The 144,179-nt window shown below is 38.1% G+C and overlaps 1 protein-coding gene across 1 annotated transcript; it reads left to right on the top strand.

Annotated features, from left to right (window-relative positions):
• The first annotated feature begins 3,280 nt into the window (after window positions 1-3,280).
• LOC149065859 (histamine H1 receptor-like) lies at window positions 3,281-82,936 on the top strand. Its single transcript, XM_089253370.1, has 5 exons — window positions 3,281-4,900; window positions 73,453-73,937; window positions 77,263-78,058; window positions 80,213-80,565; window positions 80,677-82,936. Exons 1-5 carry the CDS (start codon window positions 4,355-4,357, stop codon window positions 81,176-81,178), a joined length of 2,682 nt encoding a protein of 893 aa, XP_089109496.1. The 5' UTR covers window positions 3,281-4,354; the 3' UTR covers window positions 81,179-82,936.
• Window positions 82,937-144,179: the final 61,243 nt, after the last annotated feature.

A 144,179-nucleotide genomic window follows, 5' to 3' on the forward strand; every position in this document is an offset into this window, starting at 1 on the left:
AGCGTACACAAAAGTTTGTCTTCTGTCTCGAGTAACTCAGTTCCGCTTTGGCGGCGCTTTTATAGAGTCAAAGAAAAGTGGAGAAATTTCTCCACCATTCTCTCGTGGGATTCCATTCTTTCCTTTCCTTTCTAAAAAAATTTTTTTTGCGTTATGACGTTGCTAAATCATCAGAGTTGTCACCAAACTTGCTGAATTTGTCACTAATTTCACGAGATTTACAGAGAAGTGCATTTATTTTCATTTTTGCATTACATAATGACTATTTACAAGTGATAAACTACGTAATAAAATAAAAATCAGAACTACTTACATAATTATTTACATTTTCGTAACACTAATGCTGCTGTCATGTAAGTATCTGTAAATGCAGGGTGGTTATAAATAAACTGACACTACTCAGATGCATGTAGCGGCCCATTCTGATTGAAGTATTCTGATGAAACTATGCATATCTATATATAATTTGTTTTCTCTCTCTGTGCGGTTTTTGTGTTTCAACAATTACTTTTACTTTGGTTAACGTGGTTTCTTTACAATGCGGTTCAGACATGTATATGCTTTTATAATAGTTTATAACTTCTTTTGTGATGCCTGCATATAGAGAAAACCCGGGCAGAACCAGGATATATGGACTATGAGGGAAAAGAAAGATTCAATAAACAATAATTCAATCTTTGACCGCCAGGCGGAAAAGTAACCTTTTTTATCGCTGTTATACTTTTCCCGTGGTCTAAATAACGTATATAGCAAGTTTGAATGAAATACGTCCACCACAACGGGAGCAGTGTTCGCCCATGTTTGTCTAGATGCGTGACTCAAGCATCATAATTCCGTTTCTCTCCTCCGAATTTCGTTGAGGAATGAAAATAATCCTTCAAATTTCAGGTATTTTTTTAATATAGAGTTATTTCTCTCTTTGTTATGTTTTTCTTTAAAAAACACCATTCTCATTATAAACTATCCCGTTAAAATGTTGGGAAGAAGTAAAATTACTCCTCAGTTTTTTTTCCCGATAACACTGGGTCTGAGCAGTGTTATCATTTAGCTCAGCGTAATTATTACTGACACCATTTCGACCTATGTATAACCCGTTGTGGTAACTAATTTCGAAGTTTCTGTGGAAATTTCTCTCTTAATTAGCCATTTAGTTATCTTTTAACCTACTTTTGACCACTCTTACAATTCATGACCAACAATTCACACAATTTTTTTTTATATGATGACGGGCTACTTAAATGACATATTTTCAAAACTTCGAAAAATTGGTTATCAATTTAGCATGTTTTTCTTTGTAGTTAATGTAAATTTCCAATTAATTAACTTTCTAATCATTATAAATTAATTATCTGAGTATAACCAAAATAATAATTATTATTTTGGGCAACCTCGTGTACCATGTGACAAAAAAAATTAGGAAAAATTTTTTTTTTTTCAATTTTTAAGAAAATTATTTCTGTTCATGGTCAGGAAAAGAAAAATTTCTGAAGTTACATTTTTGAAAAATCATAAAAAATCAAACTTCATTGTAAACAAATTCAAAAAATACTCTACAAATTAGACCTCTAAGTACCTAAAAACATTTATTTCATACAGAAATTTGAATGGAAAGTATTTATAAAAAAAATTAACAAAGTATTGCGCAAATGCAACGTCAATCAAAGATAGGTTAATAGTAGTGTCTCCTACTGAGGGGGGATATAATACCTCGACTTAGATAATAGAATACTCTAAAAGATCTTTAAAACTGGGCAAATGCATGAAATGATCGAAAAGCTGTCGGCCAACAATGGTTCTTGACCCTCAGCAATGAGTTTTGGAATGTTCACTTCTATTATTGTGGTTCTTAAACAAGATTATTACATCACAATAGTTTGCCACGTCTTTAGTGCTTCCAGAACATAAAGAATATCCTAGCAGCACCGGATGCTAGAATTAATTAATTTTTGTATTTAGTTATTAAATTCAATTTTCAGTTCAAGCTCAGACAAACTGTTTTATTTATAAAACAAAAAAAAATTAAATGTAAATGACGTGCGTGTGTATTTTTTCCCTTCACTTCTATTACAGTGAACTCTCTACAACAACTACTACATCGACTCTCTATCGCACAACCCTGAGTATAGTTCTGCATGCTTGAGTATAATGATCATAATAACCATTTTAAGGAATCCGATCAACTATGAATTTTGTATTTTGTTTTTGTAACGAAAGCCTTGTTTGTTACAACTCCAAAACAGGCCTTGTTTTGCTTGTATGACGCTCAGGACCGAAGTGACGTCCACTTTAGTGTTCCTTTTTTTTACATACAAGTAATCCTGAATAAAAACTTTGAAAGTGTTTTACGAAGAATATTTTCGACATTTTACTAGAGTTTGTGACATGATTCTAAAAATCGATTCATTTTATCATTACGGAATTTTAATATATTTGACATTTTGCTATACATTACCAAAATTAAGAATAAAAAAACTAAGGTCTCTCACATACATTTGTCTAATTAAAGTAATTTACAGACGAAATGTAGAGTGAAATTTTTTCAAAAATTTACACATACATCAACAGATTTGAGTGTAACGCTTATGAGCATATCATACGATCCTTTAAATTTTAGTTCAATAACCTGCATTATTGCTAGATTAATGCACTGTAAGAATAACAAAACATTCCATTCCTACAAGTTTTTGCAATCCTGTTTGGAATATCACACGAATTTTGCTTGAAATTTGACATAAAAATTGCTTTTTCATAGAAAATGACGAAGCTAATCCAAAATTCATTATTATTGTTCTCTCTATTGAAAACTTTCTCTCAAAACATATTATTAAAGTTAAGTTCACTGCAGTAATGTTTTACACAAAAGTGCTCTCGATACTTTAATGTATATATTGTATTGTGGTATTAAATAACCACCAAATACTGCGGGATGTTTAGCGTGAGAAATTCTTTTCGGAAAAACAACCCAGTTCTAACTTTCCCACGGAAATATTTCCACCCTGAACGAAACTGGCATCAATATGATAATGAATGTTAACGTGCGAATTATTTATTTGCCTCCTTTATGTACTTTCGGATCTTGTCAAAAACATTTCCGATCAGAAAAGTAGCAATAACTATTAAATAGAGTCTGTTTTAAACAATCTCGGGCCGATCCGGGAGTAAAATGAAAATTGGAATTGGACAATGGATAGGGTGGAATGTGGCGTTGCTCCCCCCCCCCCTCGGGCTGGGAAAGTCACTTTGATACACACACGCACACGCACTCAGTATACTACTCCACTCAGTTTGCGCCGCTGTGCGCTCGTGCCATTCAAGCTGCCGGCATCGACTGGTTCGGCCAGCGGCGACGAAACGCCGCCACTGCGGCTCCCCGAACAAGAAAAAGAAATTAGTCAAACTGTTGCTCTTTTAATCGGACTTTCTTCAGAAATACTGGAAAAAGAGTCATCAATAATTAATTAGTTGATTAATTAATTTTTACTCCTCTTCATTCTTTTTGATTGGGATTATTCTTAATTGGGATCACTTTTTTTAGGATCCGTCATTGAAATGAATTTGAAGTTCTTCGAGTGTTGATTGAAAAACTTCGTCCGTGAAATTCGATCAATTTTTTTGGACTGAAAAATGAAGTTTTTCATAATCGAAGGTCAAAGCTTTTGAAAGAATCCTATCGGGGAATTATTGAACTTTTTTGGTGATCGGTGTGACGAGAGATGCCAATCACTGGATTCGTATTTGGAGTTTTGCGATTACATGTTTCCAAATGTAGCATCAATACACATGGAAAATATAGATTGTGGATTATTCAGGTTTAAATATGAAATATCCTCAGTTATAACTTCTAGTAGAATATTCATGTGTCGTCAAATGTCGTTCGTGGTACAATTCCGTGCACTTTTCAACTTCTCGGCACCGTAAGTACAAAGTAAATTTCGTATAATAACTATGATCAATGTTTAGATGGAAGTTTCGATGGACAAAATATAGAAGTTATGATGTTATATAATATCATCTGTGATGTTTGTAAAACTGTGCCTGTTATTAATTTTATGATCAGTTTTCCTATTCACAAAGGGGATCCTAATTTCCGATTAAGGTCGCACCTCCTGTAGTGGATAATAATAATTATCTTACGAGGACGAAAAAACTCAGAAAAGTACTGATAAAATTTCTGTGGTAGTGATAAAAAAAAGTTCTTTGGATGTTATTGACAGTCGGTGAATACTCATATAACTCATTGGCAGCTTTATTGTTTTGTCAGTACTCTACAAAATGGTCTATGGACTTTTAGTAGAATAGGAATGTGCGATCTTTGGATACATAATATTGAAAATGGGTTGATAGCTCCCTAGGAATGGAAGCTTTAAATCTCGGGATGGCAGCAGCCGGTTCACCGAAATCAATCTACAATTCGTTCCTGTTGCCATCGTTCTCGTTCGAACGCGACCAGTCACCGTCGTCATCCTCGTCGATGGAGTACATAGAAAACATGGAGATCCTGATCGACGACGACCCGTCGTCCAACCCTTTCTTCGGCAATAACTCATCCACCACCACCACCGAACAACTGGATCCCGTTAAAACGCTGGCGACTTCGTCTCAAGCCATTTTAAGAGAGGTTCTATCTCATCAGGTGACGTCGCCTTCGGTCGGATACGACCATACGTGGTTCGTGGGTGCCGCGAACGACACGGAGGTCGCGGATTTCGCGTCGGTGGTGCCGACCATGACTTACGGTGTCGGCGGAGATGGGGATTCCGTCATCAATAACACTGGATATATCGACAACGTCCTTATTGCTGTACCGATGGGGATATGTCTTTACAGCCTGAGTGTGCTTACCCTGATAGGCAACGGCATGGTTCTTCACGCTATCCGCACCGAGAGGAGACTTCAAACGGTAAGCCAGGGTTTTATTATTGCTATAACGTTATGCGATACTGCAATATTTTATCGGTCATTTTATACTTACCATACAAGTTTATTGCAGCTCGAATTCAAAAATATACCGTTGTCGTTACACCATAAAAACTTTGCCAATAGTCAGATTAACCCGTCCAATGTTTCTGACGTCGGAATGCTTTTACGTCAAATGTTTTTACGTCAGAAGATCTGTCGAAGAATAACACGATTCGGAATTCCATATCGAATACAAAACACCATTGTTTCGCTCGAAAACTTAGTGCGTAGATTTGAGATAAGAATGTAACCTTCAGAATTTTTCTAATGAGTTGATAAAAACACACGTTTTTTCAGTCGATTTTTCTTTTTTCCCCTGCTTGAGGAGCTGTATATTACAATAATTTCGTAGACTGAGAGAATTTGAAACTGACCAGTGCGTTATCAAACTACAAATAAGACCAAGTGCAATATGCAGTTTTAAAGTTATTAAAAATATTGCGAGCGTTTGAAAAATATTGGGGGGGGGGGAAGCAGCTCAAAAACCAAATATTTTCATAAGTATCATCGATATGGTGGCAAATGCTTATGGGCTTGGGCTCATAGGCAGTACACAAGTTTACGCGTATGATAATTCGGCATTGTATATAGTTCGCTAGCAGTTTATTAGATACTATGCCATCTCCCTGATGCAAGAAGCAAGAATGTGAAAATTTTCTCTTCTTTTTATCAACTGGTTGGATATCTGATTTTGCTAAGTTGAAACAAGAATGTCTATCTCTATTGAAACACGTTACAAAATATTTTAGGAAATCTACCCGAATATATAAACTCTATGGAAATAACTTCCATAGAGTAATATGGGTAGAGTAAACATTCAAGCGTCACTTCCCGTGATCTATTTTTTTTTTCAAGTACATTGTACATTCATGCTTCTAGCATGAGGAAGGAGGTGCGAGATAGTAATTTGTTCAAATAATAAAACCCAATATAGTTCTTTTTCGACAAGATATTGAGCTCTTGAAGAGATTAACTCCATTTTTTATACTTTTAATTAGATACTGTTTCATTCCACGTCGCTGATTTATGCATGGTGCAAGCATCTGAATGCTTAGTTTAAGTACAGGGGCGTCGCAAATGTTTTAGATCCGTGGGGCTTGGCTTGATCTTCATGTAAAAGTTCTGATTTTTGAATAAATTCTGATGTGACCATCTCGGACTCCTGTCAAAAAGTGTTAGGGTTGCTCGAGCGCTCATGGCTTCGACACAACACAGTTTTGCCTACGAAGTTATATAAACATCCCCTAATATAGGAAATTTCAATATCTATCGTTCATAAAGAAAAAAAAACGAATCTCATTTTAAAACGAGAAACAAATGATAACACAAATACTACTTATTCCTTATAATAATTACTTACTGTAATGACGAATATCCGATCATAGACATCCCCCCTCCCCTCAATTTCCATATACAGTATCACATTGTCTATTGTTATCGAATCGTTACCACTGTTTGTGCGAGTAAATCCTGTATACTTGCATATGAAAAAGTTATTTAACTGGAATAATTTCTCCCCGTTTTCTGCGAGGCCTCAGATTTCAACGTTCGGTGGATCATTTTGCCTTAGGGAGGAAACAATACATTTCATGGAAAGAAGAAGAGTGGAGAAAACACAACACATTGTGCAGAGGTAAAACAACCTCCGAAGTTTTCGTTAATATCATCTAAAATCTTAATATCAAAGCCCTCGAAATTTCTGCCTGTAAAACAAACTGAGCACAATTCCTCGCAAACCGAATTCAGGGGTTCAGTAAGACACTTACTATCAAGCTTTATCAATAAGCACCATGAGTAGTAATGCAGTACATTAAATGATGTTTCCAGAAATCAGTGACTATTATTTCGGTGTCAGAGATTATTATTGCAAAACATCTCAAGAAAATTTCTTTTATTGTATGAACAAATCTTTTAAAAGTTTAAATCCCCTAAACTTTCTCAAAGTTTGATGTCCCCGTGTTCATGATGTTCTTCCAAAAACCCATGGAATAAATAAGAGGAGTCGCATTTGGATAAAATAGCAATGAGGCCGTTATTATAGTGTTTCTTCGCGGATTTAGTTAAATTTTTTTCTGGCTTATATGTTCGTAAACCAAGACGAGTTCGTAAGCCGCATCAGTTGCAAACCGAGGGTTGATTTCTTTTAATTCATAGGTGTGCGGTATTCTTGTAGCATGAAATCACCTCTGAAATAAGTAAAAAAATTTACTTTTTTTTCTTTGATGATTCAGTACAAATTTACAGGTTGAATTAGAACTCATTTCCTGAAGACTTGACTTTTTTTAGTATTTTTTTCTTTTATTTCGGCAACGGATTTATTCAAATGAGAAATTGAATATTTAAAAAAATTCATTTGAACAGTTCTTAACCCTCTCACCGGCATAGACGAGATATCTCGCCCCCTTAAAAAAGCCACTTTTTTTCGACATTGATTATCTTTAAAATTATGGAAAGTCGATTTCTCGACGGAAAGATGTTTTCTTATAGGAGAAAAGCACTTTTACTTGTTGAAAATCGAAAGAAAGCCTACTTTAAAAAAATAATTAAAGCATATTGCGGGGGAGTATGGATTTTTACTACGAGATTTCTGTCAGGGATCAATGAAAATAATTATGCTGAGGGAAGGGTTAATTAAAAATTGTTTTTCTACTTGAATTTGCATAACGTGCAGCGCATAATGATCTTAAAATGTTTCTACGTATGCGAAGAAACACATCTGGAATCGTTTGTTTTTTTTTTTATGTTTGAGATTACATCGTCTTCACAGAATTAATTAACCCACCCTGAATTTCACCTCATGTGTGATTATTTTTAGAACCTGAGCATAATTCCCCCAAACAGAGTGACTGACAGGCCTAATCACTGTGGCCTGGAACTTGACCGTATTTATAATGAAAAGCTGGGAATGATCTGTGTGGCATCAAATTACAAATATGATACGCTATTTAGAAAAATGGATGGATTTTTTTCTCAGCCCAAGATAGCAAGGAAACATTTTATTTTCTGTATACTCTATATGATGGCGGAGACAAGATGACTTTTCTTTCCGAGTTCACCTCAGCATAGTATCCAGAAAATAAAATGTTTCCCTGATACCCTATGTTGAAATATATCGATGTGATATCAACTTATGATATCGAAATAGACTGACGATGTATGTTGTCTAAACGTAGTTGTACGTAATCTGCGATATACTGCGGGCGTATAATACAAATACAAATACAACGCCACAACAGGCAAAATGCCCAACGAGGTGACTGAGAAAAAGATGCCCATAAAAATATGGATGTCATAATCTTTAGCATGAATATATTTGGCCGCATGGTCTGTCTTACCATCGTAATTTGATATCGAAATATAACGCTTTGTATGTGTTCTTTGGTGGGGAAACGTAACAATCTTGGTCGTTTGATATTGAAAAATAACGCTATCTGTTCTTTTGGTGTCAAAACTCAACAAGGTCCCTTCTTTGCTGTCAAAATCGAATACTATACGTAGTTTTTCTGTCGGAATGTGCTATTTGATGTTTTTACTTGAGATTTAACGGTACCTTTAAAGATGCTCTTTTGGTGTTGAAAAGTAACACTATCCCTCCTTCTGTTTCAGAGTAGAGCGTAACGCTTTTGCTCTACTGTGTTAAAAAGTAACGTCTTTTTTTCTGTTGTGTTCAAACATAACGCAAATTATTCTTTGGTGTCGAAAAAAAACTATTTTACTTTTTAAAGGCGAAATGCAGCAATAATTGTGCTTAGGTGTCGAAACGTACCACTACTTTTCCAGTTATCAGTCGAAATATAACATCATTTGTCAGTTTTGTGTCAAAATATAACACTATTTGTCCGTTTTGTGGTGAACTATAACTGTATTTGTCCATTTTATATCGAAATACAACTATTTTTCTATGGTATTGAAACGTACAAGTAATTGTTCTTTAGTATCGAAATGTAACATTATTTATTTTCTCATGTCGAAAAGTAACATTATTTGTTTTCTTATGTCTAAACGTAATGTAATCCATTCTTTTGGTGTTGAAATATAATGCAATTCATTCTGTTGGTGGTAAAACGTAACACTGTTCCATTGATAGAAACAGAAAATTTGATAACTTCCTTCCTAAAAAACAGATCAGTGGTATAAATACAGCAGCAAAGCATCAGCTCAATTTTTCTGAATAAAAATCTAGAATTTATATATTTCGAAATTTCATATCTGACTTTTCCTTCACTTTTCAATCGGGAAATTATTGGCGTTTTGCGCCGGTATGCAGATAAAATACCGGTTTTTTATTTATGTTTAACAAGATATTGAGAAAAATCCTCTTTTTGATAGCGTATAATATAATCTCCTCATAGATCTACAAAAACCCATCTGTAAAAGACATCAATACATTGCCCTCAGCCTGAAAATAAAAATCCCAGATATTTCCACGTAGATTTAAAATGCACGAATATAATATGCCTTTCATGTTTAAAACATATTGTCCTGTTCCAAAAAGGCGTTTATTTCTCCTTAAAAACATACCAAAAGTTTCAAAAAGTTTGTAAAATACCAAAAATAATCTCCCTTTTTGGATTTCGCGTTTTGTTCAGCAATGAAAGAGAAAAAAGCCATAAAAAGATCAAGAACCTTGGGGGTGCTCCCAAAAAATTCTTGTATAATACGTGTTTATTTTACCGTTTTAATGACGGGCCGGGCTGAGCTTTTAGATACGTACATGTCACGAAGATTGTTCAAACATTTTGGATAGCCTTGAGGCAATCCGGCTCTTAAAATACGCTTTATTCCGGAATTCACCGGAGCGAATTCAAACAAACTCTGGAGATTTTTTTTTTATATTTTGGAGCATCAGTGCTTTTGATTCTATGTTTATAATCCGAGGGAGTGTTGGGGATGGTGTATGTTTTGTTTATGAGTTTCTTCAGTTTGCTTATCTTCTTTCGGTTTGCTTATCTTCCTTTTTACTGTACCTGAAAGTTTCTCTCTAGGAAACTTTGTGGTATTTGTTTTCACATAGACTCAAAGTTCTTTACGTTTCTTTAAAAGCCGATAAGTAGAATGAATTGCGTCCTACAATTTCCAGACATTCAAAATTTCCAGAACGTAAGCAATGGTCATTTCTCAAGTATGGACCATTTAGCATTTTCGAATATGAGGAGTGTCTACTACCAGCACGCTTGCCCGAACGAATGTCATTTTAGGTCAAGTCGGCACTGTACACTTTGTATCACGTGATGGAAATGCTTGTAAAGCTCGAGTATTCTAGTGGTTTTTCAGCTGGGTCTATATGGCCCCCTTAGTAGTCCTGGAATATTCTACGGGTGATATAGGGCTACGGGTGAAAATGATATGAAAGAGGAGCTTTTTCTCCAGAGAAATTTTTGCAAAGCTCAAGGGAAGTCGGTGGAGCAGGGGTCTTCAATCTTTCAGACATTTCGGGCCAGAAAAAATTCGAGGGCCAAGAGTTATACTGTGGTAGTTGGATTCACATAATGGCGTCTTAATGGGTGGGCCTAACGAATGCCGTACTTGTCGAAAAGTACTGTAATTATTCTATACTCTCTAAACGTAACATTGTTATTCTGTCGAAATGTAACAATACGTTTGTTTTGATGTCGAAATGTAATGCTTTTTGGCTCTTTATTTTAAAAAAGTAACACTATTACACTATTTGTTGTTTTGGTGTCGAAAATTAACACTATTTGATGGCTGGAAACAAATAAATTGAAGACTTTCACAAAAAAAAACTGATCAGTGGGTTTAAACACAGCAATAAAGCATCGCAAATCAAATTTCTTTCATTATAACACGAATTTGTAGTATTTGAATGAACACAAAATGTAGAATTTCATATAAAAGTTTTAAGAGTAAAATTCGATAAGTCGAATATACAACGGCCGACAAAAAACTTTTTTCAAATCAAATTTTTTTATTGTTATACAACAGTACAAAAAAAAAGAGAAAAATTTACCAAGGAGTCAATTAAAAAATGACCCATATTCTGGTAAATGCTAGTAAAAATTAGTATGGAAAACAGAGTAGTATCAACTGAATAAAAATCAAAATTATTCAAACTAAAATAAAAATTCATGGCAACAGAGGAGTGCAATTTGAAAACAGTTCTACCTGCTGCAACTAAAAACATAAATTTATTGGATGTTGGAATAAAAGCAAAAACGACTAGATGCAGCATGTAATTAAATTAAACTGTCACGTTATTTAAGGATTATATGAGCAAGAGAAAAACATTAAAACAAATTGTCTATACCCTCAAGTGAGAACATGTATTGCTTGACACATTTTTTAAAGGATGTTAAATCCGTATTGTGAGTGATTACTTGAACTTATTGGAAATAACGTTTTCAGAGTGGCAAAAATAAAGGTTTATTAAAATAACAGCGCTGTTTAGGAATATCGTCTTAATAAAACATATAAAACTACTCGAGGTGAAGAAATTTACAAAAGATAAGTTATTCTAATTTAATCATACTTAATTATTGAATAGAGATATTTGGCTATAAACTAGATGTACATATTGTATCGTGGGAACGGACGTGTACATGATATTTGTACAAATGAAACGAATAATAAATGAAGTGCATACAAGACCATTTTCTGTCAAGAAATGTGCAGTCTTTTGACTACCGCTCTTTCTTTTTTGCCCTCCTTTCGTGAGAAAGTCACTCGCTTTTTTTCAGCAGAGAAGTGAATCCATTAAATTCAATTGCCAAATGCAAAATTCAATTGCCAAATGCAAAATTCAATTGCCAAATGCAAAATTCAATTGCCAAATGCAAAATTCAATTGCCAAATGCAAAATTCAATTGCCAAATGCAAAATTCAATTGCCAAATGCAAAATTCTGTTGCTAAATGCTATCTCTATTGCTGAATGCTATTTTTCAAATTTCTCTCATCCTCAAAAACTTCGACTTGAAGGAAGAAAACTTCAAGTTAAAGGAAGCTAACAGCACTAAAATACGGGAAAAATTCTGTTCTAGGGCCCGAGTGAAAAATTCGACTTCAGCAGATATTCGAGTTATCGGAGTTCGACTTATCGCGAATTGACTGATTTTTTTTTTTTTTTTTTTTTTGCACTTTTCAATCGGAAAATTGTTGGTATTTTGTGCCGTTATGTAGAAAGACTACCGGATTCTTATTCATTTTTAACATGATATTGAGAAAAATTCTCCTTTTGAAAGCATATAATAATCCCCGCCATAGATCTACAAAAACCCATCTGTAAAAGACATCAATACATTGCCCTCAGCTTCGAAATATAAATCCCACGTAGATTTAAAATGCACGAATGCCCTTCATGTTTAAAACATATTCTCCTCTTCCAAAAAGTGTTTATTTTTCCTTAAAAAAACATGCCAAAAGTTTCAAAAAGTTTGTAAAATACCGAAAAAAATCTCTTTTTATTTTTTCTTTTCTTTTCTTTCTGCGCTTTATACAGCAACGAAATAAAAACCAGCCATAAAAGATCAAGAGCCTTGAGGGCTCACAAAAAAACCGCCTTCTATAATACTGGCTTATTTTACAGTTTTAATGACGGGCCGGGCTGAGCTTTTAGATACGCACATGTCACGAAGGTTGTCCAAACATTTTCGGTAGCCTTGAGGCAATCCGGCTCTTAAAATATACTATATTCCGGAACTCACCGGAGCGAATTCAAATAAACTACGGGATGGTTTTTTTTTTAATATTCTGGAGCATCTGGAGCTTCGATTCTATGTTTATAATCCGAGGGAGTGTTGGGGATGGTGTATGTTTTGTTTATGAGTTTCTTCAGTTTGCTTATCTTCTTTAGGTAAGCTGTACTTGAAAGTTTCTCTCAAGCTCCGTTTGCATGTGCAATATTGCGGTAGCAATGGGAATTCTAGCACCCGCTTCAGGACTTTTTTCCCTCGAAGGGAAAGAAATCGGGAACAGGAATTGCTCCTTCTATTTGCTGGGGATACTTGGATAGCGTGACGTCCTTTGCTATAATCCTATGAGTGGTGAATTGAACCGACCAACCCACGTGATTTTAGACGACTCTTTTTACATTTCCCATGTAAACGGAGCTTCAATGCAATTGTGTGGTATTTCAAATCAATAGAATCTCTGGATATAAAAATGACGTGATCTTGGGAAAAAAAATTCCCTTGTCACCATCGGGAATCGAACCCACGACCTATTGTTAACGGGGCAGTCGCACTGGCCATTATACCATGGGAGACGAGATTTATTGTTCCCGTAAACAACGCATATATTACCGTGACTTGCTGAATAGAGACTGCAGCCTCTCACAACTTAAGCGAATGGCCCGGCTCGCAAAAGGTCCTAATATTCCCGGTGGAGACAGGGTATCCCCCCAAGTTAACCTCTGCACAATATCCAGAAAATCTATTGATTTCATGCATCGTGAGTCGAGAAAAAAACATTAACCATTTCCACTGCCGCCACCTGGAGACAAAGATATGGCTCCAATTAGGACATCAGTTTGTATACACGATTTCAAAGCCACACTTCATACACCTGGGGGATAAATCTCTTCCAGTGGCACATTTCTTATAATCAGGATACAAATAAGCTTCATTTCACACGTGATCAAGGCCACTTCATGTTTTCACTCATCTCCAACGTATAATATTCCCCCGAAAGGGAGAATTCGACCTTCCTTCCCTTTTGGTAACAGTGATTACCCTCCATACTTACCGCTCTTATTCCCATTGCACATTGCGCTAGATTTGGTTTTTAGCACAGTACCGAACTATTGTAAGGCGGACTACTCTCTTCTATCATCTATTGTCTCTGACGTCTTTACCCGAGTATTGGAGGGATCTGTCTCGGCTGTGGACGCTCTGCCTGCCCTTTTCTCTCGCTCTCGAGTCCACATCTCATGCAAGTTAATCTCTTCCCAAAGGGATAAGCTCCTTAGAATGTGGAATAAAAAATGCTTGGCACCAATATAGAAACTGTCCTAGTCAGATGTCCAGAGACTATTATAGCGACGTACTCAAGGTACATTCTGGAGAAAGAGAATAAACACCTCTCTAACCTTTGCGCAAGCACGATCGTAATTCCTTCCATAGAGACGTTCGCCGTAAACACCGAGTGTACCACGATATACCAATATTGCTTTTGAATAATTCACAGATCACAGACAATTACGAGAAAGCCAACATCTTTGCAGATATATTCTCTCACTCATATTGCCCTGGCGGTCATGGTTGTGATCAACGAAGTCCTTGCTTCATGATTGATCATCCATTCTTTACAGACATGTTTAGCATTCAGTCAATAAAGTCTGTTACAGCTTCTCTTCCCACGGGTATATCTCCGGGGCCAGGCGGGATACCCGGATATAACTACAAGCGACTTTCAGATCCGATGGCTTCTCCTTCTCAGCTCTATTTTCTCATTTTTTTTACGACTACGGCACCTTTCTAAGCTCTTGGAATTCCGCGGCCGATTTACAAGAAAAAAGGTTCTAGAGCTGACCCGAATAACTATCATCCTATTTCTTTAACCGATATCGCCTGTAAAATCTCGAAAAGTGCATTGATAAGGGGCCGTTCAAGTATTACGTAAGCAAATTTTTAGCCATTTTGGACTCCCCCCTCCTTGTCAGCAAAATTTCGTCATCACTGCCCCCTACATCCTAACGCATATTGGAGGGATCACAAACATACGCGGGAGAGGGGCATAAGGAGCTCGTGCGCCTCCCATCCCCCAGACGAAAAAATAAATTTTAATGCAAAAAATATTTCTTTTTAAAAATTATAATTTCGAAAGAAAATTCCTTTATATGTTATATTATAATCGATTTCTGTTAATTTCAATGCTATTTGAAGGGTAAGAACTCACAATTTCTCTTTAAGAAATTCAATGTGACCCACCCTTTAAGCCATATATGGTGAACCTTTGACCCGCAGACAAAATGTGGCCCTGGAGTTTATCTGATGTGGCTTGCCCCCCCCCCCAACCTAATTTTATAAAAATGAACTAAGCGACACATTTACAAATCGCTTAAATGGCCAGTGGCACATTTTCAGATCAATCAAGTAGACCTCAAAGATCACTTTCACATTCAAAGATCACTCAAGTAACCCGCGACACAGTTACAGAACACTTAAAAGATCCGTGGCACATTTAGAGATCCCTTGAGTGACATGCGGCACAGTTTTAGAGCACTTAAGCGGCCCCCAATGCGGTTCTACATCACTCAAGTTACCCGCGGAACATTCCCACATTACTTAAGTGATGCGTGGCATAGTTCCAGAGCTTTTAAGCGGCCCGGAAACATTTCCAGAGCACTTGAAGGATCTGTGAAACATTAAGAGATTATTAAAGCTCTCTAGAGGACTTATCAATAAGTAGAATGTTAGTTCATGTGCCCAATATCTATCGAAAGGTTTTTCCCGTTTTTGGCGCACCGAATAAGATGACATTAAGAATATTTCATACCTTGATAAAGGGTGGTTGATGATGTAAGCATCATCCAAACCCCCCTCCCTTGTCATCAAAAGTCAGCAAATTGGAAACTCCGCCCAAATGTATGCTGACGTAATACTTGAATGACCCCTAACCGGTTGCTGTCTTTTGCTGCTGAGATGGATCTTATCCCCTCGACACAATTTGGCTTTATTCCAAGATGCTCACTGCTGATTCAGTAATTACTCTGCCATAATATCTAGATCAGCACTATCGAGTCGGGCCACGAGATTGCCGTCATTTATATAGATTTCCAAAAGGCCTTTGATAGGGTGGACAGGTCGCTTTTTCTAAGAAATTTAGCTGGATTAGGAATTCCTGACAAGGTAGTCAGGACATTTTAGGGTCTACTGTCATATAGGGTTCACCGTGTGCGACTTGCGAGCATTACCTCCAACGAAAGGCAAGTTCCTAGTGGAGTAGTTCAGGGTTCGGTGCTGGGTCCGACTCTGTTTACCGTGTTCACATACGATATTACCCAGGTGGTATCAGCAATACCCACATTGCAATATGCAGATGATGTAAAGCTGTTTACCACAGATGAAAATACAATGGGCTTACGAAATGCATGCCATCAGATTCTTCAGTGGAGCTCTCGAAATATTCTACCTATCTCTACTTCAATCACTGCATCTAGGCAGACAAGCTGACCGTGAGCACTTTTGGATAGGCAATGAACCTTTACAGAAATTTAGTATCTGCTCAGATTTTGCCATATTAATGAACGATTCTCTGAATTTTGCAGATCATCATCGGGAAATGGTTAGCGGGGCTAATAGAACTGCATATTTGCTACGTACGGCCTTCCGTAAATATGGTTCATTCACCCTAGTATATGCTTTCTGTGTGTGTATGTCCGGCCCACGCTTGAGCTTTGCTCACAGGTCTGGAGCCCATGTAAGATCAAAGACATAATGCGGTTAGAAAAGTCCCAAAGATCTTTTACAAAACGATTGCCAGGCCTGGGCGGACTGTCCTACTCTGAGAGGCTTGGAGGTCTTGATCTACATTCCCTAGAATGGCACACAATTGTTTCCGACTTAAAATGTGTTACAAAATCGTCCATAACATGGTATATTTACCATCGGGCATCCCATTTTTTGTCATCATTGACCGCCAGGTTAACCTGCGGAGACACCCATATCAAATGCAGATCCCGGTGGCCAGAAGAGACTGCTTCTTCTACGGCTGGAGAAACTGGAGAAACCGCTTGTTCTACGGCTTCAGAATATTTAATAGACTACCATTAGACCTTATGTACTCATCACACTCAAGATTCGCTTCAACCGTTGCTGACTTTAACTTTTCTCCGTTTACAAAGTGTTTCCCTTTCTAAATTTTATGTCTTGTTTGTATGTTTTATCCAATATAAGCGCCTCTTATATGCCTCCTGGTGGTCTACTAAAAAAAATTACGAACAAATAGATTCTTCTTAGCCCTTTAACTGACCAAACATTTAGAAATGCTTCTTCCCCTGCAAAAGAAGAAAAATTTCCTTTCTTTTCAGAAACAGTTTAGAATTTATTTAATTTCCTCTTATGAAAGATAGATGGCACTTAAGCTGATATAATGCATAGATCGAATAGAATTAGAAAAAAAAATGGGGAAATATTACAAGCAAACCTGTTAGAGAGAGAATAGGAACACAATGAAAAAAAGCACGGAAATGTTAAAAAATAGCACGCAATCTGTGAATCATTTTAACACTTTCATCTGAAGAAAGCAATCAGGAGATGATTGAGGAGACCCATCAAGCCCTTCATCTCAAAGTGATGGGAGCAGTTTAAGGGTTGAAATTAGTATCCACTTATACGCAATATGTAGTCTACGTGTGCGAAATTACGTAAGTACGTTTGCTAAACTTTCTTCACCTACTCAAACAGCTCTCACATTTAGATCGTAAGTAAAATCACAAGGAAAAAAAATGTACATGAATTTTTGCATGAATAATTCGTAACGCAATTAGCGCGCGTTGACTTAAAAGATTCTCTCTCTTCCCGCTGATCACTTAATTCAACTTCCAATTTAAGAAATGTGCGCTTGAAAGGCGATAAATCTCCATCTCTTCCATTAACGATACATAATTATCACGAGTCCGTAATTACGGTTTACACTCTCTCATCTCCTTGGTGGTGATTCCCGCGGTGATTTCTAAACATCCCGACGGGAAGATGATTTCCCTGCCATTATTGTGAGAACGATTTACAACACATTTTATTAATGGCAGAAAATGAAGCTCAAGCATTTTCTTCGAGGATTCACCCATTTTTCCTAAATTAATAATATGGAACATTTTTTTTAAATAAAACATTGTATCGAGAGAATGTTTCTACTGAACATCATTCATTAATTAATGGATATTAATAGTTTTTATGGTGCATACGGAGGGGCGCATAATCAATTATGATAGTGACGGCGATGCTACTTTGTGGAACTGCATGTTTAGTAGTTAGTTAATTGTCACTCGTGTAATTTGACAACGTGGATGAATGATTACTGTAATGTTAATTAATTAATTAGGGGAAGAGAGAGAAACGGTGTGCAGGCAATAACGTGATAAAGAAAATTTCGCCGCCTTCCGCCTGTGTTATGAGTTCATAGGTCCTGTGGGTGTGTCGGTGCCATAATTTCAGGGCTTATCCATCCGCCATGAATGCTTTCTCCATGTTTTCCTCACTGTAAAATTTTATATTGAAAATCAAAAAGATAGCAATGTTGATCTTGCTATTCTGATGATAGCCCCCACTCCCCTACTAGGATACCTTACACTTGTTCTATTCTTGTATAAATTAAATAAACCCTTTCTCCGAGCTTGGGATAAACTTTTCTGAAGCACATCCACACCTATATCGGTTACACGCCAGACTTGTCGTAAAACTCACTTTGCTGTCCCTAAAGCATCCCTCCCCATGGTGCCCACAAGGGTGGAGCTGACAGGGTTCCATTGATATCGCTATGGACACGTGAATCGGGGTGTGGATGATTCTTTCGTACGACGACTCAGAAAAAATTTGTGTGAACCCGGAGTCCAATAAGTCATCTGTGGTACACGGTGACGTCTTAACAGGTCAGAAAATTCACCAATTCTGCAATTATTTTTTTCGTAAAATTTGAATTTTTATTCATTTTGAAATTATTATTTTTCATTAAAGTTTTTGTTAATTTTGAAATTATTTTTCCATTAAGAAGAGAGAGAGTGTGAATTAACTTTTTATTAATTCTGAAAAAGTTTGCTAATTCTGAAAACATTTATTTCACCAAATGTGGAAATAGTTTTAATTATTTATGAATTTTTATGAATTGCAATATGTAATTTCTTCCACCAATTATGAAACTATTTTTTTCAATAATTATAAAATTTCATAAATCGCGAAATACTTTTTTCCACCAGTACTCAAATTAGTTTTTCAACAAAAAATTATGTGATAATTATTTCTCACGAATTCCGAAAATATTTTCCATTACCTCTGAAATTACTTCTCGTTGAATCTCAAGTTATTTCTAAATGCACTTAAATATTTCTCAAGCTATTGTTTGCCTCTTTTAATACAGCAGTGGGCAGCTTTAATGCTTTTGTGAAACAGTATCACTCTGACTGAATTCTTTCCCAAGTTTAATGTCAACTCTTCCTTCATCCAAATGAATGTTTGAAGTTGATTTCTCAAACATTTCCGCTGTTGATATCGATGCAAATCTTCTGTACCTCATTTCCTTTAAGAACTTTAAAGACAGTCGCAAAACTGAAGACAGGATCAAAAGCTTTTTCAACGTCAATGAAGGTTATACTTAATGGTAAGTGTCGTATCTCTCTCTGTCCCTGATTATTTGCATATGATCCTTCGTATTGAACCGACTTCGAGAACCTCTTTGTTCTGTTGGTTGAGCCGTATCCAATGTAGATTTGAAGTCCTCCTCTCGCCGGGATACTGATGTTGCACAAGTACCAGATGACGCAGTATTCAAGTTATTGAAATATTGGCCACTCAGAAGAAGGTATTGAAATATTGGCCACTCAGAAGAAGGTATTGAAATATTGGCCACTCAGAAGAAGGTATTGAAATATTGGCGAGTAGAATATCAACGTGACTGGTTGACTGGCGATTTGAGTGCTAGTCTTCTCACTATTTAACTATCGGTTCCGAAAATTTCTTTAATATTTATTGTGCACTATTTCACACTTCTTCATGTACGCAACTGTTCGTTGTTAATTAGTTGATCGTTCCCCGTTCTTTTGTCGGGATGTCTCCTTGTGTCTTTACATACATTAAAAATGGTTTATGAGTTACGTTTTTGTTAAATGTTTTTATATTTTTTTATTTCACAAATACAAACATGTAATACACGAATTCAGACATTTGTAACACAAATATAATACACAAAAATAAAATGGATGCACACATAAACACTTTGTTCCTGAAGGGACTGAAAAGTCCTTCCAGCAGGCCGAAAGGAATATGCTATAGAATATTTTTCTTTCTCTTGCAACAGCATTATTATATTTATTAGATATGTGTTCAAATGTATTTTCGCTTATATATCTGAATAATGTTCACAATTAAGTTGCTTTTCGTGAATATATATAATACAACCATCGTACACACCACTTCTCTCATTTATTATTATACTCTTTTGCTCTTTCAAAGGGTAGTAGAGAAGTGGTGTCTAATTATCGTCCAGTGAGTTTGACGAGCTCCCTCTCGAAAATTTTGGAAATTATCATCAAAAGGCAGTTTGTGAAGTGGATAGACGAGAATAATGTATTGTCGGATAATCAGCATGGGTTCAGGAAGGGGAAGTCATGTGTAACTAACCTCCTTTGCTTCTATGATTACGTGACTAAGGCTTTGGGTAAGAGCAAAAATGTCGACGTTGTTTACCTTGATTTCCAGAAGGCATTCGATCGGGTCCAACATGGCAAACTCTTGAAGCGTTTACACGAGATTGGAATAGGGGGCAACTTGCTGAATTGGATAGAATCGTGGTTAAGAGATAGGTCGCAACGAGTTATGGTGAACGGGGAATTCTCTGGTTGGACAGACGTCACAAGTGGAGTTCCTCAGGGAAGTGTCCTTGGCCCCATACTTTTTTCACTTTTTATCGATAAACTCGATCAGGGTATCGATGGAATTACTAGCAAATTCGCAGATGATGTGAAGCTAATGGGGGTAATCGGGAATGAAAGCGATAGGGAGTTGCTCCAGACCAACTTAAACAAGATTGCAGCATGGGCAAATGAATGGAGCATGACGTTTAGCGTAGATAAGTGCATGGTCGCTCATTTTGGTTCGAACAACCCACGGTTCAAAAAATCGAATAGAATGCTTGGTCTCATTTTCAAAAAGGTCTCTTCGCGTTCTCCTAAAGTCATTCTTCCTCTTTTTCGAGGCTTAGTTCGTCCTGGACTGGAGTATGCTGTAAAGTTTTGGAGACCATACCTACAGAGGGACATAGACTTGGTTGAAGGGGTGCAGAGAAGAGCTACGCGTGTCCTTATTGGCACACAGGGCTTGAGTTATGAAGAAAGACTTCATTTTTTGAATATGTTTACATTGGATGAACGCAGGTGTCGAGGAGATATGATCGAAGTGTTCAAAATTTTCAATGGGATGGATAGGATGGACCATGAACTTTTAGTACACCGCCAATCGACTGCTTTTACAAGGGGACACCAGTATCGATTGGTGAGGGACAATGCAAGGTTATGGTGTCGCAGGGAATTTTTCTCCAATAGGGTTGTTAATAAATGGAATAGCTTACCCCCGGAGGTAGTAAATTGTAACACAATTGACACGTTTAAAAAGAAATACGATAAACATGTTGGGGTAAATCGAGAAGCTATCCATTCTTAGAATAAGACAACCATAAGTATTCTTTATGGGCATTGTATAATATTTTATCATGTGTATATATTGTTTGTAATTTGTGTTAATTGCATTTTTAATTGGGTTGCTGTATTTTTGAAACATATGACAACCATATTTTTATGGGCATCTTTTTATCAGCCACCTCGTTGGGCATTTTGCCTGTTGTGGCGTTGTATTTGTATTTGTATTTGTATTTGTAATACTTTCATCTAAATGGTTTCGTAATCTATGCGTCTGACGAAGTCAAAAATAACATGATTTATGTTTTTATTATTATTAAATTGATTTTCAGTGTCAAAAATGTTTAATATCTTAGAGGCAATGAAGGAGAAGCTCTTGTTATATAATGTTTTATTTGGTTTTGGTACTTGATAAACTCGATTATGTCTATTTGTAGTTCTATTTTGGTTTTTCGTCAAGTAATTTTCATTTAATTGTGAAAATTAAATGATTTCTCATACATTTTCTCACTACGTGAGAAAATCACGTATTAAATACTTCACAATATTCTTGTAATCGTGTGAAAATAAAGAACTAAAAATTTCATCATTTTTTCTCAGTCCCCTGGGTTTTGAAGCGTCTTAGTAGAACCCTGCAACAAAGAATGGGTGATTCGAGTCAGTCAGTCAACTGGTCTAGTAGTCCCCAAGATACGTGATACCAATTTGGGGATCCCTTTCTATCCTTAGTTCCAATGTCAGGACTTTGGTGAATGTATTATAAATTACCGAGAGTAAGAATATATATTCAATTGGTCGATCATTCTTGGTATCCTCTTTTTAATACTTTTTGAACAAAAGAATTATCTTCGCGTTACTGCAGTTTTCTATGAAAATAATATTAACCCATTCACATGTAAGTTTGTGGCTTGAATGAATGAACGCCAGAACATTGCAACTGGAGTTATCCCGTTGCAGAGCCAACTTTGTGGCAGAGTCCGGAACACTTCATTTTGAGTCAAAAAAGAAAACAGAAAAAAATTTAACAAACATACAAAATTTTTGCAATATATTTTCCCCGGAGAATTGGGTTCTGACGCTATTAACAGATTTTTTGGTGATGACATTCGAGATGGGAGGGGGGGGGGTGTTCGTCATCTCATCTATTATCTTACACTCGTCATATTACATACATACAAATAATACAACAAACATAGGCTTTTGGCTATAAATTTTGACGTTGATTTCAAGTACCGGCGATAAATTTAAAAACACTGGTTTCTTTTGTTCACGTGTTAAAAATAGAAAGGAAAGAAAGAGTACAGTAGAGATTTCTCTTTCGCCCTCACCCTCTTTTCTTCATCACCTCCTTCCTTTATGGGTTCCCTTTCTCACTCACATATAATGGAAAGACATTATATGTGAGGGAATCACTAAACGGGAGGAAAGAACGAGGAGGGGGGAAAACAACTTTTCCGTTCTTGGGTTACAACGAGCCTTCGCGATGATGAAGAAAAAACTGGAGGGGGGGGGGGAAATCACATATATATATATATATATATATATAGACAGAGAGAAAGCTGGAATATGAATTTATTCCATTTGCGTTAGGACGAGATATCTTGTCCCTTATCACTAAAGCGGGGTCAAACTACGTTATTATTCAATTTAAAATTACAAAAATAAAACATGATAAGAGTTTATGGAATCCGACTTCAGGTAGGGAATCCGATGTTTGCAACAAGGTTTCAAAGCAGAATTTTTACTCAATGATCCGGAAAAGATCGCGTTGCATCCACGCGTGAAAAATGACGGCTGAATATATATTAGAAAAAAAAACACAGCATCTGGTCTGGGAAAAAAACGAATGGTATGTCGCGCTTACGTGTGTGTGTGTGTAGTTATGCTCCTGAAGGCGGAATATAGTTCCTTTTAAAGATAAAATACATTTTTTTTGGTGTTTCTGTTTTGGTGACTTTTCCTTATCGAGGAAATACCGCTTTCAAACCCAATGGCCGCTATCTCCGAGCCGAAAAGGAATTCCGTGAATGGATTTTTCGTTATGGGAGGGAGATATAACGGAGAATATAGGAATGGGAAATGCACCGTCCACGGGTTTTTCTCGGAATGGATTTATTCCACCACAAAGTCTCTTCCCTGTCCGATGTCCTCTTCAAGAGATTACCACAAAAAAGAACGGGGGAAAAAAAGAAGAGATTTACCTTAAACATTCCATTCATTTTTTTGTGTGTGGACGAAACGGGCTTTCATGGAATTCTCAAAGACTTTTGCATACTTCTCTCTCGAACGGAAATCTGCTTCTGGGTTCCTCCAGGTGGGTTATGGACACGGGAATAGAATTTCTTATATATATAACGCCGGAATAATATTTCACACTTTAGAATCACAAGTTACGCTTTGCGCATAAACTCAAGGATTTCAAAGACAAGTTTATGCCGTGGATGGTTAAGAATAGAAGAGTGGAAAATTTCGTTAAAATATGATCCGATGATATGCAGGTATCCCAGAAATCTACCCCCAAAATGAGAAGAAACGGTCAAAATAAAGAATTTTCGTAAAGGAACCTATGGTTGCAAATGACTTTTATATTCAGCGCATGTTGACATGGATTTTCATTCACCAAAAAGGAAGAAAAAAATTACCTTCTGATATAGTGAGATTTAAAGAATACAAGGCATGCCATAAATTCATAAACAGCTTAAAAATTCATAAAAATTGAAGGATTGAAAATTTATCTCTCTTCATAGCTTGAGGATCGTATGCCAATAAGATCATGCACCCCGTCAACCATGTCTATGTCTCTCTGTAGGTATTGGTCTCCAAAACCTTACGGCATACTCCAGTCCAGTGGACGAACTAAGCCTTTGAAAAGTGGAAGAATGGCTTTAGGAGAACGCGAAGCACCTTTTTGAGAATGGAACCGAACATTCTGTACGGTTGGGTGAGTTTTTTTTTTCCACCGCTGATGTTCAGAAAACCTAAGCCACTCATCAATTAGAATACCCAGATCGTGATTCTAGTTGCATCCGGAATAATAACGCCATTCAACTCGTAAATGAAACGTGGGTTGTTCGAACCAAAGTGAGCGACCATGCACTTGCCAACGCTAAAACACATGCTCCATTTATTTGTCCACTTTATATCTAAATGCGGTTGGCGAAAAAAGTTATTCTCACATAGAGGGAGTTTTTTTGCGGTACAAAAACAATTACAAAAATAAGTTCAAATTTTTCACGTTAGACGGTGCTGCACGAAAGCAAACCTCTTTAAATATGCAAGTCAGAGCCATGCAAATCGCGGAAATTATCAGTCCTAACGTGTTGTATGAATTCTCTCATTTTTCCGATAGAGTTCTTGGGCACCATCCAAAGGGAACCTTTCTTCTGGTACGTTTTAACCGATAGAATTTCAAAATCATTCGGAGGATTGGGGCGAGGATCGACCCTTGCTACAATTTTTCTTTTGATTTCGCAGATATTACAGGTCGTGTGATGTGTTTTCTCGAACGGAGGTGCTCTCTCTTCTACAACATCGGAAGTGAATCTTCATTCACCTGCTAGGAGAAAATACGAGAGTCCAACGCGATGCTCAGACAACCGCGGAGACGCTATACAACATGCGTGTTCAACCCGCTGACCTCGGAGTCACGTGATGTGGCTCGTGACCTCAAACATAATTTTTAAAAATGAACTAAGCGACGCATTTACAGATATCTGAAGTGACACGCGGCATATTTACGGAGCATTTAAATAACCCGAGGCACATTTCCACCTAATGCAGCGCATTTACAGAGTACTGGAGCTACATTTACATATCACTCAAGTGACCCTTGGTGCAGTTCCACAGCGCTTCTTTGGAACATTTACAGATTACTTATGTGAAACTGCACCATAGGTCACTTCACTTAAGTGGCCCACGGTGTATCTAAAGATCACTAAAAACATCTTAAAGATCTTAGACGTAACTTTAGCGACCAAGTTACCTACGGCACAGTTCCAGGTCAATTAAGTGACCTGCACCAACAGTTTCAGATCACTCAAGCTGCCCACGGCACATGAATTAAGTGGCCCATAGCGCGGTTCCAGATCAGTCAAGTGACCTGTAGCATATTTATAGATCGCTGGAGTGAATCGCGGCACGATTCCAGAGCACTTAAGAGACCCGCTGCACGTTTACAGATCATTTTAGTGACCCGCGAGACACGTTTTAAAACCAATAAAGTGGCCCGCACCCTCGCAAAGGTTGAGCACCCTTGCTCAAATCGGTTTCACAGCAGATATTTATGCAACCGTTGACTTTAAAAACATATTTCCAATTACAAAAAAGCTTCCAAATTGCAAGCAGTCACTCAAAATATGAAAATTTGTTTGAGGGGTCGTATAAAAAATAGAGAAATTAATTTTTTTTATTCAATTCCCCTGAACTAAAACATCCAATCATTAAAATGTCGATCCTACTCTTAGAAGTAATTTGCAAAAACTTCATATTTTAAACGCAATATTGGCATTTAAAATTATTGCAAATGACTTCTAAGAGTAGGATCGACATACGACTGCTAACATATGTAGGTTCACCCGCCTAACAGTCCAGTGCTTAGGAAGCTAGCTGTTGATTGTGCAGGTCTGGGTTCGGGCATGGATATCTACTAACACTAACAAATTCCCTGGGTAGATCGTAAAGATCTTTCGGCAATACGTGGTGATCACGTTATCATTATCATATTAAGTGTATAAAAATAATATATTTTGGCAACTTACTATCACTGTTTTGGCAATTTTTCATTGGCTCAAAAGTTATTTTTAGGAGCCGTATATACGAATAGAATAAACTCAACCACACTTTTTTATTCACAATAAATAACAATCACATTCTTTCGACAAATACAGAATTTTTATAACTTTGAATTCAATTTACGTGTAGCAATTTGTGAAATAGGTATGTAAAAAAAGTAATAATCACACACACACACTGGTAATATGCAAATCAGAGTCCTGTTAAATGCAGTGCTTCGATAAGGCACACGGTCAATGAAATGATCCAGGATATTTCGATTCCCTCCAAGAACTAATTATACCCGGCGGTGTTATTTCTTACCCTCTCAATCATTACTCGCAAAAGACTTCCCCTCGTTTCCTCTTACACTATCGATAACTCCTTGATCACCGAAATTTCTAGTTATAAATACACTGCTGGCCACCCAAATTGCAACACCAAGAAAGACAAGAGATATCGCAACAATATTTATTTTGTAGATAACATGTTGACCAAGCATCAAATGATTAAATTTATAGACTTCTGTGAAGTGTGGTTCCTGCCGAAATCAGTAGCCAGAGTAGCCGCCATTGTTGGAGATCACCGCTGCCACACGCCTCGGCATTGATTCAAAGAGACTTTGGATGTGTTCTTGGGGTACAGCAGACCAAGCAGCTTCCACGCGTTGCCAAAGTTGATCTGGTGTGGCAGCTGGGGATGCAATCTGGGTCAATCGTTGAGCAACCATGGACCACGTGTTTTCTATCGGCGAAAGATCCGGAGAGCGAGCTGGCCAGGGAAGCAATTCAATCTGGCGATTGACGAAGAACCTTTGGACAATGCGTGCCACGTGTGGTCGCGCATTATCCTGTTGAAATATGGCTGTGGGCAAGCCCTGAAGGTAAGGAAGGACAACTGGCTCCAACACCTCGGAGATGTAGCGCTGGCTTTTTAAAGTACCGGCAATGCGCACTAGAGGAGTGCGAGAGTGATATCCAATACCGCCCCATACCATAATACCCGGTGCAGGACCAGTGTGGCGGTGCATAACGCAGCTGTTCAGCATCCTCTCTCCACGGTGTCTCCAGACTCGAATCCGACCATCGTGGTGTTGCAGACAGAAGCGTGACTCGTCAGTAAAGACAATTTCATTCCATTGTGCCGTCCACATCCTTCTTTCATCGCACCATTGGCGGCGGAGACGTCTGTGGTTCTGCGTCAAGGGTAGACGAAGCAATGGACGTCTTGCGGGCAGACCACTCTGCTGTAAACGGCGTCGAATGGTACGCGCAGACACTGGATGATGCGGTACAGACTGAATGTGCTGTGCTATGGTTCGTGATGTGGCTCAGCGATCCGTCACTGCCATGCGCACAATACGCCTGTCATCACGTGAAGTGGTGCACTGAGGTGGATGCGATCGAACACGTCGGTCCGTCGTACCCTCTTGCATCCAACGATCACATATCCGCATTACAGTTGTTTGGTTTCGTCCAACACGACTACCGATTTCCCTGAAAGATAATCCACAATCTCGGTAGGCCACTATCCTTCCTCTGTCGAACTCGGATACTTGATCAAAAGATGATCGCTGTTTTCTACGAGGCATAATTGATCGTTTTTTTGAAAAAACCACAAGAAAAACACAATTGCCGTACTTCAAATCGTCGAAATCTCCAAGCCTTAAATAGCGCTTTGAAGTGGCGCCACAGGCGCGCGTGATGTGCGTCTGCGCTGAAATTCTAATCATTTGCATATCTCACCTCCACTAATGCATGTTGTAAATTTCATATTATTTGCATGCTTCCTTCAGGGTGTTGCATTTACGGTGGCCAGCAGTGTATCTGGGTGTAATTATTTCTGCCGACCTCTGTTGTAATCTCCATGTTGATTACCTCTTTCATATGTGTCTCCAAAAACTCTTTTTTTCTTCGTCGGAACCGCAAAAACTCCACCCGTCACCTCAGACATCTCTGCATCCGAACCTACATCCTTCCTCTACTCTCATATGCCTGTGAAATCTGGGACCCCTATACTCTCTCCAATATAGACAAATTAGAATCTATTCAAAATAAATCCACCCGCTTCATTCTTAACTGTTGGTCGTCCTCTGCCTCCGTCATTGAGCTCAAGCGCCAACTCAATATGCAATCGCTTTTTCCCCTTAGATATATCTCTCGGTTATCCTTCCTTTTTAAAATTCTCCACGGGCATGTTCACATATCGACACCTCGGATCTTCTGACTCCGGCTTCATACTTTTCAAAAAGAATTAACCTTTCACAAAAATTAAAACCCATCTTTGCATCCACAGATTGTTTCAAATTTAGTTTCTTTCCTCGAACAATAACCGACTGGAACAACCTCCCCTCAAACATTATTGATTGTGAAACAATTTCCGATTTTCTTTGTGACATCAATCATCTCTGTCTACCTTCATCATCGCATTCCCTTGTATAGGCCTCGGCCGCCCAATATTCAATAAAGAAATAAATCAGCGACAATGCTAAAAACCTCAAAAGTCAAATTATCTCCGTTAATATTACATTAAAAAACACATGCAGTTTTTTGTAAATGACTTCTCAGAGCCGCATTTGCATTTCACTAATTGGAAGTTTTAGTACACAGATTCTATATAAAAAAAAAAGTTAATTTCTCTTATAGCCCCGTCGGAAATTTAGGACATTTTGAGCAACCACATGTCATTTGGAAACTTTTTGTAATTGCAAGTATATATATATATCCCTAAAGTCAACGGTTGCAGAGATATCCGCAATGCAAGCAATTCGGCACAGCCTGTATATTGTTCTTCACATGTTCCGTACGTGTTTCGCGAGGATCACGCATTCGTATATGGTAAAGGTGGCTACAATGTTGTGACATGACTCTGTGTATTTCGATTTATAATTAGTATAGGCAATAAAAATCGTCAAAATAGGCAGTCATAAAGGCACTAAAACTGCCAGAAATATACACTAAAAACAAGGCATTTATAATTAATGGAAAAAATAAAAAGTAACTAAAACTGTATATACGACATAAGGTTTCCGAATACTGGTTAAAAAAGTGGCTGAACTCACTGAATCTACTGTTTCGATAACAGGTTATAATAACTGCATTATTAGCTAAGTTGATATTATTATGCCGAAAAAAACTTGTCTGTGGCCCTTTGAGGTTAGCTCGGAGTCTGATTTAATCGAATACTAAGGCCGGGATCACATTATAAAAGTTTGATAAAAGTTCATTCATAAAACTTGAAAAACGCAACCAATAAGGTTATCGATTACACTCGAGCAAATGCAACCGACAGCCTTATCGGTTGCGCTTTTGAAGTTTTATAAATGAACTTTTATGAAACGTTTTAGTGTAATCCGGTCGTAATGGATAATTTTCTGATATGCAAAATATATTAGTAGCCGAAACTAATGATGAAATACAAATACACGCTACAACAGGCAAAATGGCCAACGAAGTCACTGAACTGTATAAAAACGATGTATAACCTTTTCATATGGAATTACATCAAAAAACATTTTCACAATAACATGTTTTCGCGAAATTTTCAAATATTGAGTTTTGTATTCGGTAGGTTTGCATCGATTTGAAGAAAAGGATGTTTCAAATTCTGGAGATGATTTTTGCTTCGTGTCTAGAATAACTTGCCATGTGGATGTTCGCAATGCATTTATTTATGGAGTGAAAAGAGTAAAATCAAAACGATATAGGTCCCAGGGCCCTGTCAGCTCCTACCCCACCTTTTGTTATCCATGACGTCAACTTATGATCATCGGTCATTGATGAGACAGTCATCGATCATTTATTCTCAGCTTCTCTTATACAGGGTGTGCAAAAAGTCCATAGAAACTTTAAAAATGAATAAAAACCGGGAAAAAAAATCGAAATAAAAAACGGTTTGCAGGGTTAGCATCACTAGGTCACGGCAATTTTTTTAAGACAGGAAAAAAAATTGCCGATAGGTGGCACTGGTGCGAGCGACTTTGGTGGAAATATGCAAATGAGACGGTCATAAGAACTTGCGCTCCTAATCCACAATCAGTTCACCGTTGTAAACCGTGTATGTGTATCTGCTGCACTCTGCCGTTGATGGATTTGTGACTCGCCTGCAATGTGTTATCTCCTGTGATGGTGGTGGTCATGTGGAACACAAACTGCTGTAATAAACGATTTTGAGGCATTCTCTTTGTTATTTGCGTATCTTCTCTTTGATTTGTGTACGTCAGCGCCACCAATCGGCTGTTTTTTTATTTTATTTTATTTTTCCTGTATAAAAACAATTCTCGTGGCCTAGCGATGCTGACCTTGCAAACCGTTTTTTGATTTCGGCTATTTTTCGAGTTTTCATGAATTTTTAAAGTTTCCAGGGACTTTTTGCCCACCCTGTACTTTTGTCTAGAGAGAGACAGAGAGAGAACCTTTACAATCTTAATACGAATTTGACGTTATGTTGATTGCTATTTGAAAGCTATGTGTAGCAAAGGCGAAAAGTCTTTCATCTCAAACGAATCAATTCTATGGCTAACACCACTTTTCCTGTCTCCCAAGCACTTACGCTTATTTGCTTTCAAATCGGGCAAAGGAAGGGGGAGGAAGTTTTCAGATAAGAATAAGTGCTAAAAGTTAAAATTCTTTTAAAAATGAAAACATTTTGAAGTTTTCATTGCTAAAAATATCCAAATTCTACAGAATATGGCTTCTAAAATTCGCGAATAGACATATAACAATATCAGAATACGTATTTACGGCAGAGAAAATTCAAAAAAGATATTTTTACAAAAACAAAAGTTTGAAAATAGGCAAAAAATGTATTTAATAGCATTTTGCCGGAGAACTTCCTAATAGTTACCTTCATCGGTGAAACATATGTAACTAAATACATCCTTGTTAAAAGGAATAAGACTAGTTTCGGATTCCAATTCGTGACATGCCACTCAAACAGCACATGCCATTAATCAGTCGTCATTTACAGCGTCTAGTTTTCGTCCAAAAATTGCAGATCGGACAATGGTATTGGTTTCTCAATATAACAGACATGAACTGAGAGAGAAATAATTAAGGGCATCAATCATCTTCCCTTGTCTCGCAAGGAGGCCCCCACGTAACTTCAATAAGACACGTGGTCAATAACATACATGATCCAGGCTATTTCGATTCCTCCAAGAATTACACCCGACGTTATTACAGTAATAGCAGCAATAGATCCCGAACAACAAGTAATAAACGAGCTATTCGTATAATTGAAATTAATGCGAGGATATTTTCCTTCGACATGGGGTAAACAAATTGAAAGCCGTCGTCTACGAGGGGAAATTCAATTGGAATATGATTGAAAATATCGACATGAAATAAATTGGGTATTTCCTCATGAAGACAAATAATTACCTCACATATTCTTCAGTACAGAGATCGGGGGAGTTTTCCCGTCGGCAATGAAAAACGTCCCAACGAATGGCCCTCATTCATTATCCTCGACACAAAAATAGAGAAAAATTTCATTCCTAAAACGGTGTTTTGTAAATGACGCGTCGTTTTTCAAACTTGGAGCTGATCATTTAATAAAAGTTCTGACGTTTGAAGAAAAAGAAACGGGTTCAGTTGACTCGAGATCAATTATCTCTTTCTTCTTTTTGGAACATAACTAAAAGTCCAACCTGTCGGTGAGAGGAATAGATACCCTATACAGAATGAGTAATTACATACTTCGGGTACTTTTGCATCATTTTTTATCTTGGCGATGGACTGTTGTTACTACCATCTTAAGAAGGTTTCATTCTGCTCTGGAACCTACGAGTTCCGTAGAAACTGAAACTGATTTCGTACATCGTGAGCTTTTGATCAATTTGTTTTCTTCAGCTCCAGAAATCTGAACGCATCATCTCTGAGCTTCTCAAATTATGGACGTTTGTAGCTCCCCATTTCATGTCATTCTCAAAGTGGCAAGACTAAAAAATGCTTACAACACTCATGCTCAAAAGTTGCGCAAAAAATTGATAATTCTTTCCATTGCAACACTATGATGATCTGGACAGAAATTTGTGTTGGTGCCCGTATCGACCTTGATGGTTCGACACTAGAGGTTCAGAGACGGTCGTGCACTATCGAGATGACACCCTCGCATCATTTCTTTCTGTCACGGAACCTGATGTCAGGTTCATGGACGATAATGCAACAATTAACACAATGAGGGGTGACCGTTAATCAGGAGTTTGAAACATACTTTCATTACGAAGATTATTTTACAACTGGCGAAGATTAATTTTCTCTCTTTCCTAAATTAATCTTCACTTCAGCCAGTTGTAAAAAACTTCCGTATGAATTAAGGAGAGTGACATTATCCTAGGGTACTTTTATTATACAAGGGGAAAATATTATTTGGCCGTAAAAAAGGGATAACCGCATCTGAGGGGTGACCGCTAAAGGAGGGAGGGAGTATCACTGTATAAAGACTTCGCAAACTCGAAGAGGTTGCGTATAGAATTTTCAAGTTCAGTGGGAAAATTGAGAACTCCTGGCATTCACGTTTCATTCTTAATTTTTTTCATTTGGTTGATGTTAGAAATATTATTCTAATTGGACTTGGACTCTCCAAACGCCTATTAGTTCCAATGCCAATCGCTTCTGCCTATTCTTCAGCGATTAATTGACGAATCGGTCGTTATCCCACCTGCGTTTCAGATCTCCACAAGAAAAACAAGAGAGACAAGGAGCCTCGAAACGCGGAATAGTTTGCCAACAATAGCCTGTCAAAATAGCTTCAGGAAGGAAGGTTATCGAGTGTTTTCTCCTGAAATGAAAAACTACTGAACTCGAATAGACGAGTAGTATTTTAATTAAGTGCAGCGGCGAAACTCGTTGCTGAGGGTGAATATGTCCGTTGAGACCGTCACTTTTATGAACGCTCCTTTTGTGTGTTTTTTGAAACTTAATTAGTTTTGAAGCCGCAAAATATTCTCGTGTTTGGGTTCTTTTCTTTTTGGTTCCGTCGGCCGGGGCACGTGTATCCGGAATGTTCTTTTTCTTTTCCTTGAATATTCCGGATGTTTTTGAGGCGACGGCACTCGAATATTGTTCAATTACTGCCTATGCTCGGGAAGTCCATTCTTCGACGTTGCCGTTGGATTTCCCGTTTTCACCTCATTGAGTACAAGCATTTTTCTTAGTTTCATATCTCTTACGAGATGGATGTCTCGGTGGTTTCTTTATTTTTCCGGACGTTGAAAACAGTACATAAACTCAAATACGACTGATGCTTCGGGAAAAACGGGATATTTTATGAAAAAGCCGAACGGCCAAATTATAGGACTGTTCCGGGTGTTCCTACCGGCGCGCGGTAGGTGTCCCGGTAGTAAAATATTGGTAGTAAAGGGCTGACTATATTTCTTTTATAAAAACCACGTGTCATCGGGATCCGTATGGGACATCACCAGTTACCATCAAAAAACAGCAAAAAAGCAAGGAAAGTTGCCAATTATAGCCAAAAAGATTACCAAAGGTGAATAAAGTTGCCAACTATCGCTAATACTTTTTTTTTTAAATAAATAAATACTGCTGGAAAAATCACCAATGACGGGAAATGAAGTCGGAATACACTGGTGTGCAAAAACTAAAGACGAAGCTGGAAAATTGAGGTTTATTGGTATTTTCCGATGAAAGCAGATTTAGTCTGACTAACGATCTTGGAAGCATACACACCTGGTGAGAACAGGTAACACACGCAATAACCCCTCCAACACCATCGGAAGGGACCGGGTCGGAGGTGGCGGGGTTCTCGTTTGGGGTGGTATCATGCTTGGTATCCGTACATATTCCAAGGTTGCTCAGTCACTGGTGCCCGCTATATTCCTGGCGTGCGTTTTTTTAGAATTAACATGGGTCCTCTTCATGGGCGACAAAGCTACACCTCATCATACAGAGAGGCTGTCACAGAGCAGTGTGCGAGTGAAGATACTCAGTGCATCGACCAGCAAGGTCCGTAGATCTAAATCCAATCTAACACGTGTGGGACATTCTGGGGAGACGCTTGGCAGCACGTCACCAGCAACGATTGCGAAGCTGCGATTGGTGCTTCAACAGGAATGGGCAGCAATGCCTCAATGTGTCAACCTTGTACTCAACATGGGCAGACGAGGTAAGTCCTGCACAGCAGTCAGGGGGGTGATTATTTCTCGTACTAAAGGCTGGATTTCCCTTGCCAGTCACTTGTCATATGGACGTTTGGGACGAAGCTAATTTTTCAATAAAGTTCCTTTTTTTCTCCTTTGAATTAGTTTTTTTTAGAAAGTTTTGTTTACTTTTCCCATGTTCTTACGTCTTGGGGATCTTATTTGTGTCGATTTGGAACACTTGCACGACGTTACATTAGAAAAAAACCGTCTCGTCTCCTTAATTTTTACACACCAGTGTATTTCGCACTAATTGAACTGCTCTAAAGTGTGCAGAAGACAATTTATTACGCAGAAAAGTGTTTTTTTTCATTAATTATAAATTTTCCTAAGTTGTGAAATAACTATTTTCATTAATAATCAGATTATACCTAAAATTAATCATCAAATTAGCTCCCTCTATTTGAAATTACTTTTTTTTTAATAATTTATAAATTATTAAATTTTATCCCTCGTGAAATTATTCCTTTCCCTTTATTCTTGAAGTTATTGCTCCATCCTTAAAATTAATTTTGAAATTACCTCTTTCATTAAAGTGTTCTCTTCAGCATTTCAGTAATTACGTGTACTTCTTTTTTCGTGGATGATCTACGGGAAATGCCTCCGAGGGCGACCCGTAGGACATGCGTTGAAGATCCCTGCCTGAAAGTGTTCATTTAGAAATACCGATTAACAAAGTTTTGTGAAATTTTTCAATTTGCAAATTCAAGACGAAAATCAAAAAAATTTCTACACTGTTTCCAAAACTTTGTCCTTCCTGGTGTTTGGAAATTTTCTCGAATTTTTGTAGAAAAATTATGAACGAATCGTTCTGAAATTTCGGTCCCTTCATTATCATTCACCATTTCCAGCGGAAATTTAGTCACAAGTGGATTTAGGGGACTGACAAAAAAAATTAAATAACAAAAAAAAAAAGGTTTCCAATCAATCCTGTATCACAAAAAGCCGTGAATGACTTGCAATTTTAGAAAAATATTGAAATTTAATTTGCGAAAAACGTTTGCGCATTTCTGTGAATGAAAATATCAATGTTTTCTATAAAAACTATAATTTTTATCGCATGATTTTGCTTATAACATACAAAGTTTTCAATAAATTTTTACAAAATTAACAAAAATCGTAAGACACACTGTATAGGAATTTAAATTGTGATAAATTATTATTCAATGAGATATGGATATTTTCAGAAAATTATCTTTAATTGCTCATGCGCAAAAAATACACATTTTATTTTTCAATGGTTCTGTTGCCAAATACGTAGTGTAAATTATACGAAAATTCCAGCTGAATGTCGCCAAAATTCAGAAAAATATACTCGATATTGTGAGCTGTAATTTAGAACTTGCTGAGAGAAAGTAAACCTTCAAAAATATGCACTTATACTGAAAATTCTTTGATTTTATGCATTTATATGCATTAATGCTAAAAAATGCCAAAATATGCAAATGCATATGGACATATGCAATTGCATATAATTCGGGCAATGCAATTTCAAGGACAGAACAAACAAACAAAAAAAAGAGGGGGAAAAGAGGTTGATAAATATATCGAAATAATTCTGCATCTGTGAGCAAGTAAACAATTAGAATACAATACAGCATTTCAGATATACAGTAGGCTTTCATATACAGTATGCTTTCATATACATTATAAATACAAATACAACGCCACAACAGGCAACATGCCCAACGAGGTGACTGATAAAAAGATGCCCATAAAAATATGGATGTGATATGTTTCAAAAATACAGCAACCCCATTAAAAATGCAATTAACAAAAATTATAAACAATATATACACGTGATAAAATATTATACAATGCCCATAAAGAGTATTATGGTTGTCTTATTCTAAGAATGGATAGCTTCTCGATTGTTAACATGTTTATCGTATTTCTTTTTAAACGTGTCAATTGTGTTACAATTTACTACCTCCGGGGGTAAGCTATTCCATTTATTAACAATGCTATTAGAGAAAAATTCCCTGTGACACCATAACCTTGCATTGTCCCTCACCAATCGATACTGATGTCCCCTTGTAAAAGCAGTCGATAGATACGTAAAATGGTTTTTCTTCACTGCTTTACGTATCAAGGGAATATTTAAAATGTTATTGTATCTATTTGATGTCCTTGATAAATTAAGAGGGAGACTGAGTTGTTTTTTAGTAAGTAGGAGAATCGATTTATAAAAGTATAAATACCGCAAAGGGAGTATGTTAAGTTGCCTGTAGAGATCAAATGACGGAGTTGAGTAATTGCCGGTTAGCGATTATTTTCTTTCTGGTCTGGATGATGGGTCGCAATGTATTGATGTAGTCACTGGCCTAAACAGTTAATTCATATAATAGATGGGAATAAAAAAAGGGAATAACAACATGACAGCAAAAAATGGGTATTTAGATAATGTTGTAGATAATAAAATTTATAAACTATAAAACAAAGTTTTGATTGGATATGTTTCACATGGGACTTCCAATTAAAATTTCGATCTATAACAATACCTAGGTATTTAATGGAGCTCACTTGTTCTAATGGAGTACAGGTACATAACAGATCATTAGGACAGTTTTTATTATGAAAAATGAGGTTACAGTTATCGAAATTAGTGAGGTTTGAGAAACTAATGTGTTTTGTTTTTAGAATATTTATTTCGAGATCATTTGATCGAAACCAATTTCGGGCTTTGATTAAATCGTTGTTAATAATATGATCCAATGGTTGATGATCATTCCCAGAATAAAAAAGTACAGTGTCATCCGCAAATGTGATTATTTTGGCATTTAGTTCAAGGTTACAGAAATCATTAATATAAATAGTAAAAAGTAACGATCCCAAAGTAGTTCCTTGTGGAATTCCTCTGTGCATGTTCACTGGACTACTAATATGCTTACCACATTTAAAAGATTGAGATCTATTATGAAGATAGGATTCAAATAATTTATGAGCAGTTCCTCTAATCCCATATGTGTGCAATTTAGCAAGCAATATACTGTGATTGATGCTGTCAAAACACTTTCGTATATTAAGAAAAATTGCTATTATTTGTTTTGAGTTACTAAGCTATCAACTGTAAATTTGCTAAATTCAATTAGTGCAGTTTCAGTGCTTTTGTTTGGCAGGAAACCATGTTGATTTTCTGAGAAAAAATTATTAGCATTTGAAGGGTATAATCTACATTTTAAGATAGATTCCAATATTTTGGATGCCGAACTGAAACTGGTGTATAGCTGCTGCGGTCATTCTTGTCACCGGTTTTAAAGATAGGGGTAGTGATTGCTTTTTTGAGTGATTCTGGGAAAACACCACTTTGAAAACAATTATTAACTAGATCAGAGAGAACATCTGAATGACGCTGTCAGGAAAACGCTTCCAAACTTTTGAGTTCATTGCATCGATGGAAGATACGGAGTTTTCTAGTTTGTTAATAATTTTCTTTATTTCAGAAATATTAGTTGGCGAAAGATAAATTGAATTTCGAAAACCATGTAAGTATTTTTTATAGTCATCCATGGAAACTACAGTATTTCTTCCAATACCATTGAAAAACAAGTTAAATTGATTTTCAAAAATCAAAGGTTCAACATTTTCTGGAAGTACATTCTCTTTGTTCTCAGTGCCTAGTATTCTGTTAACAAACATCCAACGCTTGGTATTGTTACGACATTCCGAGAACTTAAAAGAGTAGTACTGTCTTTCAGATTGCTTTATTTCAGATTTGATTCTTCATTTTATATTTCTATATGCAGTTTCTATCGAAAGGTCATGCGGATATTTTCTTGTTTTTATGTAAAGTTGTGGTTTTGTCTTAATTAAATTGCAAATTTCGCCTGTAACCCATGGTTTACCGACCTTCTTCCTTGAAACAATTTTTCGGTCACTGGAATGATTTTAAACAATGACATTCATGGTGGATAAAAAGTTATCAAAATATTTTCCGGGATGAGTGCGATCGAATCGAAATTCATAATTTTGGATAAAATTTGACATATCAGTATATCGAATAATTTTCATAATCCTATGTATAGTTTGACTTATTTTATCTAATACTGGGGTGTGCAAAATGAAGTTTACATGCAATCGGAAAATGGTCAGTTATGTCTGTGTCAACTATTGATGAATAGTATTTGGTAATATTAGTTGAGTGACGTAGATAAATATGATCGATACAACTATCAGAAAGAGGCCTAGTTTTATCAGTAATTAAGGGGAGGAAACCATGTCCTGACAACATATTCATGTAATCTAAATCGTCATTATTGGGTTTTAATATGTTAATGTTGATGTCGCCTACTAATAGGACATTTTTAGATTTTATATTCATTAATATAGAGTCAAGTTCTCCCACAAAGTCTGATTTTGAAAATGAGTGCGATCGATGTAAACAAAGAATAGTTAATTTGAGTGATAGCTGGTTAATGCTAATCACCTCAGCTGTCTCCATTGTGATTGACGTAATGTTATTATAATTTAAAGATTTATTTGTGTACACCAATATGCCTCCTGAATTATTGTAATTTCTACAGCATGGGAATAAATCGAAACCTGATATTTTATAAAGATCAGTCTCTACATCAAAAATCCACATCTCCGAGAGAATTATAATATCTATATGATCAACACAACTACTTATATAAATGTCATAAAATGATCGAAATTGGCCCTCTAACGCTTTTTATATTCAAGTGAAAAACCCTTAAAATTTAATATATTACTAATATTGTTACGTTGAATATCGTGAATAACGGAAAGAAACTTTTCTAAATCCTCCAGGGTGCTCATTTTGAGATTTAAATTTTCGTTACTATTAATTGACATGAGATAAATCATCTACATGACTAATTTTGAACACCCCGGAGTCATCTGTTTTACGCATAAAAGCCTTACCGTCACGAATCCAACAATATGCGAAGTTGTGCTGTTGCTTATGTTGTTTGGAATGATAAAACACATTTTTCATGTATGGGCTCAAATGTTCATTGAAATAAACTGGTGTAGGTCGCAGTCTGCCGTCAATCGAAGACGCTTTCAGTTTCTTCAGTTTCTCAGATTTTGCCAACTTGAGAAAATTGTCACGATTAGATTTTTTATCGAACTGAATTATGATCGGCTTTATTCTTTCTTCTTCGTAGGCACTCGATGTATAACTATAATATTGTCCACCAGATCACTTTGCACCTAATCAGCTATTCTTGCCTTCAATTCAATCACATCCTCATTTTCAGTCTCTGGAAGGCCTTGGATCTCAATGTTACAGCGATGGAAATATATATATATATATATATATATTGTTGTAGTTCACCAATTTTTCAAAAATCAGAATTTTCCGATGACAGTTTTTGTTGCTTTGTTTGTAATCAAGTAATTGGGATTGATAGTTCTTGTTTTGGTCACTCAATTCTTTGAATTGGCAGCACGTGTATGATTTCAGTGATTATATGTGAGTATGGAATGCTTCACTTATTCCGTTCACGATCTCTCTTATATCACTGGGCAATTTTTCAGTATCAAGAAGAGAGAGTAACTGTATATCCATCAATGTGGTTCGGGATCCGGATCCCTCGTAGAAGTATTCCCTGGATCATCTTGTCTACGTGGATCTTTCTTCGATGTGACTTGCTTGTTGTTTCTTTACATTTAAAGCATATCCAACTTACAACCCGATCACGTCTCAGCCTGCTGAATACCAGTTCGCTGAAACCTCCACAACCATAATGGAAGATGTCTTTGCATTTAGTGCAACTAATCGAATCCTCTGGAGTTATGATTGTCTCAACACATCTGGAACACACTTTCTTTGCCATACCGAATAAGAAGATCAGAGCTCTCTTATTATTTGTATTATATGAATAAAAAAATATTTAACACATAGTACACATTCATGAAATTATGTGATCAAGAAAAATTATACATGTTATATTAAAACTGAATAATGAGTTACGATGAGAAAAAAAAATTAGTAAGCAAACAATAAATTTCAGAGAGAGCCTCATTCGTACACACCCACTCACCTAGCTGTTGCCATTATGTTTTCAGTATTAATCAAATTTACCAACGACGCTTAGTCTTATCGCGCATATTTACCGGTAAGAGAGATAAATTTGTCAAACTTACTAAGACAACTGGTAAGTATGCACAATAGCCGAATTACCACATTAACCGTAACATATACACCGAGTTTCATTAAAATACGTCCACCACAACTAAATAGATTGAAGTAGTGTCAGTATAATTATGCCGAGTAGCGTCAATTTATTTATAATCACCCCGTATAATGTTTCCTATCAACGTGAGGTCATTGTTAGAGAGCGCCGACTATTTATAATGTCCGAAAATCAATCGAAAGAGATACTGATACCAACGGTTTCTCCAATAGAATCCGCTCAAAGAAAAACTTCAGCAAGTCGAACGCATTACCGTTCATTCATGAACGATGAATCTCAATATCAATAGCTCTGAAGGCAACCATAGTGAGTGTTTCATGTACATGGGAAGCCTTTTGAAATTTCATCCGAGAAAGATTCACTAAAAGAGGGCTAATTAATTTGAAACTTTTCTAGACGTGCTAATTGAGATTTGAACTTTGCTCTTTTTTTTCGTTCGATCCGCCGCCAGACAGTGGAGCGAAGGAAGGAGCTTTTGAGCTCCTTTCAAAGGAATTCAAAAATGCATTTTCGGCATTCCTGAGCTGGTTTTTTTTGTGAGCCTCGTCTGAAAAGAACGGAAGTTGAGTTCGGGTTTGAGAGAAGAGCCATTCATCGATAAAATTCCAAGAAATATGCCAAGACGAATAAGGAAAAGGGTCATTGCCGTCATAAAATAAATGACATCGAGAGGAGATCTCAAGAAAGGCTTCGGTGCAATGTCAGGTATGATTGTGTCCTTGCCGTACAAGAAAATGTACTCTCTCTCTCTCTCTGGCAATACCTGCTCTCATCATCATTATAACTAAAATGGGAAGCGATTGATCATTGCAAGTTGAGTTTGTGCCCGTTAGTGTCTCCTTTGATCTTTTTCGTCCATGCTTCTTTTTGTTTTGTCCATTATAGTACCGTAATTTCTAGCAAATAGGCCACTTCTGCTAGTAGTAATAGTAAATAGGACATTGTGGAGATGTACATCATACTCAAGGAAAATGACAGGAAAACGTCTTCTTTCAGGCAATACCACTCCTTTCTATTCGGCACGCCACGCCGCATGTAATTTGAAAACGGGAGGAAGAGTTTTGTCGTTAAATCACCAAATTTGCTTTTACCTGCACAACGCACTTTCCATACCGAACTCACGGCATGTCTAGTTTTTGCGTAGGTGCCAATGCTTCTAATGTTTTCACCCAATTAAAATATTTCGGTCGGAAACCAGTTTCTCCCGATTATTCGTATCATTTTAGAAAAATCCTTAAAAACACCCAAATTATTCTTAATACAACGGAAAATCCCTCAGTCCTGGCAATCCTGGCTGATCAATTGCTCGACCATTTTTCCTGGAGAAAAATACAGGAAATTGCAAATTATCGCCAAAGTTGACGCTAATAAAAATACACGGCCACAACAGGCAAATTGCCCAACGAGGTGGCTGAGAAAAAAGTGCCCGTAACAAATATGGATGCCATATATTTCAAACATACGGCAACCCAATTAAAAATGCAATTACAAACAATGTATATACATGATAAAATATAATACCTACCTATAAAAACAAACTTATGGTTGTCTAGTTCTAAGTATGGGGAAAACTTCTCCATTTACTCCAACATGTCTTTTTAAACGTGCCAATTGTGTTACAATTTACTACTTCCGGGGGTAAGTTATTCCTTTTATTTTACAACTCTATTAGAGAAGAAATCCCTTCTACACCACCTCGCATTGTCTCTTACCAATCGATACTGGAGTCTCCCTGTAAAAGCAGTCCATTGACGACGTGTTAATCATTCATGGTCCATCCTATCTATCCCGTTGAAACTTTTGAACACTTCGATCGTATCCCTCCGACACCTGCGTTCATCCAATGGGAACATATTCGAAAATGATCCCGTTTGCCAACAAGGACATGCGTAGGTAACTCTTCTCTGCACCCCTTCAACGAAGTCGGGGATCCTCTGTAGGTATGGTCTCCAAAACCTTACAGCATATTCCAGTCCAGGACGAACCAAGCCTCGGTAAATCGGAAGAATGACTTTAGGAGAACGCGAAGGGAAACATCAGTTCCAGTAATAGTAAGTAGCTGAGTTTTGCCAATTATTGCTAAAATCACCGAAAAAATCGCGAGAAATGAAGCACTACTGCTAATCACAGCGTGCTAAAATAAAGGCGGGTTTTTAACGAAAGTATTATAAGGTGGTTTTTCCTAGATTTTCTACGGTGCGGCAGCGTGAAAATACTGATTGGTAAAAAACCCTAATTTTGGGTTTTTCACAAATTAGCGTTTTCACACACCACCCGGAGCTGAAATTCTACTCCTAGGAAAACCCGGCTTTAAAGGGATTTTAAGAAGAAAAACGTTTAACACGTGACAAATATGTGCGATGAATAAGCACATTCTCCGACATGATTATCGTGGTATAATTCATAAGATGGAAAATATTTCTGTCTTTGATTTCAGTAAACAATAAAAAAATCAAGTAGGCTTCATGGAGAAGTTTATAAAAGAAATTATACGAAAAAACGCCGGAGTATAGGCCCGTTTACACGACGCAAGCGCTTTAGTTGGTAACTTAATTTTTAGTTGCCAAGTACGATACAATGTATGCAGACGATAAGGGCCGTTTACATGGCTTTAGTTGGCAAGTGCGCAAGTGCACAAGTGATTTAGTGGTAAGTGAGATAAGAATGGTTCTATTTTTTCCGGTTAAGTAGACCTAAGCGCATGCGTCAGTGGGCGTGACCTGCCGCGCTGGAGGGGTCTTTTTGCTCTCTCACGGAGGGGTTTATTTTGATCTCAAGCGTGAACCTGTTCATACTCCGTCGTCTCCTGAAGTTTCGCTAGAATTCCGCGGAAATATTGGATGGTGAGGTGGCCAGAGGACACAAGCTTCAAGTTTGTTGAAAAATATCTTCGCCATGAATGTTTGTTGAACTATTGAAATGAAAATTACCTTAACAAACAAGCTAAAAATTATGCGATGTTGGAAAAAGCTATGGAATATTCTGTGGACGTGATGTCAGAAGTTGAAAAAAATTGAAGATTCAAAAACATATATCAGGTGGGGAGGATTAATATGTTAAAAACTGGAGAGAGGGGGGTTTCGAATATTTCTCTCGTGCAGAACGAATTTGCTGCCATCTGTTGTAAAAATACATGATCAAATATTTAACATAAAGATGTCAGCTCTATAGCTTAAATTAAAAAATAATAATGATTTTGAAAATTTGGAAATAATTTTTGTTTAATGAATTTTTATTACTTAATTTTTAACCCTTAGAATTTCCTACGAATGCCAAGAATCTTCTCCCGTATTTTCGGCTTCCATAATTCATAATTTATTTCCTCTTCAACTTCGATTAAAATATCATATAATCGATATTTACAACTTAGAGGAGAAATAGAGAAATCTTATATTTCTCCTCGATCACTTACATAAGTTTATAATATGTTGTGTATTCTTCTTTTTCGCCTGTGGCGTCATCTCTCGCCCCCCTTACGTGGGTGGCAGAGGCGAAAAAAGGGGACAAGCGAACTGTTTCCCTTGCGTGACCTACTTCTTGCTCAGTGTGTTGCTCTCGCGCAAGTGAGAAAAAAGTTTCCCCTTTTTTATTGAATAAATTTATATTCTTTAAAAAAATATCATATAATGTGGCTCTGATCACAGTATTATTAAGTTCTACCTGATCATCTTCATCCATCGTTACGAAAGCTATGAGCTTTAAAAAAAGCACATCCCTGAATGCCAGATAAATAAAAAATTATTACTATTATACTCCCGCGCGTTGCGTCTGTCTCTCTCCGTGGATTTGAGTAGACTGAAGCGCGCATGCGCTAACTGCGCTCACCTCCGCAAAAATTATCCAATGAGCGCCTACTTACCACTAATACGTGTGGACACTTTCAAGAAGAATCGGTAAGTAAAAATTAAGTTGCCCACTAAAGCACTTGTCTCGTGTAAACGGGCCTTATGTCTTAGAAGATACGGGTAGTATGGTCACTCTATGCAATCTCTCAAAAATCCCCATTTTTCCCTTTTGTTTTGTGTGAAATGGTTTTTTTTTTCAGCAGCAGCAAAATCATTTCGTCACGTGACAAACCACTGATTTTCCATATTTGGGAGTTGGCACCCACCGATGTGTTTGTGATTTCCTCTGTTTCATTTCTCTCATGTGATGTAAATAGTATCTTGTTGAAGGTCTCATGACAAGACTCGGGAGCGGGAAGCTGTTGGAAATATTGGGTTGGGATTCTTATTTTGGAAATTTTGCCATTTCACGAGAAGGTGGAAAAAAAAATGGCAGCTTTTCCCTTTTCTTCATTTGTAGTAAAATATATTTGAAATCTACCTAAAATGAATTAATATAATAGAACAATATTTATCAATATAAGTTTGAAAGTGCTGGTTGAGCCATATTAGTCTTTGTTCTGGACCGCATGTGGACCACGGGGGGGTTGATCACCATTGGTTTCAATCAAGAATCTCTACCTTTAGGAGAGTACGAGCCACTGTATAACGGTTTGAAAGCATGTCACGGATCACTGAAGTTATTTGTAAATAGGCCGTGGGTCACTGAAGTGATTTGTAAATAGGCCGTGGGTCACTGAAGTGATTTGTAAATAGGCCGTGGGTCACTGAAGTGATTTATAAATAGGCCGTGGGTCACTGAAGGATCCCCAAATGCATCGCGAGTCACTTAAGTGATTTTAAGATGTGCCGCGCTGATCACTCGAGTGATGTGGAATCGCACCATGGGCCGCTTAAGTCCGTTCAAGTGCTCCGGAACTGCCCCACAGGTTGCTTATGAGATCATTAAACGTGCCGTTGGTCACTTTAATGATCTATAAATGTGTCATTGTTCACTTAAGTGATCGATAAATTTGCCACGATTCGCTTAAGTGCTCTGGAACTGCGCTGTGGGTCACTCAGGTAGTTTGTAAATATGTCTCGCCTCCCTTAAAAGGTAATTATGTAAATATATGCCGCTTAGTTCTTTTATTACAAATGTAAATTTTAAGTGATTTTATGGTGACTCCGAGGGCCACATTTGCACTCGAGCCACGGGTTGAGCGTGTAAGGTTTAGATCATACCACAGTCTCAATCATGTCTGTATGACGTTGGCTGAAAGCTTTCGAGCCGCTTAAATAAACCTGTTCAATTGAAACCATTTTCTCAAGCGGGGGGTAAAATGAACATTCCTGTATTATATTATTCGACATATTAATCCGGATAATGTCTCTCACAAGTCTTTTAAATGATTAGAGGATGAAACAAAATGCAGGACGTCACAGATTTATTTCACGGAACAGATATTTACACGTATTTACAAGGCAGAGATCTTGACGGAACGCGACCTACAGATAGAACGCGATCGACACAAATGAGGTCTCGTCTTCTCGATTGAAATTTTACAACTGCACATAGTTCCGTTTTGGTGGCGCTACTTTATGTAGGCAAACGATTCGCGTGACATCTTAACACTTCTCGTTTGGCATCATGCAGTCGCCAACTTATAGCCGTCGCCAAACGTGCGAACTTGGCGATATTCACAGAGAATTCCTTTACTGGCCATTCACAAGCAAAAAATGACAAAATACATGATAAACAATATTTATTTACGTAATTTCCGTAATAGCATTTGAATTGATATTTTTCATCTTTACTGAAAGCGTAGGGTGCTGACGGCACTTAACGAATTGAGTAAAAATGTTAATCAATTCGTTATATACGAACAAGTTTTAATAAAAATAACAATTTGTTTATGTCTATATTACAGCTAAAATGACCTACCAAAAAATTTCGTGTTTTCATACTGTGGTAGATAAAAGATTAAAATTTAAAAAAAAAAACCCTATAAAAAGGGAGGGAAGGCGGCTGTCTCCAGAGGAAGTCAACCCGTTAAGAAAAACAACAATACCATAGGACGGTACATTGTCTCTTTCTTTTGTCAGCCTAGAGAAATGTGATCTCGCCACTACGTAATAGTGCTGTAGGAAACAGCTCAAGCATCCCGCTATGTCAGTGCGATAAAAACCTGAAAACTCTAAGGGGCAAAAAACGGTGATTGATTGATTGTTTGAGTAAAGACTTTGATACTGAAATCTTCTTCTCTTATTGGATCCGCAAGAAAATGAAACACAGGATCACGATTATCATGTCGCTCAAAATAAGAAAAAGGTATCGATTGCCGCACGCAGTTTATAGAGAACAGCTTATGATGGACGAGCGCGGGATTAACGTCGAGAATCTTCTTAAAACCCGTTGAGAATTCACGACGGTGTTTCTTTTATCTGGTGCTTGGGGAAGCGGTAATTTATTGGATACTTGACGGATCCTATTTTCTTCTTTTCATACGTAGGGTTTAACCCAAAAAATAAGGTTCCGCCAATTATAAATCGATTTTGCCATGAAGTAGGAACTTAAAATTGTGTATAATAGTTTAACAGATCATGTCGGTCATTCATTTTAGTAGTCGTTATTAAGTAATACGCTTTTAAAATCAAATTGTCTGAATAACAATTGACTGTGTTTCGGATTGGGGAGTAGGAGTTCATTGCTCTTCACTCTCGCTAATTACGTAAAAAATTCTAACTTGAATATAAAAATACTGTAAGGTGTTGGAGACCATACCCACAGAAGGGCATGGACTTGATTGAAGGGATACAGAGAAGAGCTACGCGTGTCCTTGTTGGCACAGGGGGCTTGAGTTATGCAAACACCAAACGTGGCCCGCGCGCTGTCCTTTGTGGGATGTAAGCAGGTCATCTTACGGTTGGGCCAATGCTGGAAAAATAAAAGCCCCGCCAGCCACCAAGAACACCGGCCGAACTCTAGCCATCATCGCACCACCGGACCTCCGATCCACGCAAAGGACCAGCAAGATCATTCCGGCGGCACAAGGTCCCACCAGACCTACAGCAGAACAATAATTTGTTAATAAATCGAATTGCTTACCCCCGAAAGTCGTGAAACCTAACACAATTGTGTGACACGTTTAAAAAGAAATGCGACAAACATTTTGGGGTAAATCGAGAAGTTATCCATACTTAGAATAAAACAACCGTGATTTTTTATGGGCAGTATATTTATATGTACAGTTTAGATGTATATATATTCGATACCCGTATTTTTTTAAGGGCCATCTTTTTTCATCCACCTCGTTGGGTATTTTGTCTGTCGTGGCTTTTTTGTATTAATCTTACTTGTATTTAATGCACGAATAAAAACTTTGAATGCGTTTAACGAATAATGCTAATTTTTGACATTTTACTCAAGTTTGAAACATGATTTCCAAAAATCTATTTATTATGTCATTATTATATTACATTATTTTTCATTGCATCGATTTTAAAATGATACTTTTCTATATATTGCCGAAGTTATGAATCAAAATTGAAGGTCTATCACATACATTTGTCTAAATATTGTGTTTTATAGACGACGTGTAGAATGAAATTTAAAAATAAATCACACACGTACACAGCATTAACAGATTCGGGTGTAACTTCCGAGCATATCATACAATCCTTTAAATGTTTCTCGGTAATTGGTACTAGCTAAATGTACTGTGAAAATAACAAAACATTCCATTCATAGAACTTTTTGCAATCGTATTTCGAATATTTTACACGAATTTTACTTTGCATTTTACATAAAAATGACTTTTTCATAAGAACGTCTAAAATTTGTTACTGTTTTCACAGTTTTAGGACACTTTCTATTAAAAAAATGTTATTAAAGTTGACTCCAGTGGCATTTTAAAGAGAAATGACGAGAACGGTATTCTCGGATACCGTATAAAGTCCTGAGGGCCTATAGGATTATTAAAAATCAACGGTAGGCCTATGTCAGCTTATTATACCCGTGAACATTAAAGGGGGAACTTGTCGTAAGGAGTGAAATAAACGGGTTCTAATGGTTTGGCTTCTGTAGATATTAAAACCGCTTTATTTACTCAGCGGTGAGACTTAGCAACGAACACATATGGAGTCTCCTCTTCTCAACAACACATTTGCTTGCAAGTTAACCAAAGCTGTGTTAATTGCCCGTTAACACAAACCATGTGTTACCAAAGTTATCTATGAATTAGCGAGACACGCCATTATAAGCATAAAAGGGTCGACTTTGACGCTTGGATATTTGATGTCCCTGATGGACATCATCGATCTTTTGGATCTTATATATATATAATTGATTTCCTGTACGTGCGCGCGCACGCGCGTGTGTGTGTTCTTTATACAAATCTACAGTTTTAGAGCGATCTCCTTCAAATTTTTCATGTATACCAAACGGGACCCGACTTGAACGATAGGCTACTCAAAAAATTCGTCAGAGCTGGGCGAATGCCCGAATGGGCAAAAAACTGTCAGGCAATCATGGTTCTTGGGCCTCAATAATAACTGTAAAAAAATGTTTACTTTCCTCTCCTTCAGTTAGACACATTGTTTGTTTCGACACACAGTGTAGTAATTTCAAAAATTATTTAAACGACGTAAACAAAATTTCGCGATATCTGACTTTGTGCATGTACCGAAAGGGGGAAAGGATCAATCCTGGATTTTAAACAATGGCTATATATAAGCAATTCATATGGTAAACGATGGCCAAGCAGTTTAGCTAGAAAATGATGGTCAAGCAATTCAGTTAATGAATGATGGCTAAACAGTTTAGCTACAAAACGTTGGCTAAGCTATTCAGCTATTAAATGATGGCTAAACAGTTTAGCTGCAAAACATTGGCTAAGCTATTCAGCTATTAAATGATGGCTAAGCCGTTTAGCTAGAAAATGATGGCCAAGCAGTTTAGCTAGAAAATGATGGCCAAGCAGTTTAGCTAGAAAATGATGGCCAAGCAATTCAGCTAATGAAAGATGGCTAAACAGTTTAGCTACAAAATGTTGGCTAAGCTATTCAGCTTGTAAATGATGGCTAAGCTATTCAGCTTGTAAATGATGGCTAAGCTATTCAGCTTGTAAATGATTTCTAAGCTATTCAGCTTGTAAATGATGGCTAAGCAGTTTAGCTAGAAAATTATGACTGAGTATGACAGCAGGTAAAATATGTCTCAGCTATTGCATTCAAACGGAATCTAATGGTTTGGCAAGTACGCAGCTGGTAGAAGATGACTGAGTGAAACAGATGATAAACCATGGCTGAGTGAGAGTTACAGGTGAATGATGTTTAGGGCAAAGGAGCTACGAGTAAAAGATGGCTAAGCAATACAATTGATAAAAGAACGTTAAATAAGTCAGCTTGTAAACAATGAAGAAGTAATTCATCTAGTACAAGGTGAAGAGGGTATATGAGAAAAAGTGGACATATATTGACATCATGTAGTTGACACTAAAGAAGAAAAGGACGTGCGATTCGACAGGCACATAAAGAATTGGCTCAAAAGAAGTTGCCAAATATGGACAAATGACTATATTGGGGAAAAAAAAGAATAATTCATGTGTCAAATTTCAGCACGATATAAATGATTGTCAAGGCAAGGAAACCTCTGTAGCCGAAATTTCGATAGCCATTGCTATAAATCATTATAACCGGCCTTCGGAGAAGAGAACTAATTTCATTGATTAACTTCGTTCTCACAGGCGTCGAGATTAGTTTCAAAAAGATTACCATTGACCATATTCTAATCAAACTGAATTATTGCTGATTTCATCGACGTCTTTCTTACCTCATTCAAAAATCTCGTAAGGGCCTGTCAAATAGACATAAATCATAACCAGTTGATCCAATTAGATATTTCAGAGCCGCAGTCTTGATACCACGATGTCGCTAATTAAGAAACGTCATCCGTTTCCCCTTCTGTCCGTGAATGGCGATCGAAAAATGCATCCGGGACCGAGGCGAAAATGAATGATGGCGGGTCGTTGTCCATATCCATCGGTTAAAACACACGCCAAGAAGAATATTTGATTCAATGGCTTCGGAAGACACGAACTGCTTCAATAATTCACGTCCCATTTCGGATATCGCGGGATGAAGACCTCTCTTTCCCGAGACACAGTGACACGTCACGCGATATTCAAATTTAGTCCAGGCGACGTACATCGTAAGTCGTTCGCGTGATGGAAGCCTGACTATGTATCCCCTTCAACCCCCCCCCCCTTACCCTAATGCCATCCATGTTGATGATTCCAATCGAATATGATATACAGCGGATTGATGTCATATGCATGGTCTGGTGAATGTGAGCCATGTGATGTCATCACGACATTTTCATCTCAAGGACACAAAAATAGTGCGATGATATTTAGCCATTCTTCGAGTTAACATGAATGCTACACAAAATATTTGGTCGACATCTATCGCGATGGGAAACTGTAAAGTGTAGCCACTGAATAAAATTCGTTTGACAGGTATCCTTTAACCTTTACAGCGATAATCCCGAGTTATCTCGTCTAACTTGATCCGCTTTATTTTGGTAATCCCGAAATATCTCGGGTTCTAAAAACGCTCTTGTTTCGGCAACCCCGAGCCCCAGCCACCGTTACACGTTTTCTTCTCCTGATAACATATTATCCTTTCCCCTTTTTCGTCCTGTCAATCAACTGCTGGTGGGCGGGGTAAGCTTTTGTTCAGAGCCGTAGTCATACGATTAAGCGTACAGCATAGATAACAGAAAAAGATCGTTTTCTTTCCTCATCCTTGTTTTATTTTTATTATTATTATTTTGTGGTGGCGAGAAAAGCATTTATCAACTCACGCAATAGGGAACAAACTCTTCTTCCTGAAAATAAATGGCATTTTCTAGAAGGTCTATATAGTGATTTTACCTCTGTGGCTGTTATAATGCGGATCGGGAAAATTTTAAAAACCACTTAAAGGAATTTTGTGATTTTCCACATGCACAGTTGTGGTATCCCTTGCACACGAGCAGACACCATTTTGAACCACGTCGGCAAAGTGTGCGTTTCGTGTCTTAAAGGTGTCCCAGAACTCTATGGCCAAAAGAAGAGGGGGGTAACATCAGTTCAAGCTATTTTTTCATTGGAACATGGTGTCACAAATGAGTTTTTAATGTAGATGGCAATCCCTATACGTTTAGTTCTTCAGCATCGTCAGGGGTTGGGCAAGCATGGGTCGTCATCGTGCTGTCTTTCTTTGCTGCTGCTAATATAGCGAAATTGGGAAAGTTAGCGTTTCTCTCTCCAAGTATAGTCCAATGTTCCTTAAGCCGGGTTTACCTAGGAATAGGTGTTTCGCGCCGCTTGAACCAAATTAGATCATTTCGCGCCGGCAGAAACGTGTTACATAATCACGCTACGCGTTTGTGTTTTCCTAGCGTGGTGCATCAGGGCGGCTATATTATAGTATATGGCCTTGGCATCATCTACTCTGCCGTCTGCATGCTCCGGTTTGAAGGGAAGGGGAAAGAAAACAGACAAGAGTGAAGAGAACATCGGCAAAACGCGCGGCGCACGACGCATTTGACTCCTCCAGAAGCAGTCGGCCAATCACGCACGACGTAAAGTGCTGTCGTGAGGCGTATTGCGCTTTGTATGAAAGCAATCATGCTGCTTTTCTTATTGGTGAGTGGACGGCGTGTCGCGCTGGGCGAATCACGTTGCACGCAGCACAGGAAACCTGCTCCTGCGAAAACCCGGCTTTATTTAAAAAAATAGATATCTTAAGAATCTGACTTTTTTGACCTACGCCGGTGTATTCGAAACAAGATTTTAAGGAGTGATAGAGCACATCTAATCAAGCAATTTTTTGTCTTACAATTCAATGTCAAATAATCAAATAATCATTACAAGCATTGTACTGAACTGAGAATATTTTCCGACAAGACGAGTGTCAGATTGTCGACGCGTCATTTGTCAGCAGTATGTTGGATACAGGGCGTGCCAGGAAGCCCGAAGACGCCACAAGTCCTTTTCGCATATTTACCGGTGAAATCAATGAAATAATCCCACACGTCTTGTCGGAAAACACCCTCGGCTCTGTGGGTGAACGCGCAAAGAGCTGGTTTTGCAACTTCTCGTCATTTATATCGTAGATTACATAAAGGATGACTGGTTTAACGTATCAGGAAAAGATAGCCATGCATATCATGTATGGTGCTGCGGATGAGAACGGAAGCACCAAAGTAAGGGACGAGGATGTTTTCCGACAAGACGAGTACCAGATTGTTGAAATGTCCTTTTTCAGCAGCATGCAAGATACAGTGCGTGCTAGGAGTGTGAGGGCGCCAAAAGGGGTCGGTTTCGCACTGGCAGCATTGGAATTGCGAAAGCTTCAGTTTGGTTGGCTGAGGGAGGCGATTTAACTTTGTTAATTTTAGATATAATTTTTGAACTAAAAAATAATATAATTTTATGTATGTATTTCTATGGAACAAAATGGCATGCAGGCCTAACGGACGCTGACACAACTCTACGTTTCGCGATCGTTTTTTTCCTCACGTGCGTGCGCGCGCACACACACACATGGATGGTCCGTGACGTAACAGCTGGCGGTCGGTATTGGTTTATGAGGCACCGCAGAATCACTGGCATAATCGCACTCGTATTATCGAGAAACACTTCCCGTATCGTCTGAAAGCTTACGGAAATTTCTTGCCGCAGCACCATGTGGCACATGAAACACGTGTCCGCCTCTTCCAGATTTGTAGAACTAGCCATCCTCTCTGCAATCCACGATAGAAGTGACGGTAAGTTCCAAAACCAGTGCTTCCATGCGTTCAATCACAGCACTATCGAACTGCCTCACTGATGGCGTTACGGACATGCATTTTATGACGAATATTACTTGTTCAAATATGGCCTATCACCCCTTAAAGCTTTTCCAATGTGAGTCCTAAATCTACCTGTAGAACCTTGCAGAAGAAAATAATGAAATACAAGATGTAAAGAAAACTGCTTACAGGTAGCAATGCTGATTTTTTTTGTTTGGAAAGAAAAACCCATCGCTGTCACTACCGGGATTCGAACCCACACCCTCTCGCATGAAACGCTGCTACTAAGCTGATAGAATATTTCTTCCTTGGAGCGTATTTATATCCTAAACGGCACCGTGCGATTGACAGTCCGTAAATGACTTCAAGGCCACCAGATGGTGACATATTAACCCACCAATTGTCCTGTCTAAGTGGAGAGGGCATCTTTCTCAATGTATATGTCGCCATCTGGTAGCTTTGATGCCATTTACGAATCATTAACTGATTGTTCTCGCCATCCATTGCACGGTGCCGTTCAACATATATACGCTACAAGGAAAAATTATCTATCTGCTTCTTTACACACTCGTCCGGCATACGAGAGGGCGTGGGTTGAAGTCATCCCCGAAGAGGTAATGATTACCTTTTCTTGAAAGAAAAAAAAATCAGCATCTCTACGTCCAAGCAGTTTTCTGTATACACTGAAGTGCCAAAAGTCATGGGATAGCTCTTAATATTGCTGCACTTCGCCGGGTAAAAGGAGGTCCCATACGATATTAAGAGTTATCCCATGACTTTTGGCACTTCAGCACTGAAGTCATGGGATACCATTTAATCTTCTAATATCGTGTGGGACCTCCTTTTACCCGGTGAAGTGCAGCAATATTAAGAGCTATCACATGACTTTTGGCAGTTCAGTGTATATCCTGTATTAACAAATGAGAGAGGATATATTTTCTCTCTATCACAAAACTAATAAAATTTACAAGTTCTGATGTATTTACAAAGAAAGGATCCCATGTGTGTGGTAAATTATCAAAAAATTTAAGTACATTTATTTCACCCAGAAACACACAATAACGAAAAAATTAGCGGGTAATACAATTATGGAAGCCACAAAAATTATCAAAAATGACAATAGTTGGCTACTCATCGCCTCTCCTGCATCTTGGCAATATTTTCTCGATTTATCTATAAAAAAAATTATTTTCACTCTTTTTTACACATTCTAGCTCTTGGTTTTTCTTTTCTTACTCCCCCCCCCCTGCTTTTTTTCGGGGGGCTGTACCTGATCAGGTGTTTCCTTGAATGACGTCACTCTAGGGTTGCGGGATTTCAAGTCGATTCATGGCCTCCATTGGCGTTCAAAATATTAATATTTACATTTTTTTTGAGTGACCCATAATAATTTCGCCTTTTTTACATGTTTTTGTTACATATTTAGATGAGTAGAATCAGAGAGTGGTAATTATTCTCAAAACTTTTTGAAGGCATCACATTGGTATCCCCTTGTTAGTCGTAACTTTCGCGAAGATGGGTCCAATGTGATTAATAGTCATACATTCTCACGCCACGTGATAGTTTTAGACATCACTCATACCAGGATCAATGAAAATAATTCCGATGAGATCATTTCACGCCTCAATCCTGAAAGTGAAGCTAAACCCCCCCCCCTCAAATAATCGATCTTTGACAAAAAAATGTTAAAATGAGAAGGAAAGACGTCAACCTTTCCGGAAGACGATTCATTAAAAATGATTTATTAACGGTGTGAAAATAAAATGGCTTTCCGGCACAGTCTATGGCATCTTAAAAGAAAGTGGCCGTCACAAATTTCAAGGCTGAACAACATAATCATTGTTTTTATATCCAAGACAATAACGTCGGTTTATCGCAAAACATCATCCAATTAGAATGGCTCTTATAATTGCTCTCTCTCTCTCTCTGTCCCTGCATGTACTGTATTATAAAAGATCGCGTCAAGAAAATATTTTTCCTCGAGGATCAAGTGAGAAGAGAGAGAGGTGCCGGCACCTTTCTCTGGGAAAAACTGCATTTCCGAGATAGCGGAGAAGTAAGTATCAGTCAGTCAGTAAGTACTCTGAGAAAATGATTCTCCAGGGATTGAGGGTGGGGAGAATCCTTTATCCGCAGTTGATACCTGGAAGCTTGAGCATCCTGTTATTTCTTTCTTTCTGAAGCAAGGGGGAGAGTGCTGTAGTTATTTATTTTTATCTGTGCTTTGTTGGTGGTGGATGGCAACAGCTGAGCGATCAGCAATACTACCTATATTAGTGTACGTAACTGCGAGAGAGAGAGAGAGAGAGAGAGATTCGGGTTCAGTTTTGCCATTTGTTTGCCGTTTTGTTTGTTTTATCCAAAGAGATTGGAAAATATTTTTTTTCTTAGCAATTTGGAATGTTCATTTTGATTTTCTTGCAACAGAAACATGTGTCTGCTATGTTGGGCCGTTTCCTTCAGCGTATGTGTACGAGTTAAAATGAAAAACGGAGAACATTGTACTTAAAAATGAGGTACAACACAGATACCTTTTATTTTCTACGGAATGATCGTTATTCGAAGCATCGTGGAATGTTTGAATGTTGGTCATGTTCAGTACCATCTATTCCACTCTTTCCTCTTTAAAAGATATATGGCAGCACCTGAACATATATGTATACAGGGCTCAGAAGCCAATCGGTGTTAAGTCATAAACATTTAGACATGAGGTAAATGGAACATTATGAGATCATAAACATGACATAAAAATGATCTTTTGAAGGATTTTTTTATTTTGTGTTCAGTATCAGTTGGTGCTATGTTCTGCGGCAATATGAATAGAGCGACTTGAGCACTTTGGCAACCGAAAGCTTCCACAATAAAGAGGCACTTTCAAAATGAAAGTCATTTTTTTCAGAGAATTGACTTACACTAATTGGCTTCTGAGCCCTCCATATATACGTACGAAACTTACATAGATTCAAGGTTAGGGTCTACAGTGATCAATTTCGACACAGCCGCCTCGCCTAGGGGCGGCTATGAGGCCATGCGACACGTGCTGCAGAATGGGCCTCCGTTCTAGTAAAGGGTGCCAAATCGTGTTGTCTGCCTGCACTCCTTTTCTTAATGGGAGACCGGCTCACATTCAGGCCTTGAAGTTGAAAAACCGCAGACAATCCACTTCAACCGACCACCACTGTACCGTCAACGATGTTCGAACCTGGATACTTACGATTAAAGTTCAAGCACGATGCCCACACGACCGCACAGGGGTCTTCCTACTCACTAATGAAATAATTTTATTGGCAAAGGCGGTAGGATGAAGGTGGCATTTACCCCCCCCCCCACATTCACTAAACATAGCTTCTCGGTGAACTGCTCCCTCCCCTCCTGTTCGCAGAGCCTGTAGCTGCAGCTGATGTTTGGAATTCAATAAAAACGGCTGGTCGCGAATATGTTTGCCTCGGGTGTGCAGAGTTCACCAATACGCATCTAAATGAGTGAGTCACGTATCAAAATTAAATCTTACTCCTCAAAATTTCGTTGAGGAGTGAAAATACTCCTAAAGTTTTAGGCAATTTTTTTAATGGAGCTATTTCTGTTTTTCATTAAAAAATACCCCTCTTTTTACAAAACTGCCCCTAAAAATTTTGTACAGAGGAGTGAAATTACTCTTCACTAGTACTTACTTACACTTCTACTACTTTTTCGAATAACACTGCTCGGGTGCACACCGACCGCGCTACGGGATGCTACGCTACGCAAAGTCAGTTTTTAAGGGCTGGCTACGAAAAACCGAAAATTACACGCACCTCAAAACCGGTTTTCCCGCGGGTTGAAGTTGCGTAGCGCTGCGGGCGTGTATCCGGCTACATATCTACTAACTACGACAAAAATCGAATCATTCTTTAACTTTATATAACCGTTTGCAAGTGAAAGGAGTGTTAAGAAAGTGTTCTTAGTGAGAAAACAGTTGAACATTTCCATTAGTCTCGAGACTAATAGCTTTTGCTCGGATCATGTCAAAGTGAATCACAGCCACAAAGACCGGGGGAATTCAAAGTAATACGCTCATTTCCGAAGGGCAGCCGGATTTACACACACACACACATGCACGAATATCTACACGTGAAGTCATTTTAATGAGTTTTTCTTAATTACTCCGGATTCTAAGAGAAACATCTCATCGTCAGCGAGAAGGAATCTCCCACAAATAATTTCCTGAGGCGACGACGCTTTGACTTCACCATAATTAAGAATATTAAACGCCCTGTGGGATGCTGGTGGTCCACACTTTTCCTTGAAGTAACGAAGCCATCGCGCAGCTGGTGTCACAATATTTGCGCGAAATTTCATTTTCTTATGTAATATGTAGTTTTTTTTTTCCGAATAATCAAGAGATTCCGCTTTTGAGTACTTTATACATCATTAAATTTCAGTTATCCATTTAATAATAATATTTTCATGTAAATCAGTATTTCACAACCCTGTGGGGCCATATCCCCTCCTTTAAATCCTGGGATATTCTAGCGTGGGGGGGGGGGGGCATAGGTGAAAATCAGATGAAAAAGGAGCCATGACAAGTAGTAAAGGGGCCCACGGAGATCTGAGAAGTTTTCTAGTGGAATATGTTGGAAAAACAGGGACTGCTCTTTCGCTATCCAGCAGAGCTGTCCATAGAACAAGGACCATCGTAACCCTTGGGCCGATGTGGGCAAGATAGGAGGCCTCATATCAAAGCCTACATAAGGGGATCCGGTATTATGATTTTCGAGTTTATGTAAATGTGTATGAGCTGTTATATTTCCAGATAAGTATAGGGCCCAGAACATCACTTTTCGCGAGGATCCATGATGTTGGGACGGTCAAGCATATAACCCCCACTTGAAAATTGAACTCACTGAACAGCTCGCCCTGCTCAGGGGTAAGCGTAGACCCAGGATGATGTGTCGGGAAGTTTGATTTACTGTGTAGGTTCATTGGATCTCCCGTAGTTAACCACAGACCTGTTTTTCACATATAATTTGGCTCTTGGGAGGGATATTCACCCACCTTCTAAACCCGTGCCTGGACAGGGTTTCAGAGATCTACCATATTTATAAAAGTTTTGTCTATTTTAAAAATTTAGTATTATTTGAATTTAATTCGATAGGTAGAGAAAGGGTCTCGCTCTTGGTAGGGACCCTCGGTTCAGACAGGGAGGGTCACGAGATGAAAATATTTTCCAAAGGTACCCATGGACTGAAAAAAGATTGAAAAAAAAAAACTTATGTAAATTGATCAAAAGCCATGTGAAACATGCTTTTTCTTGGTGGCTGTATTCAGTTTGCCTCGTGTGATCTTGTAGGGAAAAAAATCCTTATCGCCGGATGAAACACGGTACCTTACTGGCAGCACATTTGGACGTCGGCTGAAGTTGGTTTTCTGTGGTGCCCAACTTCACCCATGGATACGCCCATCGTTCGGGCGGGAACGCTTCGATATCTCTCTGAGATGGGAAGCTGGGTGTATCCGGTCTTCAAAGGTCAAAGGTTCCCAACTTCGAGACGCGAATGTGAGCCGATCTCCCCAATACAAATTCACGCAACAGTGCAACAAACCTAAACGGTACAAATATTCAATCATTAGACTTCACTTACAGTTTTAAAATAGATGGCAGCACTCTAAAAAATCACGCGCAACACTAGATACACACTGAAAATGTTAGATATACAAGTACAAACTTCCGGCAGAATTCATTCGATACTAAATTTCCCATAGCGATAAGACCGAAGTTGGGCTCGGCTTGATGAAATACGGGTTTTGTGTTTCCCACATTGTCCAGGAGATTTGCACAGAGAGGTTTTCACTTGCAATCCTGTCAGGCCCGGTCTGTTACCACGTGACTTTAATTCTTGTCTTGGCCGCGTCGCGGTAATAAGACGTATCTTATCTCGCTCCGTTCGCCAGCAATCAACCGAGTTGGGTAGCGTGACCTATGCCGATTAAGGGTCGGTAATTAAGTTAACGCGGCGTCGGTACGCCATTTCGCGGTATTTTCTTTGTTCTTGCGATTGGTGCTCAATTTTGCCGTGTTTTTCCACTTCATTTTCATGTTTGGTTTTTGGGTTTAATTCTTCAGTGTTGTTATTGTATTTGCCGAAGAGTGTTCAATTTTTTTATCGTTAGGTAGAATTCACCAGAGGATTTTATTTTTGTACAATTTCCCCCCTTGTTCCCGTAAATTCAGACATCTTGGATTTCTGAGGTGTGTTTACTATTTCTTTCTTTTGCGTTTTCACTTGCGTGTTTTCCGATCGATAAGAATTTCTTTTTCTCTCTTTCGCTTTCATTTAACCTTTTCGACAGCAATTAGAAATCACTAAACCTTCCTTCGAAATGTCTTATATCTTTTAATGAAGTAGATTTTCTTCCGATTTTTAGCAGGTGCAAACTAATGGCATAGGGAAAAGTTTTTCATTGACAAAACAACTTTACTACAAAATATCTGACATGAGCTTGTCAATACTAAAATAAGAGGTTTATATCGATGCGAGATATCTCGTCATTGCCACTTAAAGGGTTAAAGTGTGTCAGGCTTTTCAGTTGATATTTTTTCTTTCTTTTTTTGTAGTTCATTATTTCTACAATAACCCACACACAGCATTATACGAATGAGCGACGACGTGTTTCTGTTGCTATATAGAAGAAGTGCTCAAGCATAACACGCGTGTATGCTGCCAAAATGAAAGAAACTGAAGGAAATAATCAAAATATCTATATATGTTTGTGGAAAATCCCTCATCTCATCCAACTACTTTCAGCGAGCAACTGGAAATTACAGCTCACTGTATCGCCGACATCTTTCTAAATTTTTGCGACTTTCAACTGCAATTTTTATATAAGTTGCACTATAAAACTGGCAACTAAATTGTGAGAAAATAAAATTGATATTTCCCGCGCATGCGTAATTAAAAATCATTTACTTAAAAAAAACTCATATATAATCGAATACGGAATTGCTACATTTTAAATTTCCTTACAGTATGTTCCATTTGTAGTGCCAAATTTTCTGAAAGTTTCGTAAATATTGGTTGAAAACTCCGTGTGTTGCAAGCAAAAAAACGCGATGAAAATTGTAATTTTATACGAAACATTTATATCTTCGTTAATATACTTGCTATCTTCACGAAAATGCAAATGATTATTGCACGAAGCAAGCGAATTATCCTGTCAAAGTTACAAATCTTTTACAGCTTTTTATGATACGGGGCTAATCAAAATTTTATTTGTAATTTTTTTGTCAGTCTGCTAAAGACATTCGTTATCGAAAATGCACTGGAAAGTGCGAGTTCAAGTATTATGTTTACATGCCCGCCAAGTATTATGTGTTATGCGCCATAGCTCATTTGCTCAAAACTGTCATTTGTTAACGATAAATTTATAGGATTTTCATTTTTTTTTGTGGCGCAAGAACCAATTAGGTCAAATATAGCGTGTTACGTGTGGGTAAATCGAGAAGTTATCCATTCTTAGAATAAGACAACCATAATTATTCTTTATGGGCGTTGTATAATATTTTATCATGTGTATATATTGTTTATAATTTGTGTTAATTGCATTTTTAATTGGGTTGCTGTATTTTTGAAATATATGACATCCATATTTTTATGGGTATCTTTTTCTCAGCCACCACGTTGGGCATTTTGTCTGTTGTGGCGTGGTATTTGTATTTGTATGACACTGAACATTCAATAAAACCGAGAAACAGAGATGACTAAAAACATTTCTTCTCCTAATAAAAGATTGTCCGTTGAAGACATTTCCCATCTTTAGTATGTGAATATTCATATTTTGTTCTCGGTGTAAAAATTCTCTTTCCTCATTAAATGAATGATTTAAAACTGATCCTAGAAAAATGCAGAACTCTCGTGTCTCTTATTCAGTAAATATATTCCTGAAAACGATAAAAATGATAACAATTCAATTTTTCCTCGTATCTGGGATGAGAATCGAGAAACAATTTCATTTTGTTCAATCAGTCAAGTCGTAAAAATTCATTGAATATTAAATTTCTTTTCTTATTGCTTTCTCGATAGATTATATTTCGCTTTAAAACAAAGAGACGGAATATAAATGATTTATTAATGGGTTCTTTTTTGTTTTTGTGTAAAAAATTTGTAGAAATCGTTCGGGATCTTGAACATACATTTCTACCAAATTAAAAACTGACTTTAAGCACGCGAGATTGTTATCTTGATTGCTTTGAAACATCTCATTTAATTTTTTTGTTTTGAAAAATGAATTATTTATAATTTTGCTTTTATCATGTCCATGTACCACGAAGAAGATAATTATCAAGATTAATTATTGCGATCGGTTGATGATGATCCATCATTTAGGATTGCCGTGATGATGACCGTTGATTCTTTGATCTCCTACAATTTTTATGTACCATAAGATAAGATCACTTGAAATTTTTTTACCCGCCATAATATAAGTTTATTCGGGATTGTTATCGGTCATAAGATAAGATCACTTAGGATGGTTATCAGAAATAAGATGATTAAAGATTGATTGTCGTTCGTCCTTTGATGATTTATGATTGAAAAACGTTCATCCTTTGGTAATTTAAGATTAATAGTAATTCATCCTTTGGTAATTCAGGATTAATTGCCGTTCGTATTTTAATCCCTTAGAATTGATAGCCATGATGAGGACCGTTTACCTTTTAATTACTAAGAATATTTAAGTACCATAAAACAAGATAAGGTCGCTTGGAATATTTATCGTTCACAATATAAGATTACTCAGGAAGTGTTATCGATCGTAAGATAAGACCACTTAGGATTGTAATCAGGAATAGGATCATTTAGGATTGTTATCAGAAATAAGATAACTAAGAAGATTGATGGCCGTTATCCTTGAATGATTTATAATTAATAGCAGCTCGTTTTTGGATGATTAAGGATATACATACAATCTTTGATCACTTAGGATTGATAGTAGTTCGTTCTTTGATAATTTAAGATTGATAGCTGTTCGTATATACCTCAATCACGAAGGATTGATAGCCGTGATGAAGACCATTCATCCTTTGATAACTTAGAATTTTTATGTACCATAAGATGACGTAAGAACATTTAGAATCTTTATCGACCATGATGTAAGATCACTCAGAACTATTATCAACCATAATATAAGCAAATCAAATTTATTCATTTACATTTTTAACATACAGAGATTTAACATTAGTTTTGTGAAACGTATTTATCATCCAGAGACTGCGATTCCTGTACAAATGATTGAAAGTTTACATGATAATTAATGAATGAGATATATATAAAGCATACGACATGAACAGAAACATTAAAAAAAGCCATATACAACATAAACGAGACAAAATTATCAATGTCAAATTAAAAAAAAACGTAAGGATAAAAAAATCAACAACGAAAAAACATACTTAAGGAATGACGATAAATGTACAATAAACAAAACATTAAATAAAAAATATATGCGAATAAAATAAACTCACACATGCATAAACAACACAATGAAGAACAATTTTTGTTTCAATTGAAAAATATGCATAATTAAAGTGGCGAAGCTAAAGTGCATAAATTTTTTTGCTCCTCCTAAAGGTCAAAATCAGAGTCTGCATCGTCTATTGAAATTAATAATTTGAATGATTTTTTTAAATGCCGCGTGTGTGGGTAGATTTTGTATTTCTAGTGATAATGAATTATATAATTTCGGAGCTAAAATAATAAAAATGCTTACGGAAATTTCTTTCCTAAAAGTAGGAATACGGTAAATCATATGAGAGATCTTCGCTCGGATACACTATCCTTTAAGCTGCATAAGCCTTACACTAAGCTAACCTTACACTATAAGAAAAGAATAATACGAAAAAGAGCATTATGGCGTTAAGGAAGTAAATTAAGATTTCTAAAAATTGTAGAAGAACGAGACTGACCCCGACTCAAAATTTTGAAAACTTTTTTTTTCGGATTGAAATTAAAGGCAATAAATTAGTTTTATATATAATCACCACCCCTTGTAATTGTACCATAATTTATAAGTGAATAAAACCAAGAATAGTGAAGGTCTTTTAAGAAATTCAAGAAACTTTCTTACTTATATACACTGCTGGCCACCCAAATTGCAACACCAAGAAAGACAAGAGATATCGCAACAATATTTATTTTGTAGATAACATGTTGACCAAGCATCAAATTATTAAATTTATAGACTTCTGTGAAGTGTGGTTCCTGCCAAAATCAGTAGCCGGAGTAGCCGCCATTGTTGGAGATCACCGCTGCCACACGCCTCGGCATTGATTCAAAGAGACTTTGGATGTGTTCTTGGGGTACAGCAGACCAAGCAGCTTCCACGCGTTGCCAAAGTTGATCTGGTGGGGCAGCTGGGGATGTAATCTGGGCCAATCGTTGAGCAACCATGGACCACATGTTTTCTATCGGCGAAAGATCCGGAGAGCGAGCTATCCAGGGAAGCAATTCAATCTGGCGATTGACGAAGAACCTTTGGACAATGCGTGCCACGTGTGGTCGCGCATTATCCTGTTGAAATATGGCTGTGGGCAAGCCCTGAAGGTAAGGAAGGACAACTGGCTCCAACACCTCGGAGATGTAGCGCTGGCTTTTTAAAGTACCGGCAATGCGTACTAGAGGAGTGCGAGAGTGATATCCAATACCGCCCCATACCATAATACCCGGTGCAGGACCAGTGTGGCTGTGCATAACGCAGCTGTTCAGCATCTTCTCTCCACGGTGTCTCCAGACTCGAATCCGACCATCGTGGTGTTGCAGACAGAAGCGTGACTCGTCAGTAAAGACAATTTCATTCCATTGTGCCGTCCACGTCCTTCTTTCATCGCACCATTGGCGGCGGAGACGTCTGTGGTTCTGCATCAAGGGTAGACGAAGCAATGGACGTCTTGCGGACAGACCACTCTGCTGTAAACGGCGTCGAATGGTACGCGCAGACACTGGATGATGCGGTACAGACTGAATGTGCTGTGCTATGGTTCGTGATGTGGCTGAGCGATCCGTCACTGCCATACGCACAATACGCCTGTCATCACGTGAAGTGGTGCACTGAGGTGGATGCGATCGAACACGTCGGTCCGTCGTACCCTCCTGCATCCAACGATCACATATCCGCATTACAGTTCTTTGGTTTCGTCCAACACGACTACCGATTTCCCTGAAAGATAATCCACAATCTCGGTAGGCCACTATCCTTCCTCTGTCGAACTCGGATACTTGATCAAAAGATGATCGCTGTTTTCTACGAGGCATAATTGATCGTTTTTTTGAAAAAACCACAAGAAAAACACAATTGCCGTACTTCAAATCGTCGAAATCTCCAAGCCTTAAATAGCGCTTTGCGCCACAGGCGCGCGTGATGTGCGTCTGCGCTGAAATTCTAATCATTTGCATATCTCACCTCCGCTAATGCATGTTGTAAATTTCATATTATTTGCATGCTTCCTTCAGGGTGTTGCATTTACGGTGGCCAGCAGTGTAATAAAAATTATATAAAACAAAACGAAGTTTTTTAGGTAGTTCATGAACATGAGATTTCCATTTTAAATTGCTGTCTACATTTAAACCCAAGTATTTAATACTATTTACTTCTTGAATTGAATCGCAATAACAATGAGGTTGAAAATCACAAGCGTGGGTGGGAAATTTAAAATTAAGATGTAAATCAGATTGTGCATAAGATTGAAATTAACGTATTTTGTTTTCTGTAAATTTAATTTTAAATGATTAGCATAGAACTATTTTTGAATTAATATCAAATCGTGGTTAGTATGATTCTTAAGGCTGTCAAGATATCACATGAATACATTAATACAGAATCATCGGCATAAGTGATCATGGTACCGCTAAATTCTAAATTACAAATGTCAAAATTTCAGCCAAAAGATAAGACCACTAAAGATTGATATCCGTTCATCCTTGGATGATTTGGGATTTGTACCCGTTCATCCTTATGTGATTTAGGATTGATATAATTTTACCTGATTTAAGATTGATACCCGTTCATTTTTGGATGATTTAGGATTAATACCCGTTCACCCTCAGATGATTTAGGATTAATTTTAATTCATCCTTGAATGATTTAAGTTTTATATCCTTATGTGATTTATGTTGATATCCGTTCATCCTTATACGAAGTAGGATTGATATTCTTTCATCCTTGGATGATGTAAGATTGATATCCGCGCATCCTTATGTGATTCAGGATTGATATCCGCGCATCCATATATGATTCAGGATTGATATCAGTTCAAGCTTGGATGATTTAGGGTTAATATCTCAAGATCAATGAATATCAATTATCCGTTTATCCTTTCTATTGATATCCGTTTATCCTTATATGTTTTAGGATTGATATCCGTTCATCCTTATCAGTTTTGCGAGTGATATCCGTTCATCTTCGGATGATTTAAGACTAATATCCGTTCACTATTTGATCACTTGGGATAAATAATAGCCTAACCTTGAAAAATATAGGAATTCCGACTTCGAGGCGCGATTGTAAGCCAGTCTTCCCAGTTCAAGAACGCTCTCCGCAGAAAGCAAATACACCTCTACCATGATACTTACATAACATGAAAATCATTCAGACATTCATCGTTTCCACTTCAAAATATTGAATACAAATGGCAGCACCATCAAGAACACGGAATGAGTACAACTCTGACTACGTAGGATAATACGTCTAAATACGTTAGGAACCACACATTCCCTTTAAACACACCATTCTGTCATGTACCGATTCGTTCGAAATTGCGCAGAGGAATGTGTACGAGGTGCAGTTTCTGTTAAGCAGTGATTACTTGAGTAAACTGAAAGAATATAACAGTCGATAATCGGTTCCATGACTGTTTTTAAACGGACTATCCCAGAATTCTACCGGGAAATGAAAGTGACTTCAACACGCTACTCAAATCACAACTGCACTCCGTGCAAACGAGAGTAGTGTGGTGTTCGTTGAATCAATATGAGGAAATATTGGAAAACTAATTTTTTTTTAACTTATTAATTTATTTATTAAAGTGCATACTTGATAAGTCATCTGACACCAACTCGGGAAAGGCATCCTTGTTATAAATAAATGATGAATTATATTTAATCGATTTCTATTTACATATCACAGCCCATGAGCGGCAATTATCAAATTCCAGCTTCCATATTCAAGCGGGGAGGAAAGGGGAAAGATACCGAGGAGAGGAAGAAAAAAAAACGGAGCAAGTGACGCGAAAACAAACCCGTACTGCGCCTGCGCAGATATCGCAAGAGCCGTGTGATCCCACAGGTTTCGGGAATTTTTCTCGTCTGTGTGGTATCCTGAAATCACTACTAACGGACGAAGTTCTCGTACTTCCCGTGGCATGGGATCAGTCTTGCGAGTACAGGCATCTGCGCGCGACTTGTTTATCGCCTCAAGTCGCTTCCAGTGAACGACCGGCTTTTATCCAACTGGAAAAATAAATATTTTCGTCTCTCTGTAAACTTTTTCATTGAAACAAGAAGAATTTAATACGAAACTTCCTGAAAAAAAAAATAAGTAAAAAGTCTTCTTCTTGTTATTATTTCGATCTTTAAAAGGAATTGAAACAAACGAGAATCGAATGGTTGGAGGACCGATGAAAAACGAAAACAATAAAACTTTTGAAATCGTTTTTCCTCATCAAGTTTTGCGCTTCTTTTTTTTTTTTCATATCCCATCAAGCGAATAACTTGTATAACGGAAGAGTTTCAATTTCAAAAACGAAATAATTTCGTTTGTTTGAGTTGAGACATTAAGTGATATTTATCGAGTATTTTTCCTCGAATCATATGGGGATCGGTTCGGAGAAAATGGTGATTTACACATCGATTACGGATTATTCAGTGCTGTAGTAATCGCAGTGACTCGACTTACTAATATCACTGCTCAACAATGAAAAAACAATTTCGTAGAAAATGATTGTAAGTAGCTGCGCATGTCACTGCATGCGAGATCTTCAAGTGGTCACAACTTTTAATGGATAAAGATAGTGCGATGTAAAAAGTGGCTGGGTAAACTAAATCGGACATGGGCTAGCTACACGATGACAACAATCACAAAGCTCCCTGGTGGAAATCTCTTTAACTTTTTCATCTTCTCTTATCAAATAAGTGGGCTTTGAACAAAAATAAAGCCTAAATTTGTGAAATTCTATTAATTGACATGATAATATACACTGAGCTTACACTGAATGTCATGTTTTGTAACATTTACTACCATGCAATACTATAGTTATATTTTCAACAATTGCCAGATAGTTTCAAATATCGATGTCTCGGTATAAAATTAAGAGTTTCAAACTCAATCAACCTAGATTTTTTGGCTGTAAATCAGATAAAGTCTTTGATTTTTCAAGTTTTTTTAAAATTATTATTTTCGAAAAGGTAAGACTATTTTTCAACTCTATTCAAGCTAATAATTTTTTTCATACGTAACTTTAACTTTGGAATGCTGCAGAATATTATGACTTTTGCACATTCTGTAAATTTCTTCCCCCACACCTTGTAGAAAGATTGGGCATTGAAATCACCAACATAGCCATGTTTCTCTATCTATGTCCGGATTTTCATTCGGGTAAGCCGGTGATTTTCAAGCTGTAGAATGCGGCTTGCTTAAAGGTGTCGCAGGTTTCCAAAGGAAAGGTGAAAGAGTACTACTAAATCTTAAAAAAAATACTGAGTAATGATCTTTCTTCAAACATTGCCTCGATAGGAATAACCTTTGGAAGGTTTTTGCAAATTTTAAAGATCAGGGTTTGCGAAAACAGCTTTTACAAAGCTCAGAGAAGCTTCGTGCACGGAAGCGGCCGGAAAGTGAATTGCAGATATCTGAAGCTTCAGAGAGAAAGTGCGTGGAGAAATTCATAAATTAGAGGAGGGGTTTCGTGCAAAATTTTAAAGCACAGACAAGGCACGTGCAAAGTTCAAGAGTTCAAGGAGCATACATGAAGAATATTGAAATCTCAAGAAGTACAAATTTAGAGCTATCATAGCATCGTTTAGGGAGCAAACATGCAGAATTTGATAGCCCGGAAGAGATAAGCGCAGGAGATTCAGGTAAGGTATGCGCTTGCAGATTCTGGAAGCATAAAGAGTGCTCCAGTCAACGCACTGAATTTTTGAAGTTCGAGAGAGAATCTTGTTAATTTTCGAAGCTCCGCCTTCGAAATAGACTTGCAAAGATTTTCGAAGAAAGTCTTCGCGAAAGGCCAGTGCAAATATTCGGTATTCGGGAGAGGCCAGTGCAGATTCTCGAAGCTCAAGAGAGACCAAAGGAGATTTCCGAATCTGAGAAGATGCTAATAGAAATTTTCGATGCCCAGGATAAGTGATACTGTGTAAGAAGTTAAAGAACTTCTGAAGACCAAGGTAATTTCATAATCGCTTTTCTAGTTCTTAATATAGGTATTATATTATTTTCTGTCTTCCGCAAATGAAATGCTTCCGTGATACTCTGATTGCATAACGCCGTTGAATAGAACAAGATTACATGCTTAACCGGGACTACTCCAATTTAATCCATCTTATACTGACGTAGCTCTCTCTGCTACACACACAGACACACACACACACACACACTGATGTAATGATCTTGCTGCCGCATTTATCCCTCCTTCCCCGTCCGCTCTCTGGCCAAATCACTACTTTTCCCGATTTGCATCTCAATCAAGATGTTAGAGATTCAGATCCGAAAAGTCCTTGAATTATTCATGATTTTGTGCCGACACGAGTTTTTTCCCCCCATTAAATCATTCCTAAACATCATTAAATGTCTTTTGGGTTTTCATTCACTCCATTGGAATCTTTGTTACGCTTCTGCATCACCGAATTCGACTTCTGTTTCAGTGAGAGGAAAATCGATTTTTCATGCATCGGGATGCGATTAAACATTCAGGGAATCCTATGGGTTTTTCTACTTTTATCTTGTTAACTGCGTTTTCTACTTTTTATCTTGTCGAACTTTTTTGTACATAGCATTGGACTGGGTAGACCAGGAGTAGCCGTGGCATGTCATGGTCGCACCACCACAACCACCAAGACCAACCGTGGTGTCCGCTCTGTCTCCGGGACGATATAAGGGATGTGTCTAGAGACGTGGTCCATGATAGAAGCACCTAACGATGCTCGAGCCGGAAAAGCCCCGGCACATAGTCAGCAGCCACAGGTCTTCCCCTTCCGAAAGTATCACGCCATGGTACCAGAAGTGCCACAACGAAGGTTCTCTTTAAAAAATAAACGAGATTTATTTTTCTTTATTGAGAGAAAGTCCTTTCTAATACATTAACGTTATTTTTTCTTATCAATTATAAGAATCTTGCTGGTCATCTAACTTATATTTGGCTTCTGGACATAATAAAATTTCATTCTATGCGTTGTCGTTTAGTCTTTCATCTTGAGAACACCCTACCTGGGGTGCCGACACAGAAAAGCAAATGAGGAGAAAGTGCCTTCGAGTTTTTGAGTTGTTTTCCTGTAAATACGGGATTCAAGCTCCCCCCCCCCCCACACACACACACAATGTTGGAGGGTGAATGTATCGTTATAGGTGGAATTTATTAATACTATGCGAAAGGTGACGGACCGAGGATAATACCGGGTTTATGACAAGGTAATATTGGAATAATATCGGTATCGGGTTCTCTTAGAGAGAACTCGGAGTGTCCAACAGCTCTGATGAAAAAACAATTCACTTATTGTTTTTACATCGATATACAATTGATATGATTTTGTAAAGGAGTCCCGTGGCCGTCATTTTCTTGAGCGAGTGTGGAGGTCTCCATGGACATATTTCTGCACAAAGGGTCTGTGGAACAATAAAGTTCAAGAACCTGTGTTATACAGGGTATCATTATATACATAAGAGTTTGATTTAAAGAAAGGGAAAGGTTCTATCCAGTAAAAACGGGACGCATGGCTTTCTTAGTGATATCTAGAAAGGCACGGGTTGGAAAAGATTGGCCACAGTCGTGAATAAGGATTTCGGAACTTGTTCGTTCGTATCGTCCTTTAAAAATTGATTAGATCCCAACCTTGAGGAATTTTGAAAGTACCTTAAAGTCTCCCGGGAAACCCTCAATCTATCGACACATAGAGGAAATACACTAACATTCCGTCCCTCCTCTCGAAAAAAAGGGTAGCAGTGTCAGTATGGATTTACATTCGTGGAACTTACAAATTCTGCATGTAAGTGTTTAGAAGGTGCTGCCATCTTCATACCTTCCAAATTAGAAGTGGCAATCTGGCAAATTGCACTGACTTTCAAAAAAACATTTTTGAACACTCTTGCTCTAATCTAGAATTCGAACTACTGGTGTGTATAACATTACGTATGTAGAGAAAGATGTCCTCTCCACTTGTTAATAGTAGATGTACTGAAAACGGTATTTATGTATCTTATGCATCTTTGTGTACATATATGCCGCCATCTGGTGGCCTCGATGTCATTTACAAGGAATTACCTGATTGCTGCCATTGTCCATCGTACGGTACCGTTCAGTATATATAAGCTTCAAGGAAGAAATATTGCGTCTGCTTCTCTAGCGTAGTAGCAGCGCAGAATGCGAGAGGGCGTGAGTTCGAGTCTTCATAGAGGCAAAGGTAAATTTTTATTCACAGAAAAATCAGTGTCTGTGCATAAACAGCCTATTTTCTAACATATCTTGTGACGAATCACGTAAATATTCTGTGGGAAATTCGATAGAGATATATATGGGGAAGTAAGTCCTTGAATGGTAATGTAACGGTGAATAAGGAAATGAAGAAAATGGCCGTCTCTTCTTCTACAACCAATGTGTATGCCCATTTAAGTAGGTGTAGGACGAGAAGAACAATGGAGGGGGAGGTGGCTGACCGATCTCATTACGCAGCAACATGGGAATTTCATGGATTTCGCGAATGGAGTTATTCTCATTTCCCATTTCGCTTGTATGCATGCATATATACATGCACGAAAAACCCCCCCCCCATCCTATACCCCCCCCCCCGACCCCCACCCCCCCTCACTGAGTAAAACAACTCTGCTAATGGATGTTTTCAATTGTGTATTTTGTAGCGAGCGCCCATCCCTCGGAACGCTTTTAATGTTCGGAACGTGGCTGATAAGCAGCGATTTGATGCTGCAAAAAGGGCGGCGGGTGGTCGATGAGGCTGTGTTTTGGCGAAAACTTATTTTGCGGGCGGAATGGGGGCGAGAAAATCGCTTTCAATTTCCCCCCCCCCCTCAAAAACGTCTACAAAGTCATGGGGGGAAGGAGTTGGCGTCATAATAAACGTTCTCTTTTAGCTTCGAATGTAATGTTTTCAGCGTTTTCTCGTAAATTCATGAAACTACGAAAACTGCCGGAAAATTAATCAACGTTGACGCGACTAATATCTACCGAATTGTTCGTATGTAGTGCTGCCCTCTTGTGGGGACAATATTCAGGCATCACATTCAAAATGACATTACCGAGTTGGAAACGATGACAATAATAATACGGTGTTGCTCCCAAGGTCTCTGCAGTCATATCAGCATCGACATTGAGCGACGTGAAGTTGAAACAAACTCCGAAAGGCGAATGAAACCGGTCTCCTATCTTTAAAAAAAAGAATCCTCCATAGAGAGTGGGCAGACCTTCAACGCGATACTTAGATAAACACAAAAATACAGAAAACTTACTGTTGATGCTGATTTCTTTTTTCAAAGAAAATTCACCTCTGTCTCTGCGGGACTCGAACCCACGCTCTCGGGAACCACGAACCATGAGTGAGCTACCACTCCGCTATAGAAACGAATATAAAATTTCTTCCTTGGATCGTATATATCGGTGCGATGAGCGATGACAGCAATCAGCTAATGACGGGTAATAGAAGACAACCACTAATAGGGGACATCTTCATATATATATCGCCATCTCGACGTCATTTCGAGCAATTGGCTGATTGCTGTTATCGTCCATCACACGGTACTGTTAGGCGTGTATATATGCTACAAAGAAAGAAACATTCTATCAGCTTCTATAGTGTGTTGGAACGCCCTCGTCCGGGCATGGGTTCGGTTCTCCGCAGAGGCAGAGGTAAATTTCTCTTATGTTGCAGTGTTTTTTCGTTCTGAATCACGCAGGAAATGCTGTTTTAGTGTATGGCTATCACTTCAATTAATGCGTGTGGAATTGCGAAGCGGGTCGTTGGGAATTTCGATATTTTTATGCCTCGAACTAATACAGTCGAATCCCGTTTTAACGAATACCCTTATAGCAAAAATCTCATTTTAACGAACACTTTTCTATAATCCCCCAGATATGTTTACATAAGCACAATGCAAAAACCTTTGTAACGAAATTTCGTTATAACGAAGCAACTTCTCCGGTCTCTTGGAGTTCGTCATAACGGGATTCGACTGTACTACTAATTTGCCATACACCAACTCCGGTCATATATTTGAAAAATACAGCAACCCCAATTAAAAATGCAATTACAAACAATATATATATACATACATGATGAAATATTATACAATGCCCATAAGAATACTTATGGTTTACACTAAATGTTTTGAATGAAAGCTAAATTCTAACGCTCATTACATTCGTGCATTCATAACTGTAAGACCAGACGTGATCCAGGCTCTGTCTTAAGAGGGATATAAGCCTTTTACCCCAAGGGGGTTGGACCACGCTGGAAAGATGGATTCATGATTGGTCTCTCAACGCCATCATACATACTTCCATATCAATGTCATGGCAACAAAACATTGTCCATATCTTCCACGCTTGTGACAACGAATTATAAACATGACCAAGCATTCTCAGCCACCTCATTGGACATTTTGCCTGTTGTGGCGTTGTATTTGTATTTGTATTCTGAGTACGATGAATGCTCTGTTGGCACAAAAACTGCATAAGGGCCGTTCAATTATTACGTAAGCAAATTTTTAGCCATTTTTGACCCCCTCCCCTTCTTGTCAGCAAAACGCTGACCCCCCTCCTTCCCCCTCCTTGTCAGCAAAATTTCGTCATCAACTCTGCCCCTCTGAATCCAACTCATATATCATAAAGGGGAATATTTTCATAAAGGGTGGTTGATGACGTAAGCATTATCCAAACCCCTCCCCTTCCCCCCCCCCCTTGTCATCAAAAGTCAGCAAATCGGAAACAACCTCCCCCCCCATCGATGATGACGTAATACTTCACCGGCCCCTAAACAGTAATGGAAACCCTAGAAATACGTGACGTGTTACCACGGGTTACCATATTTGGCTTTTGCTCTCTAATATTGAACTGGTGGAACTGGGCTCCCCCCACCCCTTTAGCTGAAAAAGTACCGATTTTCTGCAGGTGATACAGAATGAATAATTTGGCGATTTCATTTTTTTTTCTGAATAGATTTGTTTTGTTTTTTTCTTCCTGCAGGTGAGCAACATGTTCATAATGAGCTTGGCGATAGCCGACCTGACAGTGGGCCTCTTCGTGATGCCCATAAGCTCAACCTACGTGCTCATGGGAGACTGGCCGTTCGGTCTCGTCGTCTGTCAGATCTGGCTCTCGGCCGACTACACGGCCAGCACGTCTTCTATCCTCAACCTGCTGATCCTGAGCCTGGACAGGTACTGGTCGGTGAGGAGCCCGCTCAAGTACATGCGCAAGAGGACGAAGAAGAGAGCCCTGCTCATGATAGGCGTCGTGTGGATCTTGTCCAGCCTGTGGATATTACCGATCATCGGTTGGCATCTCTGGGCGAACGAAGGCGGGCTCAGGAAGCAGCCGGAGAACGTCTGCGAGACGGAGTTCGCCGACAACGTCCTGTTCAAGGTTACGACGTCGACGGCCAACTTCTACGTGCCGCTTTTGCTCATGATCGGGGTCTACATGAAGATTTATCTGGAGATCAAGAAAAGGTCTGTATGCACCAAAATGACATTTCCTCGTGAGATCCAATGATCTGGCCTCTCAAGCAAAACCTACCTGTTCCAATGAATTGTCGAAAAATTTCTTTGACAGGTTGGTCACTTGAGACCTGGACCAGACTCTCTCTCTCTCTCTCTCCCTCTCTCTCTCTCACTCACTCACTCACTCACTCTCCCTCTCTCTGCCCCCCCCCCCTCTCCACCACCTCTCTCTCTCTCTCTGTAATCTCAAATCTACATGATCAAGATCGAAAATGTTAACGGCATATCATTATCACGAGGCTCCATCTGCACTTGAGGCTTCCGACCCGTACCTGGATGAGCAACTGTACTGTACTGCTCTCCCCCCCCTCGTTTTGTTCGGAACCCTCACGTTACCCTATGACGGCAAGGGAGCCATATGGCTCAGGTTGGGAACCAGTGCTCTACTCTCTACATAATGTATTTCGAATTGCACGGTCCTAGGTAGCACAAATGAACTCCCGCATTCTTTGAAACCACCTCCTGAAAAAAAAATTTGCTCCTCAACACGAAAATTCAAGCACCTGCCAATTTAACTTGTAATACTGAAGACAGATGGCGACGCTTTAAAAGAAACAAACATGACTTTGGCATCATAAATGCGTTAGGACTACACATATACACGCATAACCCTCTCCAACGTGCACCAATCCGTTAGAAACTACGTCATAGTAATGTTTACATGGTGTAGGAGGAGTACACACAGGACTTCCGCCAAAACATTCTCATGTTGCCTGGTACCAGAAAAGTTATACTCAGGCTAACCAACACACACACAAACTTTCAACGACATCATTCAGATGAGGATATTTCAGTATTGGCGATTCTGAAATATTTCTTCATATTTTTACGTGCTTTTGTTCAGATAGACGCAGACCGGGAATTTCACGCTTCTGTTCATGTATGTTCATGCTCGTTTGTATTCCATCGTCCTCCAATCCGAATACCCTCAGTTCTCAAATTCGAGGCGCGAATTCTAGCCAATCTCCCCTTCAAAAACTGTCTCCGAAGAGAGCAACAGGCCTACAACGGTATTGCTACTACAAATTATTCAATCATTACACTTCACTGGTAGTTCGAAAGATTGATGGCAGATGGCAGCGCTACACATAGCAAGTATTACACGCTAACAAACTTCACGTTAAGTTCACAACACCTACACGTACATCCCAACATGTATCAATTCGTTAGAAGTTCCGCAGAGGAATATAGACGAAGTGCAGGTGCGGCGTAGCTGTGCGAACATCTTGGAAAAGGATGAACCTCCGAAATGGAATAAAAAAGCTTTGTAGACCAGAAGTCTCTCCGCAGAGAGCAGGTATACCTTCAACATCATACTTTCATAACAGGAAAATTCAGACATTTGCCAATTTTTAGTTATAAGTGTAGAAGGCAGGTGGCAGCATTAACAAGAATGCAAAACTAGAATAATTCTGGCAACATCAGTATGTTAAAGAGTTTTGGCTCCCAAGCTTTATGAAACGTTACCAAAAAATTTATTGGTGACCCCCTTTACATAGGCTAACAATATATATCCCAGTTTTTCGGAGCATTCCGATTTTTTTTGTTTGTAGATGTGCTGTCCCGAAAGCACTTTCCGGAACGCTCCCGTATTTCCCCCCAAGAACAGGAGGAGGTAAAAAGAGGGGAAAGAGTACATGAGCGGCTACGCGGGGATGGGATGAAGCATCACCTTCTACAGATAGAAGGCCTCTGCATGTTTGCCACAAACGTCATTCAGACTACCAAGCAAGTTTGCCACATTTTGAAACACAGCATCCTATTTCGTTTCTTCTTATTTGGCGTCGAATCTTCCTGATTGCCTCACAAAAGCCGCATAGTGATTGGATGTGGGGCATAGAAATCGCCAATTCTGTGCTCGATCATTTCTTTTTCTCACAACATTGATACTGGTACGAGCAGGGCATTGTTTTTCCCTGAATATTCTGAGGGAAAATAGACTACTTACTGACGTAGCAAGCAGAATGCGGAGGCCTTCTATCTCTAGGAGGTGATGGATGAAGACACGGAAAAGTTTCAATTGTGCAAGAGTATATCGAAACTTTTCTCTCCGACCCATCCCAGCATATAACATATGTAGTCTCTTTCCTCTCTCTTTTACTTCCTCCTGTTATTGGCGGTAAATTCAGATTAACTCGCCAAATTTAAATGGAAAGTTGATCATTTTCCATCGCTTTCGATGGTTTTTTATTTATGTTGCAATCTCTACCAATACTGAAAAGTATACGAGATATAAGAACATGCGTAAGCTCGGCGGTAGCTCTAGAAAGCCGGTTCCAAACCACTGGAACTGCGCAGAATTCCGCTGCTCAAAAACTGGTTTTGGGGGTGTGGCTAAGCAAAATCTACTATTAACCGCTTCGCGAACAGGCTTTTGGCAACAAATTTGGATATCTTTTTTTGAAGTACCGGAGATAAGTCTGTGAAGCCTCGATATAACGATATTCTGTTGGCATAGAAAAAATATCGTTACTGACGGATTATAATTATATTGAGAGGCAACATTGTTATCATGTGCAACCAAATTTATTCTGTTGTTGGCATCTTTTCTAAATTTGCGTTGTTAGTGCAATCAGAAAATGTGCTTTAAAGTATTTATTCGTCGCAAAAAAACTGTAATTGTCCAATGAAATTCATTCCTAGATGCATTGCCCCTGTAGAGAAGTTTACTTTATTGCACTTTTGTCTTTTACAGAGAAAGTGGCATTTGCCAACAGCATTATCAATATTTTCGGTGATCACGTCACCGACGTTATTAGCCGCTTTCATTTCTCCTCAATCTCTTACGTTTTGAAATTTTTTCTGTTCCTTTGGTAGCGCCGTTTGGCGGAGAGAAAGAGTACCTCGAATCTTCCAGTTGACGGGTTTATGGTCTACTCGAGATCGGTTCAGGTATTCCCCTGTGAGTCAGAGTTCTTAACCTACTGTATGTGTCGCGACCCAAACTTGGGTCACAGGGACTTCCGAGATGGATCATATAAATCCACTTACAGCCAAGGTTTCTTGAGCTATTGGTCACCAGCGAAAATTGATTCGCACGGACTTCCGAGATGTGTCGTAAAAATCAACTCACAGTCCTATTACAAATACACTCATTGCATCACTGTTTTCATTAATTTCAAAAAACAAACAGTCCCATGGGCCGCGAACCTGATCTTGTTGTTGGCTTCGGGTCGCGGTCGGGAAAAGGTGAAGAACCCCTGCCTTATAGAGTGATAACTGTATATTCAGTAGGTGCTTCCAGTTTCAACTATGTTTATCTCTCTTATTCCAGGTCGCAGTTCGAAATAGGGCAGTGTAATATAGGAGGTTCCAGCGCAGGCCGAAGTGGCCGAACCCCGCCGGTCAGTGGCAAGTTCATCAGCAAAGATACTGCCGGTAGGATAACTGATGGCGCTGATGATTGTGGGCAATCCCGACCTAGCAGGTACACGGCGCCCGGCAGCCGGTTCACCGACTACCAGGCGTCGACGCCATCTAGTTCGAGCGGTGGACCGTCGATGGAATCGCTGCAACAACCACGCGTCTGTGAACAAGTAAGTACAGCAACGGCTGCTACGACGACGACGACGACGGCAGCCACCAACGTGAACGACGGGGTTTCCAGAGTCGTGAGGTTCCGTTTCAGGAACCATCAATCTTCGAGCTTGAAGAAATCGACGAGAGGCAATAGGACCGGCAGGATGCTGATGGCGTTCCCGTTCGCTCACAACCGGTCCAAGGCTAACTCGACGCGCAGGAAGAACGGCCTGTGCACGATCTGCAACAAAAGTTGTTCGACGGGAGTCATCTCTCACGATGGTGCTTACACTGGGAACGCCACGCTGAAAGCCGGCGCCGGCGGGAACACCGGTTATTGCCCGTACGGTACCGAACCGGTGGGAAGAGACGTGAAGTCCGACTTCATATGGCGGTGCGACAACTGCGGGAAGACGATAAAAAACTTCGCGACCCGCTGCTCAACGCAAGGACTCGACCATCCCCCGGTGGACGCAACGCACAAAGCTCAGAGCGTCATACTGAAGGATCTCAGACCTTTCTGTAGAGATTGTGATAACGCAGCGACTAAGGTAATTACCGCTTCTTTCTGATCTCGTTCACCAACAGCGCATCATATAGATCATATGTGCTCAACCCTATGCCCGCGAACCACAAATGTGACCTTGCCCTCGCAGTCATCTGATGTGGTCCGCGACCTCAATTCTAATTTTGCAAAAATGAACAAAGTCGCATATGAACTGAACATTGGTGCATTTCCAACTTAAGTGGCTTGCGGCACGGTCCCTCAAGTGACCCGAGTCACATTTTCAGGTCACAAGTGACCCACAACACATTTACAGATCACCTTAAAGGACACGCGACATATTTACGGCACGCCACAGTTGCAGAACACTGAAGTGCCCCGCAACACATTAGCAAATCAATTAAGATGAACAATTCCAGATCACTCAAGTGGCTTGAGGTACATTTTAAGATCACTTAAGTGGCCCCTGGCACATTCCCAGATCGCTTGATAGTACCACGGAACAGTTCCAGAGCACTGAAGTTGTCCGCGGAACATTTACAGGTGACTAAAATGACCTGCGCCGCTGTTCCAGAGTATTAAAGTATCCCACGGCACATTCCCAGATCACTTAAGTGGCACGAGACATATTTATGGATCACTTGAGTGATTCGTGGCACAGCTCCAGGACACTTAAGCTGACCGTGGCACATTTACACATTGCTTGAGTGACCTGCGGTATAGTCCCAGATCACTTAATTAAGTGGCCCGCGACTCATTTCCAAACTAGTGAAGTGGCCAGCACTCTCCCAAAGATTGAGCTCTCTTGATATAGATTCTGGGCAGTTCTGTGTGTTGTCTCCATACAGTGTTGCAACCCACTCGTTCGAATGTAAAGTGCATTAGTCCTGTTCAGAACTCGCCAAAATGTGGCAAACTTGCCACATTTAAGGAATAAAGGCAACCCATAGGGAAATTAACACACGGCAGTGTGTGAGAAGGAAAAAAACATTCTTCCCTTCCAGTAACACGCACACAGGCTATTACACACAGAGGGGAAAAATAATTTCCCTTTTCCTCTGTGTGTGTATATATGTGGCGGGGGGACATTTTTCCCTCCATCTCACTCCCAGGTTTATTATTATTGCGCGCTAGTGGCTTAAATTGCGTGTTTACTCATTAAAAAGCGGCATTTTTTCCAGCTTCCCTCTTCTATATAGAGACTTAAAGGCCAGTCGCAGTCCAGGCTCTGTCCCTGGTGGGATGTAAGCCATTTACCCGGAGGGGTTGGACCGCGCTGGAGAGAGCCGGGCACTCTATATAGAGATTGGTTATTTTTATCTTTTTCTTTGTCCTGATCATGTATTATTTGAATGACGTCACTATAAGGCATTAGGGTGTGATGCGGAGTTTTTACATTTACTCTTGGCCTCAGTAAAGCTTCCAGATGGTGAGGAGAGAGGGGGAAAAAAGAACACAGAACCCTAATGAATTTTTACTCTACTAGCGTATGGACGAAATATTTCGTCCGTGATAGTAGAGGGGTTAATTCTCTTCATTATAATATGCGTAAGAAATATAAGAACCCGGTCAATGAAAAGGGAAGGCTTCAGTTTATGTTAAACTCAAAGTTCCCGAATTTGCCTTCGATACAGTATGTCTCGTTCGTTCCAACGACAGTGTAAATTTGAAAAATAATTCATTCATAACATAAATATAATAGCAAATCGAGCAGCTTTGAGGCTGTGCTCCCCCCCCCCCCCCCATTAAGCGCTATTCATTAATTATTCTTCTGACCACGGAAAATTAGATCAAAAATCATATTTTGAAGTATTCTATGGTCTTAACTAAAGAGACTTTCTATATGCTGAGACGAACTTCGGAAAGAGAGATTTGTAGTCTCGGGCGGGAATCGAGCACCGATTCTTTTGCTATCAGATCAAGTGTAATAAGAGAAACTCCATTCCACGGATTTCGTTTCCTGATAACACTTCCTTACAGCTCACACGGTAGCGTACCCTTGAGTAGAGACACTCTCTAGCCTCCTTCCACTTCAGAAACTGGTCCGTTCAAGTGGCGGCAGTAGAGGAAAGAGATGTTTCCTTCCGGAGTTTGTCTCGGTATATACCAATAACCAGAAAGTCTTTTTTTTCCTTGATGCGTTCTGGTCTGAAAAAAATCAAAAAATCTCATTCAAATGGTCTGTTTGTTGCTCGTACAGCTCAAGCATAGGAATGCAACCAACGGCAAGACAGCGCCGATAGCAGCGGATGTCTCCTCGACGGGAAGTGACGTCGTCGCAAGCAAAAATCGTCGTGGCTCTTCCGTATCGTGCTTCGGTAAAGGAAGGAAGCAGAACAACAACAAGAGAAGAAAGGCGTGTTCGCCTTGCCACTGCTTCGCCAAGAAGCGCAAGAGGAGCAAGAACAACATGCCCTTCGTGAGCTTCGAAACGCACGTCGAGGAATGCGATTCGCTCAACGCGGAATCGACACCGACACAGACGAGGAAGTCAACGAATGCCACCGACGTTCTATCCGACTCTTCTACACCAACTTCTCACCATCATTCCGGGTAATGTGAATTATTAGTCATTACATCATTGTTCATCAAACTGTGGTAACTGCAAAAGGAGGTGAGGTATATGTTGTATTTTAAATTTTTCTGATTCTTTTCTATACATAGGAAAAGTTCTCTGAACGAGAAGGACAACACGGCACCATCGCACCTTCAAGTACCCCTGCAGATTTTCCGTTCCAACAGCCTCACCAGCGAAGGAAGTTTCAGGAGGTCGTCGACGAGGTTCTTGTCGAACCTCCGCAAGTCCACGAAGCGCGGAACCTCGGGGTCCCACAGCCTGAGGCAAGAGAAAAAAGCCGCCAGGCAGCTCGGGGTCATCATGGGAGCGTTCGTGCTCTGCTGGCTGCCGTACATAATAATCTTCATAGTGACGGCATGCTGCGACGACTGCCTCAGCGCCGACATACACACGGCCACCATATGGCTCGGATACCTGAACTCTACCGTAAACCCCCTAATATACGCTCTGTGTAACGCCAATTTCAAGAGGGCTTTCTGGAAGATGGCCGGTCGGAATCCCATTAACCGGAATCTGTCCGGTGGCAACAACCCCGCAGCTCATCACGCAAACGCTAAGAAGACGAAGGAGGAGAACATGTTCGCATGAAACAAAGAGCCATCTTCGTCTGGAATTCTTTCTCATCACATTTCTCTCTCAGTCGCCGTGCGAAGTTCCATCAACGAGTCACAGTCCTGTGGTAACGGCACTTCAATTCGTCATGATAACGATAACAAGACAATTTTCTCTCATGAAACGGACTCCAGATGCATCCCATCCAGCTTTTCTGCTCACAATAGCCGGACGCAATCCCAAAGATATGAATCTATATGGCAAACAAAAAAATTCCAGATGCTGTTCATTTTGAATTCATTTCTAAATATCTGTGGCGGAGTCCTATCAACAGGGATCGGTCCGTTGCGCAGTTTCTTATGCCAACGAAAAATAACACAAAATTCTCGTATTAAACATACTCCAGATGTCCTTGATATTACACTTTTCCTCTCAATAACCGGAAGGTGTCACATAAGCAACAATTTATCCCACGCCGATAACACATCAGCTCATCATGCAAACGAGGAAAACGCGAAGGAAGAGAACATGTTCAAATGAAGAGAGCTCCACATGCGTCTCACCCCATATTTCTTTCTCAAAACAGCTGGGTGGAGCCCCATAATCGAGAATCTCTTCAGCTCATCATGCGAACGCTAAAAAGTCAAAACAGGAGAACATATCCGATAAAATGAGCTCCACATGCGTCCCACCCTATTTTTTATCTAACAATGGACGGGCGGCGCTCCGTAAACAAGAATCTTTTTCATGGCAACAATACTTCTCTCAGCTCATCACGCTAATGATAAAAAGTCCAAAGAGGAGAATATGTTCGATGGAAACAAGCTCCAGATGCGTCCCACCCTATCCTCTCTCGCACAATGGCCGGACATTGTCCCATCATCATGAATGTACTCGTCAGCAGTAACCGATCAGTTCATCGCGTTTGAAACACGAAATGTGAGAACATATTAACATGGAGCAAACTCCAAATGTTTCTCATCTTGAAATTCCCTTATACTGCCCGAACGCAGGTACCATCCAGTGGCAATAACTCTTCAGAGCAACACGTCAACGCTGAAAAAATGAAGGATATGAACATCTCTTCACTTGAAATAAACTCCAGGTGCTCTCATCTCATATTCTCGCTCATCTCTCTTTCTCCTCGATGATGATGTCATGCCTGAATACCTCTCCTCACTCTCTCCCACTCTCTGAAGTCGCAAATATATTACTATAATAACGTCATGTTTCTACCATGAAGATTTAAAACTATGTTTCATATCTCACAGGACGTTTTAACGAGAACAAATTAGATCTAATTCATTGCTCACGATTCCAAAGCTAATATTTTAATCGTTATCGAAAACAAAATTTGCATTGAAAAAAAGATCTTTACATATATTACGGTAGAAGCCCAAAGACTGGTAAAACCAAAGTTTCATCGGTAAGACCTAGGTTTTATCGAGGTGATTTGGTACCAAAAACACTTGCGAACGTTTCGATTTCGGGCTTTTACCGAGTCAAAGCCCGTTTTTACTGAATCAATTGACCACCGTGAACTTGTTAGCTTCTCACGCTAATTGAGTAGTTAATGGTTTTCATAAATGAATTATTCTTTTAATTAATTACGTTAATTAATTAATAGATTAGATAGCGTTCCTGACGGTTATTAATCAATCAGTAATCATAATTGACTAAAATTAACTAATGAATCACGCTTATTAGTTAATTAATAATTGCAAGTACCTTGGTAAAACTTTTTGTCATCACGGTTCGTGCTACTGCGTACGGGGGGGGGGGCAGAGACCGGATATGTCCGGACGCTAACTATCGGCTTTGAGTACAAGTAAGCCTAAACTTGACTTCAGTGCTAACATTAAAATAACTAATTAATTCACGGTAATTATAATAAGAGTTCACGATGTTGAATTCATTTATTAGTTAGTAATCAATTAATTATAAGTATCAAATAATTATAATTGTTAATTAATTAGCGTCCAAAACTGACAATTTCATGATGTTCAAGTGATTCATTAAAAACGGGCCTCGACTTGATTAATAAATGTGCGAGGTGAAAGTTTACGCAAGCGTTTTTTGCACTTTAACCAACTCGCCTTGGCAAAACCCAGATTCTACTAGTCTCCGGGCTTTTACCGCGTGTGACGTAGTATATATATATACCCTATTCCTTTCTTCCTCTTTCTCAAAAGCCATTGCAATTAAGGAATGCAAATGACTGTAATAAGTAATGTTCGTGTCTCCGCGTGAGTGTGTGTGTGACATCCGCGGATCAACTTCCAAAGTCTTTTAAAGCGTGTATTAATTATCACTTATAATGGACAAGAAAGAAAAAAATGTTGCGAAAGTCTTCGGATTTTAAGACGTACATTAAAAATATTGTTGTTTTTTCCCCCTTTGTTATCTCTCTCTTATTACTAACAAATTTGTCAAAGTAACTGTTGATTTAAAATGAGAAAATATTTCCATAAGCATACAAATTTCTTAATCAGCGTGTGAAAAGTTACATGTGGTAAGTGTCTTGGAATGAACTGAATTTCAGCTCGAAGATATTCGTTATCCTCGTTCCCAGTGTGAATTCGTTCATTTATCTTTTATTTATTGTTCGGCCCCGCAATTATTAAGTAATTGGTGTAAATTGAACGAAAGTTTTCTCGTTCAACGTGAATCTCAACGATAACGAGTGGGAAACGTCAAATAATGACTTGTTAGTTATGGATATATACGGGGTTTTTTTTGTAAATACTATCCAAATGCAATCACAGTATTAATGTGAGTTACGTGCGGTCATTATGTATGCATTTTCATGCGTTTTCCAGTTTCTTCAACCTGCATTTCCCAATCCTGATTCTTCCTGTTCCTTTTCTTTCCTCTTATAATTTTTATTACTCATTTCTTTCTCTTTCTTTTACTATCTTTTCATTTTTAATATTGTTTTCGTTCTGCTTCTTTCACATTCTACAAATTTTTATTATTATTTTCTTGCTTCTTCTACTTTGTTGTAGTTTTTATCATTCTTTTCATCTGTTACTTCTATCGCATTTTATTCTTTTCTTTCTTCTTCTTTAAAGTTATTTCATTTTGTGTTATCAATACTGTATTACCATTTGTAGTATTAATATATGATATTATATAGTATTACCATTTTTTTCTTCTTATAATTTCTTATCATTTTCATTATTTTCGTTTCTATTTTTGTTTTACTTTTTCTAATTTTTATTACCTTTTCCATTCGTTTTTTTTTTTATTTTATTATAATTTTTAATGTTCTTCCCTTTCTTCTTTTACTTCCTTCTAATTTTAATCATTCTTTTCTTTCTTCTTTTACTTTTTCCTAATTTCAATTGCTTTTAGCATTCGTCTGCTTTTATTTTCTTCTAATTTTCAATATTATTTTCTTTCTTCATTTTGTTTTACGGTTGTTAATGAAAATTAGAACTTTCCTCTAGTTTTGATTATTCTTTCATTGCTTCTTCTTTTACTTTCCTCTATTTACCATTATTCGCGAAACGAAAAGTATCACGAAAAACCTTCAAATCATCGGCACTATACAGAAGCAAATAAACCGTAGACACACATAAATCCCCGTGTTGCTTATGCCGTATCTTGTTCAATGTAAAATACGGAATTCATTTTATCTACAAAGATAAAATCCAGTCAAATACTTGATTGCATGATTGATTCTTCACAATGCGCATATAAGTACATAATAACTATAATAAATATCTTTAACTCTCTTCAAGAGGTTCTAGAATATCGACCAGTTAAAATCGAGTCGATAAAAAGTACAAAATGGATGAACCATCTGAACAAGAAAGTAAAAATATTCTTGATTATCATGTCGTCATGAATCACTCCCTTAATCGAGGAACTATATTAAGCCGCAAAACGTGTACGCACGCATTTCAAGACTCGACAGGTAGCATTAGATGGTTCATTTCTGTGAGTGATTGATACGAACGTGAATGAAATCCATTAATATCTTATCCATTTCTTCTCAACTTTCTTCCTTTTTTTTCTCCATTTCTCACTCGTGTCCTTTCTCTTGCGGTTACCTCATTTGATTTTATTATTAATGATACACTCTTAATCGATACATCGAGGTCACTGTCGTCCTTCAATGGTGAAATTACAAAATCTTTCATGAGTTCATGGTGTTTGTCGTTTCTTAACATGGAAATTAAAAACAAAAAGTATACGTATATGTATTATGACATTTTGTACGAGTCTCTTTGAACATGTCTTTTGGGATATCAATATTTCCACGTATGCCCATTTCTATGCTCATATACCAGGGCTATTTTGTAAGTGAAGACCGATGATAAATATACCTGAAATACAGCAACCCCAATCGATACTGCTGTCCCCTTGTCGAAGCACTCGATTGACGGTGCATCAATAACTCATGTTCCATCCCGCGTTAAAAATTTTAACCATTTCAATCACATCCGCCCGCCACCTACAAGGTAATGTAACATATTTCTGCTTTCAACGTAAACATATTCAAGTAATCAAGTCTCTCTCTTCATGTTTTAAGCCTCGTGTGCCAACAAGAGCACGCGTAACACTTCTCTGTAATCCCTCTACCAATTCTATGTCTCTCTGTAGGTATGGTCTCAAAACCCACCCTGCAAACTCGAGGCCTTCAGTGTGCCTCAAGCATAACCAGCACATAGAGTACTATTGCTTGAAAAATGATTTTTTTATATATGTACTCTAAATTGTAAAGTACCATAACACTATAAATAAGAGGACTAGTCAGTTTTACAGTTTATTACGCATTGCACAAATATGTTAACAAAGCTTCAACATTATTTAAAAAGGAATTCTCAAAATAGTGACCCAGTGGCGTGATTACCCTGGTGCCGAGTTAATACTGCCACACCCAGACAGTACGCAGAATCCCCCTTAAGACAGGTCGTATAAGTAAATTGACAAAAAATAAGGACACTATCCTCGCTTCATATGTATGTCAGAAATAACAACGAAACAGAGTAAAAAATTATATTTTTGCAATAATGAACACACTGTTCTAGCCAAAACATTGACAATACTGTGACAGTTTCTCTTGTTGCTCACTTATCGCGACCTCCCCCACCGGTTATAGCTTGCTGTTCACATAGCATGGCGGCATTACCCCTACTACACACAGCACGTTCCGACGTGAACTAACTGGTTAGAAATTCCTCAGAAGAATGTTTGTGAAGTGCATGTGTAATCAAGGAAACAATTATTTTCCGGATATTATGCTGAGGTAAGCTCGGAAAGAAAAGTCATCACGTCTCCACCGGGACTCGAACCCAGGCCCTCTTGCATACCGAGCAAGCATGCTACCATCTACACCACTGGAGACACATGACTCTGCCTTCCTAATTTCACGCACTGTGTCGTGAAGCGCTGAAGTAGAGGCATTAGTAGCCTCTCTGAACTTCAGGAAATGGCCCCCGGGTGGGACGGTTTAGAGAGATATAGATCAGCGCCTCACGATACAGTGCGTGAAATTAGGAAGGCAGAGTCATGTGTCTCCAGTGGTGTAGATGGTAGCATGCTTGCTCGGTATGCAAGAGGGCCTGGGTTCGAGTCCCGGCGGAGACGTGATTACTTTTCTTTCCGAGCTTACCTCAGCATAATATCCGGAAAATAATTGTTTCCTTGATATCTCCGGCTGAGAAAGAAGCCATCTATGCATATGTAATGTTAAGTAGTAGTAGTAGCAGCAGTGTCGACCATACCTCAATTCAACAATTTTGGATACGAAATTTTGCCTGATCCTACATACTCTCCTGTCATTTCCCTAACACATTGCCATTTTTCCGCCTCTTGAACGCTTTTTCGCCAACGACGAGCATGAATTTACGGAACAGTGGGACTTCACTTCTGGAGACACTGATTTTCACAAACGTCATATAAACGGCCTTGAAACACGTTGGCGACAATGCGTCAATGCAATGCTGCGAGATATATGCAAATGTTATTCTTTTTATACTTCTCCTTTCAATCGATAACCTTAAAATCCACAACTTCATTTGCAACAACCCGTAATGGAAACATCCAATAAAAGAATAGAATACAGAAGTAATATCGAGGCAGAAAACACGAAAATTTTGACGCTATAACAGAGACCAAAAAGCAAAGGAGATAAAGGCGTTTCCATTATAACTTTTACAAGTATTTATAGACAGGATGCCAACCCACGGACGCCGTTGAAGTGGAAAACGTTGGCGCAAAAACCTCGATATAAATGACATCCAATAAGTTTCATCAGCATCGACCACGAGATTAATTTCATTTTCCCATCGCCTCAGTATTTTGACGGGGGAAAAATAAAAACAGGAATTTCTGGAAAATTCGATAGTTTCGTGTGACCGAATGCCATGTTTCTTCTGTGGTTTCTTTCCTATGAGTTAGGCTTGGCGTTAAAAGAATGTTTTTTTCTTCTGTGATGTTGCGGATTCTTTTTTATGGCTCTGAACAAACTGCTTTTTTGTAACCGAAGTGAGTCTTTATGTGTTTCTTCTCAACTTTTATTGCTGTCTCAAGATAAAGAACAAGATAAAATTACCGACGCTTTCGGTGTAATACCAATCATATTAGAAACAATAAAAGTTTAGCAACTTCTTCACCAAGTGTTTTTCTAGGTTTCATCGAATATCTCTGTACCATGTGCTTACACAGCCAATTCCCTGACTTGTACAGACCTTTTCGAGTTGCTAATCGACTCATTTGGCGCTATTCGCGAATCCCAGATTGAACTAGGTGATTTCCGACATAAATGTTCTAGTCTGACTCTTCCTGCACTTCCCATTATCTTCATTCAGGAATCACGTAATTTCACGTTTTTATAATGTATAGAATATACTTATATGGACACCACGCACACCCATAATTCTCAATCTGTAGACAGACGTATGGCCTCCTTGTGTCCCTGGGATATTCAAAGAGCGCCATCGACAAAATCCAAGTGAAAAGGAAGTCACAGGAAGAAAAGGGACCTCTCTTGGGTTTGGAGGCCACAGATACGATGCAACATAGTCGAAAAAAGGATATAAGCTGATTTCCCATACATTTCTACGAGTACGCAACTCTAGTCAGTACGCATGTCTACAGATTAGTATGTATTCCACGCATTTCTCAGAGGGGGGGGGGGAAGTAAGCAATCCTCCGATGCATTTCTAAGGCCACTCGTGCCCTTACTCAAACTTACTTACAGCAAACTCTGACCCCCTCCCACCCCGTTTAGCAAAATTTCGTCAGCACTGCCCCTTACCTCCTAACGCATAGTGGTGGGATCAAAAACGTGCGCGGAATGGGGCATAGGGGGCTCGTGCGCCCTTTCCCCAGACAAAAAAAAATATTTTTTAATGCAAAAAAAAAAATAAATAAAAAATTGAAATTTCGAAAGAAAATAGTTTTATATGTTATTATAATCAATTTCTGTTAATTTCAAAGCTATTTGAAGGGTAAGAAATTAAAATTTATCTTTAAGAAATTCATTGCGACCCACCCTTTAAGCCATATATGGTAAACCATTGACCCGCAGACAAAATGTGTTTCTGAAGGTTATCTCTGATGTGGCTTCACCCTGAAACATAATTTTGTAAAAACTAACTAAGCGACACATGTAAAAATTGCTTAAATGACCCGTGGCACAATTCCAGAGCATTTAAGTGACCCGTGACACAATTCCAGAGCATTTAAGCGACCATGGCACATTTTCATTTCATTGAAGTACGCCTCAAAGATAATTTTCACATTCAAAGATCACTTAAGTAACCCGCGGCACACTTACAGAACACTTAAACGATCCGTGGCACATTTAGAGATCTCTTGAGTGATACATGGGACAGTTCCAGAGCACTTAAGCGGCCCGGACACATTTCCAGAGAGCTTGAAGGATCCGTGAAATATTTAGAAATCACTAAAGTGGCTCTGTAAGGGACGTATTTATCAATAGGGGGAATGTTAGTTCAGGTGTCCAATAACTAACGAAAGATTTCTTTCCGTTTTTGGTGCTCCATTAAGAATATTTCATATCTTCATAAAAGGTGGTTGATGACGTAAGCATCATCCAACCCCCCCCCCCTGTCATCAAAAGTCAGCAAATCGGAAACCCCCCATCGATGCTGACGTAATACTTGAATGAGCCCATACTCAAAATCGCCTCGAACAATTTCAAACTCTTCACGGAGGAAGCGAATTCGAAAATACTAGTGAAAAAAAATTCGTGAAATATCAATGGATTCTCGACCCAATCGGCACAATTCAAAGTTACGAATGTTCCGGCTTACCGATGTGTGTGTGATGCTCGAAATGAAACCCATTCCTAAGTTGAAAAGCGGCTATATTTCACTAGTAAATATCCCAAGTTTGATTGAAACGGTGGTCTCTTCAACCCTTTCAATTCTGAATGCCGATCTGTGCCGATTTATTAAAAATAAAGAGCAACTTGCAAAAATTTCACATAAACGCGATAAACTTTCAATCACGAGTGCTTCGTCCGAAGCAGATTCAATGAACCTCCCACCTCGTCGGAAATACACATAATGTACATACATCAAAACACGAGCGACTCGACTGATACACGAATAATTCCCATCAAATACCCGAAATTAATCTCGAACGCGTTTCGCCGATCGGTGCCGTTTTTATTACACAAACCCCCTCGATCATGAATAAAATACCGCGTTTTCAATCAAATGCGGTGAAGTGGTGCGTTAATTAATCTTATACACGGCGACCCATAATTAAAAATCCTGCTGAAACGTAACACCGTTCGATTATTTCTAGAGACAGAGTAGATAATGACGATAGCTATAATTAGCCTAGAGACGAGATTATAATTATAATGAGCCACGATCCGCAAGTCATCCGTAAATCTTCACGTAATAATTATCACGGAATAAATCAATATATAAAAACGGGTAAATCAAACTCTTATTATGTAATAAGAGCGGCTTCTATCAATTAATATATTCATCGAGGTGAAAAATTGATTTTAATTGATGCTTGATCAGGAAAATTTATTCGAACTGTCTTTGATGTTTTTCTTAATGAACATATTTCACCTCCGGGCTTGACTTGGAGCATTTGTCGGTATCTGGATTGCAACTACGTGCATATCCAGTGATAGAAAAATAAATTGAAGTAATTCATGTTTTTTACTCTCGTTGAGTACGTGTAAATAATGAGAATTAATTCCATTTTCCAGGAGCCATCGTCTGGAAAGGATTCTAAAAAATTTTAGACTTTTCGTCCACATCTGTGATGAACGTGTCCAGTGGCGTCTTGCGAATGCAGAAATGATGTCTCTCGTGACGCTTATATTTGAAAATTCATTAAAAATTGCCGATTTACCCAATTTCTTCCAGTGTTTGAGGGTCACATTTAAAGGATGTATAATTTGATGTACACTACGCATCAAATGTGCAAAATATTTTTTATTTGTTTTTTATAACATCAAATTCCCAATTCGATCAATGACGAAACTGACATCTTTAAGCCAATAGCGTTTCTTCGAAGTGTGACGTCAGATCCTTGTACGGTTGTGGCGGCGAAAAACTAATTTCTTGACCTAAATGCGTTTTTAAGAGACACAATTTCCCAATTTGGACTTCAAAATTTTTCTCAACCATCTGCCCTACCGCGCTTTACATAAATTCACTTAGAACAATACGCAGTCTTTCCTTTTCCCCTTTTCCTAGGGCTCAGAAGGGCCTTTTTGTAATGCCGCGAAATGATTTAGCCAGGAATCGGCTCAAAACTTTAATCCTGGTCTGGTACCTGAAGTGAAAGTATTTTTAAAAATTTAGAAACTTTAAAATTTCGAATTTTAAGAAATTTTTCAGAATTTAAATTTGAATTAAAACTTTAAATTTCAATGGAGATGCCAACCATTCTGGTTCATTTCACGCGTCTAGGCAAGAGACACATATCAGATAAATGTGTCTGATGTAAAAAAAAAAAGTAGTTAGGGAACTAGCTTCTCACTGTGCAGGTCTGGGTTCGAATTCCGGTTCGGGCATGGATGCCAACTAATATTATCAAATTCCCTGGACGGATCATGCTGATCCCTTGGGAATACGTGAAGATCACGTTATTTAAAAAAATTCCATGGAAATAAGAAACGCAGTTCATAAGATATCATGAGCGTAGTGACGAAAATTGACATTTTGAGAAAAACGCGTTTGAAGATTGTAAAGTATGAGTTTTTATGATTTTTTTGATTCTCAAAACCAATGCCATACCTATTCACGAGAATTGCCTCAATCCTCAATAACATACACTGCTCAAAACAATTAGGGGAGCACATGGTTTTAACAAAATTACGCAAAGATGTATACCGATAAGTAACATAAAATGAATCATCCATAATTTAAAGCCTAGCAGGAAACGGAAGAAGAAAACTTCATATGCAAATCAAAGTTCATGACGTAAAAAACCAGAAAAAGGAGATAAGGGCAGAAATCGGGATGTTGCAGAAACGTCTGTTTTACTGCCGTAACTGTGAAATTCGATTGCGCAGTATTTTTTTTTTTTTGAGACAAGGTGACTTGAGGATGTCTCAACAACGTGATTTACCGGAATCCATGGCATGGCGTGTTATAGGCAGACTGGAATCCGGGCAAACACAACGTAGTGTCGCGGACGCTGTTGGAGTCACCAGAAGTGTTGTTGCAAGGCTGTGGAATCGATTCCAAGAAACAGGAAATGTTAGACGTCGACCAGGGCAAGGTTGGCCACGCGCCACTACAGCAACTGAATGACCGGTGTATACGGTTAACAGCCCGTCGAAACAGAACATAGAATGCTACGCAGCTGCAAAGACGGTTGCTCTTGGCAACAGGACGAAGGGTGTCCAGCCAAACAGTACGTAATCGGCTTCTTGAGGGAGGACTCTATGAACGTAGGCCAATGGTCTGCATTCCGTTGACCCCACGCCACCGTGCGGCCCGAAGAAGATGGGCTGCTGAACATCGAGATTGGGAGCAACATGATTGGAGCCAAGTGCTGTTTACAGACGAGTCCCGATTCAGTCTGGAGTGTGACACCCGACGTGTTCTGGTATGGAGGGACAGGGGCACTCGAAATAACCCCGCATTCGTTCGTGAAAGGTCGCAATACAGACGAGCTGGTTGGATGGTATGGGGGTGGAATCAGCATAGGCGGACGTGCGGACCTGCATATCATTCGGAATGGCATTTTGACGGCCCGAAGGTATGCAGACGAGATACTGCGACCTCATGTCATCCCTTACGCTGGAGCCATTGGAGATTCCTTTGTTTTCCAGGATGATAATGCCCGACCGCATAGAGCTCGTCTGGTGGAGAACATGCTTGAAGCTGAAACAATACAGCGTATGGAATGGCAAGCGTGCTCTCCTGACCATGCTCGGACGACGCATTGCTGCGCGACCAAGGCCGCCTGTTACTGTCCGAGACTTGCAGATTGCACTTCTCGAGGAGTGGAACAGTATTCCCCAAAGTCTGATCGATAACCTCATCGCATCCATGGCAAACAGGTGTGCAGCAGTCTTAGCTGTTCGAGGAGACCACACGCCCTATTAAAACTCATGCATCATGTCTAAACAGTACTTTTTTTTATCGTTTACATGTAACCAAATTGTTGCCCTAAATCATCTTTTCCTGTTTTTTCCATATTTTCAAAGAATTAAAGCTTAATTCCAAATTCTTTTACGTCTTTTTTCTGTATTGCGCATTGATACGCGTGTACTATCCATTGTATGCCAATACGTGGCTGTCTCGCACGGTTCTCTTCACTTTTTTGCTTGCTCCCCTAATTGTTGAGCAGTGTAATTAGTTTTCAACATTGCCATCATGTTTTCTTACTTTGTCATTTTAATGCTTGCCGCTTCAAATGCTGGACTCTCAACAAGTTGGAGAACTAATGAGGTAAAAGTTCAGTTTAGTTTCCTTTTGTGACCAATATTTTACATTCAATATCTTCTGTGAGTAATATTTGAGGTGAATGAGCAGCTAGCTCAAGAAAATTGACAAAAAAAAGATTAATTGATAACATAATAGTCAAGGATTCGTTGATTGTTTTCTGTGTGGTTAGAAAAAAAAAACATTCTTAATTTTGCAGTTTTTTTTACATACAGTGAAACCTCGATATAACGATATTCTGCGGACCAATCATCATGTGTCATCAAATTTATGCCGTTGTTTTCATCTTTTCTACATCGGCATTGTTAATGCCACCAGAAAACGCGCTTTTATGTATTTATTTGCTGCAAAAAACTGTAATTGGTTAGTTTATGATGCTTAGTTCCTTTGCTTCTGTGATCACGTGACTAAGGCTTTGGGTAAGAGCAAAAATGTAGATGTTGTTTACCTTGATTTCCAGAAGGCATTGGATCGGGTCCAGCATGGTAAACTCTTGAAGCATTTGCACGAGATTGGAATTGGGGGCAACTTGCTGAATTGGATAGAATCGTGGTGAAGAGATAGGTCGCAATGAGTTATGGTGAACGGGGAATTCTCTGGTTGGACAGACGTCACAAGTGGAGTTCCTCAAGGAAGTGTCCTTGGCCCCCATACTTTTTTCACTTTGTATCGATAAACTCGACCAGGGTACCGATGGGATTACTAGCAAATTTGCAGATGACGTGAAGCTAAAGCTAATGGGTGTAGTTGGGAATCAAAGTGATAGGGAGTTGCTGCAGACCAACTTAAACAGGATTTCAGCACGGCAAATAAATGGAGCATGATGTTTAGCGTTGGCAAGTGCATGGTCGCTCATTTTGGTTTGAACAACCTACAGTTTTGAATGGTGTCACTACGAGTTGAATGGTGTCACTATCCTGGATGCACGGGGCGGGGGGTCACCGATTTCGGAATCCTTATTGACGAGACACTTAGGTTTTCTGAACATTGCTCAGCAGTGGTCAAAAAATTAAATAGAATGCTTGGTTTCATTTTCAAAAAGGACTCTCCGTGTTCTCCTAGTCATTCTTCTGCTTTTCCGAGGCTTAGTTCGTCTTGGACTGGAGTATGCTGTGAGGTTTTGGAGACCATACCTACAGAGGGACGTGAACTTGGTTGAAGGAGTGCAGAGAACAGCTACCCGTGTCCTTATTGGCACACGGACCTTCATTTTTTGAATATGTTTACATTGGATGAACTCAGGTGTCGAGGAGATATGATCGAAGTGTTCGAAATTTTAAACGGGATGGATAGGATGGACCATGAACTTTTATAGTCGCCGCCAATTGACTGCTTTTACAAGGTGACACAAGTATCGATTGGTGAGGGACAATGCAAGGTTATGGTGTCGCAGGGAATTTTTCTCTAATAGGGTTGTTAATAAATGGAATAGCTTACCCCCGGAGGTAGTAAATTGTAATACAATTGACACGTTTAAAAAGAAATACGATAAACATGTTGGGGTAAATCGAGAAGCTCTATCCATACTTAGAATAAGACAACCATAAGTATTCTTTATGGGCATTGCATCATGTGTATATATTGTTTTAATTTTTGTGATTGTGTGTTTTTAATTGGGTTGCTGTATTTTTTAAATATATGGCATCCATATTTGTTATGGGCATCTTTTTCTCAACTACCTCGTTGGGCATTTTGCGTGTTGTGGCGTCGATGCATTGTTCCTGTAAAGAAGTTCACCGCATCGCGCTTTTGTGTCCTTACACAGAAATTAGCAACCCCAACAGCTTCACTAATGCTTTCGGTGATCACGAGGTGCGAAATAACGATGTTATTAGACGCCTTCAGAAGAACGAAAGGAAATGATTAAATTAAAATGAAATTCAAAATGGTTTTTAGTGAAATATAAAAATATCGTTTTACTAAATTGGTTTCGAAAATCTAAAATTATCGCTATGGAGAGAGATTAACTGTGTAGTGAAAGAAGGGCATCGTTCTGTCGTGAGGTGTTTAACATTGGACTACACGCGATTCCAAACAAAATTTGAAAAATATCGTTGTCGAGCGGTTTACCGTTATATCGAGTATAGTTGTATTGAGGTTCCACTGTAAATACTGGCATGAATAGAAATATGAAAAATGAAACTGAAAAATTGAAAAATATTCTTTTAGAAAATTTGCGTATACCAAATCCCCTTAAAACCGACTTTCTTATAAAAAAAATTACTACGAGTATTTTAAAAATTTATTTTAGTTCAACTGCAGTGACTGCTTAAGAATTGATTCGTTACTTATATATATATTTATACATATATATTATATACACTCGTATATAACGATAATAATGACGGGTCGGGAACTTTTCCAAATCGAATCAGACGTAGAATCGTGTTGATAACTTCAGTTGCAAAAATACGAGCTCTATTCGTTTTTATTATAGAAGAAATAATCCTCAATTCCGAGAAAGGAATGTATCGGAAATATATCTCATGGGTTGGAGTTTCATCCATCTATAAAGGTGATCATTATGTTGTTCGGCATTCCACAAATTCCATATTAGACTGGCTTCAAGCTCAAAATAAGAGCCTCGGGGGGGGAGGAATGTAGTTTCTTTTTCCGATTATATATCCAAAAAAGTCATTCTTGTTAAAAGGCGATGTAATTTCATTGGCCTTGTTTTGTATCTTTAAAAGCCATATTTTTCGTAGTTGTTGCGTATTTATATTAAATTTCTTCTTTTTGGGAGCGTTGAAAAGAGCTGCTGCAAATCTATTCAAAAAATGTCAAAATGATAGGATAGAAAAAGTTCTTTTCTACTCGTGTTTCGCTTCGAGGAGAAGATCTCTTAAACAATAATAGCGGCGTATGTTATAAAACGATTATTTCTCGTTCCTTGCTTCTCGTATGTCATACGCAAGATCTTTTACGAAATTTGTATCAGTATTTAATACTGAAACAAAGGCTACAACAGGAGAAATGCCCGATGAAGTAGTTGGCAAAAAGATGTCTATAAAAAAAAATATGGATCTCAAATACATACAGGGTGTTGCATAAATTCTCAAATTCCGTATTTACGAATAGGACGAGGTTTTTATTCAATTACCTCTACTTCCAAAACCTTTATTTTCCTATATCCGTGAGCGAATACCTGAACAGAAAATGTCACTAAAATCTGAGAAAAAAGAAACAGCGAAAAATTCTGGTTTCTTAAATATTAATTTACAGTTATTTCTCAAGTATATATTTAAGAACTAACTCCAGAACTGATGGTGATTCTGTCTGATTGAAAAAGATTACTCGGGATTTATTATAAACCCAATACTGATGAAAAATTAAAGTCAGAATCGTCGAGAAAATATAATTAAGAACTAATTGATGAATGAAAACTAATGAGAGAAATAGTTCCAGAATTAATGAAAATTTAGTCTTTATGAAAAGATATAGTTTCCGAATTTGTGAAAGTCTTCAATACATTTGGAGGGGGGGGGGCTGTTTGATTCAGAGGTCCTGAGTCAGGCATAGGTATCCCTAGATATCCCAACATTGGCTTCAAGAGCCGAGGACGGAGTTGGTGGATAAACACGCAGAGTATTTGTAACACCATTCTGGGTGTCCTTCTTCCGAAACTTATTCAGAAATCCCCTCTGCCCTTAAAATAATGATATAATAATATTTGTTTTGGGCATCTTTTTCTCAGCCACCTCATTGGGCATTTTTCTTGTTGTGGCCTTGTATTTGTATTTGTCTTTGTTTTTATCTCTGAAATCATACTTCGTCCTATATGCGAGTAAATAAGGTAGTTTAAAAATTCATAAAAAAACTGAAACAATTTTTACATTTAGATGTGATTTGAGAAAAAGTTATTCCCACAAACAGGGAGTTTTTCTTGGTACCAAAAAAATAGTTGAAATTTTTGCCGATAGAAGGCGCAATGCGAATGCAAATCAGAATCCTATAAAATACAGGGTATATGATTTACAGCTCATTTATAAGTTTTCCAGTTTCTGGTGCTAGCATGGGTTTTCCTTGAGATGTAATCAGCGGATAAAGTATCATTGGTGTAATTGTTTTACTTCAGCCACGAATCACGAGCTTTGCGAACGTTTCAGATACGGAACAGATTGAAGGTTCAGGTCCAATCATTTCTGACTTGATTTCGTGCAGTGTTTCTCTATCGACAAAAAATTGAACTTTTTTCCGGTTGCAAAAAAAATCTTTTTCCGTGAGAGTAACTTTTTGGCAAACCACAATCAAATATACAAATTCTTTGAATTTTTATGAATTTTCAAACTATTTCCGAATTTATGGAACACTCTGTATATCTAAAATACAGCAACACAAATAGTTCCCCTCAATCATATTTCGGAACTATTTTTATGGGTTTTTTTTCAAGAACATGAATCCAATTGTCCGAAAATTATGTACAAAAAACAAAAAAAATGTCTTTTAATATTTTATACTCATTGAGTTTCACTGGTCGGAACACCTTCAATTACGGCCGTTCCTGCAAATAATCGTTACAACCAATAACATTCCAAAGAAATAGGGAGAACAGAGACATATAGTATTGTCGAATGGTGCAATAGAAACAAGCGCTCCTCCAATCACGACGCCTGAAAATTTTGTTTCTATTAATCTAATGAAAATCAATCGAAATTCAATCTCGAGATGCAAATAAAGCATCGATTTCGACTCAAGAATAATACGTAAAATGCCGGATCCTTCTTGTTTTTCGCTCCCGCTCACGCTCGAGGGTCATGAAATTTATATATCGGATTTTGTACATTCGTCTTTTTTTTTCCAATCAATGAAATACTAGAATCGATTCGCACAAAGATATCATAAAGTTTAGTTTTACTGCCACTAATAAAATCTCATTCGGCCATATTTTATGACACGCCCGTGAATCATGTCCTTGGTTCCGTATATTTCAAAGATAATATCGAAATAATAATAATCTCTGGTAACCCTTATCGATATTTTTAACTCACTTCCAAAACAATAAAAACCGGCAAGAAAAACGAAACTAAATATTAATGGATACAAAAAAGTGAACGAATACATAAAAATTCCTAAAATGCAAAATATTATTAGGAAAAAGTGCATTGAAATGTTTGAGACTTATATTACGAATTATCTTTCTATTAACACACACGCACCCTGTTCCCATCCCTGTTAGCTTATAAACAATCCCTACATTTCTATAGTCTGTTTCAGGTTAACTTTGCAGTGCAGAGAAAGGTAGAGAGTGTATTCCTTCGCCGCAAAATATAGTTCCCATATATCGGAGGCTTACGATGATCATTTATGCAGAATATTTCAATTTTTTGAATGATTGAAAATGAATACTGAAAAAATAGTGTTCTGAATCGATCTTTATTCGTTTAAGAATTTTAAAATAGAAAAAAAAAATGATCACCATTATGCGTAAAAAAAAGATTTTTCTCAGTGAGATTGGCGAGAATCAGCTATACCTTACCGCGACTGCGCATCGATACATTGGTTGAAAGGCTTTCGTTGTCATAGCAACGTGTGATGCGGTTCCCTCGTAGCTTCCCTTTCACTGCAAAGTTAACCTGAAACGAACTATAGCTACATTATAGAAATTTATCGCATCGTGATTGGCCGAAACGAGTGACGAACTATTACGTCATTCATGGTGAAATTTTTTGCTGGCTGCGTTTAACAATAGATACATTTAATTGCGCTTGAACCCGACATCCACCGTTGGAATAATGGTTATAATACGAGACTCATGTACCGAAGCTTGTGTGTTCGATTCTGTCTGAAACCTACCCAAATGTCTTTTCTCCATCTTTGCTGTCATTTACTGATTGTTTGTTTCTGATTTAGTCAAATGTGGTTCACGTGCATCGAAAAGAGACAATAATAATGGCTGGGCCCAGCTATCATTTACTGGTTCAATAAAAAATGCTTTCATTTTTCGTTAATGAACTTTGAAATTCAATTCAGTTTCACCCACAACTCCGCCTCTCGTGACGTCTTGCTAGCTTTTCTACTCGCAGTAACCAATCACCGGCGTGCCAATGATTCCTGTGTTACTAAGAAAGTATGGATTGTAATTACGCATCCCGGTACGGTATATCGCTATTTAGTAAGTATTACGTCAGCACGTTTTTAGCAAAATTTTGACCCCCCCCCCTCCCTTCCTTGTCAATAAAAGTCAGAAGAACTCTGACCCCCTCCCCCTACGTCAGCAACATTTCCTCTCAGCTCTGCAACCCCCCCCCCCCCCACAATCTCCAAACGCACACTGGGATCTGAGACGTACGCAGGAGGTTCGGGAGACATTAAAATTTATTTTTGATGCAAAAAAAAATATTTCTGAAAAAAATTCAAACATCGAAAAAATACCGCCTTTGTACGTTGTTATCAGGGGGGCGCGCAGGAATCGACCTTTGGAAGGGGCACGAAAATTTTATTCTCGAAAAATCTTAAGTTACCTGGAAGTTACCTTAAGCAGGTCGATCCTGCGGATGCTTGAGATTGCCCCTCGTTAAGAAACAGGGAATCTGACCACCACCGTCTGGCACTGATGTTGTGGATCCGGGGATTATTTTCCACGTGAACACACTATATTTTTAGCTTATGTATTTTAAGTTTATAAATCATTGGTTTAAGTTAAGCATTAATTGAAGGAGTGGCAAGATTGCCGTTGCCAGTTGGGGCAAAGTACGGAGCATTGAGCTCTCGTCTTCTTCACCACGGTTTCTCTAAATTTCAGAGATGTTAAGACGATTAGGGTTGCCTGATTCGGAAACTGAGAAAAGAGGATATTTATTAGAAATTTATATATTTCTAATTTTATTTTATTTTCCAATTTTATTAGAAAAATATTATTAGGCTCACAGATGGCGCCACTAGGAATCAGCATTGAGTGCTGTTACTGTTGTTTGCATTCTGTTTTCTTTGTTTCTGAATGTGGGAGGTAACCTCCTCCCCATTTCAGTGCACCGCTTCGCTTCAGATGTAAACGGTAAACAATGGTAAGTAAAGGCAAACAATGGTATTCTCGAAAAACGGATATGTCACTGTTTTCTTCTTCCAGAGCTGGTTTTTTTCGGACCGTCTTATAGAATATACGAATGAGACGTTTCTTGATGGAGAGACAACATAGTTAATATGAGAGATTTAACTAAATGATTAAATTATATGATGCATCAGAGAAGCATTGGGATCTCATTATCTTGCATGCGTCCGGTCTCACACTTCAACATCGAATGATACTACATGATAGTACCACTACATGGCAGGTGTCTCTTTGCTATGCACTTACATCTAAAGAGCAGGTATTAAGAAGACACCAACGAATAAGGCAAATACACGAAAAGTCCTAATGCATTTTAACACCAATGGGTGTCGTCTTCAGAGGAAAAATATTCAACCACTAGCAAGCTCAAAGAAAGTGCACACAAGTCTTTGGAAGTTCTGGCAAGGTGCATACAAACTTTGTTAACTCGGAGAAAGTAGATGTAGTACTATAGAATATACAAATACAAATACAACGCCACAACAGGCAAATTGCCCAACGAGGTGGCTGACTTAAGAACATCATGGATCCCCGAGCCCCTACCTACTACTGCTACACCACACATGCCCCCCCCCGCGGAACCCCCCAACGAATCGGTACATGCGTGAATGTGCGTGTACGTGTAGTGCAACCTGACGTATAGTTTGTTTCTGTGTAATGCTTGTTATGTGTAGTGCTGTCATCTGCCCCCAGTTTTACTAACTATGAGTGAAGTGTTATGGTTGAATGATTTACCGTTGTAGGACTGTTGCTCTCTGTGGCGAGACTTTTTAACGGGGAGATCGGCTCGCATTTGCGCCTTGAAGTTGGGAACCACAGAAAACCAACTTCAGCCGACCACCACTGTGGGGTTCGAACCCGGATCCTCGCATCACGAGTCCGGCACTATAACCACTCGACCACCACAGCGGCGGGAAAGATGCATTCAAGGTTTAGGAAACCCGAAAAACGTTCATAAAACTTTTGAAGCTTGGGAAGGTGCGTGCACGATTTGGGAAACAAGTGCGTATTTAAGGAGGATTAATGGATAGGCGCGCGCTGTGTTTTCAAACAGTTCGAGCTTCCGAAAAAAAATCATATAATTACGGAATGTGCGGAATCCCAGCATTCTGTGTAAACAGTAAAACCTAAATACATTTCGCACACAGAATATGAATAAATGGACATTTCATGTCGAAATATATACTCTTATCGAATTCATGTTCATCATGAACACAAAAGCTAAACAGACCGTAAATTTCCGTTCATTCATCAAAATGAATAATTTCCTATGCGTGGTTCAAATTTTCATGATGCGGAGAAACAAACATTCTAAAGTTTCTGTAAATAAATCTTGTCAAATGTTTTCGCTTCAGAAACATAAACAACATGATACATGAACATTTTGAAATAAATATTTCATGGCTTGTTTCACTTTTTACTAATGTACAAGCCGGAGGATAGAGTTCCCCTTTTTGGCAGAAGGATATCTCGTAAAAGTAAAGTGTTTCGACATGATGTTGAAAACATGTCGACGTAGACGTCGCGTATAAAAGCAGTACATGCAACTCATTGATCTCTTCTTTTCTCTTGTCAGCCATGTTTACACACATCATGTCAGCGCCATCTTCGTCTGTAGGTGATAACTATGTCTATGAAAAAAGCTCGAATATTTTTCAGTTTGGAAGCATTCAGTCCTTTTTCTTTTCAGTAAAAGAAAAATGTGACACATTTCTGTGACCATGTGTCAGTATTGGAGTTGAAGTTAGGACGGGGCTGTCGGACTTATATTTTTGGAATATGTTCTCAGACGTTCCCGGAAAGCGTTAAAATATTCTTTATCATGTTATCCGTCAGTCAGGAAAGTCAAATTATATTCGGAAAATACTCTCGAAGTAGAGGCCATTCAATGATTTTCTACCCGGTGTCTCAAAACTCTGGAATCAATTGATAGATAACACGATGGATTTGACAGGGTAATTCTAATGCGTGGATCTGACTAAAGTTGTGTCATACGGCTCCAGAGAGAAGAGCGTTATTATACAGAAATGCCCTCTCCCCTTTTCGTTTCATCACACGTGGCCGTTTTCCGAACAAAATACACTTATTTCAGCTCTTTGGTTGCAGCTATTGAATATAAAAGTGCCTGACCATGTTTTCACACTCTCAAACGGACCCGTGAATCCTTTCCACTCGCACTTGAACTGAATCGTTGTTAAAATGTTTCTCACGCAAACTATCGAGCATCATGCATTTATCTTGTTCGTCCCACGAAATAAATTTGAATTGGATTCATTTACACACCAAGAACATCTCCAGTTTGAAGTGCCGTCTTGAAAGTACCTCGCGTAAAGCGATGTTATATGTGACCTTAACTAGCTACACCTGCCTAGCATTTTTCCACGCTTACTCTCGAAATCATAATACAGGTATCCATCGCTTTACGTGATTTCGCTATAACGTAAATTTAGGAATCCCAACCAGCAATATTCGGCTTAGAGGTTAACTTTAATCCTGGAAATGGGTTTTCATAATTGAAGATATAACGTAGTTAAATCCCTTGACGACGAAATACGTTGGATGCGATGATGTAGCTGCGACGAATATGAGAGAATAGAATAGAAGAATAGAATACTTATTCCTTATTTAGACACCATTCGAAAAGCAAACATGTGGCAAAACTTAAAAACCATTTACAACGCACATTCATAATTTCACATATTAGATCCAATAGCAGGACAGAAATAAAAAAAAACCAATCAAAAATATAAAACCTTTAATAGGACCACACCTTTTACACCCTCTTAAACAAATGATTAATATACAAAGAATATATACATATCATACACATATACCACTACCACGTACATGAACCAGCAACGCACATTACACAAATCAAGAGACACTCACAATTCAAATACATTTCTATATCTTACAACATCTGAGAGAAAGAACATTTTTTTTCATAATTAGTTTCGTAATATTTGAGAAATTCTGCTATTGTTTGTGATTGGGCATTGAAATCAAAATATTTGACAAATATGAGAGAAATTCTCAGATACAACTCAACAGATGTCAGTGATGAACAACGTTTGGCGACACATTGACAATGGCATGAGAAATTTAATTGGAAAAAAAGCACTTCCAATGAAACTATAACTTCCATATTTGCGAGAAATATGTGGGATTCTCCGGCTTTTCTACAAAACTTTTTATAAGGCGACGGAAAATTGTTGCTTGTCAGTCGAATCGCGATTAAAAAGAGTGATCAGCTTATCGCACAGGGCTCTTGGGCAAAGAAATCATCCGCACTCACTAGAATCAGTCAGACGTAGTGAAGACACACGGAAAAAATATTACTGTAATATTAACAACGCTTCGTATTGCCTAAATTCACTGGGTTTATTCATTCGTTTGAATAATTAATTCATTAAAAACAGTTTCTTTGCTGTTTTGGGTACAATTTTTTAAATCCTTCTAAACAAAACCAACCCCCATTCCTATCTTTCCCATATTCAATTAAACTCGCTTTACGCGATTTCGTGTTACACGACTATTTTGTGGAAACAATTAATCGCTTAAAGCGAGGGACGCCTGTACCGAATTGCATCATCAGTGGGTATACACATACACAAAACTCCGACACATCTCACTAACCATAACAGGCCCGTTTACATGTGCAATATTGCGATAGCACTGAGAGTTCTGGCACCCGCTTGGCGACTTGACTTTTTTCCCCTCGTAGGGAAAGAGGAGAAAATATTTACATCCTCTTTTGTATAATGATATTTGCAGTGCATATCTCTTTCCCATAATCCTTTGCGATTTTTGCCTGTGCCGGCGTGAAGGAAACCGTATTTTCCATTTCTCCTGTAAACGGGACTAATAGTGATATACCGGGGTTTCGTTCGGGTTAAAGCAGTATTTCTCAAAGTGTGTGTCGCGGCGAGCTGTAGATATTGATTTGTTTGCCTATTCATGCTTTGAAGTGGTTCTTTTTATACGGGGGGGGGGAACATCTACCAAGCTATTCTGGGGAGCCGCAGATGAACCAGCAATTTCGTGAGTGAGCCGCGTGTGACAGAAGTTTGAGAACCACTGGTTTTAAAAAGAAGTTTAATTCATTGTGTGGAGGAGGATGTGCCAAAAAATGCAAATCGTTCCAACGAAATGTCGAAAAACCTCTCGACCGCAGAAAGTTAGAAACTGGAAGCGATTAGAGGAGATAAACAAGTCACTGCTATAGCGGTCTTGCGCGGCCACCGTGGTGGTCGGGTGGTCATAGTGACGGACTCGCATCGCGAGGATCCGTGTTCGAACCCCACCGTCACCGCAGTGGTGGTCGGCCGAAGTTGGTTTCCTGTGATTCCGAAATTTGATGCACAAATGCGAGCCGATCTCCCCATTAAAAAGTCTCGCCACAGAGAGCAACAGGCCTACAAAGATAAATCATTCAATCATTACACTTCACTCATAGTTAGAAAAACTGTTGGCAGATGGCACCACTACGCATAACAAGCATTACACAGAAACAAACTTCACACCAGGTTTCACTACACGTAAACGCACATTCCAACATGTACCAATTCGTTAGAGGTTCCGCAGCGGAATATGGACGAGGTGCATGTGTCTGGTTTAGTAGTAGTAGTAGCTGTTTTGCTCGCGCGCACACACACGACTTGTTTTAGCCTGTGGCAGCTTCCAGTGAACGACCGACGTTAAAGCAACAATCGCATCATCACTTGAAACAATTTCCAGAGTAAATTTAATTGAAATTCAGTTCACAGATAAAGTCAGTCTTTCATTCCCAAAAACGCAAATCACAATTTGAAACTTCAATCGGAAACGAATTTCTACGGAAAATACCCAAAAAAAAAGGAAATCTTTTATCGTACATTTACGAAAATTTAGAAAGGGAAAAAAAATCCGATGAACGTCCGGAAACTTCCGAAAGGATTTACGATTTCCATCTTTACCCGGAATTGGGCACTTATCGGAAAAATCATCTTCCGGACATCCGAACAAAATGGTGTGGGGGCGGAATCAGAAGAGTTATTCAAATCCTGCCGAATGGGGGGAGATTCGGGTAACCTCTTGTGTCAATAGGGCGTTAAATTTTGCCATCATTAGGATCACCGCCCCAATTTAAGGACATTTTATTCGGTCGGAGAAGTTTAATCCGATTAATTGGCCTTTAGCCCCGGATCATGGCCGCCAATTGATCGGCTCTTGCATGTTCAAGTGTGTGTTCTGCGATTGTTTCAAAGCCTCATCGATGTATATATGTTACGAAAAATATTATAAATCAGTTATTATGCATACTTACCAATCGTCTTGGTAAGTTTCATAAATTTATCACTCTTCCTAGAATACGCATAATCCCGAAGCGTAGGTAAATTTGATAAATACTAAGAGAATTATCACTTTTACCGGTGATTATGCGTAATACCCTTGTGTAATGGGTGAATTTGATAAATATGAAAAAAAATTACAAATGAGTCTGGTATGTGTGATGGATATATTCGGACCCATATACATATAATGATACAATACATGTGTGAATTATCATGTCATATAGTACGATTTATCATGTTTACCAATGATGCGACGCTTGGGTATTAAGCATCATTGCCGATAAAAGTGATTAATTTAGGAAAATTTATCAAATTTACCAACGACGATTGGGTACTATGCTTAATCGCCGGTAAAAGTGATTAATTTAAGGAAATTTATCAAACTGACCGAAATTATTGTGCGATTATGCGTATTAACCAGTTTATTATGTATGATAACCGGGTTTATCACATTTACCGTAATAAATATACACTAAAATGACGCTGAATTCGGGAATACCTATCCAGTAACGTTCAAGGAGTCAGATCTAGGCTTGATAACGAATCCATGGAAGAAGGTGTGGGTTCAACTCTCGCGCGGAAACGTGCTACGGATTAACATGACTTGCATATCCAACATCAGCAATAGATACGTACATGTATATTGTGCGTAATCGCATAATATGCGGTTATTTCTGTCTCCTCTGTTGCTGGAGATTAGACTCTATTTTCCCATTGGTCAGGGGCGGCTCCTGAAGAAGACGCGCTCCATCCTAGAAAATTTTAAATCTTTAATTCTTTAGAGGGATTTAATGTCTACTCAATAATTGAATTGCTTTTAATCAAATAAATTTGATAAAATTAGAAAACCAATGTTTTCGGAAACGCCGAATAAAAAAAAATGCCACGTATAATATATTCCATACGGTCACCCAATGTTTTTCTAACTACCACTGTTCCACGGCGCATTCCATCCGGCACCGACAAGAGAGGGAGAGCCTCGGTAGTTAGAAACATGGGGAAGAGAGAGAAAGAGGGGGTGGTTGTGTTTCCCGTAGGTTATTGTGAGAATAAAAACCAACGATCATATAAGTCAAAATACGAAAATAACACACCTAGCAGGCTAATATAACCACGTGTTGTGTTCAAGCGAGTAGCCTGCGCTATAACAGACTATCTACCACTGAAGAAGGGACTATATTAACCTCGAAACAGCTTTTTGGTGTATTATTTTCGTTTTTTGTTTTATATAATCATTGGTATTCATCGTTCTCACTGTACTCAAAAGGTTATTTCTTCGATAGGTAATATCAACCATGGTAAATTGCACAATCAGTCTCCAGCGCATGGTTCCCCGAGCTCTTTGGCAACATGTTTCAGTTAGCTGTGTCCCGCGTCCCATTAAAATGTCAAATGTGGCCCCGCAATGTGTCAACGGTTAAAGATGCCTGGCCTAGAATAAGAAGTCCCACGAACAGAGCTGCTTCACGGTCGTATGAGCATCGCGATGGACTCGCATCAGTCTATGTGTCCATACGTAGGTCCTAAGAAGGTCGATCCCCCATAGTCGGCTGAATGATGGTCTACTGCAATTGGTATTCGTACTGTAATTGTTTTCTCGTATTCGGCTGAAGTTGGTTTTCTGTGGTTCCCAACTTCAAGGCGCAAATGCGAGCCGATCTCCCCGTTAAAAAGTCTCGCCACAGAGAGCAACAGTCCTACAACGATAAATCATTCAATCATAACACTTCACTCATAGTTTGAAAAACTGGTGGCAGATGGCAGCACTACACAGACCAAGCATTACAGAGAAACAAAAACTTCACGTTAGGTTTCACCACACGTACACGCACATTCCCGCATGTACCGATTCGTTGGGGGTTCCGCGGGGGGGTGTGGGCGGGGTGCATGTGTGGTGTAGCAGTAGTAGGCAGGGCCTCCAAAAGATGGCTCGGGGATCCATGATGTTCTTAAGTCAGCCACCTCGTTGGGCAATTTGCCTGTTGTGGCGTTGTATTTGTATTTGTATTCTGTGGTTGTCCAACTACAGATGCGAGTCGGACTCCCGCTTCAGAGATGAACCTCGCCGCAGCGCGTAACAGACCTTACAATAGGCGAGATTCGCCAAGATTCTGGTCTACGGTCATGAAGGTTGCTGTCCGGTCATGGTTTCAATCCTGGGGAAAAATATGGATAGCAAGTTTTTTTCCGGTACGGAGCCTGAGGTGACCACCGACAGATGGTGCTTTCATATCCACCCCAACTCCTTCGGTACTGAATCGCTGTATTGCGATATGACCACGGAGGTGGTATGTGATAAAGTAGTAGTCTCACCTTTGTGAAATAGATGGCAGCACCTCACATATATATCCAGCCGTTTATATCCCGTAAGGGACAGAGCGGGGGCCATGTTTGGTGACGTATATATCCAAGCAACATGACGTATATAAATGTCCAAGTTAGGCTCAGCAATAATTATAACCAATGATTATAATGAATCCCGACACGGGGCACCTCTTCGGAGGTAAAATTATAGGGAACTGCCACTGTGTTCATACACCAGGGCAGTTTACGGTCAGTGGAGTAAATAGCCCTATCAAACATCGAAATGACATATACAAGTATTTACGCTTTATTGCAAATAATTACCAATCGAATCAGCATAATTGATAGCGTGTGTCCGCCTCATTCATCGACATAATTCCAGAATATTCCGACCGAATTGATAGTTCATGACCGAAAGACCAAGCAGCCATTTATTTGCCAACCAATAGCGGACGTCATCGGATCGAATAATGATAAAACCAAACAAAACAGCCATTTAATCAGTAATAATATAGCTAATATTAGCTATAGCGTCGAAAGTTTCCGTTCAAGAAACGTCTTTTTCTGAGCAGCAATTACACAAACCGTGTTCCGTGGCACCCTGGAATAAAATAAACCGTGATCCTGTCAGATTGGTCAGGGTGCCACAGGGCAGGGGTAGGCAATATTAATTAATATTTAACGTAGGAACAGTTGTATGTTTCGAACAACGTGTGTCACCGAAGAGTATTGGGTGACGTGAGATTTGTATTAATTCTTATCTGTTTTTTTAAGAACCCTTCGTTCAATGCGTGCTCATGCCCAACCCATGGCCCGCGGGCGAAATGTGACTCGTGACCTCAAACTGATTTTATAAAAATAAACTAAGCGGTACATTCCCAGATAACTTGAGTGGCACTCGGCAAATTTTCACTTCAATTAAGTGGCCCGTGGCACATTTCCACTTCAATTAAGTTGGCCGTGGCACATTTCCTGGTCACTTAAGTGATCCGCGCAACAATTCCAGACATTGTTAGTGGTCCGTGACACACTTACGGGTCACTTAAGTGGCCCGTGGCACACTTACAGTTCACTCTAATGACCCTCGGCACATTTATATATCACTTAAGTGGCCCGTGGCACAGTTCCAGATATTACAGTGGTCTGTGGCACAAATACAGATCTCTTAAGAGGCCCTCAGCGCAGTTCCAGATGGTGCAAGTAGTGCTGACACATTTACAGATTATTTAATTGGTCCGTGGCATAGTTACGGATCACTCAAGCGGCACGCAGCAGATTTACAGATCACTCAAGTGGCCCGCAGTACAGTTTCAGATCACTCAAGTGGCCCGCAGTACAGTTTCAGATCACTCAAGTGGCCCGCAGTACAGTTTCAGATCCCTCAAGAGGCCCGAGGTGCAGTTCCAGATCATGTTAGTGGTCCGCAGCACATTTGCAGATAACTCAAATTAAGTTGTCAGTGGCACATTTCTTGATAACTTAAATCTGCCACACAGTTCCAGATCATGTAAGTGGTCCGTGGCGCATTTACGGATGTAACTTAAGTGGCCCCGCAATCTCCAGAAAAGGTTGAGCACCTCATTTTTTTGCGCCATCCGAAACATTGTAATGTTTGTTGTTGGCGGAATTTCCCTACATCGAGACGGAAACGAGCTTTGGATTCTCTTCTATTTCCGAAATTACGCAATACATCATGTTTAAAAAAGAAACAAGAAAAATAAAAGCAGAATCTTGTTGTTTTTTTTCTCAAAAAAAAATGCCAAAATCGATATCGATTCAAGACGAAAACATCAGAATCGATGGAAATTCCAATTTTTTGGCTGTTCTTTTTTTTTTATTTGTTTTTCAAAATAAAACTTTTTACTCTTTTGTGAAAGATTTCATTTTAAAAGAAAACCCGAGGATTTATGTATTTACGTGGGACGTGAATGCGGTTCAGTGATTTATTTGAGAGAATCGGGTTTCATTCTAAAATATATATTGATTTTTTTTTCTTAATTTATTTACTTGTAAAACGATTCTCATTTTGTGTGGATTCGCATAAATTCAATATCCGAATCCAAGTAAAATACTTTTCATTTTTGCTCTGTCTTTTTATCGGAATGAATTCGAGCGATATAACGGGTGGATTCACATCTACAGACACGCCGTGTCGTGTCAGACCAGCACCTCCTGCAGATAGAAGGCCTCTGCACTGTTTGCCATAAACGTCATTCAGACTACCTAGCAAGTTTGCCACATTTTGAAACACGGCATCCTATTTCGTTTCTTCTTATTTTGGCGTAGAATCTTCCTGATTGGCTCACAAATACCGCATAGCGATTGGGTGTGGGGCACAGAAATCGCCAATTCTGAGCTCGATGAGCTCACGAGCAGAAACATTTTTCCCCCGAATATTCTGAGGGAAAATGGACTACTTACTGGCGTTACTAGCAGCGTGGGGAGGCCTTCTCTTTCTAGGAGGTGCTGGTCAGACTCCGGAATCATAAAACCAATGAACGTATTCATATCCATCGTATCGCGCAGGCGCGGACAGACATTTCTATGTTAAAGAATGGTTGCCGTGTCTGACACGATACGGTGCGTGTCTGTAGATGCGAATCCACCATAAAGGAGCAGGGTTTCTGCGGCGCATGCAGCGTGAAAACTTTGATTATTCAGGTTTTGACCAACCAGCGTTTTCACGTTGCTCACGTTGGCTTTAGTATCGTCAGGAGAACAGTTCTTCAGCCTGCCGAGTCCTTTGTAACCTGCTGTAATCGCCTTGAAGGCAGGACTCGGCGAAGAAATTCTCGCATTCCGCATCGTCAGGAGAACAGCAACTCTGTAGTAGATTCATTTTGGTACCGTATATATAGAGGGGAGTTACTGGGTAATCCTAGGTTTCTCCACTGTGTTGGCCTGCATCGTATATGGTCCTGTGGGTTCTTCAACCTTCTCCTACTTGCGGACGTGGATGTCCTGATTCATCCTTTCTTGTTTCATCCTCTTGATGAGATAGTTCTGTTTCATCCTCAGTTGAAATAGCGCCGTTACATCCTCTTGGTTTCACCCTCTTCGTGAGATAGTGCCGTTTCACCCTCAGGTGATTAAAACAAGTCAAGTTTCATCAACTCAATCCCCCTCGTATTCGTATGTCGGCAACTACTAAACCAGACATGCACCTCATCCATACTCCTCTGCGGAACTTCCCGTATGTTGGCATCTTAAAAATGGGGTACGAAGTGAATATTTTTTGAGTCAAGAACACCGATGCATGCTCATCATTAGAAGAGTAGCACCTATGTCAAGGGTGCTCAAACTTTAGGAGCGTGTGGGTCACTTCATTGGTTTGAAAGCAGTTCGCGCCCAATTAAATGCTCTGGAACTGTGCTGCGGGTAACTCAAGTGATCTCGAAATGTGCAGGGGTTCACTTGAGTCACGTGAAACTGTATCGTAGGCACAGAGCACCAGAGAACCGCTTGAGTGATGCGGAAGTGTGCCACAGGTCACTTAATTGAATTTTTTATATACTGCGGGCCACTAGAGTTACCTATAAATGTGCCGCGGGCCACTTAAGTGCTCTGGAACTCTTCCGCGGGTGACTTAAATTATCTGCAAATGCACCGCGAGTTCGTTGAGTGAGATACATAGTTTCTTGAGTAAGAATAAAATATGTTTTTATATTTTTGTCAAATGAACAGCGTCGCACTAGAACCACGGCTGCCCCCTGTCAAATAAAAACAAAACAATTTTGGTTTTGCTTGTTGGGTTATTTTTGTTTTGTTTGTGGCAGAAACGTCCTGCGGATCAGCCAATGAAAAACGCCGTATAACTTTTCTGGAAACAGAGCTGGGGCCACGGTCATTCGGGCGTGTAATTTCTACACGTTGAGGCGCAAAAGGATGGGCCTGATCATCACTTTCAAAAAAAAAATCTCGTCACAGATTACAAAAGACTTTACAACAATTAACTTCCACACGTTCAATTATTCATTCATCGCCAGTCTCCATAAAACCGACGGCAGCAGCTGAACACATAAACGCACGAAACTCGCATAACATTGAAAAACGATGCGTCTTTCTTCATTGAACGATGGACGCAAAATCTTAGTTAAACACATACGATAAATACAATAAAAGTGCGTTATAACGAGTACGAATTATGGCAATGGCAATTCATTATATATAATGGCAATTTCGCTATTACAAGGGGTTTGTAAGTAATTGTCAAAGAGCGGGTCTGGTGTTAAAGATAAAGAAAATATCCGCTTACAGAGAGTTACTTATGAATGAAAATCAGAAGACATTCGCCATAACGACAACAAATTCTCGAAAAGCATGTGTGTGTTTTCTTTCCTTAAAAATCTTTTCACTCTATTCATTGGTATTTAATTTGGTCATTTTCGTCGCACCGCGGCCATTTTCTGCTCACGAGGGCTAATTAGACCCGGACCTACAATTTGATGCCAGTTCCGAAAGGCAGCCTTTTTTATACTCACCGAGAGGTTGACGCGCTAACCTTTCGGTATGAGACTCCCTGCGATAGCAATCTTTTTCTGTGGTCATGCCTGTTGTACCCCTGTGTCAGGATAGTTTTCTGACAAGGACGAACCATGTATCGAACTCGCGATACCTCTAAACATCCTTTGGTACTTCAGTCGAATATCTTATCGACCTGGGCTACCGTGCCTTCATTGGTATTTACAAAAGGAACATGTCAGAACCTCCCCATAGATAAGAAGACCACATGCCGTATCTTATCTTCTTGTTATCTGTATGGGAAGTTGAAAAACACACAGTGTGTTTGTTGGGCAGGTGGGGCACTACCTCTGGTTTTGGCATCTCTATTTCCCCGAACAATTCTCCTCCCTCTCCCCTTTCTTGAAATCTTCAAAATCTTAGAACCTTCCCAAATCTTCTTAGACACAGGGCAAACATTTCTTGATCATTTTCTCTGCCTTAAATGTTATTGGGCATTTTCATAGTGCAACGAATGCTGCGGTCGCAGAAACTGCGCCATTACACAAACAACAAATATCTTTTATACAATCAACATTGAATATATCAGTGTTTCTCACCCTTTATGAACTCAAGGGCAAGTAAAATATTTGAGATTATTCGACGGTCTTCTAACTTACAGCATAATTTGCGTCGCCATGTGTCCCGTATTTTACGGGACACTGCTGTATTTTTGACCGTTCCGTCCAACAATTGTTTAAAATCGGAATAAATATTTTTCAATGAAGTGCATTCGAATTCATAATTTTCACTTGAAATGGTGAACGAAGACGACTTTCTTAACTTATAAATTATGTACGATAATTATGACTATTTATAAATACTTACCTATCTTACATATTTGTATTGATCAACGTTTTTCCCGTAAACTACATTTCAATTCATTGCTAGCCCCAGTAGTCCCCGATTTTCCACTCGTTCATAATTTTCGACAACAATTGGTGATTTCGGCATGTAGCAATGTTTAAGGAAACAATTGGCAGTATCCCGTATTTGCCGAACATAGTTTCACGTATTTTTCATAATAAAAATAGTCTCCAAGCATGATGAATGCTTTTTCATGAAATACATTTCAACTTACTGCGGTTTGCTTCAGTCCGCCCTCTGCCCCATCAGCAGTTTTAGAACCAGCAACTTTGTCGTAAGTGAATTTTTTGGCTAAAATTTCCTCCATATCTACGTAGTATTGCGATTCACAGTATTTTCCTCGATTGCACATGGATAGCCTAAGTATGAAAGTCTAATTTTTGTACTTGAACCCATAAGAATTAATCAAAACATTTTTCATTCAAGTAGAATTAAAATTATCAAGACTGCCTTTGGACCACCTGTACTATCGTCGCGGACCATAGGTTGAGAAACGCTCTTATATATGCATAAACAGTTAACTCTAGAGGCACATTTCAGCAAAAGTAGTTCAAAATAAAATGATAAAAGAAAGGTAAATTTATCTAATTTGTTTTTTCTCCATTCACACACACAACATATACATTGTTTTAAATAGTGACAAAAACTGAAATTCGTTTGTTTATACCGAGAAGTCCGTTACAACGAAAGCTTTCCCCGTGATTGTGAAATGTCGTTATAACGGGCTTTTACTGTATTTATTCTTCCCTACCTTCCGTCTACAAAAGTTTTTATTCAGTTCATTCATAATATTAAATAAATATATCAATAGTTTGTAACTTTCACATCCGAGTTAAAACTTGGAAAAAAAGACAGTACAGAGGAAAACCCGAAACAGACACGTCGTTTCCTCATGAAAAATGCGAATAATTCAAGGAGAAAAGCAAACGTGTGAAAAAAAGCTGTAATTCTTTATTTTCATGATAACAAATGTTCCGTAGGCTTGTATGGAGAATGTTATTACCTCCCGCGTACGTAATTAAACGTTACCGCGTGCCTCCAAATGAAAACATTAATTTCCTTGAAGAATGAAGTTGAGAGAAAACACGGAAGCGAATTCTAATCGAAAATGAGAACACGGATAAGTTATTCCTGGAAAGTGGAATTTGTTTTCTACCAACTGCGGAAAAACTGGAATTAGCTATTTGATATCTTCATTTTATCAAAATTCGTGTGAGTAATCAACCCAAGGCCGCTCTTACCACACACGGGGCGAAAATAACAGCGGGCCCAAAGGCATCTTAACAATTTCGGGCGCCCCCCCCCCTTAGCCCAGGTTTTATATATTACTTGTCGGATACGAATCGGCATCTAGAAATCCATACATTATTACAAAATATAGAGAAATAGTGGAAAATTTCCGTAGAAAAAATATAAACTCAATTAAATCCAAATTAACACCAAAAAAATTGTTGAAAATTTCGAATTGAAGAAAATTTTGAATGATGAAAGAAGTAATTCCAAAACCAATTAAAGTTAGGGCGTAATGAAAGCAATTGTCTGAGAACTAATGAATATTCATTAGTCATTCATTTACACCCAGCTCAACATAATTTCCAGAAGAATATCTAATTCCTTGAGAGAGAGAGAGAGAGAGAATTCCAGAATTTATAAAAATTCAAAATAAATGAAAGGCACAATGTAAGCATTCATGGAAACTCAGAATAAATAAAAGAAATAATTCCACAATTTATGAGAATTCAGAATAGATGAAAGAAATAATCCCAGCACTCATGGAAACCAAGGCTAAATGAAAGAAATAATTGCTGAATTGATGACAGTTCAGAATGAAAATGGAATAAATGATTCACGAAAACTGATGAAAATTCCGAATAAATGAAAGAAATTATCCCAGCATCGAACGACCATTCAGGATAAGTTGAAGAATTGATTCAGAATAAATGAAAGAAGAATTCTAGAATTGGTGGAAATTCCGAGTTTATGAAAAATTATTCCAGAAATATTTTTTTTTAGATGAAAATGCGGGTTTCTCTTCCCTCCAGTATTGATGAAAATTCAGAAATTATGAAAGAAATTATAACATTAACGTAAGTGCGGGGCCAACGTAAGTGCGATCGCACTTGTCACACATCCCACCTGGATCAACTTTGATATAATTACAATATGGTCAGCCTGTTGCAAAATTTTTCTGCTTTTTATATTATTATATAGGAAAGTGGTGCGCAAACTTTTTGAAGCGCGACCCTCTTTTTACCAAAAATATTTAATCGGCGATCCCTACACAGGCTGACCATATGTCCCAGTTTTCCGAGATATTCCAATTTTTTGATAGTGAATGTGCTGTCCCGAAAGCACTTTTCGGAACTATTGTTTCGATTTTGATTACGCGATATTGACTTCCAAAGATATTCAATTTTTTTTTCAATATCATATAAATATTTACGTTATTTCTTGATGTACTTGATGAATCCCTTATGCAAGATGGAAGTGTAGCGAGGTGTATGGTCCATAATTTTCGTATACAGGGTGATCAAGAAAAAACATCCGATTTCAAAATGCTTCTACACTTGAAATCGACCATTAAAGAAAATTGTTCATAAAGCGTAGATACATTTTTCCTCCGTGTATTCACATAATCACTTATCATTCTATTCGGTGTTTTTAATTTTTAAGAAATATGCAATTTTGAAATCTGGTGATTCTCTCTAAGTCACCCTGTAAAAGTACTAACTTGATATCGTACCCCGCCTGCCATAAATTTGCACGAATGTACAAATTTAAGTTGCGGCTGAAACGCGAATGTAACACACGTTACAAAACATTTAGGAAAATAACTTTCATAGAGTAACCATTCGAATGTCATTCCCCACTTTCCTTTTTTTGCAAGGACATTGCACATTCGTGATTCTGGCATGACGGAGCCGACATATTGATTATTGCACAAGTAGAATCTGCTAAAATCCCATTGTATGGTACTTGGTAATTATCTCAGCTGAATAAAGGCATTCATTAGTTCTAACATATTTTTAAATAAAAATGAATTTCTTATTTGTAAAATCTCTCGCGACCCCACTAATTCATTGACGCGACCCCCCTCCCCTCCCCCAGTGGTGTCGCTACCCACGGTTTGCGCACCACTGATCTAGGCACTCAACGAATTACTTCCTTGATCATAACGCTTATTCGAGAGATTTCTCGAACTTTCAACTGCAGTTTGGCTCCCAAAAGCTCCTTAACGTTTACTACTTCTAAACCCACACACGCCTGAAAGAAACCTTGAAGCTCTTTTAACGTATTGGTGCATATCAGAATGTGCCGTGTACGTGTTGTGTGCTGCCATCTGTCTGCCGGCAGTTCATTCAAAAGGCAAGGATGAGGATGAGTACGTGGAATAATCCTGTCTTCAACGGGGTTGCGATATCGTGCCAGTCTTGTGCCTGGAAGAAACGGTAATGTTACCATTACAACTGAAAAACACCCGCATGAGAAGTATTAAATAGCATACTGTATTTGTTATGGTAAATGTGATAAATCGGTTATTATGCATACTTATCAATCATCTTGGCAAGCTTGATAAATTTATTCTTACCAAAATTTTCATTTTTACCTGCGAATATGCATAGCACCCAAGTGTCGTTGGTAAATTTGATAAACTATTGAAATTTTCCGCTTTTATCTGTGATTATACATAATACCCTGGTTTAATTAGTGAGTTTGATAAATATGAGAAAAATTCTGAGACTGGTATGCGTGATGAATATAGTCTGACACCGATATGATGATAACAACTTTTACAATCGTAACCCGATATTATTATGAAATGCATATATGAATTATCATGTTTACCAACAATGCGAAGTTTGAATATTATGTATAACCATCGGTAAAAGTGGTAATTTTTTTAGTACTTATAAAATTTACCAACGACGCTTGAGGCACTATGCATAATCACCGATAAAAGTGATAAATTCATTGAAATTTATCAAATTTACCAACGACGTTTGGAGATTATGCAAAATCACAGGCAAAACTGATAAATTTATGAGATATTCATCAAACTTACCAAAATGCTCTGTGATTATGAATAATAATGAAATAATAATATTCATAATAAAATTCATAATAAATGAATTTATTACATTTACCGTATACAGTGCTTGGATGGAAAAGAATCTGAAAAAAAATTTGCCTTGAAATAAATTTTTGTGATAAATATCGTTAGAAAAAAATGTCTCTCAGACCAATTACACTGTAAAAGTTTTGTCAAAGTTCTTTCGTAAAACTTGAAAAACGCAACCAATAAAACCAATAGGCTTATTTTGTTTGAATTTTTCTAGTTTGGTAAAAGAAGAACTTTCATAAAACTTTTATAGCGTATAGTCCCGGTTTTATAGAGCAGATGGCACAGCTTCATCATAACGCGCGTCTGTCCTTGTCAAAATTATTTGACAGGATTCGCAGATGACGCATTCGAAGTAACGAGATCTTGATGGTTAAATAATTAGAGTCTATCGTCCATGTTTCTTTTTCCCCCCTTGCGGTCGCGGTTTTCTTCTAATTTTTGTTCTAATTTCAGCGATGACATAATTTGCCGATAATCTTTGAAGCAATTAGTGAAGTCGACCAGAACAAAATTTGTATTTTAAAAACAAAATTATCACCTCATTAAGCTTATGACAGGCTACGTTGAGGACTCCGAGCAGGGACAGGCACTCTTGTAACACTCGGCGTTGTAGCGCGGTTACCTTTCATTTTTGCTCAAGTGATTTTCACGCTCAGGTAAAGTGATTCCTTCACTTGTTTAACGACGAAATTGAAGACGTGGGTGGAAGAACCACACAGCTCCAGTTTCAGGACAGACAAAAAAACCCTTTAAGAAATACTTAACGTTTTTTAGAACCTATCAACTTCGGGTAGAATATTAATGTAGTAAAACCCCCTGTTAACGGACACCCCCTCACTCCTCGGTCACTCCTCTTTCATGACCAAATAAAAATTTCTCATTGTATAATAAAATTACGCATTTAAAACCCCTGATTAACGGTCACCCCCCCCCCCTCTTTTACGGAAGCATTTGTTTATCCCACCGGTGTCCGACATAGAGAGGTTTCTACTGTAATACCTTCTTCTATCGCAGACCAGTTTTACTTTTTAACCCTTGTGCCTGTTTGCTTTTTTGTTTTTGATTGAGAAAGGAAGAATGTAGCTGTCTCTGTGTTTTTCCCCACACAACACGGGAATTTTGTGACCAGGCTTACCATTAAAATCCTTGAAGACACTCAAAAACTCTCTATATTAACACATTTATGGTTACAAGAAGTACCTTGTGATAAGTTTGTAGAAAAACAAAATCTAGAGAAAGATAATCATGAAATTGGGTTCATTTTTTAAAAACGACTTCACCAAAACCACTTGAAAAACAACATGTGTTATTACACTGTCCATTGTCTCACATGAAATGTGCTCAGAAATCATCATTAACATCACCATCACTGGATGCCAACGGCTACCTGGTGCAACGCGAAAAGTGCTGCCATCAAGTGATAAAACGTTGAAACAATTTGGGGCAGAAAAAAGACGGGAGCTGTCTTGCTGTCTCGGTGCAAAAACAACTTGTTTCTTTCACCTTATGGGACACACCGGTACAGCTCCTTTTCTTTTATATCTCTATAGCTATTGCTTTTCGCTGTATAGTTCTTTACCACGTCTTCAATTACGGAAAAATCCATGGACTAGTTTATTCTATTGTTTATTTTCCTGCAGCTGTCAAAAGATAGCGCTTACGTCCGATGTTAAACATTCGTAAAAGCTTGTGTTTTGCTCGTCCTGCAAAATATGTTTTTTGTGGCCTACATGCTTTTACATGTGAACGCCTCGATTAATCTATTAATTTTTTTTTCTTTCATTATTTCATAATGAATATTATTCTGTAAAGAAGTCCGTGGACTTCAATTTAATTTCACTGGGGCTTCCGTGGTCTTCATCTCATCGGCACAAGGACCTGAGAAATAGAAAATGTTAAGATCCTAAGGAATGGGAAGGACTCTTTGTGTCACGTTTCGTTGGGAAAAGTCAGATTTATTAACTCGCATCTACACGTCATCTCTAATATGTTTGAAAAATTCCTTTTTACGAAATTTATTTTGGAGGCCGAGATAGACGGCTCTTTCTCAGCCCAATATACCAAGAAAACTGACGTTTTCTCGATATTATGCCGAGATGAACTCAGAAAGAAAAGTCATCTGGTCCCTGACGGGAATCGAACATAGGTCAGGTCCTCTTGCATTCCGGGCAAGCATACTTGAATGTCTACCGTCCCACCTGGGGGCCATTTGCTGAAGTTAAGAGAGGCTACTAATGCCTCTACTTCAGCGCCTCACGCCACAGTGCGTGAAAGAAGGAAGACAGGGTCGTGTCTCCGGTGTTGTATGTAGCATGCTCGTCCGAAATGCAGGAGGTCCCTACGGGGACCAGATGACTTTTCTTTCCGAGTTCGCACACCACGGCATAATATACACAAAACATATATTTCCTTGATTTTGGGAATATCTATCTGTATTCCAAACTCAGAGCAGACAATACGTAAACAAGATTCGTACATAGAATTATTGATTAAGTTTCTTTAACTTATATAATCAATGGTCCATACCCAGAAAAGTGCGGTAATTCATACCATAGTTACTTTTTTTTTAATTAATTTGACAATACACACAAATATACATATGAAATTGAGCGCGCACACAAACAATAAAGACATCTGTGTGACCCCGAGCAACATCTTCTAGAGCAAGCCTTCTAAAGCCTTCTGCTTTAGAAGGTATTGCCCCGACGGACAATTGTCCTTCCAGGAAGCCTATAAGATTCTACAATCTTCTCTGTTTACACAAGCAAAATGAGAGAGAAAAAAAATAACAATTAAATAACAATTAAAATAATAATAATAATAATAGTAAAAGTAATACAATGAGTGAGTGATACATATATATACATATTTTTCTCTTCCTTTGAATATTTCTATTTGTTTAGCCGCCAATTTGAACCAAAGTACATTACAATGTTATTAGGTTTTCTATTTGCATGAAGACATGTAAAGAGCAATGAGATAAAATTTATCAGAGAAAAAATATAAAAAAGACGATTGTAATTTCACAATTGTGAAGGTTTCGCAAAAAGTTCGAGAATTATATATATTGTAGGTGCAAGACATAATTTATGTAATAGTGTCTATATAGATATGCTATTAGCAGGACATGTGAAAACGAAATAGAGCAATCAAAACATTTCATAATGCTAGGAAAATATCATTTTCATTATTTCAGACGTTTTTACATATTGGCATGATTCATACTTTTTGTTAGTGTTGTTAGTTGTTTGGTACTCCGATTGGAAAAAATTCATTATTTTAGGTGCATTGAAAGAGAAACTTTTCTGGAAGAGATGTTCCTTAGTTTTTGGTATTTGATATTCGTTTTATAAGTCTTACCGAGGTTCTACGTATTTGTTTTTCTCTGTAACCATTCGTTGTTTCTTGTTAAGAGATTAATCATTTTGTAAATATATAGCTGTCTGATGTTAAAAATATAGCTATTTATATTATTATTGTTTTCACAATATGTGTCCATTATCATACTTCTTATTTTATTATATATGTTGCTTAGTTTTTCAATGGTAGTTTGGTATGCACCCCCCCAAGCACATAAGCCATAGGTTATTATCGAGAAAACCCAAGCATAGAAAATATCTTTTAGAAAGTCTGCATGTATTAGGTACTTCAATCTATATATCAGGACTGTGTGTAATCTAAGTTTTTTGACAAGTTTGTTGCAATGAGCGCTCCATTTTAGGTCATCTTGAATGATTATTCCTAGATATTCATATACTCGTAAACTCTTTCTATGAATTCACAATTACAGTTACGTTGTTCTTGTGAGTGACAGCTACAGATTTTAACGTGAATTTCAGTGCCATGATTCGTGTTTTTATGCATTGATATTTTGTTCTACTAATGTTTAGTTTAAGTTCATTTTTTGTCATCCACACTGATTGATATTTCTAAGGTCGTTTTCAGTTTTTATTAAAAGATTAGTTATATCGCCATTTTCTATATACAATGCTGTATCGTCTGCAAATGAGATTAGCTGTCCGTTCAGGTGCATTTTGCAAAAGTCATTTATATATATATATATATATATATAAATGACTTTCGAAATACCCCTTCGGAAAAGATTCTACGAAAAGCTTCTCTTTCGAGATCTCAATCTTCTTTCTACGAATTACCAGCACGTATTTAAGGATAAATCTGTCTTGTTTCCCTTTTAATTTTAACAAATTAGATTTCATCATTGAGAGAGAGATTCAACTCCTTCAAAAAGTCCCATCTCGCCGCGTCCAAATTTGATACATTACTCTCTTTCGAAATACCCCTTATAAACACTTTCCATATAATCCACCCGTTAAACAATCTGATTTCCCCCCACGCATAAAATTTGCATATAAAAATCCTCTCGAATCTCTTTCACACACAAATAAACTTTCAAAACTGTAGGTGATTATTTTCGCTCCCCGTCTCTTAAGAAAATAAGCCGTAATTAATTTGTACATTTTTCTGACGTCGAGAGATTTCGCAACATTCAACTCGTCGTGATGGCACTCAGTGGAATTGAGAGAAATTGCATAACTACTGAATATAGTATTAACACTGAGAACGCAATCTTTAGGAATAATCTGAAAATTGGGTAATTAATAAGCCGATAGAATTAAAATTGTTAATACCGTTATTATTTGATGTTCAGTCAAACTCGGTTATAACGACATCGAAGACTCCGCGAATTTAATGTCGTTGTAGCATCCGAAGTTGACGATTTCAAGACCTATTCTTGACGAAAAATGTAATCGTACCCAGAAATGGAAATTGAACGCAATCAATTACTGTGCGTGAAGTTAATTAATCATGTTTAATCGGGAAAAATACCGGAACTGAAGGATCATGAATACGATAAAAGTCACTAATTTTCACCACATATATTGCCCATTGTCGACGAAATTGCCAAATATTACTCCTATAATAATCCTTGGCGAGAAATGCTGTGCTAAATCTTATTTGTAATGATTTTAGTGAAGTCTGCAGTAATTTAAAATTCATGCAGCGGGTGCGATTTACATGACACATATACGAAATGAACATTTAGTCATATTCTAAATTATAATAACAACACAATTTATAAGGTATGCAAATTACCTTCATCACTGATTGTTAAAAATAAGAATTGAAAGTGAACTTCCTTGAAAAAACTGCAAAAATATCACATTTTTTTTATAAAGAAAAAACCCGGGAATGACCAGATATCGGGAAAATTTCGGTAATGTCCCGTATACGGGACGTGACTATGAGGAAACAAGTCGGAGTATCAAACATGATATAAAAATTTTTTTTTCGTCAACGTTAGGTATCGACGGAACATCAGACGAACATTCCCTTCACGTCATGAGCTATAATTCTGGGAATTTCTAAGGAAAACCTAACAACGGAAGCAAAAACGACGAAAAATGAGTTGCTCTATCCGAGTTCGAGTGTTTTCATTGATGTTATAAGCAACATTATTGAATTGAAACTTCTTTAGGGAGGGTGCGAATTTTCAAAATTCCCGCGTGGTGGTAAGATGCTCGTCTGCCACCATGAAGGTTGCTGTCACGGTCCTGAGTTCGAACCCGAGGGAGGATATAGTAGATAAGATGTTTTTCCTAACGGCGACCACCAATAGACAGCGCCTTCATTCCCAACCCATCTCATTAATGGCGGTAAAATGCAATATAGCGATATGGCCAGAGTTGGTGAAGTAGTTTTGAGTTCAAATATCTCAGTTAATATTGCACTCAGAAACATGGAATTTTTTTGATTGCCCTCAGTAGAGACAGCGCAACAACTTTCCAATCGGTATTTGGAATGCAAAAGGGCCGTAAAATATTTATATATTTTTTTCTAATTTTATGAAGCACTGTATTTTCACTCCCGAAATTGGTAGAGAGTTATTCTTGTACACAATTTGAGCATTTTTTAAATCGGAACCATGCCTCTATGACATGGGTTTTTAACCTATGGGTCACCATCCAAACATGGTTCTCCGGGCTTCTAAGATGAGTCGTTCCAATTCAATAACAGCCGGGTATTCTTGAGCTATGGGTCACGACCGAAACTCGATTCGCAAGGGGCTTCAGAGATAGGTCGTAGAAGACCCACTTACAGGCAGTTTCTTAAGCTGTGGATCACGACCCAAACGGGGTACAAATCCACTAACAAACACGGGCTCTTGAGCTATGCGGTACGACCTAAACTCGATTCACAGCGGCTTCCTAGATGAGTCGTACAAATACACTCACAGTCCTGTTATAAATGCACTTATTGCGTCACTGATTTCACTACTTTTGAAGAACAAACATACAGTCCCCCAATGGGTCGCGGGGCTGATCTTGTTGGTGATTTTGGGTCGCGTCTGAAAAACTCCCCTGCTCTACGACGAACGGTTGATGAGATAAAGATCGAATTAGGACATAAAGGACACCCTGTATATAATGATCACCAAAAAAATATATATAATAATAACGAGACAAAATGAAATATCGCTCATTAAAAACGCGTTTAAAATATTGAAATCATTACTCGGTTATTGAAATATTTTTCCACCTAAATAATTGAGAGAAAATATTGATACAAAAACAGTTACCATCGTTTTAAAATGGTTTCTTTTCTGTGTAAAGAGGAGAATAATCTGTTTATTTAGAAATAATAATTGGTTGCGCTCAACACGCGCGTCTCATATTTCTCTGTTACGAAAATTATTTTTAATGAGTGAAAACACATTAAACGATAGTTTCCCATTTCCGGTATTTTTCCCAGAAATGGGGCTCTTTCTTTTCTACATCATTTTCTTCTCCGGAAAATATTTCCGTTAATAAGAATTTTATTTTTAATTAATTCTTTCGAAATTTTAACGGGATTATTTCCCATCCCTTCTATTGAATATTGAATATTTTATTTCGCATCATAGCTGTAATATACAAGGTTGTTCCATATTTTATCTCGTAAATAGTTTAAAAATTCATCAGAATTGGACGAATTAGTTTATACAGTGAAACTTCGCTGCAACGATAAATCCCTCTACAACGATATATTTTTTGTTGATCCGTAGAGTATTGGTATATATCAGATTTCATTGAATTTGAATGTGATTTGCGTAAAAGTCATTCTCACGAGGGGGAGGTTTGGTACAGAAAAGATTCAGTTCAAAATTTCCGTTGATAGAGGGCGCTACCTGATAGCAAATAACAGAATTTCGGACCTGAACCTTTCTTGAATCTCTTCTACGCTCGAAACTTTCGTAAAGCTTCAGCCGGCGATTCGTGGCTGGAGTAAAACAACTTGACCAACAGTGGTTTGCCCATCATTCTCAACATCACAATGAAAACCTTAAGTAAGCGACTGTAACAGGAAAAATTCATTTTCCCTATCGAACCTGAGGCGACCGCCGATAGATGGCGCTTTCATATCGAACCCAACTTGATCGGTAGTAAATTCCTACAGGACGATGTTACCGGAAGAGCTATGGAGTAAAGTAGTAGTAACAGGAAAATTCAGAAACGAGCTGATAATCGTACACCCTGCATTTTGTAGGACTCTGATTTGCATATTTCCAGCTTTGCTTTCGTGCAGCGTCCTCTATGGACAAAACTGGGACTATTTTTTATTTGTACCAAAAAAGTCCCTCTTCGTAGGCTACTTCAAAAGTTCGTCAGAGCAGGGCAAATGCCCGAGATGGGCTAAAAACAACTGGGCAAAAATGATTCGTGCGCCTCAACAGTGTGACTATTAGTATGTTTACTTTGGTTATACATATACCTTGGTTCCTTAACAATACTTTTTAGACACGTATATGCCTTTACAATGTTTTGTCACTTCTTCAATGCCCCCAGTACATAGAGAAAACCTGGGCAGCGCCGCGTATTATAACTACAGTCGAATCCCGTTATAACGAACACCAAGAGACCGGGGAAATCCCTTTGTTATAACGAAATTTCGTTATAAAAGAATTCTAGGTTTTTAAATTGTTCCTATGTAAACCTATCTGGAGGATTCAGAAAAAGCGTTCGTTAAAACGAGATTTTCGCTGTAACGGTATTCGTTAAAACGGGATTCAACTGTAGCACATGGCATAAAAATAATTTCACTATGATTTCTGCTGCCACCTATAAAATGAAAACTGGGCTATTTGTTACTATTTGTTATAATTCTCGAAATGAAATTAGCTGTTATTTTCAAACCGGTGTGTGGCATGAAAATTAATTTCTGGTTTGATGCTGAGTAATTGTCATTTTTTTGTGCTGCACACGGATGTGCGTTTTATGTGACATAATATCGGTCACCACGTTTTCATGTTTGCCGCAGAATTTCATTTCTTTTTGATGGCAGTAACAGTTCCAGTGTAGAAATAATATGTGGTAAATATGCACGAAAGAAACCCCATTTTGCTGGGACTCTTTGTACCACCTATGAAATAAAAACGAAACTATTAGTATGATTTTATAATGGTCCTGTGCGCGATGCTGCTTTTTCAGCTTGAAAATATTTAGAAGGTTTGGATCCTTCTTCATTGTATAAAAGTAATTTTATGTCTCAAATATATACATTTTCCCCGTGGAGAATTGATAACTGGATCAAAGACTTTGATCCAGTTTATCAATTCTCCTGATGATGCCAACCACTAGTGTTGGGGAAACGTTGAGAAGAAACTCAAACGGACGACGGTCTTCGAACCCGAAAAAACAATTTGTATCAAATGATGGCCGCGAAAACCTTATAGACTATTTAAACTCATAGATGTTTTTTATTTATTTTAAAGTCAAGACGCCCGTTTTCCGAAATTCGAATAGGATCAGAAACACGAGAACAGAGCAAATTACATACCAAGTCATAAAAATGAGAAGATTTTCAAGCAAATTTCACTTTAAAAGCAACAAACAATATATAAACAAATATATAAATATGAAAAATTCTGGAGGAAAACAAAGTAATTTTTTTTTCCTCACAGCTGAAGATCCGAAATTTGCATTAGATGTTGAAATGCCAAACATGAAAACGAGTCCGAGATTCTCTCTTAATTTGATGCGTATCACTTGCATGTTTTCTTCTATTTATAGCTCGGGTTGTCTTTTTTCGCACTTGTTTTCTCGAATGTGAATCATGTTTTAAGAGATATTTTTCATCTTTATTTTTTTTCCCATTACGCATATTCGTACACGTAATGAAAACTAAGCAAATAAATAAAGTTACGTAAATAAACAGAAGTGAATAGAATTTCTTAATGGGAAATATCGGATTCGGAAATGAAACTTCCGACGATAATAACTTTGCGAAAACTGATTTTTTTTTTTCAATAAAAATAGGCATTATTAGATGGAATACATCTGTAAAATAGGAGCACCATTATATATGTTTTATGTGTGTAATTATGACATCCATGTTTGTTACGGACATCTTCTCAGCCACACCGATGGGTATTTTGCCTGCTGTGGCCTTGTATTTGTATTTGTAGGGGAAATGTGATAAATTGGTTGTTGTGCATAAACGCCAATTGTCTCGGAAAGTCATAAATTTATCATTTTACTGGTAATTATACAGGATAACCAAGTTTCTCTGGTAAATTTCATAAATGCCAGAAAATTATCGATTTTTTACCGCCGATTATAGGGTATGTAGTGAAGCATAGCTGGTATATTTGATGAATACTTGAAATTTATCGCTTTTACCGATGATTATGTATGACACTCTAATACAGGCATCTGCAACCCGTTGCTCGTGAGCGCCACTTGAAGTACCCAGAGTGCTCGATGCTCGTGCCAGATTTCGTGCTCGCGAGCACTTCATCAACGTTCCAATTAAACACCTTGGAGGAATTGCATTCAAGGATTGAAATCATCGTCATTTCATGCATTCGTATGTTTAACTTGCCGTAAAGGTGCTCTTCTTTTGATGATGGGTATAGGCAGTGCTCGCGACTTGAAAAAAGGTTGAAGACTTCTGCCCTAGTGTAATTGGCGAATTCGATAATTATGAAAACAAATCCCCAATGGGTCTGGGTAGGACGATATAACGTACTAATATTTAATGGATTTAACGATTATTTTTTCGAATATTGTCTCTGCGTGAAATTCGTTAAATCGAAAATGTTGCGCCAAATAGTAGTTCGTAATATCGGGGTACAATGGTGAAACTTGTTGAATGATAGGTCATTATATCTGATGCAATCATAAAATGTGTTATATAGGAGTTAATCATATCGGTGTTCAATTGTAGGATTCGGAAAATAGGCGTTTGCTATACTGGGGTCAGATTGTATACGCACAAACATGTATAAAAATTTAAGCTAAATGAAAAAATTGATTAAATGAGAGTTCATTATATCGAGGAGGGGTAGGATCATATAGTTTGTCAAATGAGAGATCATTACATAAGGGGATGGAATCATAAAATTTGTTAATAGGAGATCGTTTTAGGGAGACCCGATACCAGAAACCGTCCAATAAAAGTTAATTATATTAGTTATCTCGAGATATCCGGAAAAATTCGTTGAATCCGATTTCCTTTTATCGGGTTCAGACCTGGCTCATAAGTACGGTCATCTAAATAATAAATCTTATCACGAATATGGGACCGATACGTCATATTTACCTACACGAATTGCAATTGTGCATGATAACCGGAAAATTTGATGAATTTATTAAGATTCATCATGTTTAACAACAACGCTTGGGTATTATGCATAATCACCGGTGAAAGTGATAAATTTAGGGCAATTTATTACAAGTACCAAAACGGTCAGCGATTACGCATTATAACCGAATTTATCGCATTTTTCAGTAGCAAATACATTTTACAAACGCGTCATTTTTGCAGAATTCGAAGGGAAGATGTTGAATATAGACAAGGAAGACAACAACTCTTGCTCAACCTTAAAAGGCCTAACATCGGATTTCCCAAGAAAATGGCCTTACAGCAAATGCAAATATGGACAACAACAGATAATTTCGCCGTAAAAAGAAAAAACGTTTTCTTGGGAATATATGAAAACAGATGTATCTCCTTCTTACCTAAAGTTTAGGTAGAAATATTTTCTGGAATCCGCAGATAACAACGTCTCTTGTTTTCCCATTTACTTCAGGATTCGTAAAATTCGTGGGGAATCCATGTTAGAAAAATAAATTCATTTTATCTTTTTTTTATCGTTTTTTTTCCGAAAATAAATTTTGTTGGGCTTTCGTTAAGCTCTACTTGAGAGATGGGTTTTTCTTTCGTCGTTATTCCTCTATAACATTGCTCATAGAAATGACGAACCCTGCAGTGCTTTTCCATTACAAATCCAATTTCAAAGAGACATCAGGATCGGAACGCGGTTCATTGAAAATCTGGTCCCAAGTGAAAAAAACTTATTTCAGAGTACATGAAATTCGCCACGTAAATGTGATAAATATCGGTTATTATGCATCATCACCAATCGTGCCGGTAGGACTGGTAAAAATCCCGGTAGGTCTGGTTTATCACTTTTATAAAGAGATGATCCTACTTCATCAAACACCAACTGTGGCCATATATATCGCTTATAGTATTACAATTTACTGCCATTAAATGAGATGGATTGGAAATTAAGGCGCCGTCTATCGGTGGTCGCCTCAAGCTTGTTAGGGAGAATATCTAATGTATAACCTCCCCGGGGTGCCGCTGTGGTGGTCGAGTGTTCATAGTGACGGACTCGCATTGCGAGGATCCGGGTTCGAGCCCCACCGGCGCCACTGTGGTGGTCGGCTGAAGTTGGTTTTCTGTGGTTTCCAACTTCAAGGCGCGAATGCGAGCCGATCTCCCCGTTAAAAAGTCTCGCCACAGAGAGCAACAGGCCTACAACGTAACAAATATTCAATCATTACACTTCATTCACAATTTGAAGTATAGATGGCAGCACTGAAATATCAAGCACAATACTAGCTACACGCTCAGACTGTTAGGTGCACTCACTTTGTTCCAGACTCTGCCGCGAAGCTGGACTGGAAGAGATCTCGGCAACGGGATAAGTCCGGTGGCAGAGCCCCTGGCGTTCATTCATTCAGCCTCCGCGAGGTTTGAACCTGGGACCGTGACAGCAACCTTCACGGTGGTAGACGAGCATCTTACCACCACGCCACTTGGACGCTTTAAAGGTGATCCTGGTACCCAAGCGTCGCGTCGTCGGTAAACTTGATGAAAACTGAAAAAATTATACGCGGCGATAATTTGATGGAATGATACGTGATATCGGGGTGCGATCGTGAACTTTGTTAACCTCTTCACGATCGCGGGCGTAATATTACGTCCGAACGCCAGTGGAATAAATTCAACAAGTTATCTGTGTTTTCTTTCCTCTCTCTCTTCATCATCTCTTTCCCTTTCTTTCTTTCTATATACTCCTGCTAATTATTTTTTCCCACACATAATGTAACATTTTAACGGGGGGGGGGGGCCAGCTCGTATTCGCGCGTTGAAGTTGGAAACCACAGAAAAACAACTTATGCCGACCACCACTGGTTCGAACCCGGGTCCTCCCCATTCGAATCCATCTCTATGATTACTCGATCCCCACACAGAGTTGAGTTCGTTATATCGAGATTAGATTGTAAAATTCGTCAAATAGAGATTAATTATATCATGTGCGATTGCATATATAATTCGTTAAATACAAGTTTTTTGTACTGTCTGATTGTATACACACAAAAAAGATTTAAAAACTCGTTAAAAATCAAAGAATTTGTTGAATTAGAGTCCGTTATATCGAGGCCCGATTGCAGAGTGTTCGTCAAAGAAAAGTTAATTATAGATAAAAAACATGTACCTATATAATGAATTAGTGAACATGGGAATGTTCATAAAAGTTTGTTCAAATCACAGTTCGTTATATCTGGTTCAGGCTCTTGCTCACAAGTACGATCATCTAAATAATAAATCTTATCACGGCAATGTGGGACCGATTTATCATATTTACGAATACGAAATGGTGATTATCAATAATAACCGACAAATGTGATAGTACGATTTATCATGTTTACAAACAGCGCTTGGATATTATGCATAATCGTCGATAAAAGTGATAAATTTAAGGGAACTTTGTTGAACTTACCGAAATTGTCGGTGATAATGCATAGTTTACCACATTCATCATATTTACCGTGCATACAAAAATTTTGTTTTTTCTCGACAACATTATAATTTTCATGAAAATGCAACAAATTCAAGCTCAGCGTGTTATATCATGGATAAAATTGCTTCTTTTCGGAAGTAAATTAATTCCGACGACGTCAACATTTCGCGTTAACGTTCCCTTATTTTTACCTGAAACCTTGAAATAAATGAGTTGAGAAATTCTTTTGACGTGTTCACGGTATAGAGAAGAAAATTTGTTTTAACTATTTTTAAATGTAACAAAAAGTATCCGTTAAAATATCAGCAACTACTTCTAAAATTTAATATACAAAAAAATGTATTCACTTTAAATTGAAAATTACAGAGAAACATTTTTTAACATTTTCATCTCAGTTTTAACTTAAAACAATATTGTTTTTTTCAGGAAAAATATATCATTTTCAAATAAAAATTTAGAAAAACAATCTAAAATTTTATGGAAAAAGCAATCGGATGAATTCCTCAGTTTCCAAAAAAAAAAAAACGAAGAGAAATATTTATCTTTTATACAAAGAAATTCATTTTTTTTCAGTTTTTGTATTAAAATATTTTTTTTATCATAATGAAACACCAATACCGTTAAATCATTAGGCTACGAGGGAAAAAAATTTAATGTTTACAATAAATTAACTAATTAAACAATACTGATCGGAAAAAAAAACTATTTTAATGTAATCCATTAATTTCTGTTTCATTAACAGCTAATTTCTCGTTAACAAGAATTACTCTTAATGGGAAATGAAAGTAAAAGCGAGGAATTTATTCTTAGCAGGTCATTAACTATTCAAAATACGTTGTTATCTGACACTAAAGTGGCGTCATTACACCGACTTAAAACGTTTTCAAATCGAACAGCTAATGAAAATCATTAGTAACATTAATGCGAATGAATTTTATTACGAGGAATTGTCTCTATGTTGTTTTATTGTCTTTCCGCGTACGTTCTTTTCGATTTTAAATGAAAAATATTTTCATAAGAGTAAAATAATCCGTGACTAAAAGACGGCGCGAAGATACGTGTTATGATACCGGGATTTATTTATGATAACGCAAAATATGGTTAATTAATACAAGAATAATAATGTTTATACGTATAACTCATGATAAATATTCAGCATCTTGTCTCTCATTTTGAACGGAGATATGGTATTCAGGATTTTCGAATGGAAGACTTGGAGGAGTCGCAAGAAAAAACTTGGAAGTGGATAAAATAAATGAATATGTAACAGAAAGGTTTTATTTATGGGAGAAAATTGAAAAAGAAAAGAAAAATCGTATTATCAAAAAGAAATGAAAAACTATTATTACGAATAAAAAAGGAAAATAAAAATCTTATTATTACAAAAAAAGAAAAACCTTATTATTAAGAAAAGAAAAACCTTATTATTAAGAAAAGAAAAATCTTATTATTAAGAAAAGAAAAATCTTATTATTAAGAAAAGAAAACTCTTACTATGAAAAAGAAATGAAAAATCTTATTATGAAAAAGAAATGAAAAAATCTTATTATGAAAAAGAAATGAAAAATCTTATTATGAAAAAGAAATGAAAAATCTTATTATGAAAAAGAAATGAAAAATCTTATTATGAAAAAGAAATGAAAACTCTTATTGAAAAATCTTATTGAAAAATCTTATTATGAAAAAGAAATGAAAAATCTTATTGAAAAATCTTATGAAAAAGAAATGAAAAATCTTATTGAAAAATCTTATTATGAAAAAGAAATGAAAAATCTTATTGAAAAATCTTATTATGAAAAAGAAATGAAAAATCTTATTGAAAAATCTTATTATGAAAAAGAAATGAAAAATCTTATTGAAAAATCTTATTATGAAAAAGAAATGAAAAATCTTATTGAAAAATCTTATTATGAAAAAGAAATGAAAAATCTTATTGAAAAATCTTATTATGAAAAATCTTATTGAAAAATCTTATTGAAAAATCTTACTGAAAAATCTTATTATGAAAAAGAAATGAAAAATCTTATTATCAGATTAAAAATCATGTTATGAGGAAAAAAGAAAAATCTAATTTTTTCGAGAAAAAAAAATCGTATAAAAAAACGAAAAAATCTTATTTTGGAAAAAAAGAGAAAAAGCTTGTCATGAAAAAAATCTCATCATGAAAAAGAAATGAAATCCTGCAACGAAAAAAAAATTTATTATGAAAAAAATAAAGACCTTATTATTAAAGAATAGACCCGCAGTAGATGACAAAAAACAAACTATGAAATAAAGCAAATCCATCCCTCACTAAAGTGGTCACCATTACAACCGCGTTAAAACGTTTTCAAACCCGCTAATGGATCTCAATTAAATCATTAACGCGAATGAATTTTCTTACGGGAAAATGTATTTTATTATACCGGTGCATTCTTTTCAGTTTTGAGGGAAAAATATTGTCACAAAAGTAAAAAAAATGGTGATTGAAAGCTTTTTTCCTTCAAAAATGCATGTTATGATGTAAAAATTTACTTACAGTAATACAAGATATAATTAATCAATATAAAGATAAAAACGATTATACGTAAATTATCATTAGTATTCAGAATCATGTCTATCATATGGTCTTCAGGAAATTTGAATAAAAGAGTCATAAGAACAGACAGAAATGGAGGAAAAAAAAGTAGTAAAATATAAAGAATAATATTGCCGCTGTGGTGGTCGACTGAAGTTGGTTTTCTGTGGTTCCCAACTTCAAGGCGCAAATGCGAGCCGATCTCCCCGTTGAAAAGTCTCGCCACAGAGAGCAACAGTCCTACAACGATAAATCATTCAATCATAACACTTCACTCATAGTTAGAAAAAAAACTGGTGGCAGATGGCAGCACTACACATAGCCGATGTGGTGGTCGAGTGGTCATAGTGACGGACTCGCATCGCGGGGACCCGGGTTCGAGTCCCACCGTCGCCACAGTGGTGGTCGGCTGAAGTTGGTTTTCTGTGGTTCCCAACTTTGAGGCGCAAATGCGAGCCGATCTCCCCGTTAAAAAGTCTCGCCACAGAGAGCAACAGTCCTACAAACAGTACAAATATTCAGTCACTACACGTCACTCACTTCACTTCTGAGATATAGATGGCAGCATTGAAAAATCATACACAACACTAGATACGCACTCAGACTATTAGGTACACACAGTTACACTTCCGGCACAACTCACTAGGTAGTAAATTGCCCATGGCGATAGACCTGAGTTGTGCTCGGTTTCAAAAAAAAAAAAAAAGCACTACACATAACAAATATTACACAGAAACAAACTTTACGTCAGGTTGCACTACACGCACATTCCCGCATGTACCGATTCGTGGGGGGGGTGCATTTGGGGTGTAGCAGTAGTAGGTAGGGCCTCCAAAAAATGGCTCGGGGATCCATGATGTTCTTGAGTTAGCCACCTCGTTGGGCAATTTGCCTGTTGTGGTATTTGTATTTGTATATTTTATTTATGAGGAAAAGTTGAAAAAGAAACGAAAAAATTGTTTCTGACAAAAGAAATTGCAGATATTTTTTTTTTCAAAGAGTAATTAAATAAATTTTTATTATTGAGAAAATGAAGAATCTTTTTAAAAAAAAAAATGAAAAAGATTTTTGTAAAAAAAATGAAAAAAATATTATTTTTTTAAAAAATGAAAAATATTTTAAAAAAATCTTATTTAATGGAAAAAAAAAAGAAAGAAAAATCTCATTATGTGAAAATAAAGTGCTGCTTCTGCTACATAATTCTTTGACGGAAATGTGTTCAAAATTTGGAAACTTCTACGGAGAATGTTTATAGCTTTTGTGTTTAAGGGACTGGACATAAACGCTTTATATGAGCGGTCGCATATAAACAACCGCAATTTATCTTTCCAACACCATCAAGACACACATTTGTTCTCAAGTTTTTATTTCGATTTTGCTCAACGTGTACTACTAATTTGTGGCATCTAGAACTGCTGAAATAACTACAGACAATAATATAAGTAGAAAATTAACGTTCAAAATTTCCTGTGGTTTCATTTCCAAGATTTAAAGATATATCATGGAGGAAATCACGATTACGTGTGGAAGTGCAATTAAATGTAAGACTCATAAATTTCATGCCCTCTTTAATCACTTCCAAGACCTCTATCGGATCTGAATCTGTAATTAAGAAGCGATTCCGAATGGCTGGACCGAGATCCGAAAAGCTACTTCCATATTTATTCTTCAATTCAAAAGTTTCTATTCGTATGTTACTTTTGCTGTGGGGATAACTACAGGGTGTCACGTAAATTCGTAAATAGTTTGAAAACAAGTTTTTATATAACTTGTTGCTCGAAAAATATTCGAAATTCTAACTCTGTAGACCTGCTGGAAGGACCTTCAAGTCCCTTAGGTCACAAAGTGGTTTTTTTTTTACGTTTATATGTTTGTACTTATGTGTATATTTGTATTCTAGCCCTGTAGACCTGCTCATTTCTGAATTTTTCTGCCACTCGCGCTTACGTAAGGTTTTCATCGTGATGTTGACGGTTGGTTCTGTAAAGCACTATTGGCGAAGTTCTTTCACCTCAGCTAAAAATCGCCAGCCGAAGTTCTTTGAATGTTTCGGACACAGAAGAAATTGGAGAAAGGTTCAGATCCAATCACTACTACCGGACTGGTCCCATGCACCCTCTATCAACAAAAATTTGTACTAAATTTTTTTTCTGTACCAAAAAAAAAAATTCCCCATCTTTAACTTTCTTTAATCGGAATAACTATTAATTGGAATAACTATTTAATAATTCTTTAATCGGAATAACTTTTCCGAAAACCGCATTCAAATGTACCAATTCTTTTTCAGTTTTTATGAATTCTTAAACTATTCGCGAATTTATGAGACAGCCCATAGATAGAAACTAAATCAGTATTTGAAGATTTACAGCCAATAACAAAAAAAAAAAAATTAGGATCAATATGAAGATCACAAGTGGGACCCGCTTCATACCCGCTAACCACGAATTGATGGACTTTGATTCGCTCTAATTATAGAAAAATGACGTTTGATTAAGTTTCAGAAATTTCCAAACAAAATCGATCCGACTTCGAGAGCTTTTACACACAGCTACAGTTGATAGTGAGAGAACATATGGAACGAGCCTTTACGCCACATCAAGGTAAGGAGACTCCAGAAATTCTTACGGAAGAGATTAGTGTCTGGAGACCCCTCGGGAGAGAGAGAGTTCGAGATTATTTTCTAAAGCCTCGCAAAGGCAAATTCTTAATGGGAAAACGCGAGACTTCATTAAAACTGCATTAATTTCATGCTCCGTAGATAACACGAATCATGTCATCTGTAGATACGAACGAACTGAATAGAGGCGAACGCTTGCAGAGATTTTTCCCAACGAATTTTGCTGTGTTAAGACCAAAATCGCACAAAGTTTGATGAAAGATCCTTTACAAAACTACAAATAACAACCAATTAGACTATTGATAACATTCTCTCTCACGTGTAACCGATACGCTTATTGGTTAAGTTTTATAGAAGAACTTTCTCTAAACATTTTAGTATAATACCTGCCTAGAGTAATTGAGTGCTCCCATAGGAGAATACACTACGTCAAATTACGTAATGCCATACATAACACGATATTCAAGCAAAATCGAATGACATCGAACGTTATGTGTTCAAGATACGAAATAATAAAGATAGACATAACCTCCGGCTCTGTCTCTGGGAATACAGTAAAACCTCTCTTAACGAACACACCTCAGATGCGGTCAACCCTCTTTTACGGTCAAATAATGATTTCTTCTTATACACTGAAGAGCCAAAAAAACTGATACACCTGACTAATATCGTGTAGGGCCCCCGCGAGCCCGCAGAAGTGCCGCAACACGACGTGGCATGGACTCGACTAATGTCTGAAGTAGTGCTGGAGGTGATTGACACCATGAATCCTGCAGGGCTGGCCATAAATCCGTAGGAGTAAGAGAGGGTGGAGATCTCTTCTGAACAGCACGTTGCAAGGCATCCCAGATATGTTCAATAATGTTCATGTCTGGGGATTTTGGTGGCCAGCGGAAGTGTCTAAAGTCAGGAAGGGTGTTCCTGGAGCCACTTTGTAGCAATTCTGGACGTGTGGGGTGTCGCATTGTCCTTCTGAAATTGACCAAGTCCGTCGGAATGCACAATGGACATGAATGTGTGCAGGTGAAGAGACAGGATGCTTACGTACCTGTCATCTGTCAGAGTCGTATCTAGACGTATCAGGGGTCCTATATCACGCCAACTGCACACGCCCCATACCATCACAGAGCCTCCACCAGCTTGAACAGTCCCCTGTTGACATGTAGGGTCCATGGATTCATGAGGTTGTCTCCATACCCGTACACGTCCATCAGCTCGAAGCAATTGGAACCGAGACTCGTCAGACCAGGCAACGTGTTTCCAGTCCTCAACAGTCCAATGTCGGTGTTGTCGGGCCCAGGCGAGGCGTAAAGCTTTGTGTCGCGCAGTCATCAAGGGTACACGAGTGAAAGCCCATATCGATGATGTTTCGTTGAATGGTTCGCACGCTGATACTTGTTGATGGCCCGGCATTGAAATCTGCAGCAATTTGCGGAAGGGTTGCACGTCTGTCACGTTTAATGATTCTCGTCAGTCGTCGTTGGTCCCGTTCTTGCATGATCTTTTTCCAGCCGCAGCGATGTCGTAGATTTCATTTTTTACCGGATTCGCAATATTCACGGTACACTCGTGAAATGGTCGTACGTGAAAATCCAAATTTCATCGCTACCTCGGAGATGTTATGTCCCATCTCTCGTGCGCCGACTATAACACCACGTTCAAACTCACTTAAATCTCGATAACCTGCCATTCTAGCAGCAGTAGCCGATCTAACAACTGTGCCAGACACTTGTTGTGTTATATAGGCGTTGCCGACCGCAGCGCCGTACTCTGATTGGTTCCATATTTCTTTATTTGCATACGCATGCCTGTACCAATTTTTTTGGCTCTTCAGTTTATAATAAAAGTATGCATTTCAAACCCGTGATTACCTCCTCTTTCACGGATGAATTTTTTATCCCGACGGTGTCCGCAAAAAGGAAGTTTTAATATACAAGCATGTTTACAAGAATGTCTAGGTCAACCCATGGCTCGAGGGCCAAATGTACTAGGCCACACACTTCATTTACGTGAACTTATTTAAATATCACTTAAGTGAGCCACAGCACCGCGGTGCAGTTCCACTTCACTCGAGTGGGCCACGGTACACATTTTCACTTCAATTAAGTATATCGCGGCACATTTCCAAATCACTATTAGACCCACGGTTTACATTCCTAGACCTCGGAACGGAAAAACTTTTTCCACATTAGTTTTTCACAAGGAATCATGTGTGTAATTATTGGGCAATCGTTAAGGACTACCCTGTAGATAGCAAAGTATGACCTATTGGCCCTTGGATGTCATGCAAACACATTTTGTTTTTGGCCCGCAATGTCCGAAATGTTGAAGAACCCTGTTATAATCAATGGTAAAATTGTTTCACAAACCGAATCGAAATAAACCGCTTAAAAACAATGGGGGGGGGGGGAATGTTGTTTTTATTTATTTGAGATTTTTAAACATTTTAATTGATGTGTATTGATGTTAATGACAAAGTACATTGTTGGGTTTATTCACAAATAGTTGTGTCTCGCGAGAGTCAATCATCAATTAAATTTTAATAAATTTAAATAAATAAGTTCAATGAATTTGAATAAATAAATTAAAAAAACTCGGATATTAATAATTTCATTAAATGAAATAAATAAATTCAATAAATGCAATAAATAAATATATTTATTGCATATATATATATATATAAATTGTATTTGTATTTGTATTTGTATAAAATAAATAAATTCAATATCCACTAATTGTTTTGAGCAGTGCATCTATGTTCGGATTCGCATCGCATGGTTCGAACCCCACATTCACCACAGTGGTGATAAATGGAAGTTGATTTTCTGTGGTACCCAACTTCGAGGCGCAAATGCGAACCGATCTTCCCCGCTAAAAAGTCTCGCCACGTAGAGCAACAGGCTTACAACGATACAATTATTCAACCGCACTCATAGTTAGGAAAATTTATGGCAGGTGGCAGCACTACACATAACAAGCATTACACAGGATCAAGCTTCACGGCAGGTTCATTACACGTGTACGCACATTCCAACGTACCAATTCGTAAGAAATTCTGCAGAGGAATATGGACGAGGTGCATGTGTGGTTTACAAATATAAATACAAATATACAAATACAAATACAACGCCACAACAGGCAAATTGCCCAACGAGGTGGCTGACTTAAGAACATCATGGATCAACGAGCCCTACCTACTACCTACTACTGCTACAACACACATGCACCCCGCTCACACCCCACACCCCGCGGAACCCCCAACGAATCGGTACATGCGGGAATGAGCGTGTACGTGTAGTGAAGCCTGACGGGAATTTTTTTTTGTTTCTCTGTAATGCTTGTTATGTGTAGTGCTGCCATCTGCCACCAGTTTTTCTAACTATGAGTGAAGTGTTATGATTGAATGATTTATCGTTGTAGGACTGTTGCTCTCTGTGGCGAGACTTTTTAACGGGGAGATCGGCTCGCATTTGCGCCTTGAAGTTGGGAACCACAGAAAACCAACTTCAGCCGTTTAGCACTAGTAGTGTATCTATGTAATATGGTAACATACCGATTGGTAACTATTAGTCGTACATCTCACTAATATCAAAGAACGTAGTATATTTAGCGAACGCAGAAATTTTATCTGCATAAATGATAGTTTTCGATTGCATTTGCGGCAAAACACGTAATCCGAAAACAAATGGTAGATAACAATTTAATTGCTTTTACGGGATTTCCATTTATCCTCCTCGTTGTTTGTGCCCCTAATCCTATAATTGTTCGATTCCATAAAAATCTTATCGGTATTTTACCATGAAAAGATTCCACAGACGAAGTCAAATACATCATCTTTTATTGTCGACAAAACATTTCGTCCTATTCAATGCTCGAAATTCAAAAAAGCAAATATTTTAACAGGTATTCGAAAACAAATACAAATTACATTTGCAGAGTTCGAGCTCCTCTGGCTCTGATTTAAATCCATTCTAATTAATGGATGCAGATAACACATGTGCAAAGGATCTAATTTGCATTTTTCATCCTTAAATTGACTTCCAGGGTCTTTGAAAGTGTTCGTGAGCCGAGACGATTACTAAAATCATGTTCAAAAAGAGAATCCTGTTTTTGTATTGTAATAACGTCTTTGTATTTTTTACGCTATTGTGATCAAAATCATTTCTTCGAAGTGAATGTTATTGAAGGCATTGTATACACAGAGCGGTGGGCGTTAAATTACGACAATAATACAAAAGATATCCATACGTAAGAAAAAAATTAAATTCGATCAGCACCCTATATATTGTTGAGAGCTTTATTCTGTTGTACATTCTCACCCACGCGATTATTCGTGTTGTTTTTTTTGGCGAATTAGATTGAAAATTTAATTACCGGAGAATCTGATACTGAATATAGTGAGCGAGTCGTTAAAAATTGAATTATGCTGTTTTTTTGTGATGACAATGGGGTATTCTTACAGTTATTGCGCATCATCATTCCCTTTGGAAAATTTGCTTTTGTGATTCATTTAGGCGTGATTTCCAGACGTTGTTTTATTATTTGACTAGCTATAATACCCGTCGTTGCCAGGATTTTCTGCATGTACTGGGGGTTTCGAAAAAGCGACAAACCGTTGTAAAGGAATAAGCATGTCTGAGACGAATTGTTAGGAACCAACGATAACCAAAGTAAGCATTTAAAAAAAAGTCACAAAAACATTATTAAGGCCCACAAACCATTGTTTCCCGAAGGTTTTTCACCCGTTTCGGGCATTTGCCCTGATCTGATAAAATTTTAAAGTAGTCTATCGTTCAAGTCGGGTCGTGTTTAGTATATATGCTAAATTTGGCCGAGATCGGTCTAAAATTGTAGATTTCGTAGGGAGAACATATACACACACAGACCGACATACAGAATCTATAGAAAATTCTTATCTATATAAGAATATTATATAGATTATTTTTTAATTTGTTACTACAGTCGAATCCCGTTTTAACGAATACCGTTATAGCGAAAATCTTGTTTTAACGAACACTTTTGTAATCCACCAGATAACTTTGCATGGGAACAATGCAAAGAGTTGGAATTCCTTTGTAACAAAATTTCGTTTTAGTGAAGTGATTTCTTCTGTCTCTTGGAGTTTGTTATAACGGGATTTGAATGTAGTTCGTTTACAGTCCTCCATCTTATAATTATATTCTCTTTCATTTTATTATTTTTTTTTATTACGCATTATTATCAATAATTTTCGCATAATTACGGTGACAATATGACCCTTATTTTACGGGACCTTACCATATTGTTGTAAAAGGTTACCACAGTATTTTACCACGAAAAATTCAAGGAGAAGTCGTATTTTGACGAATTATTTCGTCAAATCTCACACGAACATTTTATGGAAAAACATTTCTTCTAATTCAATGCTCGAAATTCAAAAATCAAATATTTTAACAGTTATTCGAAAGCAAATACGAACTACTTTTACAGAGTTCTCTTTTCACTCTGATTTAAATCCATTATAATTAATGGATGCAGATAACACATGAGCGAAGGATTTAATTTGCATGTTTTATCCTTGAATAGCCTTCCAGCGTCTTTAAAAGCGTTCCTGAGGTGAGACGGTTGTTAAAATCATGTTCAAACATGGAATCCTGCATTTGGATTGTAAAATAACGTCTATTTGACGTGAATATAATCGAATATTACTTTTGGCGCCAGAGACGGGGTAGCATTGGGGAGCATCCAAAGTAATTTTTAAAACCATTCTGAGCGCCTCCAGAATTTATTCAGAAATCCTCTATAAAATAATACTCCGACTTACGTCGACCTGCATTTTTGTCATCTTACCCTAAAAATCTAAAAATCTTACGCTATTATCAGTGAATAAACGAAATAAGGAGCTGAATCAATAAAGTACTTTTCCCTCTTTTGAGATCTAAAATCATACCTCGTCCTACACGCGAGTAAATATACGGTATAATCTAATAAAAGTTTTTATTTATTTATTTATTTTGAACCCAAAGAAATCAATTGGTATGTGAATGTAGATGGGAGGAAGAGGATTGAACTTGCCCAGAAGCAAACCGAAATCAATTGAATGGTGTTGATAAACTTCAAATGGTAAAAATATGCGCTCAATTTCGTCTTTTCTGTAAGTCACTGAGGAGAAGAGAATAAAATGGAATGTATCGAAAATGGCGCTCCGTAAACGCGCGATCATTATTTAGTTTCTCGAAAATTCTACATTAGCCTGGCTTTTATCTCGAATAAAAAGCCTCGAGGCCCCAACTTTCAACTTTTGTCGATTATATCGAGAAAGTTTTTCGCAGCAGCCATTCTCGTTAAGGCGATGGATACAATTTTGGCGTTGTTTTGAGAGTATATCTTTATAAGCCATATATTTTTCCGGAGCCGTTGTGTGTTGTGTGTGTTTTTATATTAAATTTTCGTCCCTGGAAGTGTCGATGGCAGCTGCTGCTGCTGCAAATCTTCAATACGGAGAAAAAATAAATAAAAATCTTACAATATTAAGATGGAAGAGAGCGATTTTTTTTTTTCAACCCTCGGGTTTCACTTCGAGGTTAAAGGAGAAAAACCTCGTAAATTATTATGGCGATATATACCATAAACGAGATATTGCTTCTTCTCTCGAACAGTTCGCGAGAGTTTCGATACCTTTTTTTCGTGCATTTTATTATTTGCATGCAATAAAGAAGCTATCTAGGCTCGGGGTCCATCTTGAGTCGCCATCTTGTGAAATGGGCAACTTCTTGAAATATTTGTTATGCGAGTGTGACAGGAGCGGCCTAGCGGACTATAACCCAGGACGGCAAATTTGAGGAACGAGCAGTTAAGAAAACTTTTGAAGTGGGACAAAATTTGTATCGTCCACAGGCGGTAAAACCAGACGAATGACCAAGAGAGTTTGCAAGCACGTGAATGACCAAAACAGTGGGAAAGCAGGTGAGTGTCCATTTCAAAGCTCGGCAACACCAGACCAGAATCAAAGTTCAGCCGAGTCCCAGCCCGTTTGACCCGTCTGTTGGCTTAAGAACTGAGTAGCAAACAGCCTGTGAAGGTGTATTTGATGTAAGTTATTGAATGAGTGTTTTTTTTTTTTTTTTTTTTTGTACGTGTTGTGTATGAGAAAGAAAAAAAAAAGTTTATAAATTTCGGAAACAAAATACTTAACAAATCTTCATAAAATGCTCAAACTCACTGAAAAATGTATCCACTCACAATGCTGTAAAATATACAGGGAGCACGAAAAGTCCATGACACATTTTAGACGTTAAGACGACTGCCCTCTTTCGGGGAACTTCTTTTTTTTTTAAAAAGTCATTTTGATAAAACGCACGTGGTTTTGGTTTGGATATGATATAAAATTTAAAAAAATCAATGTCATTTCATGAATATCTTGGCAAAAAAATTACATTGCTAATTATATATGTAAAATTATCATATTCTTAGTACTTCTGCTAGACATGGCAGAGCGATTTCAGAATTGTTAAGAGCAATTTTTAAAAATGTAAAGATTAATTTCAGAATCGTTAAGAGCAATTTCAGAATCGTTAAGAGCAATTTCAGAATTGTTAAGAGTCCTGGACGGATTATGTAATCCCTTGGGCTAATATATAAATGGTAATATATATGTTTTTTGTATATTGCGTCTGTATTATATGTTGTAATATGTGTGTGTGTGTATAATAAATTTCAAATTTCAAAATTTCAAAATTGTTAAGAGCAATTTCAGAATTGTTAAGAGCAATTTCAGAATCGTTAAGAGCAATTTCAGAATTGTTAAGAGCGATTTCAGAATTGTTATAAGTAATACATTGAAACCTATCTTCGACGGAATAAAAAAATAGTCCTTTCATTGAGCCGCTGTAGGGGTCGAGTGGTCATAGTGACGGACTCGCATCGCGAGGGTCCGCGTTCAAACCCCACCGTCGCCGCAGTGGTGGTCTGCTGAAGTTGGTTTTCTGCGGTTCCCAACTTCGAGGCGCGAATGCGAACCCTTCTCCCCGTTAAAAAGTCTCGCCGCAGAGAGCAACAGGCCTACACAACGGTATAATTATTCATTACACTTCAATCACTATGAATTGAGAAAAAACTCATAGTTGTAAAAAAAATTGATTGCAGATGGCAGCACTACACATACCAAACATTACACAGAAGCAAACTTCACGGAAGGATCACTATACGTACACACACATTCCAACATGTACCAATTCGTTAGAAGTTCCGCAAGGGAATATGGACGAGGTGCATGTGTGTGGCTCAATAGTAGTAGTCCTTTCATTGATTAAATACTTTTATGTGCTCATTTATAAAACGGAAACCTGTCTAAAATGAAACATTATTTCACTACCTTGATGCTCCGTTTCGTGCATTTTTCACTGTAATTCGTGAAAAGAAAAATTAAGAATTTTTGTAAGAAATAATATATTCAAATAATTTCAGAACTATCGAACAAATTCCAGATTTAATAAAAAACAAATAACACTGAGGGAACAAAATTTTTGCTGCTTTTATACATTATGCGCTCGATCTTACCTAATTCGAGAGAATATGCTCATTTCAAATCTGTATTCAGTTTTTCCCTGCAAGCGATAGAATTTTTTCCCAGAATAGTATTTTTAGCTTTTTTCTGAATTCACTTTTTCTGGCACTTTACAGGCAAGAATTTCCGCTTATAACTCTGGCGTAT

Source organism: Pholcus phalangioides, unplaced genomic scaffold, assembly GCF_987345545.1.
Source record: "Pholcus phalangioides strain wild (caught in Gottingen) unplaced genomic scaffold, Ppha-v1.0 ptg000037l_1, whole genome shotgun sequence".
Taxonomy (NCBI): domain Eukaryota; kingdom Metazoa; phylum Arthropoda; class Arachnida; order Araneae; family Pholcidae; genus Pholcus; species Pholcus phalangioides.

Coding starts and splice junctions, on each gene's coding strand:
- LOC149065859 (XM_089253370.1), top strand. CDS start 4,355: ATGGAAGCTTTAAATCTCGGGATGGCAGCAGCCGGTTCACCGAAATCA. Junction 4,901..73,452: donor CCGAGAGGAGACTTCAAACG/GTAAGCCAGGGT, acceptor TTCTTCCTGCAG/GTGAGCAACATGTTCATAAT. Junction 80,566..80,676: donor ACTTCTCACCATCATTCCGG/GTAATGTGAATT, acceptor TTCTATACATAG/GAAAAGTTCTCTGAACGAGA.